General features: G+C 33.8%; 5 protein-coding genes and 2 pseudogenes across 6 annotated transcripts; all 7 read left to right on the forward strand.

Annotated features, from left to right (window-relative positions):
- Positions 1 to 6,420: 6,420 nt before the first annotated feature.
- On the forward strand, positions 6,421 to 49,479 carry LOC145755935 (MFS-type efflux pump MSMEG_3705-like). The gene is made up of 9 exons (XM_082572163.1): positions 6,421 to 6,491; positions 6,811 to 6,963; positions 7,226 to 7,336; positions 46,539 to 46,701; positions 46,923 to 47,012; positions 47,547 to 47,604; positions 48,195 to 48,350; positions 48,893 to 49,015; positions 49,109 to 49,479. Exons 1-9 carry the CDS (start codon positions 6,421 to 6,423, stop codon positions 49,477 to 49,479), a joined length of 1,296 nt encoding a protein of 431 aa, XP_082428289.1.
- On the forward strand, positions 7,656 to 24,397 carry LOC145755229 (uncharacterized). Its single transcript, XM_082571454.1, has 7 exons — positions 7,656 to 7,686; positions 8,522 to 8,623; positions 9,095 to 9,250; positions 9,796 to 9,918; positions 10,012 to 10,209; positions 23,727 to 23,924; positions 24,282 to 24,397. Exons 1-7 carry the CDS (start codon positions 7,656 to 7,658, stop codon positions 24,395 to 24,397), a joined length of 924 nt encoding a protein of 307 aa, XP_082427580.1.
- On the forward strand, positions 49,477 to 60,046 carry LOC145755350 (lactadherin-like). Its single transcript, XM_082571574.1, has 4 exons — positions 49,477 to 57,515; positions 58,036 to 58,177; positions 58,271 to 58,433; positions 59,697 to 60,046. Exons 1-4 carry the CDS (start codon positions 57,257 to 57,259, stop codon positions 59,784 to 59,786), a joined length of 654 nt encoding a protein of 217 aa, XP_082427700.1. The 5' UTR covers positions 49,477 to 57,256; the 3' UTR covers positions 59,787 to 60,046.
- A 4,172-nt stretch (positions 60,047 to 64,218) lies between these two features.
- On the forward strand, positions 64,219 to 68,776 carry LOC145755936 (MFS-type efflux pump MSMEG_3705-like; annotated as a pseudogene).
- A 16,175-nt stretch (positions 68,777 to 84,951) lies between these two features.
- LOC145755937 (uncharacterized) lies at positions 84,952 to 89,684 on the forward strand. The gene is made up of 8 exons (XM_082572164.1): positions 84,952 to 85,172; positions 85,753 to 85,885; positions 86,726 to 86,783; positions 87,724 to 87,825; positions 88,099 to 88,254; positions 88,802 to 88,924; positions 89,017 to 89,214; positions 89,569 to 89,684. Exons 1-8 carry the CDS (start codon positions 84,952 to 84,954, stop codon positions 89,682 to 89,684), a joined length of 1,107 nt encoding a protein of 368 aa, XP_082428290.1.
- A 12,023-nt stretch (positions 89,685 to 101,707) lies between these two features.
- LOC145755938 (protein spinster homolog 1-like) lies at positions 101,708 to 110,882 on the forward strand (annotated as a pseudogene). Its single transcript, XR_014284228.1, has 9 exons — positions 101,708 to 101,928; positions 102,880 to 103,027; positions 103,489 to 103,599; positions 103,846 to 104,008; positions 104,238 to 104,373; positions 104,849 to 104,944; positions 105,341 to 105,496; positions 106,040 to 106,162; positions 106,256 to 110,882. The product of XR_014284228.1 is annotated as a protein spinster homolog 1-like (transcript).
- A 160-nt stretch (positions 110,883 to 111,042) lies between these two features.
- On the forward strand, positions 111,043 to 115,886 carry LOC145755939 (lactadherin-like). Its single transcript, XM_082572165.1, has 4 exons — positions 111,043 to 112,311; positions 114,580 to 114,717; positions 114,811 to 114,977; positions 115,746 to 115,886. The coding sequence occupies exons 1-4, from the start codon at positions 112,041 to 112,043 to the stop codon at positions 115,884 to 115,886; spliced, it is 717 nt and encodes a 238-aa protein (XP_082428291.1). The 5' UTR covers positions 111,043 to 112,040.
- Positions 115,887 to 129,798: the final 13,912 nt, after the last annotated feature.

The raw sequence follows: 129,798 nt of genomic DNA on the forward strand, positions 1-129,798 counted from the left end.
TTTTAAATCGCAACCAGTTTTAATTAAATAACATTTGTATGTTAACAAAACTTAAACCACTCGATCTTTTTACTTAAAATACACAGTTATTTAAAAGCCAAAAATCAAATAATAAATTAATAAAAAGTTATTCTTTAATTACAAATAAAATCATTTTTTAAATTCCGGTAAATTTATATTTGTTGTCAAATTTTGAGTTACGAGGTTCTAACAGTAAGCAGACAATATAACAATTTATAAACATTTTGTAATATTTAATTTTACAATTTAAATATTTAAGAGTTAAGCTAAATCATGCCAACTTATAAGATTAATTCTAAATAAACCTAAATATTTATAGCTAGTGTATGTCCGCTTGGGTTAAAAGATGGAAGAATACCGGATAGTGACATCACAGCTAGTTCTTATGACAACAACTACTTACCACATAAAGCAAGGTTGGATGCTCATACCAATGGTTGGCATCCTAAACAATGTGAGTTGTTGGATTTATTTTCTATCTTATAATAAAGTTTCACAACTTTTGTAATTAGTGGAAAATAAACATTAACATTGTTTTAATTAATAGACAGGGTTGGGGAATGGATCCAAATTGACCTCAAGACATCAACTCGAGTGACAGGAGTTGTGACACAAGGGAGTTACCATGGTTATTTATGGATCACCAGCTTTAAGATATCTTATGGGTCCAGTACATCAGATATGCAGTTCATCCAAAATAATGGAAATGATCTGGTAAGCTTAAATTTAAAACGAAAATTTATTTTGTTTAACTTATTAAAGTTTAGAAACAGTTTTTAATTAATTGGTGTTAATTAATTTAAAAAAACTTATTTTATTGAAAATGTTTCAATTAAAATCACCAAAACTTGTTTTTAAAAGTTTTGTGTTGTATACAAGCTAGATGATAATAACCAAGCAAACCATTGTTTAAACAATCCCTATTCTAATTGTTTTGTGATGTCATAGCTTGTTACAAAACTTAATTATTCGTCGTTTGTAACAATAAAGGGTCTGCGACAGTTTTAAATTTTTTATTAATCTAAAGTTTTGTAATTTTAAAAATTGACATTGTAAAAATCTCGCGAACCGGTGTGAAAATAATTATGTGGGTTTTTCTTATGTTTGTACTCGGTCTTCAGTCGTTGTTTGACTGGAAAAACGTTTTTTTATTAAAACATGTCCAATATAGCAATATTGATGTTTTTTTAAATTCCACAGGTTCTAAGGCTAAACTGGATCACAATTATTTACCGATTTTGTATTTCAGTTTTATTATTTTCCAGTGCTGACTTTCTTTTACATTTTCAGCCCCAAATGGGGTTTACTACTTGTTGAAAGACGTTTTTATGTTTTTCCAAGTAGTAAATAAGTTGTGAGTTTATAATTTAACGCAAGTTATAATCTACTGTTTTCTTAAGGCCGAACGTAGCTACTTTGGTCCCAGCGTACGAAGTAGCTTGGAAAGTAGTTTTTAATACCTAACTTACTTAAAAACAGCATTCTTTTTAGCCTTAGTGTTAATTAAAAACAGTTTTTTAAAGTGCAGGCTACATTTAATTTTGTGGTTGTGATTTATGTCCATAAAACTGTTTTTGCAAGACATGGAACGTATTTATATCACGTTGCTATGGACGCTGTTCTAGCTCCCTAAAAACAGTGTCAACACAAATGCTTAAATTATGCACAACTTAAATATAAAGTCGATAACTTAAATTTAAGCATCGTCGTAACATTTTTTTATTTAAAATAGCAAAAATCTGTAACTTTTGGGCAGGAAATAAGCCATTTAGATTGTAATCAGGGGCTGGCAAACACGTCACAATGCCCTTTATAGACATTTTAATTTTGCATGTTGCAGTCCCTTTAAGTTAAATGTGAAGCAATGAACAACGCGCGATTATTAAAGTTATAAAATTTAAATAATTAATATCTTAAACCTGAATATTATTACGTTAAATATTATATTAAATCTTTTTTAAGGTCTTTGTTGGTAATGAAGATTATAATGGTCACAAGTTCAACAACTTTCCTCAACCTATAAGTGCTCGCTATGTTCGATTGTATCCACAAACCTGGTATGATTTTCCCTTTCTTCGCATGGAGCTTTTATCTTGCTAGTAATCACATATTTCTTTCGGTTAATTATTTTAATTCCTAGTTGTTAATTAAAATTCCTTAGTTATCTTATATATTAAAACTTGTAAACTAATTAATTTTATAATATTGAACAAATAATCCGTGTTATATTAATTAAATCTTACAAAAAATAAAATTCTGTAAATGTACTAAAATGTTAAGGCTGTAATAGTTGAGTTTATTAAATGTGTGAATAAACATAATGTAACAAAGTCTATAGTAGTAATATTTAAATTTCCTATTATCAAGTGAACAGTTACTGCGATGTCAAATCGTAGGTCTAATATTTGGTAAAGATTGTAATCAAAGATAGTGAAAGTAAAGCAATGTGTAATAAATGTAAATTAGTTATTTCAAGTGGCTGTCCAGGCAACAAAAGAAGTTATAATACTAAAAATTTGCAGCCATTTTCATTGACGAAATGTTTTAAATGACAAAGATTTTAGGGACCTTATGAAAGTTCTAGAGCCCAGGTTTAAAATACCATCCGGCACAATACTACCTGCTCTTAAAACAGAGGTGTGGGAAGGATTAGAAGACGAGATTAAACAAAAAGTTAGTGCTGTTACGATTACTACTGATTTGCGGACCAGCAAGCAAACAATTAGCTACATCGGTGTAACTGGGTCAAACAAAGAAGGTATTGGCCCTATTAGTGTCACAATTGTAACTTATTTTGGATAAATCCCCATAAGCTAAGTTTAAATTTTATAAACAAACAGTTTTTGATGTTGATTTAAAATGAAATTGTTATTTATTTGCTGACAAGCTTTGACGTATTTTTCCTCCCTATTTAAATAATAAGTTTCAATGCTTTTAACTTTAACTTGTTTATCGAATTTGCGGGTTATTTAACAACTCTTTTCACATGGGAACTCTAACCTCGTTTTTCTGGTATTAAATCATTTTTAAACAATTCATTTCCTATTTTTATTAAGTGCAAATGTTGTTTTAAACAGTTGGGCAATTCCGTTCTGCTGAACGAACGCCACTCAATAAACATGGATTTAGACATTACTTAAATTGATTTCGATTTAACTTAAGTTTTCGACTTAACTTAAATTTCTGAGTTTATTTCCGTAAGAATTAGCCAGAATTTTATATTATTGTAAACAACCAACAACTAAAAACATTTCGTAATTAATAAAAACAAAAAAATATGATATTATTAAGGTTTGTTATTCCGTGTTATATTAATTAAATCTTACAAAAAATAAAATTCTGTAAATGTACTAAAATGTTAAGGCTGTAATAGTTGAGTTTATTAAATGTGTGAATAAACATAAAGTAACAAAGTCTATAGTAGTAATATTTAAATTTCCTATTTTCAAGTGAGCAGTTACTGCGATGTCAAATCGTAGGTCTAATATTTAGTAAAGACTGTAATCAAAGATAGTGAAAGTAAAGCAATGTGTAATAAATGTAAATTAGTTATTTCAAGTGGCTGTCCAGGCAACAAAAGAAGTTATAATACTAAAAATTTGCAGCCATTTTCATTGACGAAATGTTTTAAATAACGAAGGTTTTAGAGATCTTATGAAAGTTCTAGAGCCCAGGTTTAAAATACCATCTCGCACAATACTACCTGCTCTTAAAACAGAGGTGTGGAAAGGATTAGAAGACGAGATTGAACAAAAAGTTGGTGCTGTTACGATTACTAATGATTTGCGGACCAACAAGCAAACAATTAGCTACATCGGTGTAACTGGGTCAAACAAAGAAGGTATTGGCCCTATTAGTGTCACAATTGTAACTTATTTTGGATAAATCCCCATAAGCTAAGTTTAAATTTTATAAACAAACAGTTTTTGATGTTGATTTAAAATGAAATTGTTATTTATTTTCTGACAAGCTTTGACGTATTTTTCCTCCCTATTTAAATAATAAGTTTCGAATGATTTTAACTTTAACTTGTTTATCGAATTTGCGGGTTATTTAACAACTCTTTTCACATGGGAACTCTAACCTCGTTTTTCTGGTATTAAATCATTTTTAAACAATTCATTTCCTATTTTTATTAAGTGCAAATGTTGTTTTAGAAACAGTTAGGCAATTTCGTTCTGCTGAACGGACGCCACTCAATAAACATGGATTTAGACATTACTTAAATTAATTTCGATTTAACTTAAGTTTTCGACTTAACTTAAATTTCTGAGTTTATTTCCGTAAGAATTAGCCAGAATTTTATATTATTGTAAACAACCAACAACTAAAAACATTTCGTAATTAATAAAAACAAAAAAATATGATATTATTAAGGTTTGTTATTCCGTGTTATATTAATTAAATCTTACAAAAAATAAAATTCTGTAAATGTACTAAAATGTTAAGGCTGTAATAGTTGGGTTTATTAAATGTGTAAATAAACATAATGTAACAAAGTCTATAGTAGTAATATTTAAATTTCCTATTTTCAAGTGAGCAGTTACTGCGATGTCAAGTCGTAGGTCTAATATTTAGTAAAGACTGTAATCAAAGATAGTGAAAGTAAAGCAATGTGTAATAAATGTAAATTAGTTATTTCAAGTGGCTGTCCAGGCAACAAAAGAAGTTATAATACTAAAAATTTGCAGCCATTTTCATTGACGAAATGTTTTAAATGACGAAGGTTTTAGAGACCTTATGAAAGTTCTAGAGCCCAGGTTTAAAATACCATCACGCACAATACTACCTGCTCTTTAAACAGAGGTGTGGGAAGGATTAGAAGGTGAGATTGAACAAATTTCTCTCGCTTATGCTGAGCCAACTTATAACCGAAGCTTTAACTTCAATTCAATTTAGACTTTTACAAAGGACCACAAATAGCTTTATTTTAGGCTTAACCTAGGCTCAAGATTTCGATGTTCAACTAACAGTTAGGGAAGTTTAAACGGGAGGCCTCCCAACGACAAATGGGAGGCCAAGCAATTCTCCGTACGTGGATATTCGTTGGTTTTATAAGCGCGTCTGATCAGCTTGTAGTGCCTTTAGGCCGATGGCTTTGATCGACTGTTCGCTTTTTTGAATATCGGATCACGTACGCTATGGCAGGAACTGTTTTCCCCTAAATTGGCACAGTTTTAAAGCTTCGAGGTAAAAAATGTCTAATATAATATGGCTAAATATTGCTTTTTATGTTAAGTTTGTTTTCTGCAAAAAAAATTAAAAAAAAAAGTACAACAAACGGGTCAGAGAGGACAAAATAAGGTTATTTTCCTATGTCTGTCAGCATATGATCTTACGACGATGACGTCGTGCATAACGTAACTCGCGAGCGTTGGGACTTTCCCTATTTACAATATTTACCTTCAAATCCCGATATCTCAAAAACTACTTGACCAATTTTTAAAATAATGGTATCCTCGTGCAAGTTGGAAAATTCCAACATAATTAAAAAAGAAACTCTACGACCGAACCATCTCTTTAAAAATCAGTTTAATTATTGTGCAAATATAATCAATAATATTCTAACATGCTAAAAGCAACTCAAGACTGGGTCGGGCTAACAATTGTTGCTTTATATTTAGGTCTTGAAGGCGACTTTCTTGCAATGAGTATTTAAAAAGTGGTGACATTTTCGTACACCGCATATGAGTAACTACTTCAACTTTTTGTTGACATCGCGTTGAGGAAATGGGATTTTGTAAACAGACCAAAAACAGATGTTTTTAGATTAATTGAGCAATTTATAAAGTAAAAACAAAGAAATGTTAAAATATATTTATGTTAAAAAAATCAGAAAAGTTATGGTCTGGTAATATTTGCCAAAATTGTTTGCGTTAGCTGATATATTCTGGATAAAATTTTAAGTTAGTTTTAGGCATAAATTAAATCTTTTTTGCTGAATAATGTTTTTATTATTTTATTAATATTTAAACGAATAACGAACAATTTTTATGTATTAAGTTTTAAAATTATATATCCCTTATTGGCAGCATGGTGTAGTGGTCAGAACACTTGGCTTCACTACATGAGGTCCTGGGTTCGATCCTCATTGCTTCCATGCTGAAGCGCTCTTAAGTAAGGCGCTATAAACGGTATGAACTACTGCTGAACCATCACTTAATCAGCAGCTTTTTTTAAGTTTTCAAGTCGACCTTTCCGCATCGCTAATTAATAAATGTAAAATATATTTTAACAAAATTTAAATTTAGTTTACTTTAACATTAGGAAAACAGTTTCAAAATGGTTAAAACATTTAAAGGGGAGCCCATGTATCATTGGTATTGTATAACAATCCTAATGTTGTGTTATGGGTTTGGGGAGTTGGGTCATTTTATGATCGGTGTCACCTGAAAGGAAATGGCACAGGACGTTCATTTTGGAGACATGGCTTGTTTGACCTTGGACATAAATGCTACAACATGCCAGCAGTGGGAATCAAACCCAGGATTGCAGGTCTTACTCAAAAATGCTACAACATGCTAGTAGTGGGAATCAAACCCAGGATCTTACGTCTTACTTAAGGATGCTACAACATGCCACCAGTGGGAATCAAACCAAGAACCTCAGGTTTTACTTAAGGATGCTACAACATGCCAGCAGTGGGAATCAAACCCAGGATTTCAGTTCTTACTCAAGGATGCTACAACATACTAGTAGTAGGAATCAAACCCAGGATCTCAGGTCTTACTTAAGGATGCTACAATATGCTAAATAACAAAGTAGATTATTAATAATCTTAATTTTTAGATGTAATCTCATGGGATTGAATGGAACGATATATTGTGAATGGAATTACTCAGGCCAGGGAATAGAATACCAAGTTCTTGCAGGTCCAATATTTATTGCCATTTTTACTGTTATGGGAGTTGTAATGGGAATTGTTGGCGATAAATATAACAGGTTGATAACCGACTATTTTTTATATTTATTTATCCTCAATGTGGAAAGGTCAACTTTACGACCTAAATATAGAGTAACATCATTTACTCTGACCCAGTTAGTAAAATGGTGTTTTTGGGCATATAGTTTTTGGTAAAATGTCAGTAACTCCATTTTCTATGCAAACCTAAAATCTTTTAAAACTTTTTTTTATTTATTTTGCTTTTTAATATTTAAATTTTGAATTAACCTTTTATAAAACTCTTTTTATTTTATGGTTTAGAATCCAGATATTATCTGCAAGTGTTTTCTTTTACTCGGTAATGACTTTTACCACCGGATTTGCCGACACTTATTGGTTGTTAGCTTTGCTGAGAGTTGGTTTTGGGGCAGGGTGAGTTTAAAGTTTGTTTCAGTAAAAAAATATTTAAAAAAAAAAAAGTTTTTTGTACCAGTTAATATTTTTAACTAAATTTGTGGGTGAAGCATGGTGTAGTGGTAAGAGCACTTGGCATCACTACATAAGGTTCTGTGTTCAATTCCCACTGCTCTTATGCTAGGGTCTTAACAAACCTTAATAATATCAAATTTTTTGTATGTATAATAAATTCTCTTAAAAACCTAAACCTTTTTTTCTCAGAGAGTCGGCCTGTACTCCTCTTACCTCAAGTTTGGTGGCCGACATTTTCTCACAGAAAGTTCGAGCTTTTGCGATGAGTTTTTTTAACTTTGTTCTTGGAAATGGTGAAAATATTTTAAATATTTTTTGAACGACAGTGCGGTGTAGTAGTCAGAACACTTGGCTTTACTACATGAGAACTTGGGTTCGATTCCTACTACTCTCATAACGTAGTAGCCTACCCTATTTTTGAACAATTTATTTTTAGGTTTTTTTATCAAATCAACCCCCAAAAAATTAATTTTATTGTTTTGAATTGATTTTTAACTAATCTTTTGTTAATTTTTTCTTAGAGCTGGCGTTGGTGTTACTTTATAGCTGGAGCTCCAGGCATAATTATGGCGATTATTTTATATTTCTCTGTCAAAGAACCAGAACGTAAAATTATAGAACAAGCCGAAGAGAATAACAAATATGAGATAGACTTTGGTATTTAATACTTTTGATAAAATGTTTAATAAATGAAACTGTTTTTTGTAATTCTTTATCCTCGATGTGGGAAGGTCGATCTCATGACCTAAACATAGAATAACATCAGTTACCCCAACCTGGTCTCAAATTGACTTTGGCAGTTTGGGATATTATGGAATATATTTGTCCGATAATTAATCTGCTGATTAAGTGTTGGCTCAGCAAAAGTTTATACTTTTTATGGCGCCTTACTTAAGGGCGCTACAGCATAAGAGCAGTGGGGATTAAACCCATGACCTCATGGTGGTGTAGCAAGGGTTCTTACCACTACACCATTCTGCCATTTTCATTATAAGAATTATGTTTTTTAAGTCTGCCGTAAAATTTACTATTTTTTTGGAGAAATGTTTAAATGTTATTTGGCCTATTTTGCAAACAATATTTTTAACTAAGCTATTTATAAACCTGGCTATAAATTTTATTATTTAGAAAAGCAGTCGGTGTTGAAATCAATTTTGACAACTTTCAAATTATTTATCAAATCTCCAACTATCTTATTGTTACTGGTTGGGGCTTCATTCAGACATTCTGGTGAGTTTTTATATTTATGAATAAAATCCTTAGTCGGTGCTTCAACATGCCGCTACTGGGAATCAAACTTTAAACCTCACCCTGCATACTGTAGGTTTTTGGTTCAATCCCTACTGCTCTCATGTTGTAGTGTCCTTGAGTAAGGCGCTATAAGCGGTATGTACTCCTGCTAAGCCAACATTTAATCAGCAGCTTAATTATCGGGCAACTATATTCTCTATAATATCCCAAACTGCTACAGGCAACTTGAGTCTGGGTCGGAGTAGCTTGTGTTACTCTATGTTTAAGTCGCGCATTCGACTTTCCCACATCGAGGATAAAGATATATACAAAAAAATAATAATATCCCAAACTGCTAAAGTTAACTCGAGACTGGGTTGGGGTAACAAATATTCATCTATGTTCAGGTCATGAAGTCGACCTTCCCACATCGAGGATAACAAAATCTAAATCAAATTTTAATATTTTCAGCAAGTTTTTGTTGGTCTTACAACAGTCAGTTATATTTTGATCAATATTACCCCGGCACAGAGGTGGGGTTGTGGATGAGTTTAACTTCCATCGTTGGTGGAACGATTGGGATAATCACTGGTGGAATTTTGTCCAATTTACTCGCTTCTAAATACGGTAATCTTTATTTTGATCATATTATTAAAAATTCGATTTTACTGAATGGACACTTTTCTAAAATAGTTTTCGAAAATGGCATTATCTGAAAATTTTGACATAAATTAAAGGTTGCCAGCATGGTGTAGTGGTCAAAACCCCTGTCTTTACTACATAAGTTCTGTTGTTCGATCCCCACTGCTTCCATGCTGTAGAGCCCTTAAGTAAGGCGCTATAAACGATATTTACTTCTGCTGAGCCAGCACTTAATCAGCAGCTTAATTATTGAGCAATTACAATATCCCAAACTGTTAACTTGAGACCGGGTCGGGGTAACTGATGTTACTCTATGTTTAGGTTGTGCATTCGACCTTCCCACGTTAAAGATAATTAAGTACAATAAAACAGTTTTATTTTCAGAGAAGGGATAGGGTATAAGGGGGTTAATATAAATGTCCTATTATATGTAAATTGACAGTATTATTAATATAACAAAAATTTTGTAGATTTGTATTTAGAAATATTCCATTTTTTTGGGGGTTTAATTTTAAATCAATTTTTTTTAGGTGTACGAACAAGATTGTGGGTTTTGGTCGTTAGTCAAGCAATAGCCTGCCCTCTAGCGGCGGGAACGCTTTACTTTTCTCCGCCTTATACTTTTATTTCCCTCTTTGGAGCTTATTTATTCGGTAAATATTTTATATTTTTTTAAGAGTAACAACAGTTACCCCGACCCAGCTTCGAGATGACTTTATTGTAATCAAATTTTATTTAAAACACAGCGGAAATGTGGTTCGGAGTTTTGTTCACTGTTTTGGTTGAGTTCTTTCCTGCCCAGTCACGCGCGACAGCGATCGCTATGTTTATTTTTGTGATCAATAATATTGGAGGGAATGCCCCTCTTATAGTACCACCTATGATCAAAGTTTTAGGTTTCAGGGAAGCACTGTACATCGTTTACCCAGGATTTTACTTGGCTAGTAAGTTTTTTTTTTCTTTATAACTGTTTATCCTCGATGTGGGAAAGATCGATTTTTCGACCTAAACATGGGGGTATATATGTTACCCTGACCCAGTCTTGAGTTGCCTGTGGCAGTTTGGGATATTATAGATTATAACTGTCTGATAATTATGCTGCTGATTAAGTGCTGGCTTAGCAGAAGTTTATATCGTTTATAGCACCTTACTTAATAACGTAACAGCTCAAGAGCAGTGGGAATCGAACCCAGGACCTCATGCAGCAAAGCCAAGTTTTTTAAATAATATTTTAATGGTTTATATAGTTTGATTTTTAAACCCTTTTTTTAGTTAGTTTTACGAAAACTTTTTTTTTCTAATTTCAGGTTCTTTTTTCTTTTTGTTGACCTTTAATTTTTATATTATACTAGTGAGTTATTTTAGTTCTTAAATTATTTGTTGCCATTCTTGCTGTTTTGATTTTCTAATTTATATCAAATAAACAGAAATTTAAATAATTTTACAGTTTTTATTACTTTTAAGATTTTGTATTCCCTTACTTTATAATTACTCCATATTTTATGAGAAATTATTATTGTTTTATATTTCTGAAATATATTTTGTTTTTGTTACTTCTTTTAAAATTTTAGAAAACTATAAAATTGATATCATCTATTTTTTAAGATTATTTTTCGAAAATGCAAATTATTAATAGTGATGTGCCGATCAAAATGGTGATCGTAAATCGTCGATTTTTGAAGGTATTTTGCGATCACCCGATCAAGGTCCAAAATCGGCAGATCGGTAATTACGTCACATTTAATTTTACGTCACAAATAAACACGCACATGCCTTAACCACATAGTTTCCATAAACTTTTACAGCGCTTTATTTCCGCGCTAGTAAAATTGTTTTAGTTCTTGTAAATTATACTGAATATTACGGTTAAATATTTAAACGTGTGAATAAGTAGAAGCTTTTAACATACAGGGTCAATTTTTTTGTATTCAGTGACGATAAAGTTACCGATTGTTCGGTCACGTTATCCGATCGTGATCTGATCCAAAAAAAAAACGGCGATCGGCACATCACTAATTATTAAAATACTAAAATTGATTCTCATTGCTGGCATTTTGTAGCATTTGTGTAAGGCCTGAGATCCTTGGTTTGATTCCCACTGCTGGCATTTTGTAGCATTCGTGTAAGGCCTGAGGACCCTGGTTTAATTCCTACTGCTGGCATTTTTTAGCATTCGTGTAAGGCCTAAAAGTTAGTAATTGGTTGTTAAATAATTATAAACATGTGAACAAATAGTTATAGATATTTAATTGCTTTAAATTCATGAAACTGTCGTTTATTTTAGTGGAAATTTGTTAGAAACACTACCTTAAGTTTTACACACTTTTAAACCTTAAGTTTTACACAATTTTAAAAGTTACAAGTGATTAACATGTTTATTATATTGACTTTTGTTCAAGGTCTGCAAAATGTTGCAATTCAGTAAACACAAATTTACCGAGAATTTCGCAAACATTGCGTAAATATTTTGCAGAACTTTTGTAATCACAGCTGATATTGACCTTATAAAAAACATCAAGTGTTTTAAATAATTTCCTGTTATGCAGCCATCAATATTTGTCCTAGCTGATACCAACAAGTTTTATTTTTCGATATTATAAATGATTAACCAAGTTTAACAACCTTATAGCATATTCGCTTACAATATAAATAAATATTCGTCATCAGGTTTTGCACCATATTTAGCTGACACCACCATGTGGAAAATACTCAGTTTAATGTAAACTACCAAGTTGTTTGGTATGGGATAACTAACTGCTTTAAAATGTAATAAAATAACTTGAAAATTTCGTTGTTTAAAAGTTGGTTTGGTTTTTAAATTATTTACATTTTGTTGCTTTTAATTTTAGTTCGATGTCATAGCAACAGGACAATTTTTTTTATTTTTTTTGGGTTTTTAATTAATTTGAAAAAATAATAATTATTGGTAATTATTAAACATTTGGCAGCGTGGTGTAGTGGTAAAAACACTTGCTGCACCACCATGATGTCGTGGGTTCAATCCCCACTGCTTCTATGCTGTAGCACTCTTGAGTAAGTCGCTATAAAGGGTATAAACTCCTGCTGAGTCAGCACTTAATCAGCAGCATAATTACTGGGCAATTATAATCTATAATATCAATTATAATATACATTATCCCAAACTGCTTAATGCAACTCGAGACTGGGTTACTCTATGTTTAGTTCGCGCAATCGACCTTCCACATCGAGGATAAAGATATATATTTAAAAAAAACTTGTGACTAATTCTCCCAAATTTAAAGATTGCCTTTTTCTACCTGTTTCAAACCAGCATTTATAAACGAGTGTTCTTTTGCTGGGATCGCATTTTGATTGCTAGGCTGAAGTGGTTAAGAAAGTTGTAGAAAAACTTTACGAAAAAATACCAGAATTTATAAACAAAACTAATTTTTAAACAGTGGGGCTCAGGGTCGTACATTTTAATTTTATTTTAACGTAAGGTTGTTGTCAGATTATATTTTATTTTTGAAGTGTAGATAACAGAGGTGGTTCATGGGCTATATAACTAGAAAGGAGGAATAATTTTGTCTGGCGCAAACTTTTGAATAGTTGACTGCAGTTTATATCTTAAATAATGTAGGATCCAATAAACTCCTACTATGGCTTAAACAATAATTAACCCCGATAGAGTACGCTGTAAAGATGAGCATCGATAAGAAGGCCACACTTTATTAAAACAAAAATGCGACACAAACTATATGATACGAAACACAAACTACAAAGTATATAATCAACAAACTTAGTATGGAAGCGAAAGTCTAATTATATCTTAAACCTTACTTATTTATGGGTTTTTACGTCCAGCGAACTGACCAAAAAGGTAACCAGGGCCCAAAGATTTTTTTAGAACAGCGGGGATTTCGCATTTTAAATACCGTGAAAAATTTTATTTTCGCGTATTCCTATACAGATTTTTAGACAGTATTTAAAATAAAATAAGCAGTAAATTAACAGTTTTTTTAAAGAATAATGTGCAAGAACATGTCATCTTTCTTTTCCCGTGTCAATTTTTTAATTTTACAAACTGAAAAAACTGTATATAAATACGCAAAAATACTTTTTTGCGGTAATTAAAATGCAAACTCCCCGCTGTTTTAAAAAAAATCTTTGGGCCGAAGTGTCTTGGCCGAGGTTTTCGGGGGCCGAAGTGTCTGGTATTCGACCAAAAAGTTATATTGCCAGTTATTTAAAGCAAAATAAAAATAGGAGAAAGCGCAAACAATAAAGAAAATATAAAACATATTTGATGAACTAAACAACATATGCTTTATAAATGACGATGGGAGTGAAAAATCTCCCGCAGCTGGGGAAATAACATACCGGCCCCAAATGACAAAATGTACTAACACGAAGGCATTTAACAACAAAAATGTTTATTATACGATAACAAAATACAAGATATAAACACAATAACTATACATTCGAAACTACAACAAACACATAAAGTATTCAGTCAACATAACGATAAAACTAACGTTACTTCTACAAGGTAGCAAGCCCAGTTCATGCAATACAAGGCACACCATATCACAAAAATACATTCTACAAAATTAATATGAATGTGTAAAGAAGAAAACTGTGAGGCAGGCGTAAACACAAAAAACATAGAAAATACAAATTTATGCGATCCCTTCTAGAAGGCAATCTTTGTCTCGGGTTAAGGTAGCATATGCAGTGCGCACCTGGACACGGCGCACGATCTCGTCCTTGTCTAACTTCTTGATGATTCCTTACGGTCAGATTCCTCTCTACGCGTTCTCATTAACGGACCACGTCGCCAACCATGAAATTCCTCATCGGCTGAAGCCACTTTTGTCGCAATTATAACGAAGTCAAATACTCCTTTGTCAATCGCTCCCAAAATTGATCAGCAAGAAGTAGAACCTCCAAGATCGTCTGTAACTGTCTTCCTTGACAAACGTGTCTGGAGGCAGGTCGTTGTCCATTGTTCAGCAACATACTTGGCGTCAATGCCAATTCATCCTTGCAGTCGTCGCTGAGTGGCACCAGAGGTCTGCTGTTTAAAATTCGTTCCACCTCAGCCATCAATAGCGGACAAGATATGGATTGTTTCCGAATGCCCATGCCATGATACTTTGTTACAATGAGCTCGGTTACAACCTGGTTAGATGAAAGAATCATCGGATGTTTGTTGATTGGAGGGACGGTTGAATTACGTAGCCTGCCACCAACGTACATATTGCCTTTGACTAAAACCGGGCTTCAGTTCTTTCAGCGATAAAACTAAATACAACCATAATCAATATTAAGGTTTAAAACATCTGGGTATACTAATGTTATCTCAATCAACAAAAGTGTTAAGCCAATTATTCCAAGTGTTAATATGTTGTTTTGGAACCAGATCGTAAAGGCACTTCCACGAGGCTGTTAGTTAAGTCCCTGTAATAAAACGTCATTAAAAGAAACAACGCAGAGTTTGCAACACAATCAAACACTATAATGAACTTAGGACCTGTACAGTGGTGTGGTATATACCACGTTATATCATTTACACAATTCCTATTAGCCAATACAGTCCCATGTCCTTATTTTACATAATCATCGATTTCTTCCCTATATTGACTAAAAGTTTTAGGGTTTGCAATAAACTTCTTTTTCAAAGATTGTAGCCTTTGAAGTGTCATTTTTCTATTCTTTAAGAGTTTTATACAATCCTTTTTTCAGAGTAATCCAATTTCATAGTGTCAGCCATTTCGTGAAACTGTTTTGTTCATAATTTTCAACGTACTTTTGTCCTTTATTGACATTTCGCTCTTTAGCGCACAATCAAGGTCGTGAAAATTGCTCGACAAAAACATCTGAAATTTCGTTGCATGATGTCGATACTTGTTCAGGCTCATGCATAAAGTTAATATTAGTTCGTTGGGACGATTTTCTTGGGTTATGGTCTGAGCCAAACAACGTCCAACCCAACGCCGTATGCGGGCCGAAAGGCTGCTACTTTTTGCCGTAACGCCATTCAGAAACCCAGAATGCATCGTGAACATTGTTTCCCAGATGTAGCTCCATTGATTTTCTTTTAAGTTCAGGAAACTTCAGGTCACGCAGATGCGGATACATGTTTGCCACTTTCTTGGTTTGCAATGCAAGCTTGTCGACAATAAACGATTTGGTTTGACCTCCTTTACATACAGTGAGTCAACTCGGCTCCCATGACTAGTTCTTTAATTTGCTGTATAAAGTTCGGTGTGTTCTTTTGTCTCCTTCCAATTTCTTTGCAAGGCTTGCAGTACAAATACTTGTATCTGAATCGTCACCCAGAAAAGCGTTCACAAAATTACTTTGATTGTTGCCCCACACTTTAACTGGCACAATCTTGAAACGTGTCACATTTTTAACGCTGTTATGGGAAACCTCGTTGCATGCCACAATAACTGACTCGCTTTACGGCTCCGGTAGCGGGCTTTGTCGTCACTTTAGTAGTTTATGACATCACAATTTAACTATAGCGGGCTTTGTCGTTACTTCGGTAGATTATGACATCACAATTAAACTATATCGGGCTTTGTCGTCACTTTAGTAGATTATGACATCACAATTAAACTATAGCGGGCTTTGTCGTTACTTTAGTAGATTATGACATCACAATTAAACTATAGCGAGCTTTTCGTTACTTTGGTAGATTATGACATCACAATTAAACTATAGCTGGCTTTGTCGTCACTTTAGTAGATTATGACATCACAATTAAATTACCGTTTTAAAAGATATTTGAATGCGTTACTAGATAAAATTGTCTAGGTTTACAAATATTAACGTTGTATGGTTATTAAGTTAATTAAGAATTGTCATAAGTAGATATCGTAAAGCTCCTGAATGTAAGTCTATATATTAGAGAAAAATGAGGCGACTTTACATTTCCATTCAAACAGTCAGAGACTAACACTCAAACAGTTTAAGTTACTGCCGCTTTAAATCTTAATAGATAACAATTCGAAAAAGTATTTTCTATCATTGTTACGTCATAGTGTTTTAATTATTTGTGATAAATAATAATAACAAAATTATAACTAGCTTGTTAAACGAGTTTAGAATAAAACAATTGTAACTTGAAACTTACTGAAATGAGTTTGAAAATATTTATGTTTTTGTGCTTCTGGTTATGCTTAGCCGCATCCCAAAACAACCAAGTTTGTTTTAGTGCATGTCCCACTGCATCTGCTCATGAACCTTCTGAAACTAAACAAGGTAGACCAGGAAAGCTTGGCCCAGCTGGGGAAAAAGGTGAAAAAGGTTCAAGGGGTGAAATTGGGGCAATTGGGGGTCCTGGCGCCAGGGGTGAGCAAGGTTTCAGGGGTGAAATTGGCCCCATAGGTCCTAAGGGTGAAATTGGGTCAGTTGGGGGTCCTGGCGTTAAAGGTGTGCAAGGTTTCAGGGGTGAAATTGGCCCCATAGGTCCCAAGGGGTCAGTTGGGGCTACTGGAGAGTGTTCTTGCGATGTTGCAATCTTGTTAGAAAAAATTCTCCCCCAAATAAAAGGTATTTTGGTTACTTTACATTTGTTAAATAATGATAATATCATCGGCTTACTGGTAGAACCTCAAAACTAAAATAAAAACAATGTTAAGACAAATATTTAACATTTTAAACCTTGCAAGTCTATTTTGTATGATTTATTAACATTGTTACTTATATAAACAAGTATACTTAATACAGTGGCATTTTTAAAGTGCTAAAACTTATCTATAAAATTAATTTCATCATAGATATTTAGTTATTGTAGGGAATTGGGTTAGGAAGGTGGCAGAAGGGTCCAGCAATGTATACAAATACTTAAATATATTCCTAGGTAAAACCTTATTCAAATACAATTCTGGTTAACATACTTTATTGGTAACAATATATATACAAAAATAGGGGCGATAATTTTACACTACGCTAAATCGTTTCTAAACTAACATCATTATCATATAAAATGCACTAACTTCTTTCTCCACAATCACAATTATCAAAAATTCAACACATTCACAACTTCGCCTTCCACGTAAAGCGACACATTAATCAAAAGGTACATAATTGACACAAACTAAATTATTCTGCAATGCGAAAATAAATAATATACTGGGTTAAATAATACAAAACTACATTACATGGCTGTACGTTTTACTGTAATTTAAAATGGATGGTAATTCTATATCAAATTAATTAATAATCACAAGATTACGGAAAAATATATTAAGCAAAAATCTAACGCATACATAAAAAGAACTATGTCACTATTGATAATGTTTTTTAAAGGTTTTTACTATATAGTAAAAACTAAACAACAACAGGAAATGTTATCGAGATATAACCTAAATCCAAAAAGGGGGCGTTGATATGTACATAGATAGCGTCTATAAAATGTTTGACTATTTCAATATAATGACGAAATATATTTGGTTATTCTAATTACCTTATGGGTAATTAGATCTGTCCTTGAATAAAAAGGTATTTCTTAGTTTTCATACCCTTTTCTATAACCAATACATATAAATATTGTTTCTCTGTAATTCTCTTATTGTTAATAAATTTGTACGGCTTTTAACCGCATAGAATGACAGCGAGTTTGCACAGTTATTTGGGTTCACAGAACGAAAGTTATTATTTTGCCTGAGAAGGGGTTCTTACGTATTCTTTTTTGGGGGACGCGGAATTTTTTATTTTTTAGGATTCCGCCTCTTCTTACTTCACTTTCCTACATTCTCCGGTTCCTTTATTTTTTGTTCCTTTATTTTCTGGTTCCTCCATTTTCCTGTTCCTTCATTTTCCGGTTCCTTCATTTTCCGTTCCTTCATTCTTCGGTTCCTTTATTTTCCGGTTCCTTCATTTTCCGGTTCCTTCATTTTCTGTTTTTTCATTCTCCGGTCCCTTCATTTTTCGTTCCTTCATTCTCCGGTTCTTTCATTTTCCGGTTCCTTCATTTTCCTGTTCCTTCATTTTCCGTTCTTTCATTCTACGGTCCTTTCATTTTCCGTTCTTTCATTTTCCGGTTCCTTCATTTTACGTTCTTTCATTCTACGGTCCTTTCATTTTCCGTTCTTTCATTTTCCGGTTCCTTCATTCTCCGGTTCCTTCCTTTTCCGGTTCCTTCATTGTCCGGTTCCTTCGTTTTCCGGTTCCTTCATTTTCCGTTCTTTCATTTTCCGTTCCTTCAATTTCCGTTCCTTCATTTTCAGTCGACCCCTTTTTTGTATTTCATAATGGGTTGGTTCTGGTTGATAGTGTTGATAAAGTTTGTAAATATTTTTGTTTTTGATACCCCCAGTTTCACGGCGAAAATTACATCACGGCTGTTAATGCAGGTGATTTTTGCCGTTCTTTGCGAACCAGCACCACAGCTGTTTTGAGGCTAGGAAAGCATTTGCAGCGTAACTGATTGCGATGCTAAGTGCTTTTCCTACATTATTATATTAACACCCGATATTTAGTTATTATGTCAGTTTTAATTTAACAACATTTGTATGTTAACAAAACTTTAACCACTCGATCTTTTTACTTAAAATACAAGGTTATTTAAAGTTCAAAAATCAAATGATAAATTAATAAAAAGATATTTTTTAATTACAAATAAAATCATTTTTTAAATTCCGCTAAATTTATATTTGTTGTCAAATTTTGAGTTAAGAGGTTCTAACAGTAAGCAGACAATATAACAATTTATAAACATTTTGTAATATTTAATTTTACAATTTATATATTTGAGAGTTATGCTAAATCATGCTAACTTATAAGATTGATTCTAAATAAACCTAAATATTTATAGTTAGTGTATGTCCGCTTGGGTTAAAAGATGGAAGAATACCGGATAGTGACATCACAGCTAGATCTTATTCCAGCAGCAGCTACTTACCACATAAAGCAAGGTTGGATGCTCATACCAGGGGTTGGTTACCTTAACAATGTGAGTTGTTGGAATTATTTTCCATCTTATAATAAAGTTTCACAACTTTTGTAATTAATGGAAAATAAACATTAACATTGTTTTATTTTAATTAATAGACAGGGTTGGGGAATGGATCCAAATTGACCTCAAGACATCAACTCAAGTGACAGGAGTTGTGACACAAGGAGATTACTCTTATTATAATAGTTGGGTCACCAGCTTTAAGATATCTTATGAGTCCAGTACATCAGATATGCAGTTTATCCAAAATAATGGAAATGATCTGGTAAGCTTAAATTTAAAACGAAAATTTATTTTGTTTAAATTTTTAAAGTTTAGAAACAGTTTTTAATTAATTGGTGTTAATTAATTTAAAAAAACTTATTTTATTAAAAATGTTTTATTTAAAATCACCAAAACTTGTTTTTAAAAGTTGAGTGATGTTTACAAGCTAGATAATAATAACCAAGCAAACCATTGTTTAAACAATCCCTATTCTAATTGTTTTGTGACGTCATAGCTTGTTACAAAACTTAATTATTCGTTGTTTTTAACAATAAAGGGTCTGCGACAGTTTTAAATTTTTTATTAATCTAAAAGAAAAGTTTTGTAATTTTAAAAATTGATATTGTAAAAATCCCGCGAACCGGTGTGAAAATAATTATGTGGGCTTTTCTTATGTTTGTACTCGGTCTTTATTCGTTGTTTGACTGGAAAAACGTTTTTTTATTAAAACATGTCCAATATTGCAATATTGATGTTTTTTAAATTCTACAGGTTCTAAAGCTAAACTGGAGCACAATTTTTTACCAATTTTGTATTTCAGTTTTATTATTTTCCAGTGCTGACTTTCTCTTACACTTTCATCCCCAAATGGGGTTTACTACTTGTTAAAAGACGTTTTTATGTTTTTTCCAAGTAGTAAATAAGTTATCAGTTTATAATTTAACGCAAGTTATAATCTACTGTTTTCTTAAGGCCGAACGTAGCTACTTTGGTCCTAGCGTACGAAGTAGCTTGGAAAGTAGTTTTTAATACCTAACTTACTTAAAAACAGCTTTCTTTTTGGCCTTAGTGTTAATTAAAAACAGTTTTTTAAAGTGCAGGCTACATTAAATTTTGTGGTTGTGATTTATGTCTATAAAACTGTTTTTTGCAAGACATGGAACGTATTTATATCACGTTGCTATGGACGCTGTTCTAGCTCTTTAAAAACCAGTGTCAACACGAACGCTTAAGCTTAAATTATGCACAACTTAAATATAAATTCGATAACTTAAATTTAAGCATCGTCGTAACATTTTTTTATTTAAAATAGCAAAAATCCGTAACTTTTGGGCAGGAAATATGCCATTTAGATTGTAATCAGGGGCTGGCAAACACGTCACAATGCCCTTTATAGACATTTTAATTTTGCATGTTGCAGTCCCTTTAAGTTAAATGTGAAGCGATGAACAACGCGCGATTATTAAAGTTATAAAATTTAAATAATTAATATCTTAAACCTGAATATTATTACGTTAAATATTATATTAAATCTTTTTTAAGGTCTTTGTTGGTAATGAAGATAGAAATGGTCACAAGTTCAACAACTTTCCTCAACCTATAAGTGCTCGCTATGTTCGATTGTATCCACAAACCTGGCATAGTAATCCTTTTCTTCGCATGGAGCTTTTATCTTGCTAGTTATCACATATTTCTTTCGGTTAATTATTTTAATTCCTAGTTGTAAATTAAAATTTTTTAGTTATGTACTATATTAAAACTTTTAAAGTAATTAATTTTATATTTTGAACAAATAATCCGTGTTATTATATTTAAATCTTACAAAATTCTGTAAATATACTAAAATGTTAAGGCTGTAATAGTTGGGTTTATTAAATGTTGAATAAACATAATGTAACAAAGTCTATAGTAGTAATATTTAAATTTTTTATTTTCAAGTGAACAGTTACTGCAATGTCAAATCGTAGGTCTAATATTTGGTAAAGATTGTAATCAAAGATAGTGAAAGTAAAGCAATGTGTAATAAATGCAAATTAGTTATTTTAAGTGGCTGTCCAGGCAACAAAAGAAGTTATAATACTAAAAATTTGCAGCCATTTTCATTGACGAAATGTTTTAAATGACGAAGGTTTTAAAGATCTTATGAAAGTTCTAGAGCCCAGGTTTAAAATACTATCCCGCACAATACTACCTGCTCTTAAAACATAGGTGTGGAAAAGATGAGAAGACGAGATTGAACAAATCTTTCTGGCCAAAGCTTTAATTTAGGCTTTTACTAAGGACCACAAATAGCTTTGTTTTAGGCTTAACCTAGGCTCAAGATTGTGATGTTGAATTAACAGTTGGGAAAGTTTAAACGGGAGGCCTCCCAACGACAAATGTGAGGCCAAGCAATTCTCCGTACGTGGATATTCGTTGGTTTTATAAGCGCGTCTGATCAGCTTGTAGTGCCTTTAGGCCGATGGCTTTGATCGACTGTTCGCTTTTTTGAATATCGGATCACGTACGCTATGGCAGGAACTGTTTTTCCCTAAATTGGCACAGTTTTAAAGCTTCGAGGTAAAAAATGTCTAATATAATATGGCTAAATATTGCTTTTTATGTTAAGTTTGTTTTCTGCAAAAAAAATTTAAAAAAAAAGTACAACAAATGGGTCAGAGAGGACAAAATAAGGTCATTTTCCTATGTCTGCCAGCATATGATCTTACGACGATGACGTCGTGCATAACGTAACTTGCGAGCGTTGGGACTTTCCCTATTTACAATATTTACCTTCAAATCCCGATATCTCAAAAACTACTTGACCAATTTTTAAAATAATGGTATCCTCGTGCAAGTTGGAAAAATTCCAACATAATTAAAATAGAAACTCTACGACCGAACCATCTCTTTAAAAATCAGTTTAATTATTGTGCAAATATAATTAATAATACTCTAACCTGTTAAAAGCAACTCAAGACTGGGTCGAGGTAACAGTTGTTTCTCTATATTTAGATTTTGAAGTCGACTTTCTTGCAAAAAATATTTAAAAAGTGGTGACATTTTTCGTACACCGCATATGAGTAACTACTTCAACTTTTTGTTGACATCGCGTTGAGGAAATGTAATTTTGTAAACAGACCAAAAACAGATGTTTTTAGATTAATTGAGCAAATTATAAAGTAAAAACAAAGAAATGTTAAGATATATTTATGTTAAAAATATCAGGAAAGTTATGGTCTGGTAATATTTGCCAAAATTGTTTGCGTTAGCTGATATATTCTGGACAAAATTTTGGTTAGTTTTAGGCATAAATTAAATCTTTTTTGCTGAATAATGTTTTTATTATTTTATTAATATTTAAACGAATAACGAACAATTTTTATGTGTTAAGTTTTAAAATTATATATCCTTTAATGGCAGCATGGTGTAGTGGTCAGAACACTTGGCTTCACTACATGAGGTCCTGGGTTCGATTCTCATTGCTTCCATCCAGTCTGGAAAGTAGGGCAGCGTGCACGTACAATATTTTTTTTATTAATAAAAAAATATGCATGCCTGGAATTGGCGTTTTGCACGCCTGGTGTCTTAAAAAAATGTGTACGCGCAGTCATGGGCGTCGATCCAAAATTTTTTTTTACTAATGATAGGGGTGCCAAAAAAAGTAACGTATTTTTTAAAAAAAAACGTTTTAAAGTGCTCATAGTTGGTTTAGCTTTTCTAAAATAGACTCTAAATAGTCTTAATCTTGATGTTCGCAACGATAGCAGACCACGTTGGTTTTTAACAAACGGAAGTACAATTATTACTTAAAATAAGGCACCAGACAATCGTTATTTGTTTCGCAATAATTCCAGTTTTACACAATCTACCACGTGGCACGCAGAAAATGCCATTTTGATTGTAGTGGTCAAAACCCTTGTCTTTATGGTGTAGTGGTCAAAACCCTTGTCTTTACTACATAAGTTTTGATGTTCGATTCCCACTGCTTCCATGTTGTAGAGCCCTTGAGTAAGGCGCTATAAACGATATTAACTTCTGCTGAGCCAGCACTTAATCAGCAGCTTAATTATTGAGAAATTAATATATCCCAAACTGTCAACTTGAGACCGGGTCGGGGTAACTGATGTTACTCTATGTTTAGGTTGTGCATTCGACCTTCCCACGTTAAAGATAAAGAAGTACAATAAAACAGTTTTATGTTCAGAAAAGAGATGGGGTGTAAGGGGGTTAATATAAATGTCCCATTATATGTAAATTGACAGTATTATTAATATAACACAAATTTTGTAGATTTGTATTTAGAAATATTCCATTTTTTTCGGGGTTTAATTTTAAATTTAATTTTTTAGGTGTACAAACAAGATTGTGGGTTTTGGTCGTTAGTCAAGCAATAGCCTGCCCTCTAGCGGCGGGAACTCTTTACTTTTCTCCGCCTTATGCTTTTATTTCGCTCTTTGGAGCTTATTTATTCGGTAAATAGTTTCATATTTTTTTAAGAGTAACAACAGTTACTCCGACCCAGTTTCGAGATGACTTTATTGTAATCAAATTTTATTTAAAACACAGCGGAAATGTGGTTCGGAGTTTTGTTCACTGTTTTGGTTGAGTTCTTTCCTGCCCAGTCACACGCGACAGCGATCGCTATGTTTATTTTTGTGATCAATAATATTGGAGGGAATGCCCCTCTTAGAGTACCACCTATGATCAAAGTTTTAGGTTTCAGGAAAGCACTGTACATCGTTTACCCAGGATTTTACTTGGCTAGTAAGTTTTTTTTTTAATAATTATTTATCCTCAATGTGGGAAGGTCAACTTTACGACCTAAACATGGGGGTATATTTGTTACCCTGACCCAGTCTCGAGTTGTGGCAGTTTGGGATATTATAATTGTTCGATAATTATGCTGCTGATTAAGTGCTGGCTTAGCAGGAGTTTATATCGTTTATAACACCTTACTCAATAAAGTTACAGCTTGAGAGCAGTGGGAATCGAACCCAGGACCCTAAGCAGCAAAGCCAAGTTTTTTAAATAATATTTTAATGGTTTATATAGTTTGATTTTTAAACCTGGTTTAATTTATTTTTTTGGTTAGTTTTTACGAAACCTTTTTTCTAATTTCAGGTTCTTTTTTCTTTTTGTTGACTCAAATTTCTCTTCTGCGTGGTTCACCGCACATGAGCATTGAAGCGAATAATTGTGAAGAAAGTGAAGCAATAGTTAATAAAACGAAACTTTAAATTAAAAATATTAAAGTTTTTGAATTATGTTAAACATTTATAAATTTAAAAAATTTTTATCATGACAATTTTTTAATTTTATTAAATATTTATTAGTGAAATTTTTTTTTAATTTTTTGCCAAAATTTTTTTAAAGTTATTTTTATTATTTTACTAGTGAGTTATTTTAGTTTCTAAATTATTTGTTGCCATTCTTGCTGTTTTTATTTTCTAATTTATATCAAATAAACAGAAATTTAAATAATTTTACAGTTTTTATTACTTTTAAGATTTTGTATTCCCTTACTTTATAATTACTCCATATTTTATGAGAAATTATTATTGTTTTATATTTCTGAAATATATTTTGTTTTTGTTACCTCTTTTAAAATTTTAGAAAACTATAAAATTGATATCATCTATTTTTTAAGATTATTTTTCGAAAATGCAAATTATTAATAGTGATGTGCCGATCAAAATGGTGATCGTAAATCGTCGATTTTTGAAGGTATTTTGCGATCACCCGATCAAGGTCCAAAATCGGCAGATCGGTAATTACGTCACATTTAATTTTACGTCACAAATAAACACGCACATGCCTTAACCACATAGATTTCCATAAACTTTTACAGCGCTTTATTTCCGCGCTAGTAAAATTGTTTTTAGTTCTTGTAAATGATACTGAATATTACGGTTAAATATTCAAACGTGTGAATAAGTAGAAGTTTTTAACATACAGGGTCAATTTTTTTATGTATTTAGTGACGATAAAGTTACCGATTGTTCGGTCACGTTAAATCGTGATCTGATCCGAAAAAAAAGGCGATCGGCACATCACTAATTATTAAAATACTGTAGAAAGTTTTTTTGTTTTTATGCAATTATGCTTTTACAATTATTAAAATATTTAAATGTTAAAGACATCAATTCTATAAATTGATTTTTGGTTGAAAAGGCTGGGTTTGAAGCCCACCGCTGGCATTTTGTAGCATTCGTGTAATGCCTGAGATCCTGGGTTTGATTCTCACTGCTGGCATTTTGTAGCATTTGTGTAAGACCTGAGATCCTGGGTTTGATTCCCACTGCTGGCATTTTGTAGCATTCGTGTAAGGCCTAAAAGTTAGTAAATAATTATAAACATGTAAACAACATGTTTATTATATGGACTTTAGTTCAAGGTCTGCAAAATGTTGCAATTCAGTAAACACAAATTTACTAAGAATTTCTTCAACATTGCGCAAACATTTTGCAGAATTTGTAATCACAGCTGATATCGACTTTATAAAAACATCAAGTGTTATAAATAAATAACTTCCTGTTATGCAGCCATCAATATTTGTCCTAGCTGATACCAACGAGTTTTAATTATCGATATTATAAATGATTAACCAAGTTCAACAACCTTATAGCATGTTCGCTTACAATTTAAATAAATATTTGTCATCAGGTTTTGCGTCATATTTAGCTGACACCACCATGTTGAAAATACTTAATCAGTTTAATGTAAACTACCAAGTTGTTTGGTATGGGATAACTAACTGCTTTAAAATGTAATAAAATTAACTTGAAAATTTCGTTGTTTAAAAGTTGGTTTGGTTTTTAAATTTTTTACATTTTGTTGCTTTTAATTTTAGTTCGATGTTCTAGCAACAAAACAATTTTTTTTAAATGTTTTTTTGGTTTTTATTTAATTTGAAAAAATAATAATTATTGGTAATTATTAAACATTTAGCAGCGTGGTGTAGTTGTAAGAACACTTGCTGCACCAACATGATGTCGTGGGTTCAATCCCCACTGCTCTTATGCTGTAGCGCCCTTGAGTAAAGTGCTATAAACGGTGAAAACTCCTGCTGAGTCAGCACTTAATCAGCAGCATAATTATCGGGAAATTATAATCTCTATATTATCCCAAACTGTTTAATGCAACTCGAAACTGGGTAACTCTATGTTAAGTTCGCGCAATCGACCTTCTACATCGAGGATAAATTTATATTAAAAAAAAACTTGTGACTAATTCTCCTAAATTTAAAGATTGCCTTTTTCTACCTGTTTCAAATCAGCATTTATAAACGAGTGTTCTTTTGCTGGGATCCCATTTTGATTGCTAGGCTAAGGTATATATAGAATAACTTTACGAAAAAATACCAGAATTTATAAACAAAACTTATTTTTAAACAGTGGGGCTCAGGGTCGTACATTTTAATTTTATTTTAACGTAAGGTTGTTGTCAGATTATATTTTACCAGTTTTTGAGGTGTAGATAACAGTGGTGGTTCATGGGCTATATAACTAGAAAGGAGGAATAATTTTAAAAATCGCAGCACCGCGGGATGAGTCTAGCGAAAATTTGATTAGTTGACTGCAGTTTATATCTTGAATAATGTAGGATCTAATAAACTCCTACTATGGCTTAAACAATTATTAAACCCCAATAGAGTACGCTGTAAAGATGGGCATCGATAAGAAGGTTACACTTTGTTAAAACAAAAATGCGACACAAACTATATGATACGAAACACAAACTACAAAGTATTTAATTGACAAATTAAGTATGGAAGCGAAAGTCTAATTGTGTGTTAAACCTTACTTCGGCCTTACTTTTTTATGAGTTTTTACATCCAGCGAACTGACCAAAAAGGTAACCAGACACTTCAGCCCGAAGATTTTTTTTAGAACAGCGGGGATTTTGCATTTTAATTACCGCGAGAAATTTTATTTTCGCGTAGTTTTATACAGTTTTTTAGACAGTATTTGAAATAAAATAAGCAGTAAATTAATATTTTTTTTAAGAATAATGTGCAAGAACATGTTATCTTTTTTTTCCCGTGTCAATTTATTTTTTAATTTTACAACTAAAACCTAAAAAAATAAAAAAAATAATTTGAAAGCGCGCGCTTTTAGGTGACGCAAGACGATGCATTATGATATCACGTATTTTGCGAAATAGGGCCGTATTTCCAAACAATATTTGAAGAAAAAGCATTAATTTATCATTTTTTACATTGAAGAGTGTGCATAAATATGTTATTGGTTATTGCCCGTGTTAATGTATATAAATTTATATACTAAAACACGAAGAATAAAACGTTTAAAGAGTTGCCAGAAGGTTCGTCCCGCAAAAAAAAACGGCGGGAGTCGGCGATGAAATTCCCGTGTATAAAGTCAGCGTAAGACCATAATTTACCGATATTTAAAATAAAAATTTTTCATAAAGTACAGTATATATAAAAGTTTTTATTGGTTGTTACGTTAATGACATATGTTAGTTTTTAGAATATTATTTTTTTTGAAGATTTTTGTTTCAAAAACCTTTTTATAAACGGATTAAAGACGGGTGCTTCTGGCCTTCAAAATTTTACGACTATAAGCTTTCGGCCTGCAAAATTTTACGACTAATAGCTTTCGGTCTGCGAAATTTTTTATTAAACTGCGGGGAGCCTGCAGCGTTAAGCCCGCGTATACTTTTAACGCAAAAACATATTTTACCGATATTTAAAATAAAATTTGGCGAAAAGTATAATAGTTAAAAAAGTTTTAACCGGTTGTTAAGATAAATATATATGTTAATTTTTTAAATATTTCTTTTTTTAAAATGTGTAAAGAAGAAAACTGTGAGGCAGGCGTAAACAAAAAAAACATAAAAAATACAGAATTTATGCGACCCCTTCTAGAAGGCAAACTTTGTCTCAGGTTAAGGTAGCATATGCAGTGCGCACCTGGACACGGCGCACACTCCCGTTCTTGTCTAACTTCTTGATGATCCCTTTAGGCCAGAGTCCTCTTTTCGCGTTCTCATTAACGGACCACGTCGCCAACCGTGAAATTCCTCATCGGTTGAAACCACTTCTGATGCAATTGTAACAAAGTCAAATACTCCTTTGTCAATCTCCCCCAAAATTGATCAGCAAGAAGTAGAACCTCCAAGGTCGTCTGTAACTGTCTTCCTTGACAAACGTGTCTGGAGGCAGGTCGTTGTCCATTGTTCAGCAACATACTTGGCCTCAATGCCGATTCATCCTTGCCGTCGTCGCTGAGTGGCACCAGAGGTCTGCTGTTTAAAATTCGTTCCATCTCAGCCATCAATGGGGGACAAGACATGGATTTTTCCCGAATGCCCATGCCATGATACTTTGTTACAATTAGCTCGGTTACAACCTGGTTAGATGGAAGAATCAGCGGATGTTTGGTGATTAAAGGGACGGTTGAATTACGTAGCCTGCCACCAACGTACATATTGCCTTTGACTAAAACCGGGCTTCAATTCTTTCAGCGATAAAACTAAATACAACCATAATCAATATTAAGGTTTAAAACATCTGGGTATACTAATGTTCTCTCAATCAACAAGAGTGTTAAGCCAATTATTCCAAGTGTTAATATATTGTTCTGGAACCAGATCGTAAAAGCACTTCCACGAGGCTGTTAGTAAAGTCCCTGTAATAAAACGTCATTAAAAGAAACAACGCAGAGTTTGCAGCACAATCAAACACTATAATAAACTTAGGGCCCGTACAGTGGTGTGGTATATACCAAGTTATATCGTTTACACAATTCCTATTAGCCAATACAGTCACATGTCCTTATTTTACATATTCATCGATTTCTTTCCTATATTGGCTAAAAGTTTCAGAGTTAGCAATAAACTTCTTTTTCAAAGATTGCAGACTTTGAAGTGTCATCTTTCTATTCGTTAAAAGTTTAATATATTTTTTTTCCAGAGTAATCCAATTTTATAGTGTCAGCCATATCGCAAAACTGTTTTGTTCATAATTTTCAACGTACTTTTGTCGTTTAATGACATTTCGCTCTTTTGCGCACAATCAAGATCGTGAAAATTGCTAAACAAAAACCTCTGAAATTTCGTTGCATGATGTCGATACTTGTTCAGGCTCATGCATAAAGTTAACATTAGTTCGTTGGGAAGATTTTCTTGGGTTATGATCTGAGCCAAACAACGTCCAACCCAACGCCGTATGCGGACCGAAAGGCTGGCACTTTTTGCCGTAACGCCATTCAGAAACCCTGAATGCATCGTGAACATTGTTTCCCAGAAGTAGCTCCACTGATTTTGTTTTAAGTTCAGAAAACTTCAAGTCACGCAGATGCGGATACATGTTTGCCAATTTCTTGGTTGTAATGCTGTCACCTATATTGACTATATGATCAAGTACCAAAAGCTTGTCGACAATAAACGATTCGGTTTGACCTCCTTTACACACAGTGAGTCAACTCGGCTCCCATGACTAGTTACTTAATTTGCTGTATAAAGTTCGGTGTGTTCTTTAGTCTCCTCCTAATTTCTTTGCAAGGCTTGCAGTACAAATACTTGTATCTGAACCGTCATCCAGAAAAGCGTTCACAAAATTACTTTGGTAGTTGCCCCACACTTTAACTGGCACAATCTTGAAACGTTTTACATTTTTAACGCTGTTATGGGAAACCTCGTTGCATGTCACAATAGCTGACTCGCTTTGCGGCTCCGATAGCGGGCTTTAACGTCACTTTAGTAGATTATGACATCACAATTTAACTATAGCGGGCTATGTTGTTACTTTGGTAGATTATGACATCACAATTAAACTATAGCGGGCTTTGTCGTTACTTTAGTAGATTATGACATCACAATTAAACTATAGCGTCAAATCTTGTTAGACAACAATTCGAATAAGTATTTTAATGCAGCGTTGCTATTATTGTTACGTCATAGTGTCGTCACATCTCGTTTAAAAAGTTTTTAATTAATTTTAAATTGCAGTCGATTTGAAAATTAATCAAGATATAATTTTTGGTGCGTTTCGGTACCTGCGTGTTTTGATACAAAAATGTCGGAACAGACGGAAAGTTATTTTCAATTATTTGTAATAAATATTAATAAAATAAATATAACTAGCTTGTTAAATGAGTTTAGATTAAAACAATTGTAACTTAAAACTTGCTGAAATGAGTTTGAAAATATTTATGTTTTTGTGCTTCTGGTTATGCTTAGCTGCATCCCAAAACAACCAAGTTTGTTTTAGTGCATGTCCCACTGCATCTGCTCATGAACCTTCTGAAACTAAACAAGGTAGACCAGGAAAGCTTGGCCCAGCTGGGGAGAAAGGTGAAAAAGGTTTCAGGGGTGAAATTGGGGCAATTGGGGGTCCTGGTGCCAGGGGTGAGCAAGGTTTCAGGGGTGAAATTGGCCCCATAGGTCCTAAGGGTGAAATTGGGTCAGTTGGGGCTACTGGAGAATGTTCATGTCATGAAGAAATTGCTGCAATGTTTCAAAGATTTTTTCCTGATAAAGCAGGTATTTTGGTTACTTTACATTTGTTAAATAATGATAATATCATCGGCTTACTGGTAGAACCTCAAAACCAAAATAAAAACAATTTTAAGACAATTAATTAACGTTTTAAACCTTGCAAGTATATTTTGTATGGTTTTTTAACATTGTTCCTTATATAAACAAGTATACTTAATACAGTGGCATTTTTAAAGTGCTAAAACTTACCTGTAAAATTAATTTTATCATAGATATTTAGTTATTGTAGGGAATTGGGTTAAGGTGACAGAAAGGTCCAGTAATGTATTAAAATACTTAAATATATTCCTAGGTAAAACCTTATTCAAATAGAATTCTGGTTAACATTCTTTATTGGTAACAATATATATACAAAAATGGGGGCGATAATATTACAATATTACATTACGCTAAATCATTTCTAAACTAACATCATTATCATATAAAATACACTAACTTCTTTCTCCACAATCACAATTATCAAAAAAACAACACACTCACAACTTCGCCTTCTACGTAAAGCGACACCTTAATCAAATGGTACATAATAGACACCAACTAAATTATTCTGCGATGCGAAAATGAATAATATACTGGGTTAAATAATACAAAACTACATTACATGGCTGTACGTTTCACTGTAAATAAAATGGATGGTAATTCTATATCAAATTAATTAATAATCACAAGATTCAGGAAAAAATATATTCAGCAAAAATCTAACGCATACATAAAAAGAACTATGTCACTATTGATAATGTTTTTTAAAGGTTTTTACTATATAGTAAAAACTAAACAACAACAGGAAATGTTATCGAGATATAACCTAAATCCAAAATTGGGGCGTTGATATGTACATAGATAGCGTCTATACAATGTTTGACTATTTTAATATAATGACGAAATAAATTTGGTTATTCTAATTACCTTATGGGTAATTAGATCTGTCCTTGAATAAAATGGTATTTCTTAGTTTTCATACCCTTTTCTATAACCAAAACATATAAATATTGTTTCTCTGTAATTCTCTTATTGTTAATAAATTTGTACGGCTTTTAACCGCATAGGATGGCAGCGAGTTTGCACAGTTATTTGGGTTCACAGAACGAAAGTTATTATTTTGCCTGAGAAGGGGTTCTTACGTATTCTTTTTTTGGGGACGCGGAATTTTTTATATTTTAGGATTCCGCCTCTCCTTTCTTCACTTTCTTTCATTCTTCGGTTCCTTCATTTTCTGTTCCTTCATTCTCCGGTTCCTTCATTTTCCTGTTTCTTCATTTTTCCTTCCTTCATTCTCTGGTTCCTTCATTTTCCGTTCCTTCATTCTCCGGTTCCTTTATTTTCCGGTTCCTTCATTCTCTGTTTTTTCATTCTCCGGTCCCTTCATTTTCCGTTCCTTCATTTTCCGGTTCCTTCATTTTCCGGTTTCTTCATTTTCCGTTCCTTCATTCTCCGGTTCCTTTATTTTCCGGTTCCTTCATTTTCTGTTTTTTCATTTTCCGGTCCCTTCATTTTCCGTTCCTTCATTTTCCGGTTCCTTCATTTTCCGGTTTCTTCATTTTCCGTTCCTTCATTCTTCGGTTCTTTCATTTTCCGGTTCCTTCATTTTCCTGTTTCTTCATTTTCCGTTCTTTCATTCTACGGTCCTTTCATTTTCCGTTCTTTCATTTTCCAGTTCCTTCATTTTCCGTTCCTTCATTTTCAGTTGACCCCTTTTTTGTACTTCATAATGGGTTGGTTCTGGTTGATAGTGTTGATAAAGTTTGTAAATATTTTTGTTTTTGATACCCCCAGTTTCACGGCGAAAATTACATCACGGCTGTCAATGCAGGTGATTTTTGCCGTTCTTTGTGAACCAGCACCACAGCTGTTTTGAGGCTAGGAAAGCATTTGCAGCGTAACTGATTGCGATGCTAAGTGCTTTTCCTACATTATTATATTAACACCCGATATTTAGTTATTATGTCAGTTTTAATTTAACAACATTTGTATGTTAACAAAACTTTAACCACTCGATCTTTTTACTTCAAATACAAGGTTATTTAAAGTTCAAAAATCAAATGATAAATTAATAAAAAGTTATTTTTTAATTACAAATAAAATCATTTTTTAAATTCCGCTAAATTTATATTTGTTGTCAAATTTTGAGTTACGAGGTTCTAACAGTAAGCAGACAATATAACAATTTATAAACATTTTGTAATATTTAATTTTACAATTTAAATATTTAAGAGTTAAGCTAAATCATGCCAACTTATAAGATTAATTCTAAATAAACATAAATATTTATAGTTAGTGTATGTGGACTTGGGTTAAAAGATGGAAGAATACCGGATAGTGACATCACAGCTAGTTCTTATTCTAACAACAACTTATTACCACATAAAGCAAGGTTGGATGCTTATACCTATGGTTGGTTACCTAAACAATGTGAGTTGTTGGAATTATTTTCTATCTTATAATAAAGTTTCACAACTTTTGTAATTAGTGGAAAATTAACATTAACATTGTTTTAAATAATAGTCAGGGTTGGGGAATGGATTCAAATTGACCTCAAGACACCAACTCAAGTGACAGGAGTTGTGACACAAGGAAGTTACTTCAGTAGTGATCCTTATTGGGTCACCAGCTTTAAGATATCTTATGGGTCCAGTACATCAGATATGCAGTTCATCCAAAATAATGGAAATGATCTGGTAAGCTTAAATTTAAAACGAAAATTTATTTTGTTTAAATTTTTAAAGTTTAGAAACAGTTTTTAATTAATTGGTGTTAATTAATTTAAAAAAACTTATTTTATTAAAAATTAAAATCACCAAAACTTGTTTTTAAAAGTTGTGTGTTGTTTACAAGCTAGATAATAATAACCAAGCAAACCATTGTTTAAACAATCCCCATTCTAATTGTTTTGTGACGTCATAGCTCGTTACAAAACTTAATTATGCGTCGTGTAACAATAAAGGGTCTGCGACAGTTTTGAATTTTTTATTAATCTAAAGTTTTGTAATTTTAAAAATTGACATTGTAAAAATCCCGCGAACCGGTGTGAAAATAATTATGTGGGCTTTTCTTATGTTTGTACTCGGTCTTCAGTCGTTGTTTGACTGGAAAAACGTTTTTTTATTAAAACATGCCCAATATTGCAATATTGATGTTTTTTTAAATTCTACAGGTTCTAAGGCTAAACTGGATCACAATTTTTTACCGATTTTGTATTTCAGTTTTATTATTTTCCAATGCTGATTTTCTCTTACTTTTTTAGCCCCAAATGGGGTTTACTACTTGTTGAAAGGCATTTTTATGTTTTTCCAAGTAGTAAATAAGTTGTGAGTTTATAATTTAACGCAAGTTATAATCTACTGTTTTCTTAAGGCCGAACGTAGCTACTTTGGTCCCAGCGTACGAAGTAGCTTGGAAAGTAGTTTATAGTACCTAACTTACTTAAAAACAGCATTCTTTTTAGCCTTAGTGTTAATTAAAAACTGTTTTTTTAAAGTGCATGCTACATTTGAATTTGTGGTTGTGATTTTTGTCCATAAAACTGTTTTTTGCAAGACATGGAACGTATTTATATCACGTTGCTATGGACGCTGTTCTAGCTCCCTAAAAACTAGTGTCAACACGAATGCTTAAGCTTAAATTATGCACAACTTAAATATAAAGTCGATAACTTAAATTTAAGCATCGTCGTAACATTTTTTTATTTAAAATAGCAAAAATCTGTAACTTTTGGGCAGGAAATAAGCCATTTAGATTAAAATCAGGGGCTGGCAAACACGCCACAATGCCCTTTATAAACATTTTAATTTTGCATGTTGCAGTCCCTTTAAGTTAAATGTAAAGCGATGAACAACGCGCGATTATTAAAGTTATAAAATTTAAATAATTAATATCTTAAACCTGAATATTATTACGTTAAATATTATATTAAATCTTTTTAAAGGTCTTTGTTGGTAATGAAGATTATAATGGTCACAAGTTGAACAACTTTCCTCAACCTATAAGAGCTGTGGATTAATCATTTCATGATCAATCCTTGGTACGAGTTTATTCGGGTTTATCAAGGTCAAGACATTGCAATACAGCAGCTGCTTTATTCATGTAAGGTTTATGCGTTCGGACCGGTCAAGCAACCTTAAAGCAATTAAAGACGGTCTAACAACAAAACAATAAACTGCGCGATTTTATTAATCAACGACCACGTCGTCATTTGCCGCAGTAAAACGCCTCTAACCAGTTTACATGATGCCTGCAACACGATGTCAACGACCAACAAAAGGAACAAACCTAAACATTGATTATACTTATAAACTCGTACCTATTTTATTGCCCTTCTTCGTAAACATAATTATCTTATTTTTGGGTATAAAAGCCCATTGTTTTTACTGTTATAAAAAAAAAGACTCTTGCAAACAGACCTTACGTCAGACGCGTTCGTCTACCTTTTTGGTAGACGAACAACCACAGTTGTCGTTATTATGTTAGTTGAAACATTGTAACTATAGCACGAATGTAGTTTTATTAATTAGTATTTCGACGCAGTTTTTACGTAGTTATTAAGTTATGCCCGTGTTATATCTTTCGTTGTACGTTAAATATAATATGTGAAACAATCAAATTACTTGCGTCGTATTTTTATAACTCAGACAAAAGTTTACTATTTATTATAATGCCAGATTTAACCAACAAACTTAAAATATTAAATAACTAAATTCAAATAGTCAGATTCATCATAAGACTTCAGTAATGAAGGCTATGGTAGAATCTGTGGTGACCCCAAATCAACAATAAACAAGTAACCTAACCAATAATCAATAAATAACTACATAAACAATAGCTAAAATTCAAATAACCCCTACAGCTTGGTAGACTTCCCGACGTGATTTTACAGTTAAAGAATAGGGTAGGTAGGACCCGTTTTAACTTTTGAACTCGCAAATCTTCCGATATCAAAACCTTCCGAGATAAAACGAGCACATAAACTTTCGCAACCTTAAGTTGACAGAACAGTAAGGAGTCAGTTTTAGACAGAATATATTTGAGCGTTTGTGTTAAGAGATAGGTTTAAACCAATTAACAAAACTTTGTTGAGTGTTATTTTAATATTATACAGTTTATGCGTTTTTGTTGGTTAAATTTTTTAATCGAGACGCATGTTAGGCGTTGTTTTAAGATAGATAACTGCGATACGCTTTACGTTTTTACGTTCTACTTAAACTACTTCGATTGTTGACGTTTTTTTGATAAATGATATGTTTTTAATATAAACGTTTTTGCGTAATTAAATTCCTGAAAGCTACGCACACGGCATTAAAAAAAATTATTATGCTACGCTTCTTGCACTTCTATTGGCGCAATTATATAAAACGTTTTGTAGGGAAAACCAAACCATTCTACATTTAGTTCGTTTCTAATTTATGGGAAAGTTACCGCCCCAAATGTTCTTGTTCTACGATGCCAATCGCCAAAAGCTCCTGGAAAAAGCATATAGTGCGATATATCTATTAAACCCCAGACCAAGGAAACTTCACACCAGGATTTAATTAACGGTCTTTTTGGGAGACTAGATCGTTGATTTACCCATCAAGATAAACCAATCAAACTAACTTCAAACAACTCACCCCGTTTTTACCAGGGTTCAAGGGGAACTCACCCCGCCAAGGGGGTAATTTCGCTGGCCGATACCCCCGCACATTTCCTTTTTCCGGGCACACCGATCGCCACACTCAGGGACAACATGATCTGGCCAGATTAGCTCCCTCAACTCTTCAAAATAGCCAGCAACAAGCTGAAGCCAACCAAATGTGCTATTATCACAGCACTTACAGTGATCGAGCTCGGAGATGCAACCCGCCCGCTACGACAACCTCATTTAAACAATCAACAATTGTGCACGCTGTACAATCACACAACGGCAATTGTTTTTATGAAAATTTTTCATCAACTTTTAGAGATCTGGCAACATCTAGAACATTGAACACAACCATATACCTAACTTTTATGCAGAAACCCGCGACGATGTTCCCGAAGGATAATTGCTATTCAACTCCAGCAACAGTACAATGCTGTCAACACAGGCAATTCCACAATATGTGACGATGACCAGGCTCAGCTATCTGAAGCCGTACACCTGTCTGGAGACGTTTCAACTACGAGCGCTGCAAGACGATTAGTTGAGAAAGTTGGTGAGACGTCATCTACTTCTTCATTTAAAACTAATTTAAATTGTAACACTATAGTTGATAACATTTCTCCAAGAGCTCGACAGGATAGGAATAAACTAACAGGTGACGTAAGAGACGCTGTTATCAGCGGACAATTTCACAATCCTCTTCAAACAAAAGAAGACGCTTCTCGCGCTAGAGAAAACCCTTCGCAAGTTCAATGTCGCGAACTAACTCCCCTCTTTCCATACCCCCGATGTGTCATGTTTTTCTTTACACATCAATTTGCAACCAAGGAAACAACCATGAAATTCTGATCGTCCAATCATGAATTTCACACTTAAGGCAAAACTAACTTTTAACATTAGGTGACGATTCCAAACCAGAGTTGGAAACAACAAAAAAAAAAGGGATCTGTTTAACGTCGACCCGCAAACAGTTGAATCAAACATTTTTTTTATGTAGTTTATAATACAATAAAATAAAATTTTGATGTTATAATTTCAAGTTTAATGTTTATTTTATCCCATGTAATTTTCTGCTAACATTTTACCGACAACATCCAAATTTCAAAATTTATAACACTTTATTTTATTTAACAGCAAGAACCCAAATTCCTCTGCTTTTCGAAGGGGTGGTGATGTGGATTAATCATTTCATGATCAATCCTTGGTACGAGTTTATTCGGGTTTATCAAGGTCAAGACATTGCAATACAGCAGCTGCTTTATTCATGTAAGGTTTATGCGTTCGGACCGGTCAAGCAACCTTAAAGCAATTAAAGACGGTCTAACAACAAAACAATAAACTGCGCGATTTTATTAATCAACGACCACGTCGTCATTTGCCGCAGTAAAACGCCTCTAACCAGTTTACATGACGCCTGCAACACGATGTCAACGACCAACAAAAGGAACAAACCTAAACATTGATTATACTTATAAACTCGTACCTATTTTATTGCCCTTCTTCGTAAACATAATTATCTTAATTTTGGGTATAAAAGCCCATTGTTTTAACTGTTATAAAAAAAAAGACTCTTGCAAACAGACCTTACGTCAGACGCGTTCGTCTACCTTTTTGGTAGACGAACAACCACAGTTGTCGTTATTATGTTAGTTGAAACATTGTAACTATAGCACGAATGTAGTTTTATTAATTAGTATTTCGACGCAGTTTTTACGTAGTTATTAAGTTATGCCCGTGTTATATCTTTCGTTGTACGTTAAATATAATATGTGAAACAATCAAATTACTTGCGTCGTATTTTTATAACTCAGACAAAAGTTTACTATTTATTATAATGCCAGATTTAACCAACAACCTTAAAATATTAAATAACTAAATTCAAATAGTCAGATTCATCATAAGACTTCAGTAATGAAGGCTATGGTAGAATCTGTGGTGACTCCAAATCAACAATAAACAAGTAACCTAACCAATAATCAATAAATAACTACATAAACAACAGTTTGAATTAAATAACCCCTACAGAGCTCGCTATGTTCGATTGTATCCACAAACCTGGTATAAATATCCCCTTCTTCGCATGGAGCTTTTATCTTGCTAGTAATCACATATTTCTTTCGGTTAATTAGTTTAATTCCTAGTTGTTAATTAAAATTCTTTTGTTATGTAATATATTAAAACTTGTTAACTAATTAATTGTATAATTTTGAACAAATAATCCGTGTTATATTAATTAAATCTTACGAAAAATAAAATTCTGTAAATGTACTAAAAGGTTAAGGCTGTAATAGTTGGGTTTATTAAATGTGTAAATAAACATAATGTAACAAAGTTTATAGTAGTAATATTTAAATTTTCTATTTTCAAGTGAACAGTTACTGCAATGTCAAATCGTAGGTCTAATATTTAGTAAAGACTGTAATCAAAGATAGTGAAAGTAAAGCAATGTGTAATAAATGTAAATTAGTTATTTCAAGTGGCTGTCCAGGCAACAAAAGAAGTTATAATACTAAAAATTTGCAGCTATTTTCATTGACGAAAGGTTTTAAATGACGAAGGTTTTAGAGACCTTATGAAAGTTCTAGAGCCCAGGTTTAAAATACCATCCCGCACAATACTACCTGCTCTTAAAACAGAGGTGTGGGAAGGATTAGAAGACAAGATCGAACAAAAAGTAAGTGCTGTTACGATTACTACTGATTTGCGGACCAGCAAGCAAACAATTAGCTACATCGGTGTAACTGGGTCAAACAAAGAAGGTATTGGCCCTATTAGTGCCACAATTGTAACTTATTTTGGATAAATCCGCATAAGCTAACTTTTAATTTTATAAACAAACAGTTTTTGATGTTGATTTGAAATGGAATTGTTATTTATTTGCTGACAAGCTTTGACGTATTTTTCCTCCCTACTTAAATAATAAGTTTCAATGCTTTTAACTATAACTTGTTTATCGAATTTGCGGGTTATTTAACAACTCTTTTCACATGGGAACTCTAACCTCGTTTTTCTAGTATTGAAATATTTTTCCAACGATTCATTTCTGCTTTTTATTAAATGCAAATGTTCGTTTTAAACAGTTAGGCAATTCCGTTCTGCTGAACGGACGCCACTTAATAAACATGGATTTAGACATTACTGAAATTCTGAGTTTATTTCCGTAAGAATTAGCCAGAATTTTATATTCATGTAAACAACCAACAACTAAAAACAGTTTGTAATTAATAAAATTCGCTTCATATTCTTGCATGATTCCCACTGCTGGCATGTTGTAGGATCTTTAAGTAAGACCTGAGGTCCTTAGTTTGATTCCCACTGATGGCATGTTGTAGGATTTTTAAGTAAGAACCTGAGGTCTTTAGTTTGATTTTCACTGATGGCATGTTGTAGCATCTTTAAGTAAGACCTGAGGTCCTTAGTTTGATTCCCACTGATGGCATGTTGTAGGATCTTTAAGTAAGAACCTGAGGTCTTTAGTTTGATTTTCACTGATGGCATGTTGTAGCATCTTTAAGTAAGAACCTGAGGTTCTTAGTTTGATTTTCACTGATGGCATGTTGTAGCATCTTTAAGTAAGAACCTGAGGTTCTTAGTTTGATTCCCACTGCTGGCATGTTGTAGGATCTTTAAGTAAGAACCTGAAGTTCTTAGTTTGATTCCCACTGATGGCATGTTGTAAGATCTTTAAGTAAGAACCTGAGGTTTTTAGTTTGATTCCCACTGATGGCATGTTGTAGGATCTTTAAGTAAGACCCTGAGGTCCTTAGTTTGATTCCCACTGATGGCATGTTGTAGGATCTTTAAGTAAGACCTGAGGTCCTTAGTTTGATTCCCACTGATGGCATGTTGTAGCATCTTTAAGTAAGACCTAAGGTCTTTAGTTTGATTCCCACTGATGGCATGTTGTATAATCTTTAAGTAAGAACCTGAGGTCCTTAGTTTGAATCCCACTGATGGCATGTTGTAGGATCTTTAAGTAGAACCTGAGGTCCTTAGTTTGAATCCCACTGATGGCATGTTGTAGGATCTTTAAGTAAGACCCTGAGGTCCTTAGTTTGATTCCCACTGATGGCATGTTGTAGCATCTTTAAGTAAGACCTAAGGTCCTTAGTTTGATTCCCACTGATGGCATGTTGTAGGATCGTTAAGTAAGACCTGAGGTCCTTAGTTTGATTTTCACTGATGGCATGTTGTAGCATCTTTAAGTAGAACCTGAGGTTCTTAGTTTGATTCCCACTGATGGCATGTTGTATCATCTTCAAGTGGGAACCTGAGGTTCTTAGTTTGATTCCCACTGCTGGCATGTTGTAGGATCTTTAAGTAAGAACTTGAGGTCCTTAGTTTGATTTCCACTGATGGTATGTTGTAGGATCTTTAAGTAAGAACCTGAGGTCCTTAGTTTGATTCCCACTGATAGCATGTTGTAGGATCTTTAAGTAAGAACCTGAGGTTCTTAGTTTGATTTTCACTGATGGCATGTTGTAGCATCTTTAAGTAAGAACCTGAGGTCCTTAGTTTGATTCCCACTGATGGCATGTTGTAGGATATTTAGGTAAGAACCTGAGGTCCTTAGTTTGATTCCCACTGATGGCATGTTGTAGGATCTTTAAGTAAGACCCTGAAGTCCTTAGTTTGATTTTCACTGATGGCATGTTGTAGGATCTTTAAGTAAGAACCTGAGGTTCTTAGTTTGACTCCCACTGATGGCATGTTGTAGCATCTTTAAGTAAGACCTAAGGTCCTTAGTTTGATTCCCACTGATGGCATGTTGTAGAATTTTTAAGTAAGAACCTGAGGTTCTTAGTTTGATTCCCACTGATGGCATGTTGTAGGATCTTTAAGTAAGAACCTGAGGTTCTTAGTTTGATTCCCACTGATAGCATGTTGTAGGATCTTTAAGTAAGACCTAAGGTCCTTAGTTTGATTCCCACTGATGGCATGTTGTAGGATCTTTAAGTAAGAACCTGAGGTTCTTAGTTTGATTCCCACTGATGGCATGTTGTAGGATCTTCAAGTAAGAACCTGAGGTCCTTAGTTTGATTCCCACTGATAGCATGTTGTAGGATCTTTAAGTAAGACCTGAGGTCCTTAGTTTGATTCCCACTGATGGCATGTTGTAGGATCTTTAAGCAAGACCTGAGGTCCTTAGTTTGATTCCCACTGATAGCATGTTGTAGGATCTTTAAGCAAGACCTGAGGTCCTTAGTTTGATTCCCACTGATGGCATGTTGTAGGATCTTTAAGTAAGAACCTGAGGTCCTTAGTTTGATTCCCACTGATAGCATGTTGTAGGATCTTTAAGTAAGAACCTGAGGTTCTTAGTTTGATTTTCACTGATGGCATGTTGTAGGATCTTTAAGTAAGACCCTGAAGTCCTTAGTTTGATTTTCACTGATGGCATGTTGTAGGATCTTTAAGTAAGACCTGAGGTTCTTAGTTTGACTCCCACTGATGGCATGTTGTAGCATCTTTAAGTAAGACCTAAGGTCCTTAGTTTGATTCCCACTGATGGCATGTTGTAGGATTTTTAAGTAAGAATTTGGGGTTCTTAGTTTGATTCCCACTGATGGCATGTTGTAGGATCTTTAAGTAAGAACCTGAGGTTCTTAGTTTGATTCCCACTGATGGCATGTTGTAGGATCTTTAAGTAAAACCTAAGGTCCTTAGTTTGATTCCCACTGATGGCATGTTGTAGGATCTTTAAGTAAGAACCTGAGGTTCTTAGTTTGATTCCCACTGATGGCATGTTGTAGGATCTTCAAGTAAGAACCTGAGGTCCTTAGTTTGATTCTCACTGATAGCATGTTGTAGGATCTTTAAGCAAGACCTGAGGTCCTTAGTTTGATTCCCACTGATGGCATGTTGTAGGATCTTTAAGTAAGAACCTGAGGTTCTTAGTTTGATTCCCACTGATGGCATGTTGTAGGATCTTTAAGTAAGAACCTGAGGTTCTTAGTTTGATTCCCACTGATGGCATGTTGTAGGATCTTTAAGCAAGAACTGAGGTCCTTAGTTTGATTCCCACTGATGGCATGTTGTAGGATCTTTTAGTAAGAACTTTAGGTCCTTAGTTTAATTCCCACTGATGGCATGTTGTAGAATCTTTAAGTAAGAACCTGAGGTTCTTAGTTTGATTCCCACTGATGGCAAGTTGTAGGATCTTTAAGTAAGAACCTGAGGTTCTTAGTTTGATTCCCACTGATGGCATGTTGTAGGATCTTTAAGTAAGACGTAAGGTCCTTAGTTTGATTCCCACTGATGGCATGTTGTCGGATCTTTAAGTAAGAACCTGAGGTTTTTAGTTTGACTCCCACTGATGGCATGTTGTAGCATCTTTAAGTAAGACCTAAGGTCCTTAGTTTGATTCCCACTGATGGCATGTTGTAGGATCTTTAAGTAAGAACCTGAGGTTCTTAGTTTGATTCTCACTGATGGCATGTTGTAGGATCTTCAAGTAAGAACCTGAGGTCCTTAGTTTGATTCCCACTGATGGCATGTTGTAGGATCTTTAAGTAAGACCTGAGGTCCTTAGTTTGATTCCCACTGATGGCATGTTGTAGGATCTTTAAGTAAGAACCTGAGGTTCTTAGTTTGATTCCCACTGATGGCATGTTGTAGGATCTTTAAGTAAGAACTTTAGGTCCTTAGTTTAATTACCACTGATGGCATGTTGTAGGATCTTTAAGTAAGAACCTGAGGTTCTTAGTTTGATTCCCACTGATGGCATGTTGTAGGATCTTTAAGTAAAACCTGAGGTCCTTAGTTTGATTCCCACTGATGGCATGTTGTAGGATCTTTAAGTAAGAACCTGAGGTCCTTAGTTTGATTTTCACTGATGGCATGTTGTAGGATCTTTAAGTAAGAACCTGAGGTTCTTATTTTGATTCCCACTGATGGCATATTGTATAATCTTTAAGTAAGAACCTGAGGTTCTTAGTTTGATTCCCACTGATGGCATGTTGTAGGATCTTTAAGTAAGACCTGAGGTCCTTAGTTTGATTCCCACAGATGGCATGTTGTAGGATCTTTAAGTAAGAACCTGAGGTTCTTAGTTTGATTCCCACTGATGGCATGTTGTAGGATCTTTAAGTAAGACCTGAGGTCCTTAGTTTGATTCCCACTGATGGCATGTTGTAGGATCTTTAAGTAAGAACCTGAGGTCCTTAGTTTGATTTTCACTGATGGCATGTTGTAGGATCTTTAAGTAAGAACCTGAGGTTCTTAGTTTGATTCCCACTGATGGCATATTGTAAAATCTTTAAGTAAGAACCTGAGGTTCTTAGTTTGATTCCCACTGATAGTATGTTGTATGATCTTTAAGTAAGACCTGAGGTCCTTAGTTTGATTTTCACTGATGGCATGTTGTATTATCTTTAAGTAAGGACCTGAGGTCCTTAGTTTAATTCCCACTGATGGCTTGTTGTAGCATCTTTAAGTAGAACCTGAGGTCCTTAGTTTAAACCCCACTGATAGCATGTTGTAGCATCTTTAAGTAAGAACCTGAGGTCCTTAGTTTAATTCCCACTGATGGCTTGTTGTAGCATCTTTAAGTAGAACCTGAGGTCCTTAGTTTGAACCCCTCTGATAGCATGTTGTAGTATCTTTAAGTAAGAACCTGAGGTCCTTAGTTTGATTCCCACTGATGGCATGTAATAGTATCCTAAGGTAAAAACGTGAGGTTTTTAGTTTGATTCCCACTGATGGCATGTTGTAGCATCTTTATTATTAGCCTTATAGTGTGCATCATTATGAAAAAAGAACTCATGTTCTGAGTTAACTTTTTAATAACCTTTTACTAAAATCTTGTGCCTTGAAATGCTATTTTAAGAAAATCTCATGCTCTAAATATGTTATATATCTTTCCTAAATGTCAGCTCTACCTAAATTTAAGTAAAAAGTCGTTTTTTTAGTTTTCGTAGAGTATGGGCAGATACTTTTTATATTAATGACGTTAAAAAAGTTGGAAGCACTGGGATTCCACGTTTCTTTCTGTTTATTATTTCCGTGAACGAAATTCTCGATTTTTAATAATTTTTTTGCAAGTTTTTAGAATTTATTCTGAAATAAAGAAATTTGTTAACGTAGCAAAGTAAATAAACACTTTAAACTTAGAGCTCTATAAGGGTCGTCCACCAAGTTTATGAATGCGGAAAGGGCGGAATTTCTATAACCTTACCCTTATCTTTCCTTGTATGTTCCGTCTGTTCCGCATTCATTTTAGTACTAAATAAAAAATCTTGTTAATTGGTGTCTTAAAAATGTTAATGCTCGATATGCGCAGAGAACATGAAGTCCTAGGTTTAATTCCCACTGATCTCATGCTGTAGCGTCCTTGAGTAAGGAGGTATAAACGGTATGAACTTCTGTTGAGCCAGCACTTAATCAGCAGCATAATTACCTGGCAAATATAATCTATAATATCCCAAACTGTCACAGGCAACAGGCAACTCGAGACTGGGTCGCAGTAGCTGATGTTACTCTATGTTTAAGTCGCGCATTCGACCTTACCACATTGAGGATAAAGATATATACAAAAAAATGGGGTCTTGATTGGGTAAAACTTTTAATAAAATTGTATTTTTTTCAGAAAACTCATGTAATGGTGTTCCATAAAGACCCATGTGGTATTTTTTGTGTTATTTTCACGTACTTTTTAGTGATTTATGCTGATTATGTGATCATACAACACATTGTTATGACATCACTATCTGGAAGGTTGGTTTGTATTGCTTATTAATAAATTGGATTTTTTTTAAATATAAATATTATAATTTATGTTTTAATTTTTTTGTCATTTTTCGAATCACGTAAATACTTTTATTGTAAAAGGAAAAAACTAATTTTAAGTACAATGTTCACTACAAGAAGTCCTGGGTTCAATCTCCACTGATCTCATGCTGTAGCGTTCTTAAGTGAGTGCTGTAAACGGTATGAACTCCTGCTGAGCCAGCACTTAATCAGCAGCATAATTATCAGTAAATTATAATCTATAATATCCCAAACTGCCCCAGGCAACTCGATAATGGGTCGGGGTAACTAATGTTACTCTAAGTTTAGGTCGCGTATTTGACCTTCCCACATCGAGGATAAATAAATAAACCAAAAAATGATGTTGTTCAACTTAAATTTCAAAAATAAAGTTTATACAGGTTGTCCCATTCACTGTAACAATAAAAAAACATTAATTTTTTAGTTTATGGGGCCCATTTCATGCTGTAATGTTCAACATGGTTGTTTTAGCATTGTTGTTTGCCCATAGTAGATCTGTGTTTTCTGATCCTGGCATTGTTCCTCTACCAATCAGAGGCCTCGATTTCTCTGATGTCAGAATGAACTCTAAAGATCAGGTTAAATTTTTTCGAATTTAAAATATTCAATAAAATTAACTTCACCGTTAATTATTTTTATATATCTTTATCCTCGATGTGGGAAAGTCGACTTTACAACCAAAACATTAACAACTGTTACTGTGACCCGGTCTCGAGTTGACTTTAGTAGTTTGGGATATTATAGAATATAATTTCTTAATAATTAAGCTGCTGATTAAGTGTTGGCTTATCAGAAGTTCATATGCGTTTTATGTTTTTTTGTAATATTGACGTCACTAAAATAAAGTATTACAAAAGTTTTTTATTATTTGAAAGAAAATTCTGCATTAAAACTGCATTAAATTAATTTATTTTTGTTCATGTTGCCCTTATGGCTAGATTCAGCTCTGCTTATAATTCTTTATTTAAAGTCAATGAAACTAAAGAGGAATTAATATTTTAGTCTAGCAGCAGCCAGGATTGGACTGTGTGCCAGCGGTGCGAAAGTTACCGACCCCCGAGAGCTCACCACTGCAAAATATGTCGCCGTTGTATCAGAAGAATGGACTACCATTGTCCATGGTAAGTTGAGTAACAATTAACTGACATTACGTTAAAAACACCGTTTTGCTTATAATCAAACATTACCCCCCTTTAAAGTTGGGCAGTTTTTGACAAGGGGCAGCATCACAAAACTCGTTAAGTTAACAATCGCGTTATTTAAACGTCATTAGCGAACAAGAACGTCACTTAGCGTCATTACTAAATTTGCGGGTGAAGCATGGTGTAGTAGTAAGAGCACTTGGCATCACTACATGAGGTTCTGTGTTTAATTCCCACTGCTCTTATGCTAGGGTCTTAACAAACATTAATAATATCATATTTTTATGTTTTGTATGTATAATAAATTTTCTTAAAAACCTAAAACTTTTTTCTCAGAGAGTCGGCCTGTACTCCTCTTACCTCAAGTTTGGTGGCCGACATTTTCTCACAGAAAGTTCGAGCTTTTGCGATGAGTTTTTTCAACTTTGGGATTTATTTTGGATATGGTTTGGCATTTGCTGTTGGAAATTATGTGACTGACGCCAACATTCTTGGAATGGTGAAAATATTTTTGACCAGCAGTGCGGTGTAGTAGTCAGAACACTTGGCTTTACTACATGAGGACCTGGGTTCGATTCCCACTTCTCTTATAACGTAGTAGCCTACCCTTTTTTTGAACGATTTATTTTTAGGTTTTTCTATCAAATCAACCCCCCAAAAAAACAAAATTAATTTAAATTTATTTTATTTTTAACTAATCTTTTGTTAATTTTTTCTTAGAGCTGGCGTTGGTGTTACTTTATAGCTGGAGCTCCAGGCATAATTATGGCGATTATTTTATATTTCTCTGTCAAAGAACCAGAACGTAAAATTATAGAACAAGCTGAAGAGAATAACAAATATGAGATAGACTTTGGTATTTAATACTTTTGATAAAATGTTTAATAAATGAACCGGTTTTCTGTAATTCGATCGATCTCATGACCTAAACATAAAATAACATTAGTTACCCTGACCCGGTCTCAAATTGACTTTGGCAGTTTTGGATATTATTTGTCCGATAATTAATTTGCTGATTAAGTGTTGGCTCAGCAGGAGTTCACACCGTTTATAACACCTTACTTAAGGGTGCTACAGCATGAGAGCAGTGGGGATTGAACCCACGACCTTATGTGTGGTGTAGCAAGTGTTCTTACCACTACACCATTCTGCCATTTTCATTATAAGAATTATGTTTTTTAAGTCTGCCGTAAAATTTCTTATTTTTTTGGAGAAATGTTTAAAAGTTATTTGGCCTATTTTGCAAACTATATTTTTAACTAAGCTATTTATAAACCTGGCTATAAATTTTATTATTTAGAAAAGCAGTCGGTGTTGAAATCAATTTTGACAACTTTCAAATTATTTATCAAATCTCCAACTATCTTATTGTTACTGGTTGGGGCTTCATTCAGACATTCTGGTGAGTTTTATATTTATGATTAAAACCTTTAGTCGGTGCTTCAACATGCCGGTACTGGGAATCAAACTTTAAACCTTACCCTACATACTGTAGTGGACAGATCACTTGGCTTTACTACATGAGGTCATGGGTTCGATCCCTTCTGCTCTTAAACTGCCACAGGCAACTCAAGACTGGGTTGGAGTAACTGATGTTACTCTATGTTTAAGTCGTCACTACATGAGGTCATGGGTTCAATCCCTTCTGCTCTCGTGCTGTAGTGCTTTTGAGTAAAGTGCTATAAACTTCTGATGAGCTAGCACTTAATCAGCAGCTTATTTATCGGGCAATTATAATCAGTAAGATTCTAAACTGCCACAGGCAACTCGAGACTGGGTCGGAGTAGCTTGTGTTACTCTATGTTTAAGTCGCGCATTCGACTTTCCCACATCGAGGATAAAGATATATACAAAAAAATAATAATAATATCCCAAACTGCTAAAGTTAACTCGAGACTGGGTCGGGGTAACAAATATTTATCTATGTTCAGGTCATGAAGTCGACCTTCCCACATCGAGAACAAAATCTAAATCAAATTTTAATATTTTCAGCAAGTTTTTGTTGGTCTTACAACAGTCAGTTATATTTTGATCAATATTACCCCGGCACAGAGGTGGGGTTGTGGATGAGTTTAACTTCCATCGTTGGTGGAACGATTGGGATAATCACTGGTGGAATTTTGTCCGATTTACTCGCTTCTAAATACGGTAATCTTTATTTTGATCATATTATTAAAAATCGATTTTACTGAATGGACATTTTTCTAAAATAGTTTTCGAAAATGGCATTATCTGAAAATTTTGACATAAATTGAAGGTTGGCAGCGAGGTGTAGTGGTCAAAACCCTTGTCTTTACTACATAAGTTCTGTTGTTCGATCCCCACTGCTTCCATGCTGTAGAGCCCTTAAGTAAGGCGCTATAAACGATATTAACTTCTGCTGAGCCAGCACTTAATCAGCAGCTTAATTATTGAGCAATTATTATATCCCAAACTGTCAACTTGAGACCGGGTCGGGGTAACTGATGTTACTCTATGTTTAGGTTGTGCATTCGACCTTCCCACGTTAAAGATAAATAAGTACAATAAAACAGTTTTATTTTCAGAGAAGGGATAGGGTATAAGGGGTTTAATATAAATGTCCCATTATGTATAAATTGGCAGTGTTATTAATATAACACAAATTTTGTAGATTTGTATTTAGAAATATTCCATTTTTTAGGTTTTAATTTTAAATCAAATGTTTTTAGGTGTGCGAACAAGATTGTGGGTTTTGGTCGTTAGTCAAGCAATAGCCTGCCCTCTAGCGGCGGGAACTCTTTACTTTTCTCCGCCTTATGCTTTTATTTCGCTCTTTGGAGCTTATTTATTCGGTAAATAGTTTCATATTTTTTAAGAGTAACAACAGTTACCCCGACCCAGTTTCGAGATGACTTTATTGTAATCAAATTTTATTTAAAACACAGCGGAAGTGTGGTTCGGAGTTTTGTTCACTGTTTTGGTTGAGTTCTTTCCTGCCCAGTCACGCGCGACAGCGATCGCTATGTTTATTTTTGTGATCAATAATATTGGAGGGAATGCCCCTCTTATAGTACCACCTATGATCAAAGTTTTAGGTTTCAGGGAAGCACTGTACATCGTTTACCCAGGATTTTACTTGGCTAGTAAGTTTTTTTTTCTTTATAACTGTTTATCCTCGATGTGGGAAGGTCAACTTTACGACTTGACCCCGTTTACCGACTCATTTTATTATGATTATATTTGGTTTGGTATTTTGTTTAAGTTTTTTTTTGTAGACATGGACATGTCAAATGTCGGCTTACAGGCAAGGGAATAGTTGCAGTCAGAAAATCGTAGCCAGTTTGGAAGTCTGGAGGAGTGCGTATGCCCCTTGTTCACCACTTCTGTTTGTATCGTAAATATTCGAGAAGATATGGGAACTGTCGTAATTTGTTGTGCCTGCAATGAGGGTTTATGTTGTTTCGGATTATCTAAAAACAAAGTTGTTGTTACGCTTCCTACAAAATGTAGATTTTGGCGTTTGTTTTATTTTTGTTCGAGGAGATATGGGAACTGTCGTAATTTGTTGTGCCTGCAATGAGGGTTTATGTTGTCTCGGATTATCTAAAAACAAAGTTGTTGTGACGCTTTTTACAGAATGTAGGTTTTGGCGTTTGTTTTATTTTTGTTCGAGGAGATATGGGAACTGTCGTAATTTGTTGTGCCTGCAATGAGGGTTTATGTTGTCTCGGATTATCTAAAAACAAAGTTGTTGTGACGCTTTTTACAGAATGTAGGTTTTGGCGTTTGTTTTATTTTTGCGCTATAAAACGTTTATTTGCTGCGCTTTGTTAAAATGGAATAATAGCTTTAGGCAGTTGTTAGTTATATTTTATTTGTGCGCGCATAGCAAACTAATTATTTAACACTTTTATAAAGGTATCCTATTTTATATCGTAATTCGGAAGGTTAAAAATATCGAAAGATTTGAAGTATCGAAAGGTTTGCGTATTCGAGGTTAATTATAGCACTCCACAACTATATTATTAACCTTTAATCAGGCCGGAAAATCGCCATTTGTAGAGTTACTAGATTTATTGATATAATTATTTTGATTGTTTATTTGGTTTAATTTGACTTGACTCCGTTTACCGACTCTATTTGTTATTATTATCTGGTTTAGTATTTTGTTTAAGTTTTATTTATAAACAACAAGACGTTAACAGTAATACTTTTATTGTAATACGGAAAATCACTTGGTTTGATTAAAATTTACGTTACAAGATCAGCTAGATTGCTAGACTGACGTTACGGTTACAGTACGGTTTGTAGGACCAGTTATTGCGAGATGCAACGGTGACCAACTATCGGTAGATTGGTGAAGAAAGTTTAAGTTGTTCCAGTATTTATAGCAAAACCGGAAGGCAATAAAAGTTCGTTCGTTGTAAAGCCGTTGGCCTTCTACGTACAGGTTACGTGGTTAATTCTCGTTAAAGGCGATTTTAGTGTGCATTGTTTGAAGTTGGGCAAGGGAATAGTTGCAGTCAGAAAATCGTAGCCAGTTTGGAAGTCTGGAGGAGTGCGTATGCCCCTTGTTCACCACTTCTGTTTGTATCGTAAATATTCGAGAAGATATGGGAACTGTCGTAATTTGTTGTGCCTGCAATGAGGGTTTATGTTGTCTCGGATTATCTAAAAACAAAGTTGTTGTAACGCTTCCTACAAAATGTAGATTTTGGCGTTTGTTTTATTTTTGTTCGAGGAGATATGGGAACTGTCGTAATTTGTTGTGCCTGCAATGAGGGTTTATGTTGTCTCGGATTATCTAAAAACAAAGTTGTTGTGACGCTTTTTACAGAATGTAGGTTTTGGCGTTTGTTTTATTTTTGTTCGAGGAGATATGGGAACTGTCGTAATTTGTTGTGCCTGCAATGAGGGTTTATGTTGTCTCGGATTATCTAAAAACAAAGTTGTTGTGACGCTTTTTACAGAATGTAGGTTTTGGCGTTTGTTTTATTTTTGCGCTATAAAACGTTTATTTGCTGCGCTTTGTTAAAATGGATTAATAGCTTTAGGCAGTTGTTAGTTATATTTTATTTGTGCGCGCATAGCAAACTAATTATTTAACACTTTTATAAAGGTATCCTATTTTATATCGTAATTCGGAAGGTTAAAAATATCGAAAGATTTGAAGTATCGAAAGGTTTGCGTATTCGAGGTTAATTATAGCACTCCACAACTATATTATTAACCTTTAATCAGGCCGGAAAATCGCCATTTGTAGAGTTACTAGATTTATTGATATAATTATTTTGATTGTTTATTTGGTTTAATTTGACTTGACTCCGTTTACCGACTCTATTTGTTATTATTATCTGGTTTAGTATTTTGTTTAAGTTTTATTTATAAACAACAAGACGTTAACAGTAATACTTTTATTGTAATACGGAAAATCACTTGGTTTGATTAAAATTTACGTTACAAGATCAGCTAGATTGCTAGACTGACGTTACGGTTACAGTACGGTTTGTAGGACCAGTTATTGCGAGATGCAACGGTGACCAACTATCGGTAGATTGGTGAAGAAAGTTTAAGTTGTTCCAGTATTTATAGCAAAACCGGAAGGCAATAAAAGTTTGTTCGTTGTAAAGCCGTTGGCCTTCTACGTACAGGTTACGTGGTTAATTCTCGTTAAAGGCGATTTTAGTGTGCATTGTTTGAAGTTGGGCAAGGGAATAGTTGCAGTCAGAAAATCGTAGCCAGTTTGGAAGTCTGGAGGAGTGCGTATGCCCCTTGTTCACCACTTCTGTTTGTATCGTAAATATTCGAGAAGATATGGGAACTGTCGTAATTTGTTGTGCCTGCAATGAGAGTTTATGTTGTCTCGGATTATCTAAAAACAAAGTTGTTGTTACGCTTCCTACAAAATGTAGATTTTGGCGTTTGTTTTATTTTTGTTCGAGGAGATATGGGAACTGTCGTAATTTGTTGTGCCTGCAATGAGGGTTTATGTTGTCTCGGATTATCTAAAAACAAAGTTGTTGTGACGCTTTTTACAGAATGTAGGTTTTGGCGTTTGTTTTATTTTTGTTCGAGGAGATATGGGAACTGTCGTAATTTGTTGTGCCTGCAATGAGGGTTTATGTTGTCTCGGATTATCTAAAAACAAAGTTGTTGTGACGCTTTTTACAGAATGTAGGTTTTGGCGTTTGTTTTATTTTTGCGCTATAAAACGTTTATTTGCTGCGCTTTGTTAAAATGGAATAATAGCTTTAGGCAGTTGTTAGTTATATTTTATTTGTGCGCGCATAGCAAACTAATTATTTAACACTTTTATAAAGGTATCCTATTTTATATCGTAATTCGGAAGGTTAAAAATATCGAAAGATTTGAAGTATCGAAAGGTTTGCGTATTCGAGGTTAATTATAGCACTCCACAACTATATTATTAACCTTTAATCAGGCCGGAAAATCGCCATTTGTAGAGTTACTAGATTTATTGATATAATTATTTTGATTGTTTATTTGGTTTAATTTGACTTGACTCCGTTTACCGACTCTATTTGTTATTATTATCTGGTTTAGTATTTTGTTTAAGTTTTATTTATAAACAACAAGACGTTAACAGTAATACTTTTATTGTAATACGGCAAATCACTTGGTTTGATTAAAATTTACGTTACAAGATCAGCTAGATTGCTAGACTGACGTTACGGTTACAGTACGGTTTGTAGGACCAGTTATTGCGAGATGCAACGGTGACCAACTTTCGGTAGATTGGTGAAGAAAGTTTAAATTGTTCCAGTATTTATAGCAAAACCGGAAGGCAATAAAAGTTCGTTCGTTGTAAAGCCGTTGGCCTTCAACGTACAGGTTACGTGGCTAATTCTCATTAAGGGCGATTTTAGTGTGCATTGTTTGAAGTTGACGCCCGTTGTAACAAGAATAATTGTTGTACATGCCCGGTCAATGACATTTAAGTAGCGTTAAAGTAAACGAGCCATCTGTAGGCTTTGTAGACATGGACATGTCAAATGTCGGCTTACAGACAAGGGAATAGTTGCAGTCTGAAAATCGTAGCCCGTTTGGTAGTCTGGAGGAGTGCGTATGCCCCTCGTTCACCACTTCTGTTTGTATCGTAAATGTTCGAGAAGATATGGGAACTGTCGTAATTTGTTGTGCCTGGAATGTGGGTTTATGTTGTCTCGGATTATCTAAAAACAAAGTTGTTACGCTTTCTACAGAATGTAGGTTTTGGCTTTTGTTTTATTTTTGTTCGAGGAGATATGGGAACTGTCGTAATTTGTTGTGCCTGTAATGAGGGTTTATGTTGTCTCGGATTATCTAAAAACAAAGTTGTTACGCTTCCTACAGAATGTAGGTTTTGGCGTTTGTTTTATTATTGCACTATAAAACGTTTATTTGCTGCGCTTTGTTAAAATGGCATAATAGCCTTAGGCAGTTGTTAGTTATATTTTATTTGTGCGCGCATAGTAAACTAATTATTTAACACTTTTATAAAGGTATCTTATTTTATATCGTAATTCGGAAGTTTAAAAATATCGAAAGATTTGAAGTATCGGAAGGTTTGAAGTATCGAAAAGTTTGCGTATTCGAGGTTAATTATAGCACTCTACAACTATTTTATTAACCTTTAATCAGGCCGAAAAATCGCCATTTGTAGAGTTACTAGATTTGTTGTTATAATTATTTTGATTGTTTATTTGGTTTAATTTGACTCCGTTTACCGACTCTATTTGTTATTATTATCTGGTTTAATATTTTGTTTAAGTTTTATTTATAAACGACAAGACGGTAACAGCAATCATTTTATTGTAATACGGCGAATCACTTGGATTGATTAAAAGTTACGTTACAAGATCAGCTAGATCGCTAGACTGGCGTTAAAGTTACAGTACGGTTTGTAGGTCCAGTTATTGCGAGATGCGACGGTGACCAACTATCCGTAGATCGGCCCGACGATGTTACGATGACCAACTATAGGTAGATTGGTGAAGAATGTGTTACAAAAACGTTCAAGGTTCGCTTTCTGCTAGATTTAAACAGGCGTTCTTTTTTTTTTGTATATATCTTTATCCTTTTTTTTATTCTTTATCCTCGATGTGGGAAAGTCGAATGCGCGACTTAAACAAAGAGTAACATCAGTTACTCCGACCCCGTCTCGAGTTGCCTGTGGCAGTTTGGGATATTATATATTATAATTGCCCGGTAATTATGCTGCTGATTAAGTGTTGGCTCAGCAGGTGTTCATACTGTTTATAGCGCCTTACTCAAGTGCGCTACAGCATGAGATCAGTGGGGATTGAACCCACGACCCCATGTGTGGTGTAGCAAGTGTTCTTACCACTACACCACGCTGCCGGTCTTACCACTACATCACGCTGCCGGTTCTTATTGGCTTACTCTTTATTAAAAACAGGTTACTTGCGATAAAATAAAAGCAGTAAACAGTTGAAACATTCAGAAGTAGAATGATCACCATAAAGCTACCACGCTTTATCATATAGAAATACTTGCGCGCCGTTAATTAGTGCGTAAGCACAATTAAGTCAACCAACGCCCCGCGTCACAAATTATTCAGATGCGCTACAAGCACGCTGGCACCAAACACTACATTAGGTTCTACTACTATATGACAATTGTAACAATACGACAAAATTCTACTACTATACGACAAATGCAAATGTTTAAATTGCTCTAGTATTTATAGCAAAACCGAGAGACAATAAAAGTTTGTTCGTTGTAAAGCCGTTGGCCTTCTACGTCCAGGTTACGTGGCTAATTCTCGTTAAGGGCGATTTTAGTGTGCATTGTTTGAAGTTGACGGGCGTTATAACAAGAATAATTGTTGTACGTGTCCGGTCAATGACATTGAACTAGCTTGAACTTAGAATTGATTGTAATAGGCTTATTACAATTGATTCAACAGAGTCCTTTCTTTGAGTTCTCATTAACGAACCACGTCGCCAATCGTGAAATTCCTCATCGACTGAAGCCATTTTTGTCGCAATTGTAACAAAGTCAAATACTCCTTTGTCAATCGCTCCCAAAATTGATCAGCAATAAGTAGAACCTCCAAGATCGTCTGTAACTGTCTTCATTGACAAACGTGTCTGGAGGCAGGTCGTTGTCCATTGTTCAGCAACATACTTGGCGTCAAAGCCAATTCATCCTTGCAGTCGTCGCAGAGTGGCACCAGAGGTCTGCTGTTTAAAATTCGTTCCACCTCAGCCATCAATGGCGGACAAGACATGGATTGTTCCCGAATGTCCATGCCATGATACTTACAATGAGCTCGGTTACAACCTGGTTAGATGGAAGAATCATCTGATGTTTGTTGATTAGAGGGACGGTTGAATTATGTAGCCTGCCACTAACGTACATATTGCCTTTGACTAAAACCGGGCTTCAGTCCTTTCAGCGATAAAACTAAATACAACCATAATCAATATTAAGGTTTAAAACATCTGGGGATACTAATGTTATCTCAATCAACAAGAGTGCTTAGCCAATTATTCTAAGTGTTAATATGTAGTTCTGGAACCAGATCGTAAAAGCACTTCCACGAGGCTGCTAGTAAAGTCCCTGTAATAAAACGTCATTTAAAGAAACAACGCAGTGTTTTGCAACACAATCAAACACTATAATGAACTTAGGGCCCGTACAGTGGTGTGGTATATACCACGTTATATCGTTTACACAATTCCTATTAGCCAATACAGTCCCATGTCCTTATTTTACATATTCATCGATTTATTCCCGATATTGCCTAAAAGTTTCAGGGTTAACAATAAACTTCTTTTTCAAAGATTGCAGCCTTTGAAGTGTCATTTTTCTATTCTTTAAGAGTTATATATATTTCTTTTTCCAGAGTAATCCAATTTCATAGTGTCAGCCATTTCGTGAAACTGTTTTGTTCATAATTTTCAACGTCCTTTTGTCCTTTATTGACATTTCGCTCTTTAGCGCACAATCAAGGTCGTGAAAATTGCTCGACAAAAACATCTGAAATTTTGTTGCATGATGTCGATACTTGTTCAGGCTCATGCATAAAATTAACATTAGTTTGTTGGAGAGGATTTCCTTGAGCTAAGGTCTGAGCCAAACAACGTCCAACCCAACACCGTATGCAGGCCGAAAAGCTGGCACTTTTTGCCGTAACGCCATTCAGAAACCCTGAATGCATCGTGAACATTGTTTCCCAGAAGTAGCTCCACTGATTTTGTTTTAAGTTCAGGAAACTTCAGGTCATGCAGATGCGGATATATGTTTACCACTTTCTTGGTTGTAATGCTGTCACCTATATTGACAATATGATCAAGTACCAAAAGCTTGTCGACAATAAACGATTCGGTTTGACCTCCTATACATAAAGTGAGTCAACTCGGCTCCCATGACTAGTTACTTAATTTGCTGTATAAAGTTCGGTGTGTTCTTTTGTCTCCTTCTAATTTCTTTGCAAGGCTTGCAGTACAAATACTTGTATTTGAACCGTCATCCAGAAAAGCGTTCACAAAATTACTTTGATTGTTGCCCCACACTTTAACTGGCACAATCTTTAAACGTTTCACATTTTTAACGCTGTTATGGGAAACCTCGTTGCATGTCACAATAGCTGACTCGCTTTGCGGCTCCGATAGCGGGCTTTAACGTCACTTTAGTAGATTATGACATCGCAATTTAACTATAGCGGGCTATGTTGTTACTTTGGTAGATTATGACATCACAATTAAACTATAGCGGGCTTTGTCGTTACTTTAGTAGATTATGACATCACAATTAAACTATAGCGTCAAATCTTGTTAGACAACAATTCGAATAATTATTTTAATGCAGCGTTGCTATTATTGTTACGTCATAGTGTCGTCACATCTCGTTTAAAAAGTTTTTAATTAATTTTAAATTACAGTCGATTTGAAAATTAATCAAGATATAATTTTTAGTGCGTTTGGTACCTGCGTGTTTTGATACAAAAATGTCGGAACAGACGGAAAGTTATTTTCAATTATTTGTGATAAATATTAATAAAATAAATATAACTAGCTTGTTAAATGAGTTTAGATTAAAACAATTGTAACTTAAATCTTGCCGAAATGAGTTTGAAAATATTTATGTTTTTGTGCTTCTGGTTATGCTTAGCTGCATCCAGAAAAAACAAAGTTTGTTTTAATGCAAGCCCCGATAGTCCCGCTTTCAGGGAGCTAAGATCAACCCAAGGGAGACCAGGCAAGCTTGGCCCAGCTGGGGAGAAAGGTGAAAAAGGTTCAAGGGGTGAAATTGGGGCTACTGGAGAGTGTTCGTGTCATGATAAAATTGTTGCAGTAATAAAACGAGTTTTTCCTGATAAAGCAGGTATTTTGGTTACTTTATATTTGTTAAATAATATCATCTTACTGGTAGAACCTCAAAACTTAAATAAAAACAATTTTAAGACAATTAATTAACTTTTGAAATCTTGCAAGTATATTTTGTATGGTTTATTAACATTGTTCCTTATATAAACAAGTATACTTAATACAGTGGCATTTTTAAAGTGCTAAAACTGATCTGTAAAATTAATTTTATCATAGATATTTAGTTATTATTTTAACGAACGATGTTAAGTTATTATGTCAGTTTTATTTAAATAAATTTTTAATTTAAATAACTTTAAATGTTTTATGGAATCTGTGTCCAAAAAAATACAGCTTTTAAAATTTGTAAATTTATATTTGTTGTCAAATTTTGAGTTACGAGGTTCTAACAGTAAGCAGACAATATAACAATTTATAAACATTTTATAATATTTAATTTTACAATTTAAATATTTAAGAGTTAAGCTAAATCATGCCAACTTATAAGATTGATTCTTAATAAACCTAAATATTTATAGTTAGTGTATGTGGACTTGGGTTAAAAGATGGAAGAATACCGGATAGTGACATCACAGCTAGTTCTTATTATAGCAGCATCACATTACCACATACAGCAAGGTTGGATGCTCATACCTATGGTTGGATGTCTAAACAATGCGAGTTATTGGAATTATTTTCTATCTTATAATAAAGTTTCACAACTTTTGTAATTAGTGGAAAATAAACATTAACATTGTTTTAATTAATAGGGAGGGTTGGGGAATGGATCCAAATTGACCTCAAGACATCAACTCGAGTGACAGGAGTTGTGACACAAGGAAATTACGATGGTAATGGTTGGGTTACCAGCTTTAAGATATCTTTTGGGTCCAGTACATCAGATATGCAGTTCATCCAAGATAATGGAAATGATCTGGTAAGCTTAAATTTAAAACGAAAATTTATTTTGTTTAACTTATTAAAGTTTAGAAACAGTTTTTAATTAATTGGTGTTCATTAATTTAAAAAGTTTATTTTATTAAAAATGTTTCAATTAAAATCAACAAAACTTGTTTTTAAAAGTTATGTGTTGTTTACAAGCTAGATGATAATAACCAAGCAAACCATTGTTTAAACAATCCCTATTCTAATTGTTTTGTGATGTCATAGCTTGTTACAAAACTTAATTATGCGTCGTTTGTAACAATAAAGGGTCTGCGACAGTTTTTGAATTTTTTATTAATCTAAAAGTAAAAGTTTTGTAATTTTTAAAAATTAACATTGTAAAAATCCCGCGAACCGCTGTGAAAATAATTATGTGGGCTTTTCTTATGTTTGTACTCGGTCTTCAGTCGTTGTTTGACTGGAAAAACGTTTTTTTATTGAAACATGTCCAATATAGCAATATTGATGTTTTTTTAAATTCTACAGATTCTAAGACTAAACTGGATTACAATTTTTTACCGATTTTGTATTTCAGTTTTATTATTTTCCAGTGCTGACTTTCACTTACACTTTTAGCCACAAATGGGGTTTACTACTTGTTGAAAGACGTTTTTATGTTTTTTCCAAGTAGTAAATAAGTTGTGAGTTTATAATTTAACGCAAGTTATAATCTACTGTTTTCTTAAGGCCGAACGTAGCTACTTTGGTCCCAGCGTTCGAAGTAGCTTGGAAAGTAGTTTTTAGTACCTAACTTACTTAAAACAGCATTCTTTTTGGCCTTAGTGTTAATTAAAAACAGTTTTTTTAAGTGCATGCTACATTTGATTTTGTGGTTGTGATTTTTGTCCATAAAACTGTTTTTGCAAGACATGGAACGTATTTATATCACGTTGCTATGGACGCTGTTCTAGCTCCCTAAAAATCAGTGTCAACACGAATGCTTAAGCTTAAATTATGCACAACTTAAATATAAAGTCGATAACTTAAATTTAAGCATCGTCGTAACATTTTTTTATTTAAAATAGCAAAAATCTGTAACTTTTGGGCAGGAAATAAGCCATTTAGATTGTAATCAGGGGCTGGCAAACACGTCACAATGCCCTTTATAGACATTTTAATTTTGCATGTTGCAGTCCCTTTAAGTTAAATGTGAAGCGATGAACAACGCGCGATTATTAAAGTTATAAAATTTAAATAATTAATATCTTAAACCTGAATATTATTACGTTAAATATTATATTAAATCTTTTTAAAGGTCTTTGTTAGTAATGAAGATAGAAGAAGTTACAAGTTGAACAACTTTCCTCAACCTATAAGTGCTCGCTATGTTCGATTGTATCCATAAACATGGGATAGTTATCCCATTCTTCGCATGGAGCTTTTATCTTGCTAGTAATCATATATTTCTTTTGGTTAATTATTTTAATTCCTAGTTGTTAATTAAAATTCTTTAGTTATGTAATATATTAAAACTTGTAAACTAATTTATTTTATAATTTTAAACAATTAATCCGTGTTATACTAATTAAATCTTACAAACAATAAAATTCTGTAAATTTACTAAAATGTTAAGGCTGTAATAGTTGCGTTTATTAAATGTGTGAATAAACATAATGTAACAAAGTCTATAGTAGTAATATTTAAATTTCCTATTTTCAAGTGAACAGTTACTGCAATGTCAAATCGTAGGTCTAATATTTGGTAAAGACTGTAATCAAAGATAGTTAAAGTAAAACAATGTGTAATAAATGCAAATTAGTTATTTCAAGTGGCTGTCCAGGCAACAAAACAAGTTATAATACTAAAAATTTGCAGCCATTTTCATTGACGAAAGGTTTTAAATGACGAAGGTTTTGGAGACCTTATGAAAGTTTTAGAGCCCAGGTTTAAAATACCATCCCGCACAATACTACCTGCTCTTAAAACAGAGGTGTGGAAAGGACTAGAAAACGAGATTAAACAAAAAGTAAGTGCTGTTACAATTACTACTGATTTGCGGACCAGCAAGCAAACAATTAGCTACATCGGTGTAACTGGGTCAAACAAAAAAGGTATTGGCCCTATTAATGTCACAATTGTAACTTATTTTGGATAAATCCGCATAAGCTAAGTTTAAATTTAATAAACAAACAGTTTTTGATGTTGATTTGAAATGGAATTGTTATTTATTTGCTAACAAGCTTTGATGTATTTTTCCTCCCTATTTAAATAATAAGTTTCAATGCTTTTAACTATAACTCGTTTATCGAATTTGCGGGTTATTTAACAACTCTTTTTACATGGGAACTCTAACCTCGTTTTTCTGGTATTGAATCATTTTTCCAACGATTCATTTCTGCTTTTTATTAAATGCAAATGTTCGTTTCTAAAAGCAGTTACTGAAATTCTGAGTTTATTTTTGTAAGAATTAGCCAGAATTTTATATTCTTGTGAACAACCAACAACTAAAAACCGTTCGTAATTAATAAAATTTGCTTCATATTCTTGCATGATTCCCACTGCTGGCATGTTATAGCTTCTTTAAGTAGGATCTGAGGTCCTTGGTTTCCATTCCCACTGCTGGCATGTTGTAGGATCTTTAAGTAAGAACCTGAGGTCCTTAGTTTGATTCTCACTGATGGCATGTTGTAGGATCTTCAAGTAAGAACCTAAGGTCCTTGGTTTGATTCCCACTGATGCCATGTTTGTAGGATCTTTAAGTAAGAACCTGAGGTCCTTAGTTTAATTTCCACTGATGGCATGTTGTAGCATCTTTAAGAAAGAACCTGAGGTCCTTAGTTTAAATCCCACTGATGGCATGTTGTAGGATCTTCAAGTAAGAACCTGAGGTTCTTTGTTTAATTCCCACTGATGCCATGTTTGTAGGATCTTTAAATAAGAACCTGAGGTTCTTTGTTTGATTCCCACTGATGGCATGTTGTAGTATCTTTAAGAAAGAACCTGAGGTCCTTAGTTTAATTCCCACTGATGGCATGTTGTAGGATCTTCAAGTAAGAACCTGAGGTCCTTGGTTTGATTCCCACTGATGCCATGTTTGAAGGATCTTTTAGTAAGAACCTGAGGTCCTTGGTTTGATTCTCACTGATGGCATGTTGTAGCATCTTTAAGTAAGAACCTGAGGTCCTTAGTTTGATTTCCACTGCTGGCATGTTGTAGCATTTTTAAGTAAGAACTTAAGGTTTTTAGTTTGATTCCCACTGATGCCATGTTTGTAGGATCTTCAAAAAAGAACCTAAGGTCCTTGGTTTGATTCCCACTGATGCCATGTTTGTAGGATCTTTAAGTAAGAACCTGAGGTCCTTGGTTTGATTTTCACTGATGGCATGTTTGTAGGATCTTTAAGTAAGAACCTGAGGTCCTTGGTTTGATTTTCACTGATGGCATGTTGTAGTATCTTTAAGTAAAAACCTGAGGTCCTTAGTTTAATTCCCACTGATGGCATGTTGTAGCATCTTTAAGTAGAACCTGAGGTCCTTAGTTTCAACCCCACTGATAGCATGTTGTAGTATCTTTAAGTAAGAACCTGAGGTCCTTAGTTTGATTTCCACTGCTGGCATGTTGTAGCATCTTTAAGTAGAACCTGAGGTCCTTAGTTTGATTCTCACTGATGGCATGTTGTAGGATCTTTAAGTAAGAACCTGAGGTCCTTAGTTTAATTCCCACTAATGGCATGTTGTAGTATCTTTAAGTAAGAACCTGAGGTCCTTAGTTTGATTCCCACTGATGGCATGTAATAGTATCCTAAGGTAAAAACGTGGGGTCCTTAGTTTGATTCCCACTGATGGCATGTTTTAGCATCTTTATTATTAGCCTTATAGTGTGCATCATTATGAAAAAAGAACTCAGGTCCTGAGTTAACTTTTTAATAACCTTTTACTAAAATCTTGTGCCTTGAAATGCTATTTTAAGAAAATCTCATACTCTAAATATGTTAAATATCTTTCCTATATTTAGGTAAAAAGTCATTTTTTTTCATTTTCAAAGAATATGGGAAGATACTTTTCAAGGGAAGATTAGGGTAAGGTTTAAAAATTCCGCTTTTCCGCATTTTGTAAACCGGACGAACGACGCAAGCTTTCAATTTTCAACATGTCACAATTTTCACCCAAAACATTTTTTATTTACAAAAATCAAAAAAATTGTCGTTTAAAATAAATTTTTGCTTATGCTAAGCCAACACATATACAAAGCGTAAACTTGGACTTTTACAAAAGACCACAAATAGCTTCATTTTAGGCTTAACCTAGGCTCAAGATTTCGATGTTCAACTAACAGTTAGGGAAGTGTAAATGGGAGGCCTCCCAGCGACAATGGGAGGCCAACCACTTCTCCGTACGTGGATATTCGTTGGTTTTATAAGCGCGTCTGATTAGCTTGTAGTGCCTTTAGGCCGATGGCTTTGATCGACTGTTCGCTTTTTTGAATATCGGATCACCTACGTTATGGCAGGAACTGTTTTCCCCTGAGTTGGCATAGTTTTAAAGCTTTGGTCCGTTTAGGTAGTTAGGTCGCTTGCTGGGTTTTTTGGTAGATGTCTTGCGCTTCAGTCTTAGTAGTTAGGTCGCTTGCTGGGTTTTTTGGTAGATGTCTTGCGCTTTAGTCTTATTAGTTAGGTTGCTTGCGAGATTTTTTGGTAGATGTGTTGCGCTTTAGTCTAAGTAGTTAGTTCACTTGTTAGGATTTTTGGTAGATGTCTTGCACTACAGTCTTAGTAGTTGGTTCGCTTGCTAGGTTTTTAGGTAGATGTCTTGCGTTTTAGTCTTAGTAGTTAGGTCGCTTGGTAGTTTTTGAGGTGAATATCTTGGGCTTGTTTGTTTGTGATAAAAATGGTAAAACATCGTTTTTTGTACAGTTTCTAATTCATGTTTATTTGGTAAAATGTTTTTAGTTAAATTGTGTTAAGGCAGCCTGGTTTAGTAGTCAAAACACTTGGCTTTTCTATACGAGGTCCTAGACTTAATTCCCACTGCTCTTATGCAGTAGCGTCCTTGAGTAAGGTGCTATAAACGATATAAACTCTTGCTAAGTCATTATTTATAAAGCAGTTTAATTATTGTGCAATTATAATCAATAATACTCTAACATGCTATAGGCAACTTAGGACTGGGTCAAGGTAACAGTTGTTACTCTATATTTAGGTCTTGAAGGCGACTTTCTTGCAATGAGTATTTAAAAAGTGGTGACATTTTTCGTACGCCGCATATGAGTAACTACTTCAACTTTTTGTTGACATCGCGTTGAGGAAATGTGATTTTGTAAACAGACCAAAATCAGATGTTTTTAGATTAATTGAGCAAATTATAAAATAAAAACAAAGAAATGTTAAGATATATTTAAGTTATAAAAATCAGAAAAGTTATGGTCTGGCAATATTTGCCAAAATTGTTTGCGTTAGCTGATATATTCTGGATAAAATTTTAAGTTAATTTTAGGCATAAATTAAATCTTTTTTGCTGAATAACGTTTTTATTATTTTATTAATATTTAAACGAATAACGAACATTTTTTATGTATTAAGTTTTAAAATTATATATACTTTAATAATGGCAGCATGGTGTAGTGGTCAGAACACTTGGCTTCACTACATGAGGTCCTGGGTTCGATCCTCATTGCTTCCATGCTGTAGCGCTCTTAAGTAAGGCGCTATAAACCGTATGAACTTGAACCAGCACTTAATCAGCAGCTTTTTTTAAGTTGTCAAGTCGACCTTTCTACATCGCTAATTAATAACAGAATTTAAATTCAGTTTACTTTAACATTAGGAAAACAATTTCAAAATGGTTAAAACATTTAAAGGGGAGCCCATGTATCATTGGTATTGTATAACAATCCTAATGTTGTGTTATGGGTTTGGGGAGTTGGGTCATTTTATGATCGGTGTCACCTCAAAGGAAATGGCACAGGCTGTTCATTTTGGAGACATGGCTTGTTTGACCTTGGACATAAATGTTGAAAAACTGTCAAACACAAAATGCAGAGATGTGAAGAATTCAACACAGTGAGTAGTTGTTAATTTTGCATGCTAATATTATTTTATTGGGAATCAAATCAAGAATCTCAGGTCTTACTCAAAGATGTTACAACATGACAGCAGTGGGAATCAAATCCAGCATCTCAGATCTTACTTAAGGATGCTACAACATGCCAGCAGTGGAAATCAAACCCAGGATCTTAGTCTTACTTAAGGATGCTACAACATGCCAGCAGTGGGAATCAAACCCAGGATTGCAGGTCAGTGGGAATCAAACCAAGAACCCCAGGTCTTACTCAAAAATGTTACAACATGACAGCAGTGGGAATCAAATCCAGCATCTCAGATCTTACTTAAGGATGCTACAACATGCCAGCAGTGAGAATTAAACCAAGAACCTCAGGTATTACCTAACGATGCTATAACATGTCAGCAGTGAGAATCAAACCCAACATCCCAGGTCTTACTCAAGAATGCTACAACATGCCAGTAGTGGGAATTAAACCCAGGATCCCACGTCGTACTTAATGATGCTACAACATGCTAACTAACAAAGTAAATTATTAATAATCTTAATTTTTAGATGTAATCTCATGGGATGGAATGGAACGATATATTGTGAATGGAATTACTCAGGCCAGGGAATAGAATACCAAGTTCTTGTTGGTCCAATATTTATTGCCATTTTTACTGTTATGGGAGTTGTAATGGGAATTGTTGGCGATAAATATAACAGGTTGATTACCGACTATTTTTTATATTAATTTATCCTCAATGTGGGAAAGTCAACTTTACGACCTAAAAATAGAGTAACATCATTTACTCTGACCCAGTCTCAAGTTGCCTTCAACAGTTTGGGATATTATAGAGTGAGGATAAATATTATAGAGTGAGGATAAATCTGTGAGGATAAATTTTTTTTATAATTTTTTTTTTGAGTAAAAAAAAGTTAATAGAAAATGTGCTATTGTTAGTAAAATGGTGGTTTTGGCATATCGTTTTTGCTAAAATGTCAGTAACTCCATTTTCTGCAAACCAAAAATTTAAAAAAATTTTTTTTTATTTATTTTGCTTTTCAATATTAAAATTTTTAATTAACTTTTAAAAAACTCTTTTTATTTTATGGTTTAGAATCCAGATATTATCTGCAAGTGTTTTCTTTTACTCGGTAATGACTTTTACCACCGGATTTGCCGACACTTATTGGTTGTTAGCTTTGCTGAGAGTTGGCTTCGGGGCAGGGTGAGTTTAAAGTTTGTTTCAGTAAAAAAATATTTAAAAAAAAAAAGTTTTTTGTACCAGTTATTATTTTTAACTAAATTTGTAGGTGAAGCATGGTGTAGTGGTAAGAGCACTTGGCATCACTACATAAGGTCCTGTGTTCAATTCCCACTGCTCTTATGCTATAGGGTCTTAACAAACCTTAATAATATCATATTTTTTTGTTTTGTATGTATAATAAATTCTCTTAAAAACCTAAAACTTTTTTTCTCAGAGAGTCGGCCTGTACTCCTCTTACCTCAAGTTTGGTGGCCTACATTTTCTCACAGAAAGTTTGAGCTTTTGCGATGAGTTTTTTCAACTTTGGAATTTATTTTGGATATGGTTTGGCATTTGCTGTTGGAAATTATGTGACTGACGCCAACATTCTTGGAATGGTGAAAATATTTTTGACCGGCAGTGCGGTGTAGTAGTCAGAACACTTGGCTTTACTACATGAGGACCTGGGTTCGATTCCCACTTCTCTTATAACGTAGTAGCCTACCCTTTTTTTGAACGATTTATTTTTAGGTTTTTCTATCAAATCAACCTCTAAAAAAACAAAATTAATTTAAATTAATTTTTAACCAATCTTTTGTTATATTTTTCTTAGAGCTGGCGTTGGTGTTACTTTATAGCTGGAGCTCCAGGCATAATTATGGCGATTATTTTATATTTCTCTGTCAAAGAACCAGAACGTAAAATTATAGAACAAGCTGAAGAGAATAACAAATATAAGATAGACTTTGGTATTTAATACTTTTGATAAAATGTTTAATAAATAAACCCGTTTTCTGTAATTCGATCGATCTCACGACCTAAACATAGAGTTGACTTTGGCAGTTTGGGATATTATTCAATATATTTGTCCGATAATTAATCTGCTGATTAAGTGTTGGCTCAGCAGGTGTTCACACCGTTTATAACACCTTACTTAAGGGTGCTACAGCATAAGAGCAGTGGGGATTGAACTCACGACCTTATGTGTGGTGTAGCAACTGTTCTTACCACTACACCATGCTGCCGTTTTCATTATAAAAATTGTATTTTTTAAGTCTGTCGTAAAATTTCATATTTTTTTGGAGAAATGTTTAAAAGTTATTTGGCCTATTTTGCAAACTATATTTTTAACTAAGCTATTTATAAACCTGGCTATAAATTTTATTATTTAGAAAAGCAGTCGGTGTTGAAATCAATTTTGACAACTTTCAAATTATTTATCAAATCTCCAACTATCTTATTGTTACTGGTTGGGGCTTCATTCAGACATTCTGGTGAGTTTTTATATTTATGAATAAAATCCTTAGTCGGTGCTTCAACATGCCGGTACTGGGAATCAAGCTTTAAACCTCACCCTGCATACTGTAGTGGTCAGATCACTTGGCTTTACTACATGACGTCTTTGGTTCGATCCCTTCTGCTCTTAAACTGCCACAGGCAACTCGAGACTGGGTCGGGGTAACAAATATTCATCTATGTTCAGGTCATGAAGTTAACCTTCCCACATCAAGGATAACAAAATCTAAATCAAATTTTAATTTTTTCAACAAGTTTTTGTTGGTCTTACAACAGTCAGTTATATTTTGATCAATATTACCCCGGCACAGAGGTGGGGTTGTGGATGAGTTTAACTTCCATCGTTGGTGGAACGATTGGGATAATCACTGGTGGAATTTTGTCCGATTTACTCGCTTCTAAATACGGTAATCTTTATTTTGATTCTATTATTAAAAATCCAATTTACTGAATGGACAATTTTCTAAAATAGTTTTCGAAAACGGCATTATCTGAAAATTTTGACATAAATTAAAGGTTGGCAGCATGGTGTAGTGGTCAAAACCCTTGTCTTTACTACATAAGTTCTGTTGTTCGATCTCCACTGCTTCCATGCTGTAAAGCCCTTAAGTAAGGCGCTATAAACGGTATTAACTTCTGCTGAGCCAGCACTTAATCAGCAGCTTAATTATTGAGCAATTATAATATCCCAAACTGTCAACTTGAGACCGGGTCGGGGTAACTGATGTTACTCTATGTTTAGGTTGTGCATTCGACCTTCCCACGTTAAAGATAAACAAGTACAATAAAACAGTTTTATTTTCAGAGAAGGGATAGGGTATAAGGGGGTTAATATAAATGTCCCATTATGTGTAAATTGACAGTATTATTAATATAACACAAATTTTGTAGATTTGTATTTAGAAATATTTTATTTTTTTGGGGGTTTTAATTTTAAATCAAATTTTTTTAGGTGTACGAACAAGATTGTGGGTTTTGGTCGTTAGTCAAGCAATAGCCTGCCCTCTAGCGGCGGGAACGCTTTACTTTTCTCCGCCTTATGCTTTTATTTCGCTCTTTGGAGCTTATTTATTCGGTAAATAGTTTTATATTTTTTTAAGAGTAACAACAGTTACCCCGACCCAGTTTCGATGACTTTATTGTAATCAAATTTTATTTAAAACACAGCGGAAATGTGGTTCGGAGTTTTGTTCACTGTTTTGGTTGAGTTCTTTCCTGCCCAGTCACGCGCGACAGCGATCGCTATGTTTATTTTTGTGATCAATAATATCGGAGGGAATGCCCCTCTTATAGTACCACCTATGATCAAAGTTTTAGGTTTCAGGGAAGCACTGTACATCGTTTACCCAGGATTTTACTTGGCTAGTAAGTTTTTTTTTCTGATAATTGTTTATCCTCGATGTGGGAAGGTCAACTTTACGACCTAAACATGGAGGTATATTTGTTACCCCGACCCAGTCTCAAGTTGCCTGTGGCAGTTTGGGATATTATAGATTATAATGCCTGATAATTATGCTGCTGATTGAGTGCTGGCTTAGTAGGAGTTTATAGCACCTTACTCAATAAAGTTACAGCTTGAGAGCAGTAGGAATCGAACCCAGGACCTTATGCAGCAAACCCAAGTTTTTATTAGTTTGATTTTTAAACTCTTTTTTTAGTTAGTTTTTACGAAAACCCTTTTTCTAATTTTAGGTTCTTTTTTCTTTTTGTTGACTCAAATTTCTCTTCTGCGTGGTTCACCGCACATGAGCATTGAAGCGAATAATTGTGAAGAAAGTGAAGCGATAGTTAATAAAACGAAACTTTAAATTAAAAAAAAAAGTTTTTAAATTATTTTAAACATTTAAAAATTTAAATTTTATCATGACAATATTTTAATTTTATTAAATATTTATTAGTGAAATTTTTTTTATAATTTTTTTGCCAAAATTTTTTTAAAGTTATTTTTAATATTATACTAGTGAGTTATTTTAGTTCCTAAATTATTTGTTGCCATTCTTGCTGTTTTTATTTTCTAATTTATATCAACTAAACACAAATTTAAATAATGTTAATTTTACAGTTTTTATTACTTTTAAGATTTTGTATTCCTTTACTTTATAATTACTCCATATTTTATGAGAAATTATTATTGTTTTATATTTCTGAAATATATTTTGTTTTTGTTACTTTTTTTAAAATTTTAGAAAACTATAAAATTGATATCATCTATTTTTTAAGATTATTTTTCGAAAATGCAAATTATTAATAGTGATGTGCCGATCAAAATGGTGATCGTAAATCGTCGATTTTTAAAGGTATTTTGCGATCACCCGATCAAGGTCCAAAATCGGCAGATCGGTAATTACGTCACATTTAATTTTACGTCACAAATAAACACGCACATGCCTTAACCACATAGATTCCATAAACTTTTACAGCGCTTTATTTCCGCGCTAGTAAAATTGTTTTTAGTTCTTGTAAATTATACTGAATATTACGGTTAAATATTTAAACGTGTGAATAAGTAGTGTTTAACATACAGGGTCAATTGTTTTTGTATTTAGTGGCGATAAAGTTACCGATTGTTCGGTCACGTTATCCGATCGTGATCTGATCAAAAAAAACGGCGATCGGCACATCACTAATTATTAAAATACTGTAGAAAGTTTTTTTGTTTTTATGCAACTATGCTTTTACAATTATTAAAATATTTAAATGTTAAAGACATGATTTCTATAAATTGATTTTTGTTGAAAAGGCTGGATTTGATTCCCACTGCTGGCATTTTGTAGCATTCGTGTAAGGCCTGAGATCCTGGGTTTGATTCCCATTGCTGGCATTTTGTAGCATTCGGGTAAGGCCTGAGGTCCTGGGTTTGATTCCCACTGCTGGCATTTTGTAGCATTTGTGTAAGGCCTGAGGTTCTGGGTTTGATTCCTACTGCTGGCATTTTGTAGCATTTGTGTAAGGCCTAAGATCCTGGGTTTGATTCCCACTGCTGGCATTTTGTAGCATTTGTGCAAGGCCTAAGGTCCTGGGTTTGATTCCTACTGCTGGCATTTTGTAGCATTTGTGTAAGGCCTGAGATCCTGGGTTTGATTCCCACTGCTGGCATTTTGTAGCATTTGTGTAAGACCTGAGATTCTGGGTTTGATTCCCACTGCTGGCATTTTGTAGCATTTGTGTAAGGCCTAAGATCCTGGGTTTGATTCCCACTGCTGGCATTTTGTAGCATTCGTGTAAGACCTGAGATCCTGGGTTTGATTCCCACTGCTGGCATTTTGTAGCATTTGTGTAAGGCCTAAGATCCTGGGTTTGATTCCCACTGCTGGCATTTTGTAGCATTTGTGTAAGGCCTAAGATCCTGGGTTTGATTCCTACTGCTGGCATTTTGTAGCATTTGTGCAAGGCCCGAGATTCTGGGTTTGATTCTCACTGCTGGCATTTTGTAGCATTTGTGCAAGGCCGAGATTCTGGGTTTGATTCTCACTGCTGGCATTTTGTAGCATTCGTGTAATGCCTGAGATTCTGGGTTTGATTTCCACTGCTGGCATTTTGTAGCATTTGTGTAAGACCTGAGATCCTGGGTTTGATTCCCACTGCTGGCATTTTGTAGCATTCGTGTAAGGCCTAAAAGTTAGTAAATAATCATAAACATGTAAACAACATGTTTATTATATGGACTTTAGTTCAAGGTCTGCAAATTGTTGCAATTCAGTAAACACAAATTTACTAAGAATTTCGTAAACATTGCGCAAACATTTCGCAGAATTTGTAATCACAGCTGATATCGACCTTATAAAAACATCAAGTGTTATAAATAACTTCCTGTTATGCAGCCATCAATATTTGTCCTAGCTGATACCAACGAGTTCTATTTATCGATATTATAAATGATTAACCAAGTTCAACAACCTTATAGCATGTTCGCTTACAATTTAAATAAATATTTATCATCAGGTTTTGCGTCAAATTTAACTGACACCACCATGTTGAAAATACTTAATCAGTTTAATGTAAACTACCAAGTTGTTTGGTATGGGATAACTAACTGCTTTAAAATGTAATAAAATTAACTTGAAAATTTCGTTGTTTAAAAGTTGGTTTGGTTTTTAAATTTTTTACATTTTGTTGCTTTTAATTTTAGTTCGATGTCCTAGCAACAGAACAATTTTTTTTAAATGTTTTTTTGGTTTTTATTTAATTTGAAAAAATAATAATTATTGGTAATTATTAAACATTTAGCAGCGTGGTGTAGTTGTAAGAACACTTGCTGCACCAACACGATGTCGTGGGTTCAATCCCCACTGCTCTTATGCTGTAGCGCCCTCGAGTAAAGTGCTATAAACGGTGAAAACTCCTGCTGAGTCAGCACTTAATCAGCAGCATAATTATCGGGCAATTATAATCTCTATATTATCCCAAACTGCTTAATGCAACTCGAAACTGGGTAACTCTATGTTTAGTTCGCGCAATCGACCTTCCAAATCGAGGATAAAGATATATTAAAAAAAAAACTTGTGACTAATTCTCCTAAATTTAAAGATTGCCTTTTTCTACCTGTTTCAAACCAGCATTTATAAACGAGTGTTCTTTTGCTGGGATCGCATTTTGATTGCTAGGCTAAAGTGTTTAAGATATATATAGAATAACTTTACGAAAAAATACCAGAATTTATAAACAAAACTTATTTTTAAACAGTGGGGCTCAGGGTTGTACATTTTAATTTTATTTTAACGTAAGGTTGTTGTCAGATTATATTTTATTTTTGAAGTGTAGATAACAGAGGTGGCTCATGGGCTATATAACTAGAAAGGAGGAATAATTTTAAAAATCGCAGCACCGCGAGATGAGTCTGGCGCAAATTTTTGATTAGTTGACTGCAGTTTATATCTTGAATAATGTAGGATCTAATAAACTCCTACTATGGCTTAAACAATTATTAAACCCCAATAGAGTACGCTGTAAAGATGGGCATCGATAAGAAGGCCACACTTAATTAAAACAAAAATGCGACACAAACTATATGATACGAAACACAAACTACAAAGTATATAATCAACAAATTTAGTATAAAAGCGAAAGTCTAATTGTATGTTAAACCTTACTTCGGCCTTACTTATTTATGAGTTTTTACGTCAAGCGAACTGACCAAAAAGGTAACCAGACACTTCAGCCCGAAGATTTTTTTTAGAACAGCGGGGATTTCGCAGTTTAATTACCGCGAAAAATTTTATTTTCGCGTATTCCTATACTTTTTTTAGACAGTATTTGAAATAAAATAAACAGTAAATTAATAGTTTTTTAAAGAATAATGTACAAGAACATGTCACCTTTCTTTTCCCGTGTCAATTTTTTAATTTTACAAACTGAAAAAACTGTATATAAATGCGCAAAAATATTTTTTCGCGGTAATTAAAATGCGAACTCCCCGCTGTTTAAAAAAAAAACTTCGGGCCGAAGTGTCTTGGCCAAGGTGTCCGGGGGCAGAAGTGTCTGGTATTCGACCAAAAAGCTATATTGCCAGTTATTTAAAGCAAAATAAAAATAGGAGAAAGCGCATACAAACAATAAAGAAAATATAAAACATATTTGATAAACTAAACAACATACGCTTTATAAATGACGATGGAGAGTGAAAAGACTCCCGCAGCTGGGGAAATAACATACCGGCCCTAAATGACAAAATTAACTAACACTAGGGCAATTAACAACAAAAGTGTTTATTATACGATAACAAAATACAAGAAATAAACACAATAACTATACACTCGAAACTACAACAAACACATAAAGTATTCAGTCAACATAACGATAAAACTAATGTTACTTCTATAAGGTAGCAAGCCCAGTTCATGCAATACAAGGCACACCATATCACAAAAATACATTCTACAAAATTAATATGAATGTGTAAAGAAGAAAACTGTGAGGCAGGCGTAAACACAAAAAACATAGAAAATACATAATTTATGCGACCCCTTCTAGAAGGCAAATTTTGTTTTGGGTTGAGGTAGCATATGCAGTGCGCACCTGCACACGGCGCACCATCCCGTTCTTGTCTAACTTCTGGATGATCCCTTTCGGCCAGAGTCTTCTCTTTGCGTTAACGAACCACGTCGCCAACCGTGAAAATCCTCATCGGCTGAAGCCATTTTTGTCGCAATTATGACGAAGGCAAATACTTCTTTGTCAATCTCCCCCAAAATTGATCAGCAAGAAGTGGAACTTCCAAGATCGTCTGTAACTGTCTTCCTTGACAAACGTGTCTGGAGGCAGGTCGTTGTCCATTGTTCAGCAACATACTTGGCATCAATGCCAATTCATCCTTGCAGTCGTCGCTGAGTGGCACCAGAGGTCTGCTGTTTAAAATTCGTTCCACCTCAGCCATCAATGTCGGACAAGACATGAATTGTTTCCGAATGCCCATGCCATGATACTTTGTTACAATGAGCTCGGTTACAACCTGGTTAGATGGAAGAATCATCGGATGTTCGGTGATTAGAGGGACGGTTGAATTATGTAGCCTGCCACCAACGTACATATTGCATTTGACTAAAACCGAGCTTCAGTTCTTTCAGCGATAAAACTAAATACAACCATAATCAATATTAAGGTTTAAAACATCTGGGGATACTAATGTTATCTCAATCAACAAGAGTGTTAAGCCAATTATTCCAAGTGTTAATATATAGTTCTGGAACCAGATCGTAAAAGCACTTCCACGAGGCTGTTAGTAAAGTCCTTGTAATAAAACGTCATTAAAAGAAACAACGCAGTGTTTTGCAACACAATCAAACACTATAATGAACTTAGGGCCCGTACAGTGGTGTGGTATATACCACGTTATATCGTTTACACAATTCCTATTAGCCAATACAGTCACATGTCCTTATTTTACATATTCATCGATTTCTTCCCTATATTGCCTAAAAGTTTTAGGGTTAGCAATAAACTTCTTCTTCAAAGATTGTAGATTTTGAAGTGTCATTTTTCTATTCTTTAAAAGTTTAATATATTTCTTTTTCCAGAGTAATCCAATTTCATAGTGTCAGCCATTTCGCGAAACTGTTTTGTTCATAATTTTCAACGTACTTTTGTCGTTTAATGACATTTCGCTCTTTAGCGCACAATCAAGATCGTGAAAATTGCTCGAAAAAAACATCTGAAATTTTGTTGCATGATGTCGATACTTGTTCAGGCTCATGCATAAAGTTAACATTAGTTTGTTGGGACGATTTTCTTGGGTTAAGGTCTGAGCCAAACAACGCCCAACTCAACGCCGTATGCGGACCGAAAGGCTGGCACTTTTTGCCGTAACGCCATTCAGAAACCCTGAATGCATCGTGAACATTGAAGTAGCTCCACTGATTTTGTTTTAAGTTCAGAAAACTTTAGGTTATGCAGATGCGGATACATGTTTGCCACTTTCTTGGTTGTAATGCTGTTACCTATATTGACAATATGATCAAGTACCAAAAGCTTTTCGACAATAAACGATTCGGTTTGACCTCTTTTACATACAGTGAGTCAACTCGGCTCCCATGACTAGTTACTTAATTTGCTGTATAAAGCTCGGTGTGTTCTTTTGTCTCCTTCTAATTTCTTAACAAGGCTTGCAGTACAAATACTTGTATTTGAACCGTCATCCAGAAAAGCGTTCACAAAATTACTTTGATTGTTGCCCCACACTTTAACTGGCACAATCTTGAAACGTTTCACATTTTTAACGCTGTTACGGGAAACCTCGTTGCATGGCACAATAGCTGACTCGCTTTGCGGCTCCGATAGCGAGCTTTGTCGTCACTTTAGTAGATTATGACATCACAATTTAACTATAGCGGGCTTTGTCGTTACTTTGGTAGATTATGACATCACAATTTAACTATAGCGGGCTATATTGTTACTTTGGTGGATTATGACATCACAATTAAACTACAGCGGGCTTTGTCGTTACTTTAGTAGATTATGACATCACAATTTAACTATAGCGGGCTTTGTCGTTACTTTAGTAGATTATGACATCACAATTAAACTATAGCGTCAAATCTTGTTAGACAACAATTCGAATAAGTATTTTAATGTAGCGTTGCTATTATTGTTACGTCATAGTGTCGTCATATCTCGTTTAAAAAGTTTTTAATTATTTTTAAATTGCAGCCGATTTGAAAATTAATCAAGATATAATTTTTGGTGCGTTTTGGTACCTGCGTGTTTTGATACAAAAATGTCGGAACAGACGGAAAGTTATTTTCAATTATTAGTGATAAATATTAATAAAAAAAATATAACTAGCTTGTTAAATGAGTTTAGAATAAAACAATTGTAACTTAAAACTTGCCGAAATGAGTTTGAAATTATTTATGTTTTTGTGCTTCTGGTTATGCTTAGCTGCATCCCAAAACAACCAAGTTTGTTTTAGTGCATGTCCCACTGCATCTGCTCATGAACCTTCTGAAACTAAACAAGGTAGACCAGGAAAGCTTGGCCCAGCTGGGGAAAAAGGTGAAAAAGGTTCAAGGGGTGAAATTGGGGCAATTGGGGGTCCTGGTGCCAGGGGTGAGCAAGGTTTCAGGGGTGAAATTGGCCCCATAGGTCCTAAGGGTGAAATTGGGTCAGTTGGGGGCGCTGGCGTTAGAGGTGAACAAGGTTTCAGGGGTGAAATTGGCCCCATAGGTCCTAAGGGTGAAGTTGGGTCAGTTGGGGCTACTGGAGAGTGTTCGTGTCATGATGAAATTGTTGCAGTAATAAAACGAGTTTTTCCTGATAAAGCAGGTATTTTGGTTACTTTATATTTGTTAAATAATAGTAATATCATCGGCTTACTGTTAAAACCTCAAAACTAAAATAAAAACAATTTTAAGATAATTAATTAACTTTTTAAACCTTGCAAGTCTATTTTGTATGGTTTATTAACATTGTTACTTATATAAACAAGTATACTTAATACAGTGGCATTTTTAAAGTGCTAAAACTTAATTGTAAAATTAATTTTATCATAGATATTTAGTTATTGTAGGGAATTGGGTTAGGAAGGTGGCAGAAGGGTCCAGCAATGGATTAAAATTCTTAAATATATTCCTAGGTAAAACCTTATTCAAATACAATTCTGGCTAACATACTTTATTGATAACAATATATATACAAAAATGGGGCGATAATATTACAATATGTTAAATCATTTCTAAACTAACATCATTATCATATAAAATACTCTAACTCCTTTCTCCACAATCACAATTATCAAAAATACAACACACTCACAACTTCGCCTTCCACGTAAAGCGACACCTTAATTAAATGGTACATAATTGACACAAACTAATATATTCAGCAAAAATCTAACGCATACATAGAAAAACTATGTCACTATTGATAATGTTTTTTTTAGGTTTTTACTATATAGTAAAAACTAAACAACAACAGGAAATGTTATTAAGATATAACCTAAATCCAAAATTGGGGCGTTGATATGTACATAGATAGCGTCTATAAAATGTTTGACTATTTTAATATAATGACGAAATATATTTGATTATTCTAATTACCTTATGGGTAATTAGATCTGTCCTTGAATAAAAAAGTATTTCTTAGTTTTCATACCCTTTTAAGTAACCAATACATATACATATTGTTTCTCTGTAATTCTCTTATTGTTAATAAATTTGCACGGCTTTTAACCGCATAGGATGGCAGCGAGTTTGCACAGTTATTTGGGTTCACAGAACGAAAGTTATTATTTTGCCTGAGAAGGGGTTCTTACGTATTCTTTTTGGGGGACGCGGAATTTTTTATTTTTTAGGATTCCGCCTCTCCTTTGTTCACTTTCTTTCACTCTTCGGTTCCTTTATTTTTTGTTCCTTTATTTTCCGGTTCCTCCATTTTCCGGTTCCTTCATTTTCCGGTTCCTTCATTTTTCGTTCCTTCATTCTCCGGTTCCTTTATTTTCCGGTTCCTTCATTTTCCGGTTCTTTTATTTTCTGTTTTTTCATTCTCCGGTCCCTTCATTATCCGTTCCTTTATTTTCCGGTTCCTCCATTTTCCGGTTCCTTCATTTTCCGGTTCCTTCATTTTCCGTTCCTTCATTCTCCGGTTCCTTTATTTTCCGGTTCCTTCATTTTCCGGTTCCTTCATTTTCCGGTTCCTTCATTTTCTGTTTTTTCATTCTCCGGTCCCTTCATTTTCCGTTCCTTCATTTTCCGGTTCCTTCATTTTCCGGTTTCTTCATTTTCCGTTCCTTCATTCTCCGGTTCTTTCATTTTCCGGTTCCTTCATTTTCCTGTTCCTTCATTTTCCGTTCTTTCATTCTACGGTCCTTTCATTTTCCGTTCTTTCATTTTCCGGTTCCTTCATTTTTCGTTCTTTCATTCTACGGTCCTTTCATTTTCCGTTCTTTCATCTTCCGTTCTTTCATTTTCCGGTTCCTTCATTTTCCGGTTCCTTCATTCTCCGGTCCCTTCATTTTCCGTTCCTTCATTTTCAGTTGACCCCTTTTTTGTACTTCATAATGGGTTGGTTCTGGTTGATAGTGTTGATAAAGTTTGTAAATATTTTTGTTTTTGATACCCCCAGTTTCACGGCGAAAATTACATCACGGCTGTCAATGCAGGTGATTTTTGCCGTTCTTTGCGAACCAGCACCACAGCTGTTTTGAGGCTAGAAAGCATTTGCTGCGTAATCGATTGCGATGCTAAGTGCTTTTCCTACATTATTATATTAACACCCGATATTTAGTTATTATGTCAGTTTTAATTTAACAACATTTGTATGTTAACAAAACTTTAACCACTCGATCTTTTTACTTAAAATACAAGGTTATTTAAAGTTCAAAAATCAAATGATAAATTAATAAAAAGATATTTTTAATTACAAACTAAATCATTTTTTAAATTCCGCTAAGTTTATATTTGTTTTCAAATTTTGAGTTACGAGGTTCTAACAGTAAGCAGACAATATAACAATTTATAAACATTTTGTAATATTTAATTTTACAATTTAAGTATTTAAGAGTTAAGCTAAATCATGCCAACTTATAAGATTGATTCTAAATAAACATAAATATTTATAGTTAGTGTATGTGCGCTTGGGTTAAAAGATGGAAGAATACCGGATAGTGACATCACAGCTAGTTCTTATTGGGACAGCAGCACCCACTCACCACATAAAGCTAGGTTGGATGCTCATACCCATGGTTGGTTATCTAAACAATGTGAGTTATTGGAATTATTTTCTATCTTATAATAAAGTTTCACAACTTTTGTAATTAGTGGAAAATAAACATTAACATTGTTTTAATTAATAGACAGGGTTGGGGAATGGATCCAAATTGACCTCAAGACATCAACTCAAGTGACAGGAGTTGTGACACAAGGAGATTACTCTTATTATTATTGGGTCACCAGCTTTAAGATATCTTATGGGTCCAGTACATCAGATATGCAGTTCATCCAAGATAATGGAAATGATCTGGTAAGCTTAAATTTAAAACGAAAATTTATTTTGTTTAACTTATTAAAGTTTAGAAACAGTTTTTAATTAATTGGTGTTAATTAATTTAAAAAAACTTATTTTATTAAAAATGTTTCAATTAAAATCACCAAAACTTGTTTTTAAAAGTTGTGTGTTGTTTACAATCTAGATAATAATAACCAAGCAAACCATTGTTTAAACAATCCCCATTCTAATTGTTTTGTGATGTCATAGCTTGTTACAAAACTTAATTATTCGTTGTTTGTAACAATAAAGGGTCTGCGACAGTTTTAAATTTTTTATTAATCTAAAAGAAAAGTTTTGTAATTTTAAAAATTGACATTGTAAAAATCCCGCGAACCGGTGTGAAAATAATTATGTGGGTTTTTCTTATGTTTGTACTCGGTCTTCAGTCGTTGTTTGACTGGAAAAACGTTTTTTTATTAAAACATGTCCAATATAGCAATATTGATGTTTTTTAAATTCTACAGGTTCTAAGGCTAAACTGGAGCACAATTTTTTACCGATTTTGTATTTCAGTTTTATTATTTTCCAGTGCTGACTTTCTCTTACATTTTTAGCCCCAAATGGGGTTTACTACTTGTTGAAAGACGTTTTTATGTTTTTTCCAAGTAGTAAATAAGTTGTGAGTTTATAATTTAACGCAAGTTATAATCTACTGTTTTCTTAAGGCCGAACGTAGCTACTTTGGTCCCAGCGTACGAAGTAGCTTGGAAAGTAGTTTATAGTACCTAACTTACTTAAAAACAGCATTCTTTTTAGCCTTAGTGTTAATTAAAAACAGTTTTTTTAAAGTGCAGGCTACATTTGATTTTGTGGTTGTGATTTATGTCCATAAAACTGTTTTTTTACAAGACATAGAACGTATTTATATCACGTTGCTATGGACGCTGTTCTAGCTCCCTAAAAACAGTGTCAACACGAATGCTTAAATTATGCACAACTTAAATATAAAGTCGATAACTTAAATTTAAACATCGTCGTAACATTTTTTTATTTAAAATAGCAAAAATCTGTAACTTTTGGGCAGGAAATAAGCCATTTAGATTGTAATCAGGGGGTGGCAAACACGTCACAATGCCCTTTATAAACATTTTAATTTTGCATGTTGCAGTCCCTTTAAGTTAAATGTGAAGCGATGAACAACGCGCGATTATTAAAGTTATAAAATTTAAATAATTAATATCTTAAACCTGAATATTATTACGTTGAATATTATATTAAATCTTTTTTAAGATCTTTGTTGGTAATGAAGATATTAGGGGTTACAAGTTCAACAACTTTCCTCAACCTATAAGTGCTCGCTATGTTCGATTGTATCCACAAACCTGGCGTAGTGAGCCCCATCTTCGCATGGAGCTTTTATCTTGCTAGTAATCACACATTTCTTTCGGTTAATTATTTTAATTCCTAGTTGTTAATTAAAATTCTTTAGTTATGTACTATATTAAAACTTGTAAACTAATTAATTGTATAATTTGAACAAATAATCCGTGTTATATTAATTAAATCTTACAAAAAGTAAAATTCTGTAAATGTACTAAAATGTTAAGGCTGTAATATTTGGGTTTATTAAATGTGTGAATAAACATAATGTAACAAAATCTATAGTAGTAATATTTAAATTTCTTATTTTCAAGTGAACAGTTGCTGCGATGTCAAATCGTAGGTCTAATATTTGGTAAAGACTGTAATCAAAGATAGTGAAAGTAAAGCAATGTGTAATAAATGCAAATTAGTTATTTCAAGTGGCAGGCAACAAAACAAGTTATAATACTAAAAATGTGCAGCCATTTTTATTGACGAAATGTTTTAAATGACGAAGGTTTTAGAGACCTTATATAAGTTCTAGAGCCCAGGTTTAAAATACCATCCCGCACAATACTACCTGCTCTTAAAACAGAGGTGTGGGAAGGATTAGAAGACGAGATTGAACAAAAAGTAAGTGCTGTTACGATTACCACTGATTTGCGGACCAGCAAGCAAACAATTAGCTACATCGGTGTAACTGGGTCAAACAAAGAAGGTATTGGCCCTATTAGTGTCACAATTGTAACTTATTTTGGATATATCCCCATAAGCTAAGTTTAAATTTTATAAACAAACAGTTTTTGATGTTGATTTAAAATGAAATTGTTATTTATTTGCTGACAAGCTTTGACGTATTTTTCCTCCCTATTTAAATAATAAGTTTCAATGCTTTTAACTATAACTCGTTTATCGAATTTGCGGGTTATTTAACAACTCTTTTCACATGGGAACTCTAACCTCGTTTTTCTGGTATTGAATTATTTTTTCAACAATTCATTTCTGCTTTTTATTAAATGCAAATGTTCGTTTTAAACAGTTAGGCAATTTTGTTCTGCTGAACGGACGCCACTCAAAAAACATGGATTTAGACATTACTTAAATTGATTTCGATTTAACTTAAGTTTTCGACTTAACTTAAATTTCTGAGTTTATTTCCGTAAGAATTAGCCAGAATTTTATATTATTGTAAACAACCAACAACTAAAAACATTTCGTAATTAATAAAAACAAAAAAATATGATATTATTAAGGTTTGTTATTCCGTGTTATATTAATTAAATCTTACAAAAAATAAAATTCTGTAAATGTACTAAAATGTTAAGGCTGTAATAGTTGAGTTTCATAAATGTGTGAATAAACATAATGTAACAAAGTCTATAGTAGTAATATTTAAATTTCCTATTTTCAAGTGAACAGTTACTGCGATGTCAAATCGTAGGTCTAATATTTGGTAAAGACTGTAATCAAAGATAGTGAAAGTAAAGCAATGTGTAATAAATGCAAATTAGTTATTTCACGTGGCAGGCAACAAAAGAAGTTATAATACTAAAAATGTGCAGCCATTTTCATTGACGAAATGTTTTAAATAACAAAGGTTTTAGAGACCTTATGAAAGTTCTAGAGCCCAGGTTTGAAATACCATCCCGCACAATACTACCTGCTCTTAAAACAGAGGTGTGGGAAGGATTAGAAGACGAGGTTGAACAAAAAGTAAGTGCTGTTACGATTACTACTGATTTGCGGACCAGCAAGCAAACAATTAGCTACATCGGTGTTACTGGGTCAAACACAGAAGGTATTGGCCCTATTAATGTCACAATTGTTACTTATTTTGGATAAATCCACATAAGCTAACTTTTAATTTTATAAACAAACAGTTTTTGATGTTGATTTGAAATTGAATTGTTATTTATTTGCTGTCAGGCTTTGGCGTATTTTTCCTCCCTATTTAAATAATAAGTTTCAATGCTTTTAACTATAACTCGTTTATCAAATTTGCGGGTTATTTAACAACTCTTTTTACATGGGAACTCTAACCTCGTTTTTCTGGTATTGAATTATTTTTCCAACGATTCATTTCTGCTTTTTATTAAATGCAAATGTTCGTTTCTAAAAGCAGTTACTGAAATTCTGAGTTTATTTTTGTAAGAATTAGCCAGAATTTTATATTCTTGTAAACAACCAACAACTAAAAACCGTTTGTAATTAATAAAATTTGCTACATATTCTTGCATGATTCCCACTGCTAGCATGTTATAGCTTCTTTAAGTAGGACCTGAGGTCCTTGGTTTGATTCCCACTGCTGGCATGTTGTAGGATCTTTAAGTAAGAACCTGAGGTCCTTAGTTTGATTCTCACTGATGGCATGTTGTAGGATCTTCAAGTAAGAACCTGAGGTCCTTGGTTTGATTCCCACTGATGCCATGTTTGTAGGATCTTTAAGTAAGAACCTGAGGTCCTTAGTTTAATTCTCACTGATGGCATGTTGTAGCATTTTTAAGAAAGAACCTGAGGTCCTTAGTTTAATTCCCACTGATGGCATGTTGTAGGATCTTCAAGTAGGAACCTAAGGTTTTTAGTTTGATTCCCACTGATGCCATGTTTGTAGGATCTTCAAGTAAGAACGTAAGGTCCTTGGTTTGATTCCCACTGATACCATGTTTGTAGGATCTTCAAGTAAGAACCTAAGGTCCTTGGTTTGATTCTCACTGATGGCATGTTGTAGGATCTTTAAGTAAGAACCTGAGGTCCTTAGTTTGATTTCCACTGATGGCATGTTGTAGGATCTTCAAGTAAGAACCTGAGGTCCTTGGTTTGATTCCCACTGATGCCATGTTTGTAGGATCTTCAAGTAAGAACCTAAGGTCCTTGGTTTGATTCCCACTGATGCCATGTTTGTAGGATCTTTAAGTAAGAACCTGAGGTCCTTAGTTTGATTTCCACTGCTGGCATGTTGTAGCATTTTTAAGTAAGAACCTAAGGTTTTTAGTTTGATTCCCACTGATGGCATGTTATAGCATATTTAAGAAGGACCTGAGGACTTTAGTTTGATTCCCACTGATGGCATGTTGTAACATCCTTAAGACCTGAGATCCTGGGTTTAATTCCCACTGATGGTATGTTGTAGCATCTTTATTATTAGCCTTATAGTGTGCATCATTATGAAAAAAGAACTCAAAAGAACTCATGATTAGCCTTATAGTGTGCATCATTATGAAAAAAGAACTCAACTCATGAACTCAACTTTTTAATTATCTTTTACTAAAATCTTGTGCCTTGAAATGCTCTTTTAAGAAAATCTTATGCTCTAAATATGTTAAATATCTTTCCTATATTTAGGTAAAAAGTCGTTTTTTTCATTTTTAAAGAGTATGGGCAGATACTTTTCAAGGGAAGATTAGGGTAAGGTTTAAAAATTCCGCTTTTCCGCATTTTATAAACCGGACAAACGACGCAAGCTTTCAATTTTCAACATGTCACAATTTTCACCTAAAACATTTTTTATTTACAAAAATCAAAAAAATTGTCGTTTAAAATAAATTTTTGCTTATGCTAAGCCAACACATATACAAAGCGTAAACTTGGACTTTTACAAAGGACCACAAATAGCTTCATTTTAAGCTTAACCTAGGCTCAAGACTTCAATGTTCAACTAACAGTTAGGGAAGTGTAAATGTGAGGCCTCCCAGCGACAATGGGAGGCCAACCACTTCTCCGTACGTGGATATTCGTTGGTTTTATAAGCGCGTCTGATTAGCTTGTAGTGCCCTTAGGCCGATGGCTTTGATCGACTGTTCGCTTTTTTGAATATCGGATCACCTAGGCTATGGCAGGAACTGTTTTCCCCTAAGTTGGCATAGTTTTAAAGCTTTGGTCCGTTTAGGTAGTTAGGTCGCTTGCTGGTTTTTTTGGTAGATGTCTTGCGCTTTAGTCTTATTAGTTAGGTTGCTTGCTAGTTTTTATGTAGATGTCTTGCACTACAGTCTTAGTAGTTAGGTCGCTTGCTGGTTTTTTTGGTAGATGTCTTGCGCTTTAGTCTTATTAGTTAGGTTGCTTGCTAGTTTTTTTGGTAGATGTGTTGCGCTTCAGTCTTAGTAGTTAGGTTGCTTGCGAGATTTTTTGGTAGATGTGTTGCGCTTTAGTCTAAGTAGTTAGGTCACTTGTTAGGATTTTTGGTAGATGTCTTGCACTACAGTCTTAGTAGTTGGTTCGCTTGCTAGGTTTTTTGGTAGATGTGTTGCGCTTCAGTCTTAGTAGTTAGGTTGCTTGCGAGATTTTTTGGTAGATGTCTTGCGTTTTAGTCTTAGTAGTTAGGTCGCTTGGTAGTTTTTGAGGTGAATATCTTGGGCTTGTTTGTTTGTGATAAAAATGGTAAAACATCGTTTTTTGTACAGTTTCTAATTCATGTTTATTTGGTAAAATGTTTTTAGTTAAATTATGTTAAGGCAGCCTGGTTTAGTAGTCAGAACACTTGGCTTTTCTATACGAGGTCCTGGATTCAATTCCCACTGCTCTCATGCACTAGCGCATTAAGTTAGGTGCTATAAACGACATAAACTCTTGCTAAGTCATTATTTATAAAGCAGTTTATTTATTGTGCAAATATAATAATATTCTAACCTGCTAAAGGCAACTCAAGATTGGGTCGGTGTAATAGTTGTTGCCCTATATTTAGGTCTTGAAGGCGACTTTCTTGCAAAGAATATTTAAAACGTGGTGACATTTTTCGTACGCCGCATATGAGTAACTACTTCAACTTTTTGTTGACATCGCGTTGAGGAAATGTGATTTTGTAAACAGACCAAAAACAGATGTTTTTAGATTAATTGAGCAAATTATAAAGTAAAAACAAAGAAATGTTAAGATATATTTAAGTTAAAAAAATCAGAAAAGTTATGGTCTGGCAATATTTGCCAAAATTGTTTGCGTTAGCTGATATATTCTGGATAAAATTTTAAGTTAATTTTAGGCATAAATTAAATCTTTTTTGCTGAATAATGTTTTTATTATTTTATTAAAATTTAAACGAATAACGAACAATTTTTATTTATCAAATTTTAAAATTATATATACTTTAATAATGGCAGCATGGTGTAGTGGTCAGAACACTTGGCTTCACTACATGAGGACCTGGGTGTAAAAATATAGTTTAACAGAATTTAAATTCAGTTTACTTTAACATTAGGAAAACAATTTGAAAATGGTTAAAACATTTAAAGGGGAGCCCATGTATCATTGGTATTGTATAACAATCCTAATGTTGTGTTATGGGTTTGGGGAGTTGGGTCATTTTATGGTTGGTGTCACCTCAAAGGAAATGGCACAGGACGTTCAATTTGGAGACATGGCTTGTTTGACCTTGGACATAAATGTTGAAAAACTGTCAAACACAAAATGCGGAGATGTGAAGAATTCAACACAGTGAGTAGTTGTTAAATTTGCATGCTAATATTATTTTATTTTCTTAGATCTATATTAGACAATACCAAAGGTAAACATTAACAAAAATTTGGAGAATGTGCGATGGAAAGAAAATTTTGTATTTTACTGCGAGATAAAGTTGATATTTACTTAAGCAGTGAGAATCAAACCCAGGATCTTAACTAACGATGCTACAACATGCCAGTAGTAAGAATCAAACCAAGAACTTCAGGTCTTTCTAACGATGCTACAACATGTCAGCAGTGAGAATCAAACCCAACATCTCAGGCCTTACTTTAGAATGCTACAATATGCCAGCAGTAGGAATCAAACCCAGGATCTCAGGTCTGACTTAAGGATGCTACAACATGCCAGCAGTTAGAATCAAACCCAGGATCTTAGGTCTTACTCAAGGATGATACAACATGCCAGCAGTGGGAATCAAACCCAGAATCTCAGGCCTTACACGAATGCTACAAAATGCTAGCAGTGAGAATTAAATTCAGGACCTTAGGTCTTACTCAAGAATGCTACAACATGCTAACTAACAAAGTAAATTATTAATAATCTTAATTTTTAGATGTAATCTCATGGGATGGAATGGAACGATATATTGTGAATGGAATTACTCAGGCCAGGGAATAGAATACCAAGTTCTTGCTGGTCCAATATTTATTGCCATTTTTACTGTTATGGGAGTTGTAATGGGAATTGTTGGCGATAAATATAACATGTTGATTACCGACTATTTTTTATATTAATTTATCCTCGATGTGGAAAGGTCAACTTCACGACATAAACATAAAGTAACATCATTTACTCTGACCCAGTCTCAAGTTGTCTTCAACAGTTTGAGATATTATAGATTTTAATTGCCCGATAATTATGCTGCTGATTAAGTGTTGGCTTAGCAGGAGTTTAAACTGTTTATAGCGCAACAGCATGAGAGCTATGAGGATAAATTTTTTTTTAGAAATTAAAGAGAATTTTTCATTGAGTAAAAAAGAGTTAATAGAAAATGTGCTATTGTTAATAAAATGGTGGTTTTGGGCATATAGTTTTTGGTAAAATGTCAGTAACTCCATTTTCTATGCAAACCTAAAATCTCTTAAAAATTTTTTTTTTATTTATTTTGCTTTTCACTATTTAAATTTTGAATTAACTTTTATAAAACTCTTTTTATTTTATGGTTTAGAATCTAGATATTATCTGCAAGTGTTTTCTTTTACTCAGTAATTTACCATCGGATTTGCCGACACTTATTGGTTGTTAGCTTTGTTGAGAGTTGGTTTTGGGGCAGGGTGAGTTTAAAGTTTGTTTCAGTAAAAAAATATTTAAAAAAAAAAAAGTTTTTTGTACCAGTTAATATTTTTAACTTAATTTGTGGGTGAAGCATGGTGTAGTGGTAAGAGCACTTGGCATCACTACGTGAGGTTCTGTGTTCAATTCCCACTGCTCTTATGCTAAAGGGTCTTAACAAACCTTAATAATATCATATTTTTTTGTTTTGTATGTATAATAAATTCTCTTAAAACCTAAAACTTTTTTCTCAGAGAGTCGGCCTGTACTCCTCTTACCTCAAGTTTGGTGGCCGACATTTTGTCACAGAAAGTTTGAGCTTTTGCGATGAGTTTTTTCAACTTTGGAATTTATTTTGGATATGGTTTGGCATTTGCTGTTGGAAATTATGTGACTGACGCCAACATTCTTGGAATGGTGAAAATATTTTAAATATTTTTTGAACGACAGTGCGGTGCAGTAGTCAGAACACTTGGCTTTACTACATGAGAACTTGGGTTCGATTCCTACTACTCTCATAACGTAGTAGCCTACCCTATTTTTGAACAATTTATTTTTAGGTTTTTTTTTCAAATCAACCCCCAAAAAATTAATTTTATTGTTTTGAATTGATTTTTAACTAATCTTTTGTTAATTTTTTCTTAGAGCTGGCATTGGTGTTACTTTATAGCTGGAGCTCCAGGCATAATTATGGCGATTATTTTATATTTTTCTGTCAAAGAACCAGAACGTAAAATTATAGAACAAGCCGAAGAGAATAACAAATATGAGATAGATTTTGGTATTTAATACTTTTGATAAAATGTTTAATAAATGAAACTGTTTTTTGTAATTCTTTATCCTCGATGTGGGAAGGTCGATCTCATGACCTAAACACAGAATAACATCAGTTACCCCAACCTGGTCTCAAATTGACTTTGGCAGTTTGGGATATTATAAATTATATTTGTCCGATAATTAATCTGCTGATTAAGTGTTGGCTCAGCAGGTGTTCACACCGTTTATAACACTTACTTAAGGGTGCTACAGCATGAGAGCAGTGGGGATTGAACCCACGACCTTATGTGTGGTGTAGCAACTGTTCTTACCACTACACCATGCTGCCGTTTTCATTATAAGAATTGTATTTTTTAAGTCTGCCGTAAAATTTCTTATTTTTTTGGAGAAATGTTTAAATGTTATTTGGCCTATTTTGCAAACTATATTTTTAACTAAGCTATTTATAAACCTGGCTATAAATTTTATTATTTAGAAAAGCAGTCGGTGTTGAAATCAATTTTGACAACTTTCAAATTATTTATCAAATCTCCAACTATCTTATTGTTACTGGTTGGGGCTTCATTCAGACATTCTGGTGAGTTTTTATATTTATGAATAAAATCCTTAGTCGGTGCTTCAACATGCCGGTACTGGGAATCAAACTTTAAACCTCACCCTACATACTGTAGTGGTCAGATCACTTGGCTTTACTACATGACGTCTTTGGTTTGATCCCTTCTGCTCTTAAACTACCACAGGCAACTCGAGACTGGGTCGGGGTAACAAATATTCATCTATGTTCAGGTCATGAAGTTGACCTTCCCACATCGAGGATAACAAAATCTAAATCAAATTTTAATTTTTTCAGCAAGTTTTTGTTGGTCTTACAACAGTCAGTTATATTTTGATCAATATTACCCCGGCACAGAGGTGGGGTTGTGGATGAGTTTAACTTCCATCGTTGGTGGAACGATTGGGATAATCACTGGTGGAATTTTGTCCGATTTACTCGCTTCTAAATACGGTAATCTTTATTTTGATTTTATTATTAAAAAATCGATTTTATTGAATGGACACTTTTCAAAAATAGTTTTCGAAAACGGCATTATCTGAAAATTTTGACATAAATTGAAGGTTGGCAGCATGGTGTAGTGGTCAAAACCCTTGTCTTTACTACATAAGTTCTGTTGTTCGATCTCCACTGCTTCCATGCTGTAGAGCCCTTGAGTAAGGTGCTATAAACGATATTAACTTCTGCTGAGCCAGCACTTAATCAGCAGCTTAATTATTGAGCAATTATAATATCCCAAACTGTCAACTTGAGACCGGGTCGGGGTAACTGATGTTACTCTATGTTTAGGTTGTGCATTCGACCTTCCCACGTTAAAGATAAATAAGTACAATAAAACAGTTTTATTTTCAGAGAAGGGATGGGGTGTAAGGGGGTTAATATAAATGTCCCATTATATGTAAATTGGCAGTTTTATTAATTTAACAAAAATTATGTAGATTTGTATTTAGAAATATTCCATTTTTTTGGGGGGTTTTAATTTTAAATCAAATTTTTTTAGGTGTACGAACAAGATTGTGGGTTTTGGTCGTTAGTCAAGCAATAGCCTGCCCTCTAGCGACGGGAACGCTTTACTTTTCTCCGCCTTATGCTTTTATTTCGCTCTTTGGAGCTTATTTATTTGGTAAATAGTTTCATATTTTTTTAAGAGTAACAACAGTTACCTCGACCCAGTTTCGATGACTTTTTTGTAATCAAATTTGATTTAAAACACAGCAGAAATGTGGTTCGGAGTTTTGTTCACTGTTTTGGTTGAGTTCTTTCCTGCCCAGTCACGCGCGACAGCGATCGCTATGTTTATTTTTGTGATCAATAATATCGGAGGGAATGCCCCTCTTATAGTACCACCTATGATCAAAGTTTTAGGTTTCAGGGAAGCACTGTACATCGTTTACCCAGGATTTTACTTGGCTAGTAAGTTTTTTTTCTGATATTTATTTATCCTCAATGTGGGAAGGTCAACTTTACGACCTAAACATGGAGGTATATTTGTTACCCTGACCCAGTCTCGAGTTGTGGCAGTTTGGGATATTATAGATTATAATTAAATTATGCTGCTGATTAAGTGCTGGCTTAGCAAGAGTTTATATCGTTTATAACGCCTTACTTAATAACGTTACAGCTTGAGAGCAGTGGGAATCGAACCCAGGACCCTAAGCAGCAAAGCCATGTTTTTTAAATAATATTTTATTGGTTTATATAGTTTGATTTTTAAACCTGGTTTAATTTATTTTTTTAGTTTTTACGAAAACTTTTTTCTAATTTCAGGTTCTTTTTTCTTTTTGTTGACTCAAATTTCTCTTCTGCGTGGTTCACCGCACATGAGCATTAAAGCGAATAATTGTGAAGAAAGTGAAGCGATAGTTAATAAAACGAAACTTTAAATTAAAAAAAAAAGTTTTTGAATAATGTTAAACATTTAAAAATTTAAATTTTATCATGACAATATTTTAATTTTATTAAATATTTATTAGTGAATTTTTTTTTATAATTTTTTTGCCAAAATTTTTTTAAAGTTATTTTTAATATTATACTAGTGAGTTATTTTAGTTCCTAAATTATTTGTTGCCATTCTTGCTGTTTTTATTTTCTAATTTATATCAACTAAACAAAAATTTAAATAATGTTAATTTTACAGTTTTTGTTACTTTTAAGATTTTGTATTCCCTTACTTTATAATTACCCTATATTTTATGAGAAATTATTATTGTTTTATATTTCTGAAATATATTTTGTTTTTGTTACTTCTTTTAAAATTTTAGAGAACTATAAAATTGATATCATCTATTTTTTAAGATTATTTTTCGAAAATGCAAATTATTAATAGTGATGTGCCGATCAAAATGGTGATCGTAAATCATCGATTTTTGAAGGTATTTTGCGATCACCCGATCAAGGTCCAAAATCGGCAGATCGGTAATTACGTCACATTTAATTTTACGTCACAAATAAACACGCACATGCCTTAACCACATAGATTTCCATAAACTTTTACAGCGCTTTATTTCCGCGCTAGTAAAATTGTTTTTAGTTCTTTTAAATTATACTGAATATTACGGTTAAATATTTAAACTTGTGAATAAGTAGAAGTGTTTAACATACAAGGTCAATTTTTTTGTATTTAGTGACGATAAAGTTACCGATTGTTCGGTCACGTTAGATCGTGATCTGATCCGAAAAAAAACGGCGATCGGCACATTACTAATTATTAAAATACTGTAGAAAGTTTTTTTTGTTTTTATGCAATTATGCTTTTACAATTATTAAAATATTTAAATGTTAAAGACATGATTTCTATAAATTGATTTTTGGTTGAAAAGGCTGGGTTTGATTCCCACTGCTGGCATTTTGTAGCATTCGTGTAAGACCTGAGATCCTGGGTTTGATTCCCACTGCTGGCATTTTGTAGCATTTGTGTAAGGCCTGAGATCCTGGGTTTGATTCCCACTGCTGGCATTTTGTAGTATTCGTGTAAGGCCTAAGATTCTGGGTTTGATTCCCACTGCTGGCATTTTGTAGCATTCGTGTAAGGCCTGAAATTCTGGGTTTGATTCCCACTGCTGGCATTTTGTAGAATTTGTGTAAGGCCTGAGATCCTGGGTTTGATTCCCACTGCTGGCATTTTGTAGCATTTGTGTAAGGCCTAAGATCCTGGGTTTGATTCCTACTGCTGGCATTTTGTAGCATTTGTGTATGGCCTGAGATCCTGGGTTTGATTCCCACTGCTGGCATTTTGTAGCATTTGTGTAAGACCTGAGATTCTGGGTTTGATTCCCACTGCTGGCATTTTGTAGCATTTGTGTAAGGCCTAAGATCCTGGGTTTGATTCCCACTGCTGGCATTTTGTAGCATTCGTGTAAGACCTGAGATCCTGGGTTTGATTCCCACTGCTGGCATTTTGTAGCATTTGTGTAAGGCCTAAGATCCTGGGTTTGATTCCCACTGCTGGCATTTTGTAGCATTTGTGTAAGGCCTAAGATCCTGGGTTTGATTCCTACTGCTAGCATTTTGTAGCATTTGTGCAAGGCCCGAGATTCTGGGTTTGATTCTCACTGCTGGCATTTTGTAGCATTTGTGCAAGGCCCGAGATTCTGGGTTTGATTCTCACTGCTGGCATTTTGTAGCATTCGTGTAATGCCTGAGATCCTGGGTTTGATTCCCACTGCTGGCATTTTGTAGCATTCGTGTAAGACCTGAGATCCTGGGTTTGATTCCCACTGCTGGCATTTTGTAGCATTCGTGTAAGGCCTAAAAGTTAGTAAATAATTATAAACATGTAAACAACATGTTTATTATATGGACTTTAGTTCAAGGTCTGCAAAATGTTGCAATTCAGTAAACACAAATTTACTAAGAATTTCGTAAACATTGCGCAAACATTTCGCAGAATTTGTAATCACAGCTGATATCGACCTTATAAAAACATCAAGTGTTATAAATAACTTCCTGTTATGCAGCCATCAATATTTGTCCTAGCTGATACCAACGAGTTCTATTTATCGATATTATAAATGATTAACCAAGTTCAACAACCTTATAGCATGTTCGCTTACAATTTAAATAAATATTTATCATCAGGTTTTGCGTCAAATTTAACTGACACCACCATGTTGAAAATACTTAATCAGTTTAATGTAAACTACCAAGTTGTTTGGTATGGGATAACTAACTGCTTTAAAATGTAATAAAATTAACTTGAAAATTTCGTTGTTTAAAAGTTGGTTTGGTTTTTAAATTTTTTACATTTTGTTGCTTTTAATTTTAGTTCGATGTCCTAGCAACAGAACAATTTTTTTTAAATGTTTTTTTTGGTTTTTATTTAATTTGAAAAAATAATAATTATTGGTAATTATTAAACATTTAGCAGCGTGGTGTAGTTGTAAGAACACTTGCTGCACCAACATGATGTCGTGGGTTCAATCCCCACTGCTCTTATGCTGTAGCGTCCTCGAGTAAAATGCTATAAACGGTGAAAACTCCTGCTGAGTCAGCACTTAATCAGCAGCATAATTATCGGGCAATTATAATCTCTATATTATCCCAAACTGCTTAATGCAACTCGAAACTGGGTAACTCTATGTTTAGTTCGCGCAATCGACCTTCCAAATCGAGGATAAAGATATATTAAAAAAAAAATTTGTGACTAATTCTCCTAAATTTAAAGATTGCCTTTTTCTACCTGTTTCAAACCAGCATTTATAAACGAGTGTTCTTTTGCTGGGATCGCATTTTGATTGCTAGGCTAAAGTGTTTAAGATATATATAGAATAACTTTACGAAAAAATACCAGAATTTATAAACAAAACTTATTTTTAAACAGTGGGGCTCAGGGTCGTACATTTTAATTTTATTTTAACGTAAGGTTGTTGTCAGATTATATATATTTTTTGAGGTGTAGATAACAGAGGTGGCTCATGGGCTATATAACTAGAAAGGAGGAATAATTTTAAAAATCGCAGCACCGCGAGATGAGTCTGGCGCAAATTTTTGATTAGTTGACTGCAGTTTATATCTTGAATAATGTAGGATCTAATAAACTCCTACTATGGCTTAAACAATTATTAAACCCCAATAGAGTACGCTGTAAAGATGGGCATCGATAAGAAGGCCACACTTAATTAAAACAAAAATGCAACACAAACTATATGATACGAAACACAAACTACAAAGTATATAATCAACAAATTAAGTATAAAAGCGAAAGTCTAATTGTATGTTAAACCTTACTTCGGCCTTACTTATTTATGAGTTTTTACGTCAAGCGAACTGACCAAAAAGGTAACCAGACACTTCAGCCCGAAGATTTTTTTTAGAACAGCGGGGATTTCGCAGTTTAATTACCGCGAAAAATTTTATTTTCGCGTATTCCTATACTTTTTTTAGACAGTATTTGAAATAAAATAAACAGTAAATTAATAGTTTTTTAAAGAATAATGTACAAGAACATGTCACCTTTCTTTTCCCGTGTCAATTTTTTAATTTTACAAACTGAAAAAACTGTATATAAATGCGCAAAAATATTTTTTCGCGGTAATTAAAATGCGAACTCCCCGCTGTTTAAAAAAAAAACTTCGGGCCGAAGTGTCTTGGCCAAGGTGTCCGGGGGCAGAAGTGTCTGGTATTCGACCAAAAAGCTATATTGCCAGTTATTTAAAGCAAAATAAAAATAGGAGAAAGCGCATACAAACAATAAAGAAAATATAAAACATATTTGATGAACTAAACAACATACGCTTTATAAATGACGATGGAGAGTGAAAAGACTCCCGCAGCTGGGGAAATAACATACCGGCCCTAAATGACAAAATGTACTAACACGAGGGCATTTAACAACAAAAATGTATATTATACAATAACAAAATACAAGAAATAAACACAATAACTATACACTCGAAACTACAACAAACACATAAAGTATTCAGTCAACATAACGATAAAACTAACGTTAGTTCTATAAGGTAGCAAGCCCAGTTCATGCAATACAAGGCACACCATATCACAAAAATACATTCTACGAAATTAATATGAATATGTCAAGAAGAAAACTGTGAGGCAGGCGCGAATACAAAAAACATAGAAAATACAGAATTAATGCGACCCCTTCTAGAAGGCAAACTTTGTCTCGGGTTAAGGTAGCATATGCAGTGCGCACCTGAACACGGCGCACCATCCCGTTCTTGTCTAACTTCTGGATGATCCCTTTCGGCCAGAGTTCTCTCTTTGCGTTAACGAACCACGTCGCCAACCGTGAAATTCCTCATCGGCTGAAGCCATTTTTGTCGCAATTATGACGAAGGCAAATACTTCTTTGTCAATCTCCCCCAAAATTGATCAGCAAGAAGTAGAACTTCCAAGATCGTCTGTAACTGTCTTCCTTGACAAACGTGTCTGGAGGCAGGTCGTTGTCCATTGTTCAGCAACATACTTGGCATCAATGCCAATTCATCCTTGCAGTCGTCGCTGAGTGGCACCAGAGGTCTGCTGTTTAAAATTCGTTCCACCTCAGCCATCAATGTCGGACAAGACATGAATTGTTTCCGAATGCCCATGCCATGATACTTTGTTACAATGAGCTCGGTTACAACCTGGTTAGATGGAAGAATCATCGGATGTTCGGTGATTAGAGGGACGGTTGAATTATGTAGCCTGCCACCAACGTACATATTGCCTTTGACTAAAACCGGGCTTCAGTCCTTTCAGCGATAAAACTAAATACAACCATAATCAATATTAAGGTTTAAAACATCTGGGTATACTAATGTTCTCTCAATCAACAAGAGTGTTAAGCCAATTATTCCAAGTGTTAATATATAGTTCTGGAACCAGATCGTAAAAGCATTTCCACGAGGCTGTTAGTTAAGTCCCTGTAATAAAACGTCATTAAAAGAAACAACGCAGAGTTTGCAGCACAATAAAACACTATAATGAACTTAGGGCCCGTACAGTGGTGTGGTTTATACCACGTTATATCGTTTACACAATTCCTATCAGCCAATACAGTCCCATGTCCTTATTTTACATATTCATCGATTTCTTTCCTATATTGACTAAAAGTTTTAGGGTTAGCAATAAACTTCTTTTTCAAAGATTGTAGCCTTTGAAGTGCCATTTTTCTATTCGTTAAAGGTGTAATTATTTCTTTTTCCAGAGTAATTCAATTTCATAGTGTCAGCCAATTCGTGAAACTGTTTTGTTCATAATTTTCAACGTCCTTTTGTCGTTTAATGACATTTCGCTTTTTTGCGCACAATCAAGATCGTGAAAATTGCTCGACAAAAACATCTGAAATTTCGTTGCATGATGTCGATACTTGTTCAGGCTTATGCATAAAGTTAACATTAGTTCGTTGGGAGGATTTTCTTGGGTTATGGTCTGAGCCAAACAACGTCCAACTCAACGCCGTATGCGGGCCGAAAGGCTGCCACTTATTGCCGTAACGCCATTCAGAAACTCTGAATGCATCGTGGACATTGTTTCCCGGAAGTAGCTCCACTGACTTTGTTTTAAGTTCAAGAAACGTCAGGTCACGCAGATGCGGATACATGTTTGCTACTTTCTTGGTTGTAATGCTGTCACCTATATTGACAATATGATCAAGTACCAAATGCTTTTCGACAATAAACGATTCGGTTTGACCTCCTATACATACAGTGAGTCAACTCGGCTCCCATGACTAGTTACTTAATTTGCTGTATAAAGCTCGGTGTGTTCTTTTGTCTCCTTCTAATTTCTTTGCAAGGCTTGCAGTACAAATACTTGTATCTGAACCGTCATCCAGAAAAGCGTTCACAAAATTACTTTGATTGTTGCCCCACACTTTAACTGGCACAATCTTGAAACGTTTCACATTTTTAACGCTGTTATGGGAAACCTCGTTGCATGTCACAATAGCTGACTTGCTTTACGGCTCCGATAGCGAGCTTTGTCGTCACTTTAGTAGATTATGACATCACAATTAAATTTTAAAAATTATTTGAATGCGTTACTAGATAAAATTATTTAAGTTTACAAATATTAACGTTGTTTGGTTATTAAGTTAATTAAAAATTGTCATAAGTAGATATCGTAAAGCTTCTGACTGTAAGTCTATATATACGAGAAAAATGAGGCGACTTTACATTTCCATTCAAACAGTCAGAGACTAACACTCAAACAGTTTAAGTTACTGCCGCTTCAAATCTTAATAGATAACAATTCGAATGGGTATTTTATTGCGTTCCTATCATTGTTACATCATAGTGTCGTCACATCTCGTTTAAAAATTTTTTTTTAATTTTAAATAACAGCCGATTTAAAATTAATCAAGATATAACTTTTGGCGCGTTTTGGTACCTGCGTGTTTTGATACAAAAATGTCGGAACAGACGGAAAGTTATTTTCAATTATTTGCGATAAATATTAATAACAAAAGTATAACCAGCTTGTTAAATGAGTTTAGAATAAAACAATTGTAACTTGAAACTTACTGAAATGAGTTTGAAAATATTTATGTTTTTGTGCATCTGGTTATGCTTAGCTGCATCCCAAAACAACCAAGTTTGTTTTAATGCAAGCCCCGATAGTCCCGCTTTCAGGGAGCTAAGATCAACCCAAGGGAGACCAGGCAAGCTTGGCCCAGCTGGGGAGAAAGGTGAAAAAGGTTCAAGGGGTGAAATTGGGGCAATTGGGGCTACTGGAGAGTGTTCGTGTCATGATGAAATTGTTGCAGTAATAAAACGAGTTTTTCCTGATAAAGCAGGTATTTTGGTTACTTTATATTTGTTAAATAATATCATCTTACTGGTAGAACCTCAAAACTAAAATAAAAACAATTTTAAGACAATTAAATAACTTTTTAAACCTTGCAAGTATATTTTGTATGGTTTATTAACATTGTTACTTATATAAACAAGTATACTTAATACAGTGGCATTTTTAAAGTGCTAAAACTGATCTGTAAAATTAATTTTATCATAGATATTTAGTTATTATTTTAACGAACGATGTTAAGTTATAATGTCAGTTTTATTTAAATAAATTTTTAATTTAAATAACTTTAAATGTTTTATGGAATCTGTGTCAAAAAAATACAGCTTTTAAAATTTGTAAATTTATATTTGTTGTCAAAATTTGAGTTACGAGGTTCTAACAGTAAGCAGACAATATAACAATTTATAAACATTTTGTAATATTTAATTTTACAATTTAAATATTTAAGAGTTAAGCTAAATCATGCTAACTTATAAGATTGGTTCTAAATAAACCTAAATATTTATAGCTAGTGTATGTGGACTTGGGTTAAAATATGGAAGAATACCGGATAGTGACATCACAGCTAGTTCTTATGCCAGCAGCAACTATTCACCACATAAAAAAACACAGCGGAAATGTGGTTCAGAGTTTTGTTCACTCACCACATAAAGCAAGGTTGGATGCTCATACCAGGGGTTGGTTACCTAAACAATGTGAGTTGTTGGAATTATTTTCTATCTTACAATAAAGTTTCACAACTTTTGTAATTAGTGGAAAATAAACATTAACATTGTTTTATTTTAATTAATAGACAGGGTTGGGGAATGGATCCAAATTGACCTCAAGACACCAACTCAAGTGACAGGAGTTGTGACACAAGGAAATTACTATAGTTCTTATTGGGTCACCAGCTTTAAGATATCTTATGGTTCCAGTACATCAGATATGCAGTTCATCCAAACTATGGAAATGATCTGGTAAGCTTAAATTTAAAACGAAAATTTATTTTGTTTAAATTTTTAAAAAATGTTTCAATTAAAATCACCAAAACTTGTTTTTAAAAGTTTTGTGTTGTTTACAAGCTAGATGATAATAACCAAGCAAACCATTGTTTAAACAATCCCTATATTAATTGTTTTGTGATGTCATAGCTTGTTACAAAACTTAATTATTCGTCGTTTGTAACAATAAAGGGTCTGCGACAGTTTTAAATTTTTTATTAATCTAAAGTTTTGTAATTTTAAAAATTAACATTGCAAAAATCCCGCGAACAAAAATCCCGCTGACTTTCACTTACATTTTCAGCCCCAAATGGGATTTACTACTTGTTGAAAGACGTTTTTATGTTTTTTCCAAGTAGTAAATAAGTTGTGAGTTTATAATTTAACGCAAGTTATAATCTACTGTTTTCTTAAGGCCGAACGTAGCTACTTTGGTCCTAGTGTACGAAGTAGCTTGGAAAGTAGTTTTTAGTACCTAACTTACTTAAAAATAGCATTCTTTTTAGCCTTAGTGTTAATTAAAAACAGTTTTTTTAAGTGCATGCTACATTTGATTTTGTGGTTGTGATTTTTGTCCATAAAACTGTTTTTGCAAGACATGAAACGTATTTATATCACGTTGCTATGGACGCTGTTCTAGCTCCCTAAAAACAGTGTCAACACGAATGCTTAAATTTAAGCACAACTTAAATATAAAGTCGATAACTTAAATTTAAGCATCGTCGTAACATTTTTTTATTTAAAATAGCAAAAATCCGTAACTTTTGGGCAGGAAATAAGCCATTTAGATTGTAATCAGGGGCTGGCAAACACGTCACAATGCCCTTTATAAACATTTTAATTTTGCATGTTGCAGTCCCTTTAAGTTAAATGTAAAGCGATGAACAACGCGCGATTATTAAAGTTATAAAATTTAAATAATTAATATCTTAAACCTGAATATTATTACGTTAAAAATTATATTAAATATTAAGATCTTTGATGGTAACGAAGATAGAAATGGTTACAAGTTGAACAACTTTCCTCAACCTATAAGAGCTCGCTATGTTCGATTGTATCCACAAACCTGGTATCGTGATTCCTTTCTTCGCATGGAGCTTTTATCTTGCCAGTAATCACAATATTTCTTTCGGTTAATTATTTTAATTCCTAGTTGTTAATTAAAATTCTTTAGTTATGTAATATATTTAAACTTGTAAACTAATTTATTTTATAATTTTGAACAAATAATCCGTGTTATATTAATTAAATCTTACGAAAAATAAAATTCTGTAAATGTACTAAAATGTTAAGGCTGTAATAGTTGAGTTTATTAAATGTGTGAATAAACATAATGTAACAAAGTCTATAGTAGTAATGTTTAAATTTCCTATTTTTAAGTGAACAGTTACTGCGATGTCAAATCGTAGGTCTAATATTTGGTAAAGACTGTAATCAAAGATAGTAAAAGTAAAGCAATGTGTAATAAATGCAAATTAGTTATTTCAAGTGGCTGTCCAGGCAACAAAAGAAGTTATAATACTAAGAATTTGCAGCCATTTTCATTGACGAAATGTTTTAAATAACGAAGGTTTTAGAGATCTTATGAAAGTTCTAGAGCCCAGGTTTAAAATACCATCCCGCACAATACTACCTGCTCTTAAAACAGAGGTGTGGAAAGAATTAGAAGACGAGATTGAACAAAAAGTTGGTGCTGTTACGATTACTACTGATTTGCGGACCAACAAGCAAACAATTAGCTACATCGGTGTAACTGGGTCAAACAAAGAAGGTATTGGCCCTATTAGTGCCACAATTGTAGCTTATTTTGGATAAATCCACATCAGTTAACTTTTAATTTTATAAACAAATAGTTTTTGATGTTGATTTGAAATGGAATTGTTATTTATTTGCTGACAAGCTTTGACGTATTTTTCGTCCCTTTTTAAATAATAAGTTTCGAATGATTTTAACTTTAACTTGTTTATCGAATTTGCGGGTTATTTAACAACTCTTTTCACATGGGAACTCTAACCTCGTTTTTCTGGTATTAAATCATTTTTAAACAATTCATTTCCTATTTTTATTAAGTGCAAACGTTGTTTTAGAAACAGTTAGGCAATTTCGTTCTGCTGAACGGACGCCACTCAATAAACATGGATTTAGACATTACTTAAATTGATTTCGATTTAACTTAAGTTTTCGACTTAACTTAAATTTCTGAGTTTATTTCCGTAAGAATTAGCCAGAATTTTATATTATTGTAAACAACCAACAACTAAAAACATTTCGTAATTAATAAAAACAAAAAAATATGATATTATTAAGGTTTGTTATTTCGTGTTATATTAATTAAATCTTACAAAAAATAAAATTCTGTAAATGTACTAAAATGTTAAGGCTGTAATAGTTGGGTTTATTAAATGTGTGAATAAACATAATGCAACAAAGTCTATAGTAGTAATATTTAAATTCCCTATTTTCAAGTGAACAGTTACTGCGATGTCAAATCGTACGTCTAATATTTGGTAAAGATTGTAATCAAAGATAGTGAAAGTAAAGCAATGTGTAATAAATGCAAATTAGTTATTTCAAGTGGCTGTCCAGGCAACAAAAGAAGTTATAATACTAAAAATTTGCAGCCATTTTCATTGACGAAATGTTTTAAATGTCGAAGGTTTTAGAGACCTTATGAAAGTTCTAGAGCCCAGGTTTAAAATACCATCCCGTACAATACTACCTGCTCTTAAAACAGAGGTGTGGGAAGGATTAGAAGACGAGATTGAACAAATCGTTCTGGCCAAAGCTTTAATTTAGGCTTTTACTAAGGACCACAAATAGCTTTATTTTAGGCTTAACCTAGGCTCAAGATTTTGATGTTTAACTTACAGTTAGGGAAGTTTAAACGGGAGGCCTCCCAACGACAAATGGGAGGCCAAGCATTTCTCTGTACGTGGATATTCATTGGTTTTATAAGCGCGTCTGATCAGCTTGTAGTGCCTTTAGGCCGATGGCTTTGATCGACTGTTTGCTTTTTTGAATATCGGATCACGTACGCTATGGCAGGAACTGTTTTTCCCTAAATTGGCACAGTTTTAAAGCTTCGAGGTAAAAAATGTCTAATATAATATGGCTAAATATTGCTTTTTATGTTAAGTTTGTTTTCTGCAAAAAAAATTAAAAAAAAAAGTACAACAAACGGGTCAGAGAGGACAAAATAAGGTTATTTTCCTATGTCTGCCAGCATATGATCTTACGACGATGACGTCGTGCATAACGTAACTCGCGAGCGTTGGGACTTTCCCTATTTACAATATTTACCTTCAAATCCCGATATCTCAAAAACTACTTAACCAATTTTTAAAATAATGGTATCCTCGTGCAAGTTGGAAAATTCCAACATAATTAAAAAAGAAACTCTACGACCAAACCATCTCTTTAAAAATCAGTTTAATTATTGTGCAAATATAATCAATAATATTCTAACATGCTAAAAGCAACTCAAGACTGGGTCGGTGTAATAGTTGTTGCTTTATATTTAGGTCTTGAAGTTGACTTTCTTGCAAAGAATATTTAAAAAGTGGTGACATTTTTCGTACGCCGCATATGAGTAACTACTTCAACTTTTTGTTGACATCGCGTTGAGAAAATGTGATTTTGTAAACAGACCAAAAACAGATGTTTTTAGATTAATTGAGCAAATTATAAAGTAAAAACAAAGAAATGTTAAGATATATTTATGTTAAAGAAATCAGAAAAGTTATGGTCTGGCAATATTTGCCAAAATTGTTTGCGTTAGCTGATATATTCTGGATAAAATTTAAAGTTAATTTTAGACATAAATTAAATCTTTTTTGCTGAATAATGTTTTTATTATTTTATTAATATTTAAACGAATAACGAACAATTTTTTGTATCAAATTTGAAAATTATATATCCTTCAATGGCAGCATGGTGTAGTGGTCAGAACACTTGGCTTCACTACATGAGGTCCTGGGTTCGATTCTCATTGCTTCCATGCTGTAGCGCTCTTAAGTAAGGCGCTATAAACCGTATGAACTTGAACCAGCACTTAATCAGCAGCTTTTTTTAAGTTGTCAAGTTGACCTTTCTACATCGCTAATTAATAAATGTAAAAATATATTTTAACAGAATTTAAATTTAGTTTACTTTAACATTAGGAAAACAATTTCAAAATGGTTAAATCATTTAAAGGGGAGCCCATGTATCATTGGTATTGTATAACAATCCTAATGTTGTGTTATGGGTTTGGGGAGTTGGGTCATTTTATGATCGGTGTCACCTCAAAGGAAATGGCACAGGACGTTCATTTTGGAGACATGGCTTGTTTGACCTTGGACATAAATGTTGAAAAACTGTCAAACACAAAATGCAGAGACGTGAAGAATTCAACACAGTGAGTAGTTGTTAATTTTGCATGCTAATATTATTTTATTTTCTTAGATCTATATTACTAAAGGCAATACTAAAGGTACACGTTAACAAAAATTTGCAGAATGTGGGATGGAATAGAAATTTTGTATTTCACTGTGGGTTAAAGTCGGTATTTATTTAGGACTGAGGGATGATAGGGAAAAGTATAAAAATTTTACCCTTTCCGCATTCAGTGATTTTTTGTTAACATTTACATAATATGGCCTCACTATTTTCCGCACCCTAAACTTTTTGAATTCTGTATTTTAGTAAATAAATCTAACTCCTGACGACATAGTGTAGTGGTAAGACACTTGGCTTCACTAAACTAGGTTCTGGGTTTGATCCCCACTGCTTCCATACTGTAGCTTCTTTAACTAAGGAGCCATTATTAATATAAACTTTTGCTACGACAATTATCAGCAGATTAATGACTGTAAAATATATTTAATAATATCCATAAATTCTAAAGCTAACTTAAATTTGCTTAAACATGCCATCAGCTGGAGTCAAACCCAGGATCTCAGGTCTTACTTAAGGATGCTACAACATGCCAGCAGTGGAAATCAAACCCAGGATCTTAGGTCTTACTTAAAGATGCTACAACATGCCAGCAGTGGGAATTAAACCCAGGATCTTAGGTCTTACTTAAGGATGCTACAACATGCCAGCAGTGGAAATCAAACCCAGGATCTCAGGTCTTACTTAAGGATGGTACAACATGCCAGCAGTGGAAATCAAACCCAGGCTCTCAGGTCTTCTTAAGGATGCTACAACATGCCAGCAGTGGGAATCAAACCCAGAATCTCAGGTCTTACCTAATGATGCTACAGCATGCCAGCAGTAGAAATCAAACCCAGGATCACAGGTCTTACTTAAGGATGCAACAACATGCTAACTAACAAAGTAAATTATTAATAATCTTAATTTTTAGATGTAATCTCATGGGATGGAATGGAACGATATATTGTGAATGGAATTACTCAGGGAATAGAATACCAAGTTCTTGCTGGTCCAATATTTATTGCCATTTTTACTGTTATGGCAGTTGTAATGGGAATTGTTGGCGATAAATATAACAGGTTGATTACCGACTATTTTTTATATTTATTTATCCTCAATGTGGGAAGGTCAACTTTACGACCTAAACATAGAGTAACATCATTTACTCTGACCCAGTCTCAAGTTGCCTTCAACAGTTTGGGATATTATAGATTATAATTGCTCAATAATTAAGCTGCTAATTAAGTGCTGGTTCAACATGAGTTTATACCGTTTTTAGCACCTTATTGAAGAGCGCTACAACATGAGAGCTGTGAGGATAAATTTTTTTTATAATTTTTTTTTTGAGTAAAAAAAAGTTAATAGAAAATGTGCTATTGTTAGTAAAATGGTGGTTTTGGCATATAGTTTTTGCTAGAATGTCAGTAACTCCATTTTCTGCAAACCAAAAATTTAAAAAAATTTTTTTTTATTTATTTTGCTTTTCAATATTTAAATTTTTAATTAACTTTTAAAAAACTCTTTTTATTTTATGGTTTAGAATCCAGATATTATCTGCAAGTGTTTTCTTTTACTCGGTAATGACTTTTACCACCGGATTTGCCGACACTTATTGGTTGTTAGCTTTGCTGAGAGTTGGTTTTGGGGCAGGGTAAGTTTAAAGTTTGTTTCAGTAAAAAAATATTTAAAAAAAAAAAGTTTTTTGTACCAGTTAATATTTTTAACTAAATTTGTGGGTGAAGCATGGTGTAGTGGTAAGAGCACATCACTACGTGAGGTTCTGTGTTCAATTCCCACTGCTCTTGTGCTAGGGTCTTAACAAACCTTAATAATATCATATTTTTTTGTTTTGTATGTATAATAAATTTTCTTAAAAATCTAAAACTTTTTTTCCCAGAGAGTCGGCCTGTACTCCTTTTACCTCAAGTTTGGTGGCTGACATTTTCTCACAGAAAGTTCGAGCTTTTGCGATGAGTTTTTTCAACTTTGGAATTTATTTTGGATATGGTTTGGCATTTGATATTGGAAATTATGTGACTGACGCCAACATTCTTGGAATGGTGAAAATTTTTTAAATATTTTTGACCGGCAGCATGGTGTAGTAGTCAGAACACTTGGCTTTACTACATGAGGACCTGGGTTCGATTCTCACTACTCTCATAACGTAGTAGCCTACCCTTTTTTTGAACGATTTATTTTTAGGTTTTTCTATCAAATCAACCTCTAAAAAAGCAAAATTGATTTAAATTTATTTTATTTTTAACTAATGTTTTGTTAATTTTTTCTTAGAGCTGGCGTTGGTGTTACTTTATAGCTGGAGCTCCAGGCATAATTATGGCGATTATTTTATATTTTTCTGTCAAAGAACCAGAACGTAAAATTATAGAACAAACTGAAGAGAATAACAAATATGAGATAGATTTTGGTATTTAATACTTTTGATAAAATGTTTAATAAATGAAACTGTTTTTTGGATTTATTTATCTTCGTTGTGGGAAGGTCGATTTTATGACCTAAACATAGAATAACATCAGTTACTTCGACCCAGTCTCGAGTTGCCTTTAGCAGTTTTGGATATTATTGATTATAATTGCCGATAATTAAGCTGCTGATTAAGTGCTAGCTCGCAAGAGTTAATGCCGTTTATAGCGCCTTACTCAAAGGTGCTACAGCATGAGAGCAGTGGGGATTGAACCCACGACCTTATGTGTGGTGTAGCAACTGTTCTTACCACTACACTATGCTGTCGTTTTCATTATAAAAATTGTATTTTTTAAGTTTGCCGTAAATTTTCTTATTTTTTTGGAGAAATGTTTAAAAGTTATTTGGCCTATTTTGCAAACTATATTTTTAACTAAGCTATTTATAAACCTGGCTATAAATTTTATTATTTAGGAAAGCAGTCGGTGTTGAAATCAATATGACAACTTTCAAATTATTTATCAAATCTTCGACTATCTTATTGTTACTGGTTGGGGCTTCATTCAGACATTCTGGTGAGTTTTTATATTTATGAATAAAATCCTTAGTCGGTGCTTCAACATGCCGCTACTGGGAATCAAACTTTAAACCTTACCCTCTATACTGTAGTGGTCAGATCACTTGGCTTTACTACATGAGGTCTTTGGTTCGATCCCTTCTGCTCTCAAACTGCCACAGGCAACTCGAGACTGGGTCGGAGTAACTTGTGTTACTCTATGTCTAAGTTGCGCATTCGACTTTCCCACATCGAGGATAAAGATATATACAAAAAAATAATAATAATATGCCAAACTGCTAAAGTTAACTCGAGACTGGGTCGGGGTAACAAATATTCATCTATGTTCAGGTCATGAAGTCGACCTTCCCACATCGAGGATAACAAAATCTAAATCAAATTTTAATATTTTCAGCAAGTTTTTGTTGGTCTTACAACAGTCAGTTATATTTTGATCAATATTACCCCGGCACAGAGGTGGGGTTGTGGATGAGTTTAACTTCCATTGTTAGTTGAACGATTGGGATAATCACTGGTGGAATTTTGTCTGATTTACTTGCTTCTAAATACGGTAATCTTTATTTTGATCATATTATTAAAAATTCAATTTACTGAATGGACACTTTTCTAAAATAGTTTTCGAAAATGGCATTATCTGAAAATTTTGACATAAATTGAAGGTTGGCAGCATGGTGTAGTGGTCAAAACCCTTGTCTTTACTACATAAGTTCTGTTGTTCGATCTCCACTGCTTCCATGCTGTAGAGCCCTTAAGTAAGGCGCTATAAACGATATTAACTTCTGCTGAGCCAGCACTTAATCAGCAGCTTAATTATTGAGCAATTATAATATCCCAAACTGTCAACTTGAGACCGGGTCGGGGTAACTGATGTTACTCTATGTTTAGGTTGTGCATTCGACCTTCCCACGTTAAAGATAAATAAGTACAATAAAACAGTTTTATTTTCAGAGAAGGGATAGGGTATAAGGGGGTTAATATAAATGTCCCATTATGTGTAAATTGACAGTATTATTAATATAACACAAATTTTGTAGATTTGTATTTAGAAATATTCCATTTTTTTGGGGGTTTAATTTTAAATCTAATTTTTTAGGTGTACGAACAAGATTGTGGGTTTTGGTCGTTAGTCAAGCAATAGCCTGCCCTCTAGCGGCGGGAACTCTTTACTTTTCTCCGCCTTATGCTTTTATTTCGCTCTTTGGAGCTTATTTATTCGGTAAATAGTTTCATTTTTTTTAAGAGTAACAACAGTTACACCGACCCAGTTTCGAGATGACTTTATTGTAATCAAATTTTATTTAAAACACAGCGGAAATGTGGTTCGGAGTTTTGTTCATTGTTTTGGTTGAGTTCTTTCCTGCCCAGTCACGCGCGACAGCGATTGCTATGTTTATTTTTGTGATTAATAATATCGGAGGGAATGCCCCTCTTATAGTACCACCTATGATCAAATTTTTAGGTTTCAGGGAAGCACTGTACATCGTTTACCCAGGATTTTACTTGGCTAGTAAGTTTTTTTTTCTTTATAACTGCTTTTCCTCGATGTGGGAAGTTCAACTTTACGACTTGACCCCGTTTACCGACTCATTTTATTATGATTATATTTGGTTTGGTATTTTGTTTAAGTTTTATTTATAAACGACAAGACGTTAACAGTAATACTTTTATTGTAATACGGCGAATCACTTGGTTTAATTAAAATTTACGTTACAAGATCAGCTAGATCGCTAGACTGACGTTAAAGTTAAGTACGGTTTGTAGGTCCAGTTATTGCGAGATGCAACGGTGACCAACTATCGGTAGATTGGTGAAGAAAGTTTAAATTGTTCCAGTATTTATAGCAAAACCGGAAGGCAATAAAAGTTCGTTCGTTGTAAAGCCGTTGGCCTTCTACGTACAGGTTACGTGGCTAATTCTCGTTAAAGGCGATTTTAGTGTGCATTGTTTGAAGTTGACGCCCGTTGTAACAAGAATAATTGTTGTACGTCCCGGTCAATGACATTGAAGTAGCATTAAAGTAAACGAGCCATCTGTGGGCTTTGTAGACATGGACATGTCAAATGTCGGCTTACAGGCAAGGGAATAGTTGCAGTCAGAAAATCGTAGCCAGTTTGGAAGTCTGGAGGAGTGCGTATGCCCCTTGTTCACCACTTCTGTTTGTATCGTAAATATTCGAGAAGATATGGGAACTGTCGTAATTTGTTGTGCCTGCAATGAGGGTTTATGTTGTCTCGGATTATCTAAAAACAAAGTTGTTGTTACGCTTCCTACAAAATGTAGATTTTGGCGTTTGTTTTATTTTTGTTCGAGGAGATATGGGAACTGTCGTAATTTGTTGTGCCTGCAATGAGGGTTTATGTTGTCTCGGATTATCTAAAAACAAAGTTGTTGTGACGCTTTTTACAGAATGTAGGTTTTGGCGTTTGTTTTATTTTTGCGCTATAAAACGTTTATTTGCTGCGCTTTGTTAAAATGGAATAATAGCTTTAGGCAGTTGTTAGTTATATTTTATTTGTGCGCGCATAGCAAACTAATTATTTAACACTTTTATAAAGGTATCCTATTTTATATCGTAATTCGGAAGGTTAAAAATATCGAAAGATTTGAAGTATCGAAAGGTTTGCGTATTCGAGGTTAATTATAGCACTCCACAACTATATTATTAACCTTTAATCAGGCCGGAAAATCGCCATTTGTAGAGTTACTAGATTTATTGTTATAATTATTTTGATTGTTTATTTGGTTTAATTTGACTTGACTCCGTTTACCGACTCTATTTGTTATTATTATCTGGTTTAGTATTTTGTTTAAGTTTTATTTATAAACAACAAGACGTTAACAGTAATACTTTTATTGTAATACGGAAAATCACTTGGTTTGATTAAAATTTACGTTACAAGATCAGCTAGATTGCTAGACTGACGTTACGGTTACAGTACGGTTTGTAGGACCAGTTATTGCGAGATGCAACGGTGACCAACTATCGGTAGATTGGTGAAGAAAGTTTAAGTTGTTCCAGTATTTATAGCAAAACCGGAAGGCAATAAAAATTCGTTCGTTGTAAAGCCGTTGGCCTTCTACGTACAGGTTACGTGGTTAATTCTCGTTAAAGGCGATTTTAGTGTGCAATGTTTGAAGTTGACGCCCGTTGTAACAAGAATAATTGTTGTACGTGTCCGGTCAATGACATTGAAGTAGCGTTAAAATAGACGAGCCATCTGTAGGCTTTGTAGACATGGACGTGTCAAATGTCGGCTTACAGGCAAGGGAATAGTTGCAGTCAGAAAATCGTAGCCCGTTTGGAAGTCTGGAGGAGTGCGTATGCCCCTTGTTCACCACTTCTGTTTGTATCGTAAATGTTCGAGAAGATATGGGAACTGTCGTAATTTGTTGTGCCTGGAATGAGGGTTTATGTTGTCTCGGATTATCTAAAAACAAAGTTGTTACGCTTTCTACAGAATGTAGGTTTTGGCTTTTGTTTTATTTTTGTTCGAGGAGATATGGGAACTGTCGTAATTTGTTGTGCCTGCAATGAGGGTTTATGTTGTCTCGGATTATCTAAAAACAAAGTTGTTGTGACGCTTCCTACAGAATGTAGGTTTTGGCTTTTGTTTTATTTTTGCGCTATAAAACGTTTATTTGCTGCGCTTTGTTAAAATGGCATAATAGCCTTAGGCAGTTGTTAGTTATATTTTATTTATGCGCGCATAGCAAACTAATTATTTAACACTTTTATAAAGGTATCTTATTTTATATCGTAATTCGGAAGTTTAAAAATATCGAAAGATTTGAAGTATCGAAAGGTTTGCGTATTCGAGGTTAATTATAGCACCCTACAACTATATTATTAACCTTTAATCAGGCCGGAAAATCGCCATTTGTAGAGTTACTAGATTTGTTGTTATAATTATTTTGATTGTTTATTTGGTTTAATTTGACTTGACTCCGTTTACCGACTCTATTTGTTATTATTATCTGGTTTAGTATATTGTTTAAGTTTTATTTATAAACGACAAGACGTTAACAGTAATACTTTTATTGTAATACGGCAAATCACTTGGTTTGATTAAAATTTACGTTACAAGATCAGCTAGATTGCTAGACTGACGTTACGGTTACAGTACGGTTTGTAGGACCAGTTATTGCGAGATGCAACGGTGACCAACTATCGGTAGATTGGTGAAGAAAGTTTAAATTGTTCCAGTATTTATAGCAAAACCGAGAGACAATAAAAGTTTGTTCGTTGTAAAGCCGTTGGCCTTCTACGTCCAGGTTATGTGGCTAATTCTCATTAACGGCGATTTTAGTGTGCATTGTTTGAAGTTGACGGGCGTTATAACAAGAATAATTGTTGTACGTGTCCGGTCAATGACATTGAACTAGTTTGAACTTAGAATTGATTGTAATAGGCTTATTACAATTGATTCAACAGAGTCCTTTCTTTGAGTTCTCATTAACGAACCACGTCGCCAATCGTGAAATTCCTCATCGACTGAAGCCATTTTTGTCGCAATTGTAACAAAGTCAAATACTCCTTTGTCAATCGCTCCCAAAATTGATCAGCAATAAGTAGAACCTCCAAGATCGTCTGTAACTGTCTTCATTGACAAACGTGTCTGGAGGCAGGTCGTTGTCCATTGTTCAGCAACATACTTGGCGTCAAAGCCAATTCATCCTTGCAGTCGTCGCTGAGTGGCACCAGAGGTCTGCTGTTTAAAATTCGTTCCACCTCAGCCATCAATGGCGGACAAGACATGAATTGTTCCCGAATGTCCATGCCATGATACTTACAATGAGCTCGGTTACAACCTGGTTAGATGGAAGAATCATCTGATGTTTGTTGATTAGAGGGACGGTTGAATTATGTAGCCTGCCACTAACGTACATATTGCCTTTGACTAAAACCGGGCTTCAGTCCTTTCAGCGATAAAACTAAATACAACCATAATCAATATTAAGGTTTAAAACATCTGGGGATACTAATGTTATCTCAATCAACAAGAGTGCTTAGCCAATTATTCTAAGTGTTAATATGTAGTTCTGGAACCAGATCGTAAAAGCACTTCCACGAGGCTGCTAGTAAAGTCCCTGTAATAAAACGTCATTTAAAGAAACAACGCAGTGTTTTGCAACACAATCAAACACTATAATGAACTTAGGGCCCGTACAGTGGTGTGGTATATACCACGTTATATCGTTTACACAATTCCTATTAGCCAATACAGTCCCATGTCCTTATTTTACATATTCATCGATTTATTCCCTATATTGCCTAAAAGTTTCAGGGTTAGCAATAAACTTCTTTTTCAAAGATTGCAGCCTTTGAAGTGTCATTTTTCTATTCTTTAAGAGTTATATATATTTCTTTTTCCAGAGTAATCCAATTTCATAGTGTCAGCCATTTCGTGAAACTGTTTTGTTCATAATTTTCAACGTCCTTTTGTCCTTTATTGACATTTCGCTCTTTAGCGCACAATCAAGGTCGTGAAAATTGCTCGACAAAAACATCTGAAATTTTGTTGCATGATGTCGATACTTGTTCAGGCTCATGCATAAAATTAACATTAGTTCGTTGAGAGGATTTCCTTGAGCTAAGGTCTGAGCCAAACAACGTCCAACCCAACACCGTATGCAGGCCGAAAAGCTGGCACTTTTTGCCGTAACGCCATTCAGAAACCCTGAATGCATCGTGAACATTGTTTCCCAGAAGTAGCTCCACTGATTTTGTTTTAAGTTCAGGAAACTTCAGGTCACGCAGATGTGGATATATGTTTACCACTTTCTTAGTTGTAATGCTGTCACCTATATTGACAATATGATCAAGTACCAAAAGCTTGTCGACAATAAACGATTCGGTTTGACCTCCTATACATAAAGTGAGTCAACTCGGCTCCCATGACTAGTTACTTAATTTGCTGTATAAAGTTCGGTGTGTTCTTTTGTCTCCTTCTAATTTCTTTGCAAGGCTTGCAGTACAAATACTTGTATCTGAACCGTCATCCAGAAAAGCGTTCACAAAATTACTTTGATTGTTGCCCCACACTTTAACTGGCACAATCTTGAAACGTTTCACATTTTTAACGCTGTTATGGGAAACCTCGTTGCGTGCCACAATAGCTGACTCGCTTTTCGGCTCCGATAGCGGGCTTTATCGTCACTTTAGTAGATTATGACATCACAATTTAACTATAGCGGGCTTTGTCGTTACTTTAGTAGATTATGACATCACAATTTAACTATAGCGGGCTTTATCGTCACTTTAGTAGTTTATGACATCACAATTTAACTATAGCGGGCTTTGTCGTTACTTCGGTAGATTATGACATCACAATTAAACTATAGCGGGCTTTGTCGTCACTTTAGTAGATTATGACATCACAATTAAACTATAGCGGGCTTTGTCGTCACTTTAGTAGATTATGACATCACAATTAAACTATAGCGGGCTTTGTCGTCACTTTAGTAGATTATGACATCACAATTAAACTATAGCGGGCTTTGTCGTTACTTTGGTAGATTATGACATCACAATTAAACTATAGCAGGCTTTGTCGTCACTTTAGTAGATTATGACATCACAATTAAATTACCGTTTCAAAAGATATTTGAATGCGTTAGTGGATAAAAATGTTTAGGTTTACAAATATTAAGGTTGTTTGGTTATTAAGTTAATTGAGAATTGTCATAAGTAGATAACGTAAAGCTTCTGACTGTAAGTCTATATATTAGAGAAAAATGAGGCGACTTTACATTTCCATTCAAACAGTCAGAGATTAACACTCAAACAGTTTAAGTTACTGCGCTTCAAATCTTAATAGATAACAATTCGAATAAGTATTTTAATGCAGCGTTCCTATCATTGTTACGTCATAGTGTCGTCACATCTCCTTAAAATTTTTTTTAAATAACAGCCGATATAAAATTAATCAACATATAATTTTTGGTGCGTTTTGGTACCTGCGTGTTTTGATACAAAAATGTTGGAACAGACGGAAAGTTATTTCCAATTATTTGTGATAAATATTAATAACAAAATATAACTAGCTTGTTAAATGAGTTTAGAATAAAACAATTGTAACTTGAAACTTGCTGAAATGAGTTTGAAAGTTTTTATGTTTTTGTGCTTCTGGTTATGCTTCTGGTTATGCTTAGCTGCATCCCAAAACAACCAAGTTTGTTTTAATGCAAGCCCCGATAGTCCCGCTTTCAGGGAGCTAAGATCAACCCAAGGGAGACCAGGAAAGCTTGGACCAGCTGGAGCAAAGGGTGAACAAGGTGTAAGGGGTGAAATTGGCCCCACCGGAGAGTGTTCTTGCGATGGGGAAGTCGTGTCAGAGTTAGAAAAAATTCTCCCCCAAATAAAAGGTATTTTGGTTACTTTACATTTGTTAAATAATGATAATATCATCGGCTTACTGGTAGAACCTCAAAACTATAATAAAAACAATTTTAAGAAAATTAAATAATTTTTTAAACCTTGCAAGTCTATTTTGTATGGTTTATTAACATTGTTACTTATATAAACAAGTATACTTAATACAGTGGCATTTTTAAAGTGCTAAAACTGATCTGTAAAATTAATTTTATCATAGATATTTAGTTATTGTAGGGAATTGGGTTAAGGTGACAGAAAGGTCCAGTAATGTATTAAAATACTTAAATATATTCCTAGGTAAAACCTTATTCAAATACAATTCTGGTTAACATACTTTATTGGTAACAATATATATACAAAAATAGGGGCGATAATATTACAATATTACATTACGCTAAATCATTTCTAAACTAACATCATTATCATATAAAATGCACTAACTTCTTTCTCCACAATCACAATTATCAAAAATACAACACACTCACAACTTCGCCTTCCACGTAAAGCGACACCTTAATCAAATGGTACATAATAGACACAAACTAAATTATTCTGCGATGCGAAAATAAATAATATACTGGGTTAAATAATACAAAACTACATTACATGGCTGTACGTTTCACTGTCATTTAAAATGGATGGTAATTCTATATCAAATTAATTAATAATAACAAGATTCAGGAAAAATATATTCAGCAAAAATCTAACGCATACATAAAAAGAACTATGTCACTATTGATAATGTTTTTTAAAGGTTTTTACTATATAGTAAAAACTAAACAACAACAGGAAATGTTATCGAGATATAACCTAAATCCAAAATTGGGGCGTTGATATGTACATAGATAGCGAGTTTGCACAGTTATTTGGGTTCACAGAACGAAAGTTATTATTTTGCCTGAGAAGGGGTTCTTACGTATTCTTTTTTGGGAGACGCAGAATTTTTTATTTTTTAGGATTCCGCCTCTCCTTTCTTCACTTTCTTTCATTCTTCGGTTCCTTCATTTTCCGGTTCCTTTATTCTCCGGTTCCTTTCATTCTTCGGTTCCTTCATTTTCCGTTCCTTCATTCTCCGGTTCCTTCATTTTCCGGTTCCTTCATTTTTCCTTCCTTCATTCTCTGGTTCCTTCATTTTCCGATTCCTTCATTTTCTGGTTCTTTCATTTTCCGTTTTTTCATTCTTCGGTCCTTTCATTTTCCGTTCCTTTATTTCTCGGTTCTTTTATTTTCCGGTTCCTTCATTTTCCGTTCCTTCATTTTCTGGTTCCTTCATTTTCCGGTTCCTTCATTTTCCGTTTTTTCATTCTCCGGTTCCTTCATTCTTCGGTTCCTTCATTTTCCGGTTCCTTCATTTTTCCTTCCTTCATTCTCTGGTTCCTTCATTTTCCGATTCCTTCATTTTCCGGTTCTTTCATTTTCCGTTTTTTCATTCTTCGGTCCCTTCATTTTCCGTTCCTTTATTTCTCGGTTCTTTTATTTTTCGGTTCCTTCATTTTCCGTTCCTTCATTTTCTGGTTCCTTCATTTTCCGGTTCCTTCATTTTCCGTTTTTTCATTCTCCGGTTCCTTCATTTTCCGGTTCCTTCATTTTCCAGTTCCTTCGTTTTCCGGGTCCTTCATTTTCCGTTCCTTCATTCTCCGGTCCCTTCATTTTCCATTCCCTCATTTTCAGTTGACCCCTTTTTTGTACTTCATAATGGGTTGGTTCTGGTTGATAGTGTTGATAAAGTTTGTAAATATTTTTGCTTTTGATACCCCCAGTTTCACGGCGAAAATTACATCACGGCTGTCAATGCAGGTGATTTTCGCCGTTCTTTGCGAACCAGCACCACAGCTGTTTTGAGGCTAGGAAAGCATTTGCAGCGTAACTGATTGCGATGCTAAGTGCTTTTCCTACATTATTATATTAACACCCGATATTTAGTTATTATGTCAGTTTTAATTTAACAACATTTGTATGTTAACAAAACTTTAACCACTCGATCTTTTTACTTAAAATACACGGTCATTTAAAGTTCAAAAATCAAATGATAAATTAATAAAAAGATATTTTTAATTACAAATAAAATCATTTTTTTTCATGCCGCTAAATTTATATTTTTGTATTTTTTTTGAGTTACTAGTTTCTAACAGTAAGCAGACAATATAACAATTTATAAACATTTTGTAATATTTAATTTTACAATTTAAATATTTAAGAGTTAAGCTAAATCGTGCCAACTTATAAGATTAATTCTAAATAAACATAAATATTTATAGCTAGTGTTTGTGCGCTTGGGTTAAAAGATGGAAGAATACCGGATAGTGACATCACAGCTAGTTCTTATGCCAGCAGCACCTACTCACCACATAAAGCAAGGTTGGATGCTCATAACAGTGGTTGGTTACCTAAACAATGTGAGTTGTTGGAATTATTTTCTATCTTATAATAAAGTTTCACAACTTTTGTAATTAGTGGAAAATAAACATTAACATTGTTTTAATTAATAGACAGGGTTGGGGAATGGATCCAAATTGACCTCAAGACATCAACTCAAGTGACAGGAGTTGTGACACAAGGAAGTTACCATATTTCTCGGTGGGTCACCAGCTTTAAGATATCTTATGGGTCCAGTACATCAGATATGCAGTTCATCCAAAATAATGGAAATGATCTGGTAAGCTTAAATTTAAAACGAAAATTTATTTTGTTTAACTAATTAAAGTTTAGAAATAGTTTTTAATTAATTGGTGTTAATTAATTTAAAAAGTTTATTTTATTAAAAATGTTTCAATTAAAATCACCAAAACTTGTTTTTAAAAGTTGTGTGTTGTTTACAAGCTAGATAATAATAACCAAGCAAACCATTGTTTAAACGACCCTATTCTAATTGTTTTGTCACGTCATAGCTTGTTACAAAACTTAATTATTCGTCGTTTGTAACAATAAAGGGTCTGCGACAGTTTTAAATTTTTTATTAATCTAAAAGAAAAGTTTTGTAATTTTGTGATTTATGTCCATAAAACTGGTTGTGATTTATGTCCATAAAACTGTTTTTTACAAGACATGGAACGTATTTATATCACGTTGCTATGGACGCTGTTCTAGCTCCCTAAAAACAGTGTCAACACGAATGCTTAAATTATGCACAACTTAAATATAAAGTCGATAACTTAAATTTAAGCATCGTCGTAACATTTTTTTTATTTAAAATAGCAAAAATCCGTAACTTTTGGGCAGGAAATAAGCCATTTAGATTGTAATCAGGGGCTGGCAAACACGTCACAATGCCCTTTATAAACATTTTAATTTTGCATGTTGCAGTCCCTTTAAGTTAAATGTGAAGCGATGAACAACGCGCGATTATTAAAGTTATAAAATTTAAATAATTAATAGCTTAAACCTGAATATTATTACGTTAAATATTATATTAAATCTTTTAAAGGTCTTTGTTGGTAATGAAGATAGAAATGGTCACAAGTTCAACAACTTTCCTCAACCTATAAGTGCTCGCTATGTTCGATTGTATCCACAAACCTGGTATCGTAGTTTTCCCCTTCTTCGCATGGAGCTTTTATCTTGCTAGTAATCATATATTTCTTTCGGTTAATTATTTTAATTCCTAGTTGTTAATTAAAATTCCTTAGTTATGTAATATATTAAAACTTGTAAACTAATTAATTGTATAATTTTGAACAAATAATCCGTGTTATATTAATTAAATCTTACAAAAAATAAAATTCTGTAAATGTACTAAAATGTTAAGGCTGTAATAGTTGGGTTTATTAAATGTGTGAATAAACATAATGTAACAAAGTCTATAGTAGTAATATTTAAATTTCCTGTTTTCAAGTGAACAGTTACTGCGATGTCAAATCGTAGGTCTAATATTTAGTAAAGACTGTAATCAAAGATAGTGAAAGTAAAGCAATGTGTAATAAATGCAAATTAGTTATTTTAAGTGGCTGTCCAGGCAACAAAAGAAGTTATAATACTAAAAATTTGCAGCCATTTTCATTGACGAAATGTTTTAAATGACAACGGTTTTAGGGACCTTATGAAAGTTCTAGAGCCCAGGTTTAAAATACCATCCCGCACAATACTACCTGCTCTTAAAACAGAGGTGTGGAAAGGATTAGAAGACGAGATTGAACAAAAAGTAAGTGCTGTTACGATTACTACTGATTTGCGGACCAGCAAACAAACAATTAGCTACATCGATGTAACTGGGTCAAACAAAGAAGGTATTGGCCCTATTAGTGCCACAATTGTAGCTTATTTTGGATAAATCCACATCAGTTACCTTTTAATTTTATAAACAAACAGTTTTTGATGTTGATTTGAAATGGAATTGTTATTTATATTTGCTAACAAGCTTTGATGTATTTTTCCTTCCTATTTAAATAATAAGTTTCAATGCTTTTAACTATAACTCGTTTATCGAATTTGCGGGTTATTTAACAACTCTTTTTACATGGGAACTCTAACCTCGTTTTTCTGGTATTGAATCATTTTTCCAACGATTCATTTCTGCTTTTTATTAAATGCAAATGTTCGTTTCTAAAAGCAGTTACTGAAATTCTGAGTTTATTTTTGTAAGAATTAGCCAGAATTTTATATTCTTGTAAACAACCAACAACTAAAAACCGTTCGTAATTAATAGAATTTGCTTCATATTCTTGCATGATTCCCACTGCTGGCATGTTATAGCTTCTTTAAGTAGGACCTGAGGTCCTTGGTTTGATTCCCACTGCTGGCATGTTGTAGGATCTTTAAGTAAGAACCTGAGGTCCTTAGTTTGATTCTCACTGATGGCATGTTGTAGCATCTTTAAGTAGAACCTGAGGTCCTTAGTTTAAATCCCACTGATGGCATGTTGTAGGATCTTCAAGTAAGAACCTGAGGTTCTTTGTTTGATTCCCACTGATGCCATGTTTGTAGGATCTTTAAGTAAGAACCTGAGGTTCTTTGTTTGATTCCCACTGATGGCATGTTGTAGTATCTTTAGGAAAGAACCTGAGGTCCTTAGTTTAATTCCCACTGATGGCATGTTGTAGGATCTTCAAGTAAGAACCTGAGGTCCTTGGTTTGATTCCCACTGATGCCATGTTTGTAGGATCTTCAAGTAAGAACCTAAGGTCCTTGGTTTGATTCCCACTGCTGGCATGTTGTAGGATCTTTAAGTAAGAACCTGAGGTCCTTGGTTTAATTCTCACTGATGGCATGTTGTAGGATCTTTAAGTAAGAACCTGAGGTCCTTAGTTTGATTCCCACTGATGGCATGTTGTAGCATCTTTAAGTAAGAACCTGAGGTCCTTAGTTTGAACCCCACTGATGGCATGTTTGTAGGATCTTCAAGTAAGAACCTAAGGTCCTTGGTTTGATTCCCACTGATGCCATGTTTGTAGGATCTTTAAGTAAGAACCTGAGGTCCTTGGTTTGATTTTCACTGATGGCATGTTGTAGTATCTTTAAGTAAAAACCTGAGGTCCTTAGTTTAATTCCCACTGATGGCATGTTGTAGGATCTTTAAGTAGAGCCTGAGGTCCTTAGTTTCAACCCCACTGATGGCATGTTGTAGTATCTTTAAGTAAGAACCTGAGGTCCTTAGTTTGAACCCCACTGATGGCATGTTTGTAGGATCTTCAAGTAAGAACCTAAGGTCCTTGGTTTGATTCCCACTGATGCCATGTTTGTAGGATCTTTAAGTAAGAACCTGAGGTCCTTAGTTTAATTCCCACTGATGGCATGTTGTAGTATCTTTAAGTAAAAACCTGAGGTCCTTAGTTTAATTCCCACTGATAGCATGTTGTAGGATCTTTAAGTAGAACCTGAGGTCCTTAGTTTCAACCCCACTGATAGCATGTTGTAGTATCTTTAAGTAAGAACCTGAGGTCCTTAGTTTAATTCCCACTGATAGCATGATGTAGGATCTTTAAGTAGAACCTGAGGTCCTTAGTTTCAACCCCACTGATAGCATGTTGTAGTATCTTTAAGTAAGAACCTGAGGTCCTTAGTTTAATTCCCACTGATGGCATGTTGTAGCATCTTTAAGTAGAACCTGAGGTCCTTAGTTTGATTCTCACTGATGGCATGTTGTAGGATCTTTAAGTAAGAACCTGAAGTCCTTAGTTTAATTCCCACTGATGGCATGTTGTAGCATCTTTAATTAGAACCTGAGGTCCTTAGTTTGATTCTCACTGATGGCATGTTGTAGGATCTTTAAGTAAGAACCTGAAGTCCTTAGTTTAATTCCCACTGATGGCATGTTGTAGTATCTTTAAGTAAGAACCTGAGGTCCTTAGTTTAATTCCCACTGATGGCATGTTGTAGTATCTTTAAGTAGAACCTGAGGTCCTTAGTTTGATTCTCACTGATGGCATGTTGTAGGATCTTTAAGTAAGAACCTGAAGTCCTTAGTTTAATTCCCACTGATGGCATGTTGTAGTATCTTTAAGTAAGAACCTGAGGTCCTTAGTTTGATTCCCACTGATGGCATGTTGTAGCATCTTTATTATTAGCCTTATAGTGTGCATCATTATGAAAAAAGAACTCAGGTCCTGAGTTAACTTTTTAATAACCTTTTACTAAAATCTTGTGCCTTGAAATGCTATTTTAAGAAAATCTCATGCTCTAAATATGTTAAATATCTTTCTTATATTTAGGTAAAAAGTTTTTTTTTTTCATTTTTAAAGAGTATGGGCAGATACTTTTCAAGGGAAGATTAGGGTAAGGTTTAAAAATTCCGCTTTTCCGCATTTTATAAACCGGACGAACGACGCAAGCTTTCAATTTTCAACATGTCACAATTTTCACCCAAAACATTTTTTATTTACAAAAATCAAAAAAATTGTCGTTTAAAATAAATTTTTGCTTATGCTAAGCCAACACATATACAAAGCGTAAACTTGGACTTTTACAAAGGACCACAAATAGCTTCATTTTAGGCTTAACCTAGGCTCAAGATTTCGATGTTCAACTAACAGTTAAGGAAGTGTAAATGGGAGGCCTCCCAGCGACAATGGGAGGCCAACCACTTCTCCGTACGTGGATATTCGTTGGTTTTATAAGCGCGTCTGATTAGCTTGTAGTGCCTTTAGGCAGATGGCTTTGATCGACTGTTCGCTTTTTTGAATATCGGATCACCTACGCTATGGCAGGAACTGTTTTCCCCTGAGTTGGCATAGTTTTAAAGCTTTGGTCCGTTTAGGTAGTTAGATCGCTTGCTGGGTTTTTTGGTAGATGTCTTGCGCTTTAGTCTTATTAGTTAGGTTGCTTGCGAGATTTTTTGGTAGATGTGTTGCGCTTTAGTCTAAGTAGTTAGGTCACTTGTTAGGATATTTGGTAGATGTCTTGCACTACAGTCTTAGTAGTTGGTTCGCTTGCTAGGTTTTTAGGTAGACATCTTGCACTTTAGTCTTAGTAGTTATGTCGCTTGGTAGTTTTTGAGGTGAATATCTTGGGCTTGTTTGTTTGTGATAAAAATGGTAAAACATCGTTTTTTGTACAGTTTCTAATTCATGTTTATTTGGTAAAATGTTTTTAGTTAAATTATGTTAAGGCAGCCTGGTTTAGTAGTCAGAACACTTGGCTTTTCTATACGAGGTCCTAGACTTAAGTCCCACTGCTCTCATGCAGTAGCGCCCTTGAGTAAGGTGCTATAAACGACATAAACTCTTGCTGGGTCATAACTTATATAGCAGTTTATTTATTGTGCAAATATAATCAATAATACTCTAACCTGCTAAAGGCAACTTAGGACTGGGTCAAGGTAACAGTTGTTACTCTATATTTAGGTCTTGAAGGCGACTTTCTTTCAATGAGTATTTAAAAAGTGGTGACATTTTTCGTACGCCGCATATGAGTAACTACTTCAACTTTTTGTTGACATCGCGTTGAGGAAATGTGATTTTGTAAACAGACCAAAAACAGATGTTTTTAGATTAATTGAGCAAATTATAAAGTAAAAACAAAGAAATGTGAAAATATATTTATGTTAAAAATATCAGAAAAGTTATGGTCTGGTAATATTTGCCAAAATTGTTTGCCTTAGCTGATATATTCTGGATAAAATTTTAAGTTAATTTTAGGCATAAATTAAATCTTTTTTGCTGAATATTGTTTTTATTATTTTATTAATATTTAAACAAATAACGAACAATTTTTATTTATCAAATTTTAAAATTATATATACTTTAATAATGGCAGCATGGTGTAGTGGTCAGAACACTTGGCTTCACTACATGAGAGTCCTGGGTTCGATCCTCATTGCTTCCATGCTGTAGCGCTCTTAAGTAAGGCGCTATAAACCGTATGAACTTGAACCAGCACTTAATCAGCAGCTTTTTTTAAGTTGTCAAGTTGACCTTTCCGTATCGCTAATTAATTAATGTAAAAATATATTTTAACAGAATTTAAATTCAGTTTACTTTAACATTAGAAAAACAATTTGAAAATGGTTAAAACATTTAAAGGGGAGCCCATGTATCATTGGTATTGTATAACAATCCTAATGTTGTGGTATGGGTTTGGGGAGTTGGGTCATTTTATGATCGGTGTCACCTCAAAGGAAATGGCACAGGACGTTCATTTTGGAGACATGGCTTGTTTGACCTTGGACATAAATGTTGAAAAACTATCAAACACAAAATGCAGAGATGTGAAGAATTCAACACAGTGAGTAGTTGTTAATTTTGCATGCTAATATTATTTTATTGGGAATCAAACCAAGAATCTCAGGTTTTACTCAAAGATGTTACAACATGACAGCTGTGGGAATCAAATCCAGCATCTCAGATCTTACTTAAGGATGCTACAACATGCCAGCAGTGGGAATCAAACCAAGAACCTCAGGTCTTACTTAAGGATGCTACAACATGCCAGCAGTGGGAATCAAACCCAGGATTTCAGTTCTTACTCTAGGATGCTACAACATGCTAGTAGTAGGAATCAAACCCAGGATCTCAGGTCTTACTTAAGGATGCTACAACATGCTAACTAACAAAGTAGATTATTAATAATCTTAATTTTTAGATGTAATCTCATGGGATTGAATGGAACGATATATTGTGAATGGAATTACTCAGGGAATAGAATACCAAGTTCTTGCTGGTCCAATATTTATTGCCATTTTTACTGTTATGGGAGTTGTAATGGGAATTGTTGGCAATAAATATAACAGGTTGATAACCGACTATTTTTTATATTTATTTATCCTCAATGTGGAAAGGTCAACTTTACGACCTAAATATAGAGTAACATCATTTACTCTGACCCAGTTAGTAAAATGGTGTTTTTGGGCATATAGTTTTTGGTAAAATGTCAGTAACTCCATTTTCTATGCAAACCTAAAATCTCTTAAAAATTTTTTTTTTATTTATTTTGCTTTTTAATATTTAAATTTTGAATTAACTTTTATAAAACTCTTTTTATTTTATGGTTTAGAATCCAGATATTATCTGCAAGTGTTTTTTTTTACTCGGTAATGACTTTTACCACCGGATTTGCCGACACTTATTGGTTGTTAGCTTTGCTGAGAGTTGGCTTTGGGGCAGGGTGAGTTTAAAGTTTGTTTCAGTAAAAAAATATTTAAAAAAAAAAATTTTTTGTACCAGTTAATATTTTTAACTAAATATGTGGGTGAAGCATGGTGTAGTGGTAAGAGCACTTGGCATCACTACATAAGGTTCTGTGTTCAATTCCCACTGCTCTTATGCTAGGGTCTTAACAAACCTTAATAATATCATATTTTTTTGTTTTGTATGTATAATAAATTCTCTTAAAAACCTAAAACTTTTTTCTCAGAGAGTCGGCCTGTACTCCTCTTACCTCAAGTTTGGTGGCCGACATTTTCTCACAGAAAGTTTGAGCTTTTGCGATGAGTTTTTTCAACTTTAGAATTTATTTTGGATATGGTTTGGCATTTGCTGTTGGAAATTATGTGACTGACGCCAACATTCTTGGAATGGTGAAAATTTTTTAAATATTTTTGACCGGCAGCATGGTGTAGTAGTCAGAACACTTGGATTTACTATATGAGAGCTTGAGTTCGATTCCTACTACTCTCATAACGTAGTAGCCTACCCTATTTTTGAACAATTTATTTTTAGGTTTTTTTATCAAATCAACCCCCAAAAAATTAATTTTATTGTTTTGAATTGATTTTTAACTAATCTTTTGTTAATTTTTTCTTAGAGCTGGCGTTGGTGTTACTTTATAGCTTGAGCTCCAGGCATAATTATGGCGATTATTTTATATTTCTCTGTCAAAGAACCAGAACGTAAAATTATAGAACAAGCTGAAGAGAATAACAAATATGAGATAGACTTTGGTATTTAATACTTTTGATAAAATGTTTAATAAATGAACCGGTTTTCTGTAATTCGATCGATCTCACGACCTAAACATAGAGTTGACTTTGGCAGTTTGGGATATTATTCAATATATTTGTCCGATAATTAATCTGCTGATTAAGTGTTGGCTCAGCAGGTGTTCACACCGTTTATAACACCTTACTTAAGGGTGCTACAGCATAAGAGCAGTGGGGATTGAACTCACGACCTTATGTGTGGTGTAGCAACTGTTCTTACCACTACACCATGCTGCCGTTTTCATTATAAAAATTGTATTTTTTAAGTCTGTCGTAAAATTTCTTATTTTTTTGGAGAAATGTTTAAAAGTTATTTGGCCTATTTTGCAAACTATATTTTTAACTAAGCTATTTATAAACCTGGCTATAAATTTTATTATTTAGAAAAGCAGTCGGTGTTGAAATCAATTTTGACAACTTTCAAATTATTTATCAAATCTCCAACTATCTTATTGTTACTGGTTGGGGCTTCATTCAGACATTCTGGTGAGTTTTTATATTTATGATTAAAATCCTTAGTCGGTGCTTCAACATGCCGGTACTGGGAATCAAACTTTAAACCTCACCCTGCATACTGTAGTGGTCAGATCACTTGGCTTTACTACATGAGGTCTTTGGTTTGATCCCTTCTGCTCTTAAACTACCACAGGCAACTCAAGACTGGGTCGGGGTAACAAATATTCATCTATGTTCAGGTCAAGAAGTCGACCTTCCCACATCGAGGATAACAAAATCTAAATCAAATTTTAATATTTTCAGCAAGTTTTTGTTGGTCTTACAACAGTCAGTTATATTTTGATCAATATTACCCCGGCACAGAGGTGGGGTTGTGGATGAGTTTAACTTCCATCGTTGGTGGAACGATTGGGATAATCACTGGTGGAATTTTGTCCGATTTACTCGCTTCTAAATACGGTAATCTTTATTTTGATCATATTATTAAAAATTGATTTTACTGAATGGACATTTTTCTAAAATAGTTTTGAAAACGGCATTATCTGAAAATTTTGACATAAATTGAAGGTTGGCAGCATGGTGTAGTGGTCAAAACCCTTGTCTTTACTACATAAGTTCTGTTGTTCGATCTCCACTGCTTCCATGCTGTAGAGCCCTTAAGTAAGGTGCTATAAACGATATTAACTTCTGCTGAGCCAGCACTTAATCAGCAGCTTAATTATTGAGCAATTATAATATCCCAAACTGTCAACTTGAGACCGGGTCGGGGTAACTGATGTTACTCTATGTTTAGGTTGTGCATTCGACCTTCCCACGTTAAAGATAAATAAGTACAATAAAACAGTTTTATTTTCAGAGAAGGGATAGGGTGTAAGGGGTTAATATAAATGTCCTATTATGTGTAAATTGGCAGTTTTATTAATATAACACAAATTTTGTAGATTTGTATTTAGAAATATTCCATTTTTTGGGGTTTTAATTTTAAATCTAAATTTTTTAGGTGTACAAACAAGATTGTGGGTTTTGGTCGTTAGTTAAGCAATAGCCTGCCCTCTAGCGGCGGGAACTCTTTACTTTTTCCGCCTTATGCTTTTATTTCGCTCTTTGGAGCTTATTTATTCGGTAAATAGTTTCATATTTTTTTAAGAGAACAGTTACCCCGACCCAGTTTCGAGATAACTTTATTGTAATCAAATTTGATTTAAAACACAGCGGAAATGTGGTTCGGAGTTTTGTTCACTGTTTTGGTTGAGTTCTTTGATCAAAGTTTTAGGTTTCAGGGAAGCACTGTACATCGTTTACCCAGGATTTTACTTGGCTAGTAAGTTTTTTTTTTGATAATTGTTTATCCTCGATGTGGGAAGGTCAACTTTACGACCTAAACATGGAGATATATTAGTTACCCTGACCCAGTCTCGAGTTGCCTGTGGTAGTTTGGGATATTATAGATTATAATTGTCCGATAATTAAGCTGCTGATTAAGTGCTGGCTTAGCAGGAGTTTATATTGTTTATAGCGCCTTACTCAATAACGTTACAACTTGAGAGCAGTGGGGATCGAACCCACGACCTCATGCAGCAAAGCCAAGTTTTTTAAATAATATTTTATTGGTTTATATAGTTTGATTTTTAAACCTAGTTTAATTCATTTTTTTAGTTTTTACGAAAACTTTTTTCTAAATTTCAGGTTCTTTTTTCTTTTTGTTGACTCAAATTTCTCTTCTGCATGGTTCACCGCACATGAGCATTGAAGCGAATAATTGTGAAGAAAGTGAAGCGATAGTTAATAAAACGAAACTTTAAATTAAAAAAAAGTTTTTGAATTATTTTAAACATTTATAAATTTAAAAAATTTTATCATGACAATATTTTAATTTTATTAAATATTTATTAGTGAAATTTTTTTTATAATTTTTTTGCCAAAATTTTTTTAAAGTTATTTTTAATATTATACTAGTGAGTTATTTTAGTTCCTAAATTATTTGTTGCCATTCTTGCTGTTTTTATTTTCTAATTTATATTAACTAAACAGAAATTTAAATGTTAATTTTACAGTTTTTATTACTTTTAAGATTTTGTATTCCCTTACTTTATAATTACTCCATATTTTATAAGAAATTATTATTGTTTTATATTTCTGAAATATATTTTGTTTTTGTTACTTCTTTTAAAATTTTCGAGAACTATAAAATTGATATCATCTATTTTTTAAGATTATTTTTCAAAAATGCAAATTATTAATAGTGATGTGCCGATCAAAATGGTGATCGTAAATCGTCGATTTTTGAAGGTATTTTGCGATCACCCGATCAAGGTCCAAAATCGGTAATTACGTCACATTTAATTTTACGTCACAAATAACATGCCTTAACCACATAGATTTCATAAACTTTTACAGCGCTTTATTTCCGCGCTAGTAAAATTGTTTTTAGTTCTTGTTAATGATACTGAATATTACGGTTAAATATTTAAACGTGTAAATAAGTAGAAGTGTTTAACATACAGGGTCAATTTTTTATGTATTTAGTGACGATAAAGTTACCGATTGTTCGGTCACGTTAGATCGTGATCTGATCCGAAAAAAAAACGGCGATCGGCACATTACTAATTATTAAAATACTGTAGAAAGTTTTTTTGTTTTTATGCAACTATGCTTTTACAATTACTAAAATATTTAAATGTTAAAGACATGATTTCTATAAATTGATTTTTGGTTGAAAAGGCTGGGTTTGATTCCCACTGCTGGCATTTTGTAGTATTCGTGTAAGACCTGAGGTTCTGGGTTTGATTCCCACTGCTGGTATTTTGTAGCATTTGTGTAAGACCTGAGGTTCTGGGTTTGATTCCCACCGCTGGCATTTTGTAGCATTCGTGTAAGACCTGAGGTTCTGGGTTTGATTTTCACTGCTGGCATGTAGGATCTTCAAGTAAGAACCTGAGGTCCTTAGTTTGATTTTCACTGATGGCATGTTGTAGCATCCTTAAGTAAGACTTGAGATCCTGGGTTTGATTCCCACTGCTGGCATTTTGTAGCATTTGTGTAAGGCCTGAGATCCTGGGTTTGATTCCCACTGCTGGCATTTTGTAGTATTCGTGTAAGGCCTGAAATCCTGGGTTTGATTCCCACTGCTGGCATTTTGTAGCATTTGTGTAAGACCTGAGATTCTGGGTTTGATTCCCACTGCTGGCATTTTGTAGTATTCGTGTAAGGCCTGAGGTCCTGGGTTTGATTCCAACTGCTGGCATTTTGTAGCATTTGTGTAAGGCCTAAAAGTTAGTAATTGGTTGTTAAATAATTATAAACATGTGAACAAATAGTTATAGATATTTAATTGCTTTAAATTCATGAAACTGTCGTTTATTTTAATGAAAATTTGTTAGCAACATTACCTTAAGTTTTACACAATTTTAAACCAAAGTTACAAATGATTGACATGTTTATTATATTGACTTTAGTTCAAGGTCTGCAAAATGTTGCAATTCAGTGAACACAAATTTACTGAGAATTTTGCAAACATTGCGTAAATATTTTGCAGAATTTTTGCAATCACAGCTGATATTGACCTTATAAAAACATCAAGTGTTATAAAGAACTTCCTGTTATGCAACCATCAATATTTGTCCTAGCTGATACCAACGAGTATTATTTATCGATATTATAAATGATTAACCAAGTTCAACAACCTTATAGTATGTTCGCTTACAATTTAAATAAATATTCGTCATCAGGTTTTGCGTCATATTTAGCTGACACCACCATGTTGAAAATACTAAGTTTAATGTAAACTACCAAGTTGTTTGGTATGGGATAACTTACTGCTTTAAAATGTAATAAAATTAACTTAAAATTTCGTTGTTTAAAAGTTGGTTTGGTTTTTAAATTTTTGACATTTTGTTGCTTTTAATTTTTGTTCGATGTCCTAGCAACAGGACAATTTTTTTAAATGTTTTTTTTTGGTTTTTAATTAATTTAAAAAAGAATAATTATTGTTAATTATTAAATATTTGCCAGCGTGGTGTAGTGGTAAGAACACTTGCTGCACCACCATGATGTCGTGGGTGCAATCCCCACTGCTCTTATACTGTAGCGCCCTCGAGTAAAGTGCTATAAACGGTATAAACTCCTGCTGAGTCAGCACTTAATCAGCAGCATAATCACCGGGCAATTATAATCTACAATATCCTAAACTGCTAAATGCAACTCGAAACTGGGTAACTTTATGTTTAGTTCGCGCAATCGACCTTCCACATCGAGGATAAAGATATATTCAAAAAAAACTTGTGACTAAGTTCTTTTAAATTTAAAGATTGCCTTTTTCTACCTGTTTCAAACCAGCATTTATAAACGAGTGTTCTTTTGCTGGGATCGCATTTTGATTGCTAGGCTAAAGAGTTTAAGATATATATAGAATAACTTTACGAAAAAATACCAGAATTTATAAACAAAACTTATTTTTAAACAGTGGGGCTCAGGGTCGTACATTTTAATTTTATTTTAACGTAAGGTTGTTGTCAGATTATATTTTATCTTTGAAGTGTAGATAACAGAGGTGGTTCATGGGCTATATAACTAGAAAGGAGGAATAATTTTAAAAATCGCAGCACCGCGGGATGAATCTGGCGAAATTTTGATTAGTTGACTGCAGTTTATATCTTGAATAATGTAGGATCTAATAAACTCCTACTATGACTTAAACAATTATTAAACCCCAATAGAGTACGCTGTAAAGATGGGCATCGATAAGAAGGCCACACTTTATTAAAACAAAAATGCGACACAAACTATATGATACGAAACACAAACTACAAAGTATTTAATCAACAAATTAAGTATAAAAGCGAAAGTCTAATTGTGTGTTAAACCTTACTTCGGCCTTCCTTATTTATGAGTTTTTACGTCCAGCGAACTGACCAAAAATGTAACCAGACACTTCAGCCCGAAGATTTTTTTTAGAACAGCGGGGATTTTGCATTTTAATTACCGCGAGAAATTTTATTTTCGCGTAGTTTTATACAGTTTTTTTGGCAAGAATTTGAAATAAAATAAGCAGTAAATTAATAGTTTTTTTAAAGAATAATGTGCAAGAACATGTTATCTTTCTTTTCCCGTGTCAATTTATTTTTTAATTTTACAAACTAAAACCTATAAAAAAATAATTTGAAAGCGCGCGCTTTTAGGTGACGCAAGACGATGCTTTATGATATCACGTATTTTGCGAAATAGGCCGTATTTCTAAACAATATTTGAAGAAAAAGCATTAATTTATCATTTTTTACACTGAGGAATGTGCATAAATATGTTATTAGTTATTGCCCGTGTTAATGTATATCAATTTATATATTAAAACACAAAGAATGAAACGTTTAAAGAGTTGCCAGAAGATTTGTCCTGCAAAAGACGGCGGGGAGTTGGCAATGAAATTCCCATGAATAAAGTCAGCGTAAGACCATATTTTACCGATATTTAAAATAAAAATTTTGCATAAAGTACAGTATATATAAAAGTTTTTATTGGTTGTTACGTTAATGACATATGTTAGTTTTTAGAATATTATTTTTTTTTGAAGATTTTTGTTTCAAAAACCTTTTTATAAACGGATTAAAGACGGGTGCTTCTGGCCTGCAAAATTTTACGACTAATAGCTTTCGGCCTGCAAAATTTTACGACTAATAGCTTTCGGCCTGCAAAATTTTACGACTAATAGCTTTCGGTCTGCAAAATTTTACGACTAATAGCTTTCGGCCTGCAAAATTTTACGACTAATAGCTTTCGGCCTGCAAAATTTTACGACTAATAGCTTTCGGCCTGCAAAATTTTACGACTAATAGCTTTCGGCCTGCAAAATTTTACGACTAATAGCTTTCGGCCTGCAAAATTTTACGACTAATAGCTTTCGGCCTGCAAAATTTTACGACTAATCGCTTTCGGTCTGCGAAATTTTTTATTAAACTGCGGGGAGCCTGCAGCGTTAAGCCCGCGTATACTTTTAACGCAAGAACATATTTTACCGATATTTAAAATAAAATTTGGCGAAAAGTATAATAGTTAAAAAAATTTTAACCGGTTGTTAAGATAAATATATATGTTAATTTTTTAAATATTTCTTTTTTTAAATATTTTTATCTCGAAAACGTAATTTTAAAACTCGTTGCATGCCACAATAGCTCGTTACTTTGTCTCCTCCCAATTTCTTTGCAAGGCTTGCAGTACAAATACTTGTATCTGAACTGTCATCCAGAAAAGGGTTTTCACAAAATTACTTTGATTGTTGCCCCACATTTTAACTGGCACAATCTTGAAACGTTTCACATTTTTAACGCTGTTATGGGAAACCTCGTTGCATGGCACAATAGCTGACTCGCTTTGCGGCTCCGGTAGCGGGCTTTGTCGTCACTTTAGTAGATTATGACATCACAATTTAACTATAGCGTGCTTTGTCGTCACCTTAGTAGATTATGACATCACAATTTAACTATTGCGGGCTTTGGCGTCACCTTAGTAGATTATGACATCACAATTAAATTACCGTTTCAAAAGATATTTGAATGCGTTACTAGATAAAATTGTTTAAGTTTACAAATATTAACGTTGTTTGGTTATTAAGTTAATTGAGAATTGTCATAAGTAGATAACGTAAAGCTTCTGACTGTAAGTCTATATATTAGAGAAAAAT

This window comes from Corella eumyota, chromosome 6 (genome assembly GCF_963082875.1).
Source record: "Corella eumyota chromosome 6, kaCorEumy4.1, whole genome shotgun sequence".
Lineage (NCBI taxonomy): Eukaryota > Metazoa > Chordata > Ascidiacea > Phlebobranchia > Corellidae > Corella > Corella eumyota.

Coding starts and splice junctions, on each gene's coding strand:
- LOC145755935 (XM_082572163.1), top strand. CDS start 6,421: ATGGCACAGGACGTTCATTTTGGAGACATGGCTTGTTTGACCTTGGAC. Junction 46,702..46,922: donor ACGCCAACATTCTTGGAATG/GTGAAAATATTT, acceptor ATTTTTTCTTAG/AGCTGGCGTTGGTGTTACTT. Junction 49,016..49,108: donor CTTTGGAGCTTATTTATTCG/GTAAATAGTTTC, acceptor TTTAAAACACAG/CGGAAGTGTGGTTCGGAGTT.
- LOC145755229 (XM_082571454.1), top strand. CDS start 7,656: ATGAGTTTTTTTAACTTTGTTCTTGGAAATG. Junction 9,251..9,795: donor TTTACTCGCTTCTAAATACG/GTAATCTTTATT, acceptor AATTTTTTTTAG/GTGTACGAACAAGATTGTGG. Junction 10,210..23,726: donor CCCAGGATTTTACTTGGCTA/GTAAGTTTTTTT, acceptor TTTAAAACACAG/CGGAAATGTGGTTCGGAGTT.
- LOC145755350 (XM_082571574.1), top strand. CDS start 57,257: ATGAGTTTGAAAATATTTATGTTTTTGTGCTTCTGGTTATGCTTAGCT. Junction 57,516..58,035: donor AGTTTTTCCTGATAAAGCAG/GTATTTTGGTTA, acceptor AAATATTTATAG/TTAGTGTATGTGGACTTGGG. Junction 58,434..59,696: donor AAGATAATGGAAATGATCTG/GTAAGCTTAAAT, acceptor ATCTTTTTAAAG/GTCTTTGTTAGTAATGAAGA.
- LOC145755937 (XM_082572164.1), top strand. CDS start 84,952: ATGGTTAAAACATTTAAAGGGGAGCCCATGTATCATTGGTATTGTATA. Junction 85,173..85,752: donor GATGTGAAGAATTCAACACA/GTGAGTAGTTGT, acceptor CTTAATTTTTAG/ATGTAATCTCATGGGATGGA. Junction 87,826..88,098: donor GGCTTCATTCAGACATTCTG/GTGAGTTTTTAT, acceptor TAATTTTTTCAG/CAAGTTTTTGTTGGTCTTAC.
- LOC145755939 (XM_082572165.1), top strand. CDS start 112,041: ATGAGTTTGAAAGTTTTTATGTTTTTGTGCTTCTGGTTATGCTTCTGG. Junction 114,718..114,810: donor TGGTTGGTTACCTAAACAAT/GTGAGTTGTTGG, acceptor TTTAATTAATAG/ACAGGGTTGGGGAATGGATC. Junction 114,978..115,745: donor AAAATAATGGAAATGATCTG/GTAAGCTTAAAT, acceptor AATCTTTTAAAG/GTCTTTGTTGGTAATGAAGA.